The 144179-nt window shown below is 42.5% G+C and overlaps 6 protein-coding genes and 1 long non-coding RNA gene across 19 annotated transcripts in view; 3 read left to right on the top strand and 4 right to left on the bottom strand.

Annotated features, from left to right (window-relative positions):
• LOC115171883 (brain-specific angiogenesis inhibitor 1-associated protein 2) overlaps window positions 1-5603 on the top strand; it is a 132194-nt gene extending 126591 nt beyond the window's left edge. For 2 of the 4 annotated variants that reach the window (XM_029729076.1, XM_029729072.1), the window contains one exon: window positions 1-1012. This exon is cut by the window's left edge and continues 384 nt beyond it. Coding sequence is in view for 2 of the 4 variants with exons in the window: in XM_029729073.1 (XP_029584933.1) it covers window positions 4567-4636 (70 nt within the window). In the remaining 2 variants the exon portion in view is untranslated. Of the gene's footprint in view, window positions 1013-3918; window positions 3962-4566 lie in introns of those variants that run through there. The other 2 variants (XM_029729075.1, XM_029729073.1) reach the window with 2 other exon arrangements.
• A 37261-nt stretch (window positions 5604-42864) lies between these two features.
• On the bottom strand, window positions 42865-62238 carry LOC115171878 (zinc finger protein 2 homolog). Of its 2 annotated transcripts, none has more exons than XM_029729064.1 (3): window positions 61501-62238; window positions 45245-45428; window positions 42865-44891 (listed from the first exon to the last, which is right to left on the bottom strand). In XM_029729064.1, exons 1-3 carry the CDS (start codon window positions 61507-61509, stop codon window positions 43591-43593), a joined length of 1494 nt encoding a protein of 497 aa, XP_029584924.1. In that variant the 5' UTR covers window positions 61510-62238; the 3' UTR covers window positions 42865-43590. The 2 variants fall into 2 exon arrangements, with proteins under 2 accessions (XP_029584924.1, XP_029584925.1); XM_029729065.1 differs by having other exon boundaries at window positions 45257-45428; window positions 61501-62215.
• A 464-nt stretch (window positions 62239-62702) lies between these two features.
• Window positions 62703-77859, bottom strand: LOC115171881 (zinc finger protein 271-like). 2 transcript variants are annotated; one of them, XM_029729070.1, is made up of 3 exons: window positions 76591-77859; window positions 65232-65409; window positions 62703-64480 (listed from the first exon to the last, which is right to left on the bottom strand). In XM_029729070.1, exons 1-3 carry the CDS (start codon window positions 76597-76599, stop codon window positions 64110-64112), a joined length of 558 nt encoding a protein of 185 aa, XP_029584930.1. In that variant the 5' UTR covers window positions 76600-77859; the 3' UTR covers window positions 62703-64109. The 2 variants fall into 2 exon arrangements, 1 of the variants encoding a protein (XP_029584930.1); XR_003871273.1 differs by lacking the exon at window positions 62703-64480 and having other exon boundaries at window positions 65019-65456.
• A 768-nt stretch (window positions 77860-78627) lies between these two features.
• LOC115171882 (uncharacterized) lies at window positions 78628-78828 on the bottom strand. The gene is made up of 2 exons (XR_003871274.1): window positions 78744-78828; window positions 78628-78706 (listed from the first exon to the last, which is right to left on the bottom strand). It is a non-coding gene; the product is annotated as an uncharacterized LOC115171882 (long non-coding RNA).
• Window positions 78829-83149: 4321 nt separating this feature from the next.
• LOC115171879 (zinc finger protein 664) lies at window positions 83150-118014 on the bottom strand. Of its 4 annotated transcripts, none has more exons than XM_029729069.1 (3): window positions 117529-118014; window positions 85525-85705; window positions 83150-84717 (listed from the first exon to the last, which is right to left on the bottom strand). In XM_029729069.1, the coding sequence occupies exons 1-3, from the start codon at window positions 117535-117537 to the stop codon at window positions 83450-83452; spliced, it is 1458 nt and encodes a 485-aa protein (XP_029584929.1). In that variant the 5' UTR covers window positions 117538-118014; the 3' UTR covers window positions 83150-83449. The 4 variants fall into 4 exon arrangements, with proteins under 4 accessions (XP_029584929.1, XP_029584927.1, XP_029584928.1 ...); XM_029729067.1 differs by lacking the exon at window positions 117529-118014 and adding an exon at window positions 94127-94408 and having other exon boundaries at window positions 85525-86026; XM_029729068.1 differs by lacking the exon at window positions 117529-118014 and adding an exon at window positions 94127-94407.
• A 7522-nt stretch (window positions 118015-125536) lies between these two features.
• Window positions 125537-131738, top strand: LOC115171877 (zinc finger protein 239). Of its 5 annotated transcripts, none has more exons than XR_003871272.1 (3): window positions 125537-126847; window positions 129904-130075; window positions 130478-131738. XR_003871272.1 is itself a non-coding variant. In XM_029729060.1 (3 exons), the coding sequence occupies exons 1-3, from the start codon at window positions 125816-125818 to the stop codon at window positions 131461-131463; spliced, it is 1251 nt and encodes a 416-aa protein (XP_029584920.1). In that variant the 5' UTR covers window positions 125539-125815; the 3' UTR covers window positions 131464-131738. The 5 variants fall into 5 exon arrangements, 4 of the variants coding, with proteins under 4 accessions (XP_029584920.1, XP_029584922.1, XP_029584921.1 ...); XM_029729060.1 differs by having other exon boundaries at window positions 125539-125896; window positions 129904-130087; XM_029729062.1 differs by having other exon boundaries at window positions 125542-126284; window positions 129904-130087.
• A 5323-nt stretch (window positions 131739-137061) lies between these two features.
• On the top strand, window positions 137062-142661 carry LOC115170513 (zinc finger protein 239-like). The gene is made up of 3 exons (XM_029726726.1): window positions 137062-137124; window positions 141300-141471; window positions 141823-142661. The coding sequence occupies exons 1-3, from the start codon at window positions 137062-137064 to the stop codon at window positions 142575-142577; spliced, it is 990 nt and encodes a 329-aa protein (XP_029582586.1). The 3' UTR covers window positions 142578-142661.
• The last annotated feature ends 1518 nt before the right edge of the window (window positions 142662-144179 follow it).

Here is a 144179-nt window from a genome sequence, read left to right as displayed (position 1 = left end):
TTGGATGTGTCAAATGGAACCCTATTCCCTATGTACATTTGACCAGGGCCCATTCTATAGGGAATGGGTGCTATTTGGGACGTAGCCTTTGTTTGCAGTGAGGCTGTGCAGATATTCTGTCTGTTGTTCCTTTGATATACCCTGTGGCGCTGCACTCATTGCCTGGTGTGACCTGTCAATGCTTTGAGGTTTTTGTCGACGGTGTCATTATGCCTTACTTCTGAAATGTTCCTTTTTTCTGTGGTAGTTTAATGTGCAACTTAGGTTGTGGAATATAAATATCTTAATTTAACTTGGACACCCCTTCAAATTTGACGCAAGAATCACTTTTGTTTTATCAACTTCTGTCTGGGTGATAATTACCATCCTGGACGAATTTCGTATTTTCCTCTTTTTATGATTCTTTAAATCAAGATGATTATTTTGAAAAAAATATAAATAAATGTTTCATAGTGCAAAATATATCTGGTTTCAAATCACACTATATACCTCCAGTCCTTTCTAGGACCTCCTCCAAGCCATCCCATGAGTGGTCAGTCTGAAATATTCATTTCCTTGAAATACTCCTTGATGGACCTCAGTTTGGACCTTTTCTGACCCCTGAATATGCTCTTTCAGCAGTTGGGGCGGTCATCATTGACCCCTCTACAACCATTTGAACCTTCCATAACCTTTGTCTAATTTTCTCCATAACTGCTGTGATCTAGTTGAAAGAAAGTACAAACAATATGTTTAATAATATGATTATCATCGTATGTCCTGAGTGATTATGTCCTTTTTTGGTCTTCATTTCTTTGAAAAAAGGCATTGTGTTGTTGTAAAAAGATTTCCAGAAAAATACAAAATATTTATTTGAATAATATAAAAAGTTATTATTATCTTTGAGCATGCTAGGTGCAATGATCAGAAATGTGATACTATTGAACTTTGACATTGAATGTATGGTGACTTTTTACAAAAAGTATTCTAAATAAAACATATCTATATATTAATAAACAGTTTGTTCAGACGAGAGATCTGTTCTGTCAAATTAATGACTTAAAAAAATATATATTTGAAATTATTTAATTTAATTTTTTTTCTATTTTGATTGACATCAGTATGTTTTGGACCAGTACTGGCCAAAGTTGTTCTTTTTTCTGCCATCTTTTTTTTGTGAATCATCACTCATCACATCATTTCCCACATATTGTCTGTTGTCATGGCGTCTGCATCGTCCACACCTCATCCCTACCTCTCCCTGTCCACCTCATCCTCTATGCACTACCTCTGGTATCCCATAGCAACCAAGCTCTGATCGCCACGTCATCATGATGTGATTTGAACCATTTGAGTATCGGTGTGTGTGGTGAATGTGTGTGTTTCTGAAGGGCACTATAGATGTCTTCCTTTCCTTCCTGCCTCCTCTCCCTTTTGCCTCCTCTCCTTTCTGCCTCCTCTCCTCTTCCTTCCTGCCTCCTCTCCTTTCCTTCCTGCCTCCTCTCCTTCTTTAGACAGTATTTCTCTAGTTTTGCTGCCATGTGAATATAATCCTAGTTTGTTTGAACTTTCAGTTGTATTAGGGTTATAGCCTGAAGCCATAGGACGCATCCCAAATGGCACCAATATTCCCTACACAGTGCACTACTTTTGGGCCCCCGAGTACTTTTGGGCTCCCGAGTGGCGCAGTGGTCTAAGGCACTGCATCTCAGCAGTCACTACAGGACACCCTGGTTTGATTCCAAGTCCCATAGGTCGCCGCACAATTGGCCCAGCGTCGTCCGGGTTTGGCCGGTGTAGGCCGTCATTGTAAATAAGAATTTATTCTTAACTGACTTGCCTAGTTTAAATAAAGGTTCAATTTAAAAAATATATATATTTGACTAGGGCCCATATAGGGTGTAATTTGGGACGCTACCCTAGTTTCTGGCTCTGTGGATATAGTGTAACACACTCAGTATAATACTGTCTGATCTGATCTAGTAGAGCAGTGGTTCCCAAACTGTTTCTGTTACTGTACCACCAACTGTTTCTGTTACCGTACCACCAACTGTTTCTGTTACCGTACCACCAACTGTTTCTGTTACCGTACCACCAACTGTTTCTGTTACCGTACCACCAACTGTTTCTGTTACCGTACCACCAACTGTTTCTGTTACCGTACCACCAACTGTTTCTGTTACCGTACCACCAACTGTTTCTGTTACCGTACCACCAACTGTTTCTGTTTCCGTACCATCAACTGTTTCTGTTACTCTGTACCACCAACTGTTTCTGTTACCGTACCACCAACTGTTACTGTTACCGTCCCACCAACTGTTTCTGTTACCGTACCACCAACTGTTTCTGTTACCGTACCACCAACTGTTTCTGTTACCGTACCATCAACTGTTTCTGTTACTGTACCATCAACTGTTTCTGTTACTGTACCACCAACTGTTTCTGTTACCGTACCACCAACTGTTTCTGTTACCGTACCACCAACTGTTTCTGTTACCTTACCACCAACTGTTTCTGTTACCGTACCACCAACTGTTTCTGTTACCGTACCATCAACTGTTTCTGTTACCGTCCCACCAACTGTTTCTGTTACCGTCCCACCAACTGTTTCTGTTACCGTCCCACCAACTGTTTATGTTACCGTCCCACCAACTGTTTCTGTCACCGTACCACCAACTGTTTCTGTCACCGTCCCACCAACTGTTTCTGTTACCGTACCACCAACTGTTTCTGTCACCGTCCCACCAACTGTTTCTGTTACCGTCCCACCAACTGTTTATGTTACCGTCCCACCAACTGTTTCTGTTACCGTCCCACCAACTGTTTCTGTCACCGTACCACCAACTGTTTCTGTTACCGTCCCACCAACTGTTTCTGTTACCGTCCCACCAACTGTTTCTCTTACCGTCCCACCAACTGTTTCTGTTACCGTCCCACCAACTGTTTCTGTTACCGTCCCACCAACTGTTTCTGTTACCGTACCACCAACTGTTTCTGTTACCGTACCACCAACTGAATTCTGCTGTGCCCGGAGTAACCCCCCCCCCAACGTGCATTTTACCAGTAACCCTGTGGTCTTATGAGTCTTTTCAAGTACCCCCTGTGTATAGTCCTAGTAACCCCTGTGTATAGTCCTAGTAACCCCTGTGTATAGTCCTAGTAACCCCTGTGTATAGTCCTAGTAACCCCTGTGTATAGTCCTAGTAACCCCTGTGTATAATCCTAGTAACCCCTGTGTATAGTCCTAGTAACCCCTGTGTATAGTCCTAGTACCCCTGTGTATAGTCCTAGTACCCCTGGTTGTGGAAACCTGTAGTAGAGAAGGTGCTGTGCTATAGCAGCTACACATGTCCCCTTGACAGCCCTGTGGTTAGGCTTTTTACACATGTCTGCAGACAAACATCAGGCTGTGACTTGGCTAAGTTGAGGGCATGAAAATGTGTATTGTCAGTCTTCCATCGTTCTTCACAAATCCAGTCAAAGAGCTGGCTTCCCAGACACAGATGAATCCTGTAGTCTTGGAACAAAAAATTTTTATTTCTCAAGCAACCATGATTTTTAAACCAGGAATAGATTGCCTCCCAAATGGAACCCTAATCCCTTTTTATTGTGCGCTACTTTTGATTAGCACTCTGGTCTAAAGTAGTGCACTATATAGAGAATAGGGTTCCGTTGTGGACACACATCAGGTTTAATTTGTGCCTGGGAAATGAACCCTATATCAGTTAACGTATGTTCATCTGACATCAGACTAACTTGCTGTGCCAATGCCTTTAAGAATTGTGACCTCACTATGCATGACTTCACTATGAGAGATGAGCTTTAAGCACCCTATTCCCTACATAGTACACTCAAACGTAGTGCACTGCATAGGGAATACGGTGCAGTTTTGGATGCACACTAAGGCAGTCAAACCCAAGGGTTTTCTTTACCTTCCAGTTTGGGTCCAGAAATGTCCCGGTTCTGAAAGAACAGGACGTCAGTAAGTCACCAGCCTCCATCGCCGCTCGCTCGCTCACTCAGCCAACCAACTAATCACACACTCTCTGGTTCTCTCAGCTGTCATTGGCTGTCTGGCTTCAGTAAGGTGCTGGACATCCCTGTTTTGTTTTTTCCTTTTCCAACCTTCGACCTCTCTGATTGGCTTTCCTTCCTGAGGCGGGGTTTCTTCCAGCCAATCCAGGAGGCCCTGGGTTGCAAAATAATGTTTTTCTATGGAGGTAAAAGTGTCAGAAGACTCCTAAGTCCTTCTAACCCTGCCTGTCTGTTCTTTACTCTCAGAGTAAATGTTTAACACTTCACTCCAATAATAAGCACTACATTGTTTGTTCTCGCCTGCATGCTGGCTCTAACATTCACTTTATAAATATTAACTACAGACACACATTGAGAAACAAAAGTATTTAGTCAGTGGAGAATGGCTACTGTTATTGTACATTCTGGTTTCTATAGGGGTCTCTATAATCTACCAAACAGCAGACTGAAGATAAATACCTTAGGGTTGGGATTAGGGGTTTGACTCAAGTGTCTTCCATGTGTGTTCTATCCAGACTAAACATCTCTCTTCCTTGCTCCCTCTCTCCACAGTGACCGAGCCCTGGAGATTTACTTCAGACAACCCATCAATGATGACAGATCAGCCCCTATATTCTACTAGCAGGGGCCCTCACAGCACCCCTGTGGGTCCCTGGCCCCTCATCCTCCCCTTAACGCCCCTGTGGGTCCTTGGCCTCTCACCCTCCCCTTAACACCCCTATAGGCCCCTGGGGCTCCCTGGCCTCTCACCCTCCCCTCACAGCACCCCTGTAGGCCCCTGGGGCTCCCTGGCAGGCCCCTGGGGCTCCCTGGCCTCCGATCCTCCTCTCACAACACCCTTGTGGGTCCCTGGCCTCTCATCCTTCCCTTAACCACCCTGTAGGCCCCTGGGGGTCCTTGGCCCCACCACCTCCCCCTAACCAGCCTGTGTGTCCCTGGCCCCTCACCCTCAAGACCCCTGTAGGTCTCTGGCCTCTCTAGCTGTCACAATACTGATAATGATGAACCTATATTTTCATTTCTATGTTCCTGTAACTTTAAATAATGTACAGCAAACTGTCTAAGAGGTTGAAGGTAAATACTGAGAGGGAGGACAACGTGTGGTATGTATATAGGTTATATTACAGTAAATTGATAGTTACACTGGATGTAGATGTACAGTATAACATAAGTACATTTGTAAATACTTTTTCATTTAAAACTATTACTTGATATTTTAAACCAAGTATGCCCAACGCTCTTCCTGAAGATCTACCATCCTGTAGGTGTTCAATCCAACCATCATCAAACATACCTGATTCCACTATTTAAGGTCTGGGTGACCTGCTAATAATTAGAATCAGGTGAGTGAGTGAAAAAGTACAGGACGGTAGATCTTCAGGAAGAGGGTTGGGCAGCCCTGCAGCAGGCCTACATGCTAGCCTAGAGAACTGCTGTCAACTAGGATGGGCGTTAGGGAGGCTCCACCACTACACTTACACTGCCTTGCAAAAGTGTTCACACCCCTCGGATTTCCTCACATTTTGTTGGTACAAAGTGGGATTAAAAAGGAATCAAATATTTTTTTTTTGTCAACAATCTACACAAAATACTCAAGTCAAAGATGTTTTATTGATTTAATGTGAATAGAGATTATATAACAAAAATATAGTCGTTGCATAAGTATTTAGCGCCCTAAATCAATACATTTGACTTAGGGGGGCGATTACAGCTGTGTCTTCCTGGGTAAGTCTTTTAAAGCTTTACACACCTGGATTGTGTAATATTAGCCCATCTATTCATTTTAAAGTTCTTCAAGCTCTGTCAAGAAGTCTTGCTATTGATTTAAGCAGATTTATGTCAAAACTGTAACTTGGCCACTCAGGAACATTCACTGTCTTCTTGGTAAAATACTCCAGCGTAGATTTGGCCTTGTTTTATAGGTTATTGTCCTGCTGAAAAGTGAATTCCTCTCCCAGTGACTGGTGTAAAGCAGACTGAAGCATGTTTTCCTCAAGGATTTTGCATGTGCTTAGCTTCATCCCGTTTCTTTTTATCCTGAAAAACTCCCCAGTATTTGCCGATGTCAAGCATACCCATAACATGATGCAGCCACCACCATGCTTGAAAATAAGGAGGCAGTTAGTTACTCAGTGATGTGTTGTATTTGCCCCAAATGTAAGGCTTTGCAGTGTTTACTTTTGTGCCTTGTTGCATACAAGATGCATGTTTTGGAATATTTGTATTCTGTATATTTGTATTGTTCTTTTTAATCTGCCATTGTAAGTCACTATTGTGGATACTCAACTGAGGTTGGCCCAACAACATTGTATTCTCCCATCACAGCTTTTTTTTTAATCACCAATGGCCTCATGGTGGCATCCCTGAGCTGTTTCAATCCTGCTGCTCAGTTCAAAAGGAGGACTGCATCTTTTATGTGTCTGGGTGGTTTAATACACCATCCACAGAATAATTATGAACTTCACCATGCTTAAATATATATTAAATGTATGATTTGTTATTGTTCCCCATCTACCAATCACTGCCCTTCTTTATAAGGCTTTCGAAAAGGTCCCTGGTCTTTGTAATTTAATCTGTGCTTGAAATTCAATACTTGACTGAAGGACCTTACAGATAGATGGTGTGTGTATGGGGGACGGAGGAAGGGTTAGTGACTAAAATATCATGTCAACCCCTATTACACACAGTGAGTCCATATAACTTCAAATCAAATTTTATTAGTCACATGCGCCGAATACAACAGACCTTACGGTGAAATGCTTACTTACGAGCCCCTAACCGACAATGCAGTTAAAAAAAATATGGATAAGAATAAGAGAGAAATGTAACAAGTAATTAAAAAGGAGCAGTAAAAAAATAACAATATATATAGGGGGGTACCGGTACAGAGTCAATGTGTGGGGGCACCAGTTAGTTGAGGTAATATGTGCATGTAGGTAGAGATAATTAAAGGGACTATGCATAGATGACAACAGAGAGTGGCAGTGGTGTGGAAAGGGAGGGGGCAACGTGAATAGTCTGGGTAGCCATTTGACTAGATGTTCAGGAGTCTTATGGCTTGGGGTAGAAGCTGTTTAGAAGCCTCTTGAACCTAGACTTGGCGCTCCGGTACCGCTTGCCGTGTGGTAGCAGAGAGAACAGTCTATGACTAGGGTGGCTGGAGTCTTTGACATTTTTCAGGGCCTTCCTCTGACACCGCCTGGTATAGAGGTCCTGGATGGCAGGAAGCTTGGCCACAGCGATGTACTGGGCCCTTCGCACTACCCTCTGTAATGCCTTGCGGCCGAGGAATTGCCATACCAGGCTGTGATGCAACCAGTCAGGATGCTCTCGATGGTGCAGCTGTAGAACCTTTTGAGGATCTGAGGACCCATGCCAAATATTTTCAGTTTCCTGAGGGGGAATAGGTTTTGTCGTGCATGCTTCACGACTGTCATGGTATGCTTGGACCAGGTTAGTTTGGTGGTGATGTGGACACCAAGGAACTTGAAGCTCTCAACCTCCTCCACTGCAGCCCCGTCGATGAGAATGGGGGCGTGCTCGGTCCTCTTTTTCCTGTAGTCCACAATCACCTCCATTGTCTTGATCACGTTGAGGGAGAGGTTGTTGTCCTGGCACCACACGGCCAGGTCTCTGACCTCCTCCCTAAAAGCTTGTCTCGTTGTTGTCGGTGATCAGGCCTAGCACTGTTGTGTCATCAAAATGAATGATGGCGTTGGAGTCATGCCTGGCCGTGCAGTCATGAGTGAACAGGGAGTACAGGAGGGGACTGAGCACGCACCCCCGCCCCTGGCCCCTGTGTTGAGGATCAGCGTGGCGGATATATTCCCTACCCTTACCACCTGGGGGCGGCCCGTCAGGAAGTCCAGGATCCAGTTGCAGAGGGAGGTGTTTAGTCCCAGGGTCCTTAGCTTATTGATGAGCTTTAAGGGCACTATGGTGTTGAACACTGGCTAAGCTGTAGTCAATGAATAGCATTCTCACATAGGTGTTCCTTCTGTCCAGGTGGGAAAGGGCAGTGTGGAGTGCAATAGAGACTGCAGCATCTGTGGATTTTTTGGAGCGGTATGCAAATTGGAGTGGGTCTAGGGTTTCTGGGATGATGGTGTTGATGTGAGCCATGACCAGCCTTTCAAAGCACTTCATAGCTACAGACTCGAGTGCTATGCGTCGGTAGTCATTTAGGCAGGTTACCTTACTGTTCTTGGGCACAGGCACTATGGTGGTCTGCTTAAAACATGTTGGTATTACAGACTCGGACAGGGAGAGGTTTAAAATGTCAGTGAAGATACTTGCTAGTTGGTCCACGCATGTTTGCAGTACACGTCCTGGTAATCCGTCTGGCCCTGCGGCCTTGTGAATGTTGACCTGTCTAAAGGTCTTACTCACATCGGCTGCGGGGAACGTGTTCACAGTCTTCCGGTACAGCTGGTGCTCTCATGCATGTTTCAGTGTTATTTGCCTTTGTAGTCTGTAATGGTTTGCAGGCCCTGCCACATCCGACAAGCATCAGAGCCAGTGTAGTACGACTCGATCTTAGTCCTGTATTGACACGTTGCCTGTTTGATGGCTCGTCAGAGGGCATAGCAGGATTTCTTATAAGCTTCCGGGTTAGAGTCCCGCTCCTTGAAGGCGGCAGCTCTAGCCTTTAGCTCAGTGCGGATGCTGCCTGTAATCATTTTTACATTTACATTTTAGTCATCTAACAGACGCTCTTATCCAGAGCGACTTACAGTAGTGAATGCATACATTTCATAAAAAAATTTATCTGAACTGGTCCCCCATGGGAATCGAACCCACAACCTTGGCGTTGCAAACACTTTGCAAACACCATGCTCTACCAACTGAGCCACACGGGACCACTGTGCCTAATCCATGGTTTCTGGTTGGGGTATGTACGTACGGTCACTGTGGTGATGACGTCATCAATGCACTTATTGATGAAGCCAATGACAGATGTGGTCTTCTCATCAATGCTATTGGAGGAATCCCGGAACATATTCCAGTCTGTGCTAGCAAAGCAGTCCTGTAGCTTAGCATCTACTTCATCTGACCACTTCATCTGACCACTGCTTCATCTAGTCACTGGTGCTTCCTGCTTTAATCTTTGCTTGTAAGCAGGAATCAGGAGGATAGAATTATGGTCAGATTTGCCAAATGGAGGGCGAGGGAGGGCTTTATATGCATCTCTGTGTGTGGAGTAAAGGTGGTCCAGAGTTCTTTTCCCTCTGGTTGCACATTTAACATCTTGATAGAAATTAGGTCAAATGGATTTAAGTTTCCCTGCATTAAAGTCACCGGCTACTAGGAGCGCCGCCTCTGGGTGAGCGTTTTCTTGTTTGCTTATGGCGGAACACAGCTCATTCAATGCTATCTTGGTGCCAGCCTCTGACTGTGGTGATATGTAAACAGCTACAAACAATATGGATGAGAACTCTCTCGGTAGGTAATGTGGTCTGCAGCTTATCATGAGAAACTCTACCTCAGATGAGCAATGGCTCGAGACTTCTTTAGATATCGTGCACCAGTTGTTGTTTACAAAAATACATAGTTCGCCGCTCCTTGTCTTACCAGACGCCGCAGTTCTATCCTGCCGGTACATAGTATAACCAGCCAGCTGTATGTTGATATTGTCGTCGTTCAGCAACGAATCCGTGAAGCATATGATGCTACAGTTTTTAATGTCCCGTTGGTAGTTTAATCTTCCCAATAACTCGTCCATTTTATTGTCCAAAGATCGCATGTTTGCGAGCAGAATTGCGGGGAGTGGGGGTTTATTCGATCGCCGCCTACTCCTCAGAAGGCAGCCTGCCCATCTCCACCTCCTCTTCACGCAGATCACTGGGGTCAGGGCCTGTTCCTGAGGGAGCCGTATATCCTCCGCCTCGGGCTCGTCAGAGTCATGAAAGAAGAAATAGGATTCTGTTAGTCCGTGGTGAGTAATCGCAGTCCTGATGTCCAGAAGCAATTTACGGTCATAAGAGACAGTAACATTATGTACAAACATAGTAAAACAATAAGTTACAAACAATGCAGATAAAACAAAAAAAACACAATCGGTTGGGGGCACGTAAAATGTTTGCCTTCTTCTCCGGTGCCATTTGCTCCGACGCCAACTTTTGTTAAGCCAAACTAATTTAGGCTTGCCTGAACAAAGGAGCTATATTTTAGTTATCTATTTTTATCAATCTTCAAAAAAAAAAAATAATATTCCACTTTGACATTGGTGTAGTTTGAGTCGATCGTTGACAAAAAAATACAATTATATCAATTTTAATCCCACTTTGTAACACAATAAAATGAAGAAATCCAAGGGGTATGAATACTTTTGCAAGGCACTGTAGATAGTTAATGTCTTCTTGCAGTTAAAAAGGTATCGAAGTTTGTTAGACCAATCCATTTGTTTTAATTTGTACAAATCATGTTTTTCCATAATAGACCTCAGTATTCTTTGATACAACACTGTACATTTCACATTGAACATCCTATAGATAGACTACTAACTTACAGTATGAGCATAGTAGAGCATTGAAGGCTTGCAGAAACCCGGTGAGATACGCATATCGCAAACTCTTCCTTGTTCAGTCCATACCGATCTTCTTTGCAGTGAAATGAGGTACCTTACAGCAATGTGTCCTCAAGCTAAGGCAGGGGTCATTTAACAGCTCGTGGAAATGGATAGTGATGTACAATGAATGTGATCAAACATAACTGCAAAATTAGCTAACGCTTCTGTACAGGCCATAGACCATCATAAATAACACACCATATTGTCTAGGAGTTGTGATACAGTATGCCCAGTAACATGGGAACTGTGCCTTCTGTCTGTCTGTCTGTCGTTTCCTATGCAGCTTCAGGTTAAAGCATCATCCTAAAACACTGCTATAAGCAAAGGGAACATGGATCACTTTTATCTGGATATTGTTTGTTATATTGTTCTTCAGAATGTCACAAATGTTATTTTCTTTGATTTAGGTTTTTCTAAAATGTTTGATCAGCTAAGTAATTCTATTGTAAACAAAATGTTTTTGTTGCTTGAATATGTTAAACTACTACTGTACTACTACATAATCTAATGGTAGAATACAAATAGAGAAATGCTATGAATTCCCTTCTACATAGTCTTCTTTTTAAAGTGAGTATTATAACTTTATATTAAGATGTTAGCTAGCTACATCAGAAATAATAGCTGATATGATTTGACGTTCAGATTTAGTTTCCCACCTCAGAATAACAAATAGAATGTTATTGTCATAGTGTGATCATGCTGACTCAGTATTATACACTGTAGGCCTATCTGAAATCACACCCTGTTCCCTTTAGTGCACTACTATTAGTCAGAGCCAATCTGGGCACTATGTAGGGGATAGGATGCCATTTTGGACACTTATTGATTGTCTTTAATAGGGGTCAGAGAAAGGACAGTGGTCACGCTGGTTAGTGTGGAGGTATAAGAGAGAGAAACTGATATGAGTGTAAGAATCAGAGTCTCAATAGATACCACTGGTTTGATCCAACATTAGACCACTGTTTGAGAACAGGTAAACCACTGGCTAGGCACACCAGAAGGGTTTCAAAATCATTTTATACGGTTTTATATTTTCTCACTCTGTTCCTGTATCTGTATTGTACAAAAATGACCTTTGTACACATTCATGACCTTGTATGAAATAAAACAATTGGACACAAGAAATGTTGAAATGTTGTGTACTAACTACTGCTATGCATGTCAGAAACCAAGGATGAAGACCTGGGTTGTGTTGAGTAAAGCATACCATGATCGTATGAAGACCTGGGTTATGTTCAGAAGAGCACACCGTGACCATATGAAGAACTGGGTTGTGTTCAGTAGAGCACACCGGGAAAGTAGAAAAAAAATTGCAACAGAAAAATTTGCTGCAAACAGCAATGAAATTGGGTGCTGCCTGGCTTGTGAGCTGAAAGAGACCGTTGCATGGAAGCATTATACGTCCTCCCCCTTGTACATGTAACAAACAAAAAAACGATGTGCAAGTTAAGTTGATAGAGTGAAGAGAAGTGGACTTATTTCAGGTTTAATTGAAGATTCAATATATTTCAGATACCATATTGCTTAGCTTTCCTCAAAACGTACACACACATATATATATACATACATACATACATACAGTGGGGAGAACAAGTATTTGATACACTGCTGATTTTGCAGGTTTTCCTACTTACAAAGCATGTAGAGGTCAAATTTTTATCATAGGTTCACTTCAACTGTGAGACAGAATCTAAAACAAAAATCCAGAAAATCACAGTATGATTTTTAAGTAATTAATTTGCATTTTATTGCATGCCATAAGTATTTGATACATCAGAAAAGCAGAACTTAATATTTGGTACAGAAACCTTTGTTTGCAATTACAGAGATCATACGTTTCCTGTAGTTCTTGACCAGGTTTGCACACACTGCAGCAGGGATTTTGGCCCACTCCTCCATACAGACCTTCTCCAGATCCTTCAGGTTTCGGGGCTGTTGCTGGGCAATACGGACTTTCAGCTCCCTCCAAAGATTTTCTATTGGGTTCAGGAACTTGAGATGCTTCTTGCGGAGCCACTCCTTAGTTGCCCTGGCTGTGTGTTTCGGGTCGTTGTCATGTTGGAAGACCCAGCCACGACCCATCTTCAATGCTCTTACTGAGGGAAGGAGGTTGTTGGCCAAGATCTCGCGATACATGGCCCCATCCATCCTTCCCTCAATACGGTGCAGTCGTCCTGTCCCCTTTGCAGAAAAGCATCCCCAAAGAATGATGTTTCCACCTCCATGCTTCACGGTTGGGATGGTGATTCTTGGGGTTGTACTCATCCTTCTTCTTCCTCCAAACACGGCGAGTGGAGTTTAGACCAAAAAGCTCTATTTTTGTCTCATCAGACCACATGACCTTCTCCCATTCCTCCTCTGGATCATCCAGATGGTCATTGGCAAACTTCAAACGGGCCTGGACATGCGCTGGCTTGAGCAGGGGGACCTTGTGTGTGCTGCAGGATTTTAATCCATATTGGCGTAGTGTGTTACTAATGGTTTTCTTTGAGACTGTGGTCCCAGCTCTCTTCAGGTCATTGACCAGTTCCTGCCGTGTAGTTCTGGGCTGATCCCTCACCTTCCTCATGATCATTGATGCCCCACGAGGTGAGATCTTGCATGGAGCCCCAGACCGAGGGTGATTGACCGTCATCTTGAACTTCTTCCATTTTCTAATAATTGTGCCAACAGTTGTTGCCTTCTCACCAAGCTGCTTGCCTATTGTCCTGTAGCCCATCCCAGCCTTGTGCAGGTCTACAATTTTATCCCTGATGTCCTTACACAGCTCTCTGGTCTTGGCCATTGTGGAGAGGTTGGAGTCTGTTTGATTGAGTGTGTGGACAGGTGTCTTTTATACAGGTAACGAGTTCAAACAGGTGCAGTTAATACAGGTAATGAGTGGAGAACGGGAGGGCTTCTTGAAGAAAAACTAACAGGTCTGTGAGAGCTGGAATTCTTACTGGTTGGTAAGTGATCAAATACTTATGTCATGCAATAAAATGCTAATTAATTACTTAAAAATCATACAATGTGATTTTCTGGATTTTGTTTTAGATTCCGTCTCTCACAGTTGAAGTGTACCTATGATAAAAATTACAGACCTCTACATGCTTTGTAAGTAGGAAAAATTGCAAAATCAGCAGTGTAACAAATACTTGTTCTCCCCACTCTACATACATACATACATACATACATACATACATACCGTAAATTCCGGACTACAAGCCACAACTTTTTTCCCAGCTTTGAACCTCGCGGCTTAAACAATGACGCAGCTAATATATGGATTTTTCCCGCTTTCAATATTTTTTTCTCCAAAAAAACACATTCTGTGACGTGCTCAGTTTTTTGGCGGCATGAAGCTTTCATTAGACCAATGAAATTGCCGAACGGGTTAAGGTCAAACAACTTTTTTGTTTACTGTTTAGATGAAATCGAGCGCTCTCAAACTTCCCATCCTTCTGATTACGGTAGTCATTTTGTCACCCTCATCATGGCAAAGACACGGAGAAATGCATATGATGCAGCTTTCAAGTTGAAGGCGATTGATCTGGCTGTTGGAAAAGGAAATAGAGCTGCTGCACGGGAGCTTGGTCTTAATGAGTCGATGATAAGACGTTGGAAACAGCAGGGTGAGGAATTGACTCAGTGCAAAAAGACAACTAAAGCATACTGCTAATTTTTTTTTTTTTGTTACAAGCCATGTTTCGTTAAAGCCTATTTATTTTTGTTACAAGCCGTGTTTCGTTAAAGCCTATTTATTTTTGTTACAAGCCATGTTTCGTTAAAGCCTGTGTAAAGTTAATTTGTTTCAATATACCGGTAGGCACCTGCGGCTTATTTATGTTCAAAATAATATAGATTTTTTAAATTCAGTGGGTGCGGCTTATATTCAGGTGCGCTTAATAGTCCGGAAATTACGGTACATACACACACACACACACACACACACACACACACACACACACACACACACAGTTGAAGTCGGAAGTTTACATAAACTTTAGCCAAATAGATTTCAACTCATTTTCTCACAATTCCTGACATTTAATCCAAGTAAAAATTACCTGTCTTAGGTCAGTTAGGATCACCACTTTATTTTAATGTGAAATGTCAGAATGATTTATTTCAGCTTTTATTTCTTTCATCACATTCCCAGTGGGTCAGAAGTTTACATACACTCAATTAGTATTTGGTAGCATTGCCTTTAAATTGTTTAACCTTCCTGGGCAAGGTGGGACGTTTGCGCTTGCGTCCCACCCTAGTCAACAGCTAGTGGAATCGCGTGGCGCAAAATACAAATACCTCAAAAATGCCATAACTTCAATTTCTCTAACATATGACTATTTTACACCATTTTAAAGACAAGACTATCTTTAATCTAACCACATTGTCCAATTTCAAAAAGGCTTTACAGCGAAAGCAAAATATTAGATTATGTCAGGAGAGTACCCAGCCAAAAATAGTCACACAGCCATTTTCAAAGCAAGCATATATGTCACAAAAACCAAAACCACAGCTAAATGCAGCACTAACCTTTGATGATCTTCATCACATGACACTCTTAGGACAATATGTTATACAATGCATGCATGTTTTGTTCAATCAAGTTCATATTTATATCAAAAAACAGCTTTTTACATTAGCATGTGATGTTCAGAACTAGCACACCCACCGAACACTTCCGGTGAATTTACTAAATTACTCATGAATAATGTTCACAAAATACATAACAATTATTTTAAGAATTATAGATACAGAACTCTTTTATGCAATCGCGGTGTCAGATTTTAAAATAGCTTTTCGGCGAATGCACATTTTGCAATATTCTGAGTATATAGCCCGGCCATCACGGCTAGCTAATTTGACACCCACCAAGTTTGGCCCTCACCAAACTCAGATTTACTATTATTACCTTTGCTGTTCTTCGTCAGAATTCACTCCCAGGACTTCTACTTCAACAACAAATGTTGTTTTGGTTCCAAATAATCCATAGTTATATCCAAATACCGCCGTTTTGTTCGTGCGTTTAGGTCAGTATCCGAAGGGTGACGCGAGCGCATTTCGAGACAAAACATTTCCAAATATTCCATTACCGTACTTCGAAGCATGTCAAACGCTGTTTAAAATCAATTTTTATGCTATTTTTCTCGTAAAATAGCGATAATATTCCAACCGGGCAACGTTGTATTCATTCAAAGGCTGAAAGAAAAAAATGGAGAATTCTCATGAACGCGCATCTCCAGTGGCACTGTTCCCAGCCTGACCACTCACAAACAGAGCTGCTGTACTTCGCCCAGAGACTGCAGACACCCCATTACACTTTCTGGCGCCTTCTGAGAGCCAATGGAAGTCTTAGAAAATGTCACGTTTACAGCAGAGATGCTGTATTTTCGATAGAGATGCCACAGAAGGAGAACAAATTGTCAGACAGGGCACTTCCTGTAAGGAATCTTCTCAGGTTTTGGCCTGCCATATGAGTTCTGTTATACTCACAGACACCATTCAAACAGTTTTAGAAACTTTAGAGTGTTTTCTATCCAAATCTACTAATTATATGCATATTCTCATTTCTGGGCAAGAGTAGTAACCAGTTTAAATCGGGTACGTTTTTTATCCGGCCGTGCAAATACTGCCCCCTAGCCCCAACAGTAACCTGTTGGGGCTAGGGAGCAGTATTTGCACGGCCGGATAAAAAATGTAACTTGAGTCAAATGTTTCGGGTAGCCTTCCACAAGCTTCCCACAATAAGTTGGGTGGATTTTGGCCCATTCCTCCTGACAGAGCTGGTGTAACTGAGTCAGGTTTGTAGGCCTTCTTGCACTCACATGCTTTTTCAGTTTTGCCAACAACTTTTCTATAGGATTGAGGTCAGGGCTTTGTGATGGCCACTCCAATACCTTGATTTTGTTGTCCGTAAACCATTTTGCCACAACTTTGGAAGTATGCTTGGGGTCATTGTCCATTTGGAAGACCCCTTTGTGACCAAGCTTTAACTTCCTGACTGATGTCTTGAGATGTTGCTTCAATATATCCAATTAAAGCTCCTTCCTCATGATGCCATCTATTTTGTGAAGTGCAGCAGTCCCTCTGGCAGCAAAGCACCCCCACAACATGATGCTGCCACCCCCGTGCTTCACGGTTGGGATGGTGTTCTTCAGCTTGCAAACATCCCCCTTTTTCCTCCAAACATAATAATGGTCATTATGGCCAAACAGTTCTATTTTTGTTTCATCAGACCAGAGGACATTTTTCCAAAAAGTACAATCTTTGTCCCCATGTGCAGTTTCAAACCGTAGTCTGGCTTTTTAATGGTGGTTTTGGAGCAGTGGCTTCTTCCTTGCCAAGCGGCCTTTTAGGTTATGTCGATATAGGACTCGTTTTCTGTGGATATAGATATTTTTGTACCTGTTTCCTCCAGCATCTTCACAGGGTCCTTTGCTGTTGTTCTGGGATTGATTTGCACTTTTCGCACCAAAGTACGTTCATCTCTAGGAGACAGAACACATCTCCTTCCTGAGCGGTATGATGGCTGTGTGGTCCCATGGTGTTTATACTTGCGTACTATTGTGTCTACAGATGAACGTGGTACCTTCAGGCGTTTGGAAATTGCTCCCAAGGTTGAACCAGCTGGACAAAATTAACAATGGTGGTAATAAACACTTGGGATATTTTGTCCTTCAGCAAAGTACCCTACTAGCCTAAAGCACTCAGATTGATACAAGGCAATGTGTAACGAGTAGGCAAAGTCAGAACCATGGAGAAATGAGGCTAAGCCTACACCTTGCAATAGTGGTTGGTGGGTAAAAACACCGGGAAGGCAGAAAAAAAGAGCCAAATTACAACCTATGTGTTGTGATAATTGCGTTGTTTGCTCTATAACCTGTTAGTTCATTTGCCTTCACACATAAAAGACATGAAGACAGTGGCAGAATAAATTCAACCACACCTTTTGTTCAATCATAAAACCGGAGAGCAACATCTGTCCTGTGAAGTAAACAAAACATTTTGCATGTAACAAACAGTTACATGACCTACAGCATGGTCAAGCCAGTTAATTTTTCAGACATTTTTGAACTACTAAATAACTATTGGTTTTGTTTTACCGCAAGTCACACAGAGGGGTAAACAGCAGCTGGTGCACGAAATCTAAGGAAGTCTCTAGATTTTGCTTGCCTGAAGTAGAGTATCTTGTGATACATTGCAGACCACACTACTTGCCTAGAGCGTTTTCAGCTATACTTTTCGTGGCTGTTTATTTACCACCACAGACGGATGCTGGCACTAAGACCGCACTCAGTCAGCTGTATAAGGAAATAAGCAAACAGGAAACCACTCACCCAGAGGCGGCGCTCCTAGTGGCCAGAGACTTTAATGCAGGGAAACTTAAATCAGTTCTACCTAATTTCTATCAACATGTTAAATGTGCAACCAGAGGTGTCGTGTCTTTGGCTATGCCGGATTAAGTGATATGACATGCTATTGTATAAAATCCTTTCTCTGTAATTAATTTACATTTCCGTCATTTAGCAGACGCTCTTATCCAGAGCGACTTACAAATTGGTGCATTCACCTTATGATATCCAGTGGAACAACCACTTTACAATAGTACATCTATATCTTTTGGGGGGGGGAGGGTTAGAAGGGTTACTTAATCCTATCCCAGGTATTCCTTAAAGAGGTAGGATTTCAGGTGTCTCCGGAAGGTGGTGATTGACTCCGCTGTCCTGGCGTCGTGAGGGAGCTTGTTCCACCATTGGGGTGCCAGAGCAGCGAACAGTTTTGTCTGGGCTGAGCAGGAACTGTGCTTCCGCAGAGGTAGGGAGGCGAGCAGGCCAGAGGTGGATGAACGCAGTGCCCTTCTTTGGGTGTAGGGACTGATCAGAGCCTGAAGGTACGGAGGTGCCGTTCCCCTCACAGCTCCGTAGGCAAGCACCATGGTCTTGTAGCAGATGCGAGCTTCAACTGGAAGCCAGTGGAGTGTGCGGAGGAGCGGGGTGACGTGAGAGAACTTGGGAAGGTTGAACACCAGACGGGCTGCGGCGTTCTGGATGAGTTGTAGGGGTTTAATGGCACAGGCAGGGAGCCCCGCCAACAGCGAGTTGCAGTAATCCAGACGGGAGATGACAAGTGCCTGGATTAGGACCTGCGCCGCTTCCTGTGTAAGGCAGGGTCGTACTCTACGAATGTTGTAGAGCATGAACCTACAGGATCGGGTCACCGCCTTGATGTTAGCGGAGAACGACAGGGTCACGCCAAGGCTCTTAGCACTCTGGGAGGAGGACACAATGGAGTTGTCAACCGTGATGGCGAGATCATGGAACGGGCAGTCCTTCCCCGGGAGGAAGAGCAGCTCCGTCTTGCCGAGGTTCAGCTTGAGGTAGTGATCCGTCATCCACACTGATATGTCTGCCAGACATGCAGAGATGTGATTCGCCACCTGGTTATCAGAAGGGGGAAAGGAGAAGATGAATTGTGTGTCGTCTGCATAGCAATGATAGGAGAGACCATGACAGAGCCAAGTGACTTGGTGTATAGCGAGAATAGGAGAGGGCCTAGAACTGAGCCCTGGGGGACACCAGTGGTGAGAGCATGTGGTGCGGAGACGGATTCTCGCCATGCCACCTGGTAGGAGCATCATGTCAGGTAGGACGCAATCCAAGAGTGAGCCGCGCCGGAGATGCCCAACTCGGAGAGGAGGATCTGGTGGTTCACAGTATCAAAGGCAGCAGACAGGTCTAGAAGGATGAGAGCAGAGGAGAGAGAGTTAGCTTTAGCAGTGCGGAGAGCCTCCGTGACACAGAGAAGAGCAGTCTCAGTTGAATGACCAGTCTTGAAACCTGACTGATTTGGATCAAGAAGGTCATTCTGAGAGAGATGGCAAGAGAGCCGGCCAAGGACGGCACGCTCAAGAGTTTTGGAGAGAAAAGAAAGAAGGGATACTGGTCTGTAGTTGTTGACATCGGAGGGATCGAGTGTAGGTTTTTTGAGAAGGGGTGCAACTCTCGCTCTCTTGAAGACGGAACGGACGTAGCCAGCGGTCAAGGATGAGTTGATGAGCGAGGTGTGGTAAGGGAGAAGGTCTCCGGAAATGGTCTGGAGAAGAGAGGAGGGGGTAGGGTCAAGCGGGCAGGTTGTTGGGCGGCCGGCCGTCACAAGTCGCAAGATTTCATCTGGAGAGAGAGGGGACAAAGAAGTCAAAGCATAGGGTAGGGCAATGTGAGCAGGACCAGCGGTGTCGTTTGACTTAACAAACGAGGATCGAATGTCATCAACCTTCTTTTCAAAATGGTTGACGAAGTCGTCCGCAGAGAGGGGGGAGGGGCAGGAGGATTCAGGAGGGAGGAGAAGGTGCCAAAGAGCTTCCTAGGGTTAGAGGCAGATGCTTGGAATTTAGAGTGGTAGACAGTGGCTTTAGCAGCAGAAACAGAGGAAGAAAATGGAGAGAGGAGGGAGTGAAAAGATGCCAGGTCCGCAGGGAGGCTAGTTTTCCTCCATTTCCGCTTGGCTGCCCCGAGCCCTGTTCTGTGAGCTCGTAATGAGTCGTCAAGCCACGGAGCAGGTGGGGAGGACCGAGCCGGCCGGGAGGATAGGAGACATAGAGAGTCAAAGGATGCAGAAAGGGAGGAGAGGAGGGTTGAGGAGGCAGAATCAGGAGATTGGTTGGAGAAGGATTGAGCAGAGGGAAGAGATGATAGGATGGAAGAGGAGAGAGTAGCAGGAGAGAGAGAGAGCGAAGGTTGCGATGGCGCAATACCATCTGAGTAGGGGCAGAGTGAGTAGTGTTGGAGGAGAGCGAGAGGGGAAAAGGATACAAGGTAGTGGTCGGAGACTTGGAGGGGAGTTGCAGTGAGATTAGTAGAAGAACAGCATCTAGTAAAGATGAGGTCAAGCGTATTGCCTGCCTTGTGAGTAAGGGGGGACGGTGAGAGGGTGAGGTCAAAAGAGGAGAGGAGTGGAAAGAAGGAGGCAGAGAGGAATGAGTCAAAGGTAGACGTGGGGAGGTTAAAGTCACCCAGGACTGTGAGAGGTGAGCCATCCTCAGGAAAGGAACTTATCAAGGCGTCAAGCTCATTGATGAACTCTCCAAGGGAACCTGGAGGGCGATAAATGATAAGGATGTTAAGCTTGAATGGGCTAGTGACTGTGACAGTATGGAATTCAAAGGAGGAGATAGACAGATGAGTCAGGTGAGAAAGAGAGAATGTCCGCTTGGGAGAGATGAGGATTCCAGTGCCACCACCCCGCTGACCAGATGCTCTCGGGGTATGTGAGAACACGTGGTCAGACAAGGAGAGAGTAGAGGAGTAGCAGTGTTTTCTGTGGTAATCCATGTTTCTGTGAGCGCCAAGAAGTCGAGGTACTGGATGGTAGTAATAGGCTGAGATGAACTCTGCCTTGTTGGCCGCAGACCGGCAGTTCCAGAGGCTGCCGGAGACCTGGAACTCCACGTGGGTCGTGCGCGCTGGGACCACCAGGTTAGAGTGGCAGCGGCCATGCGGTGTGAAGCGTTTGTGTGGCCTGTGCAGAGAGGAGAGAACAGGGATAGACAGTCACATAGTTGACAGGCTACAGGCGAGGCTACGCTAATGCAAAGGAGATTGGAATGAAAGTTAACTAAACAACTGGGGAAGCGAGAGAACAGGGCCTCCCTCACTAACCATTCACTGAAACACTCAAATATAACTTTTCCAACTTCCACTTTAGAATTTATAATTGATGTAAACTACAGTGGTTCAATGTTTCCAGGAATAGGCTCAAACTTAGTTTATTCAGCTAGATAACTTGGTACAGTATTCTTCTGTGAAACCCACCCAGTGCACCGTGTCCTATGACGCCGTAGCTAACTAGCATGCTAGCATCCAATAACACACGGTTAGCACCAATACTTGGTTACAACAAACTACCAATGGATAATTTGTGTCCGTGTCTAGTTCCTTTCATAACGCAGAAGTAATTAAACGTTGGCTAGCTAACACAAAGTCAGTCCTGCTAGCTACACAAGTGGACTACACAACTCGAAAGTTCAGAAAGTTAAGCCTGCGTTGCAAATATCTTATTGACTAAAATTGATACAGTACTGCTAGCTGGTAGAGTTGGGTAGCTAGCAGTGGCTGCGTTTACCTTTATCTTTTGTCTTTGATACATAGACAACTATGTAGCTAGCTAATATTACACTAATCAAATCGTTCCGTTGTAATGTATTTAGTTTATACAGTACTGCTAGTTGGTAAAGCTGGCTGTGGTGTTGTGGTGTTGACGCCGTTTGGAAAACGGTGCGAACGAACGAATACAGCTGCCTAGCTAACCTTGTTAGTTTCTCAAAGTTAGTTTCTCAAAGCTACACCTACACCTTTAGCTACACATTTATCCTTGATACAAAGACAACTATGTAGCTAGCTAGCTAACATTACACTAATCAAATCGTATCGTTGTAATGAAATGTAATATTACCCCCGGAGCGAAGTACAGCACGACTACTCACTCCAGCGTCCGGCCCGGATGATGATTGAGCTAATCATGTAAATGTAATTAACTAGAAAGTCGGGGCACCACGAGAGAGTGTTTATAGAGCTGTTATCTTCCGAATAAACTCTGAAAGACCTAGTACTATTTTACATCAATAGCAGTCAATATTAATCGTCACCTTGCTTCAGTCTCATCTGAAAGTTATAAATTCTTGTAAAATCTTCACGAACCCTGGCTAACAAGTTGAATCAGCAATACAAAATTGGGTTTAATTATTTATTTCCTAAATACCTAACTAATCACACAGAATGCAAATTATGTCATACAGAAAACGTCCCTGGTGGACGGCTTGTTACACAAAGAGAGGGGGTTGGGCTTGAATGAAAGAGCGGGAAGACTGAGGAACAAAGGGAGAAGCTAAGTTTTCGTAAATACAGTATCTTATGCATTCTAAATTACCGCCCATTTGGAAAAGGAAAATGCAATAAATATTTACTCTGAGCTGTGCTTCGGTAGGTTGGTCGTAGATGCTGGCTGTGTTGGCCAACAGAGATCTTCCTGTCCTCGGAAGAATGTCTCTGGTGGTAAATTGGATACGTTGTAGTATCTTCGTTGCGTGTAAGATTGGATACATCGTCCGTCCTTTCCTAGCCCACGTTTACAGCTGCTGTTGCTAACTCAACGGCTAGGAGGTCTGTTAACGGAATTTTATATCTTAATGATAATAATTACCAATCAATAAGCCTTGACTAATTCCCAGGGTTTGTAAGACACTGGGTTAATAATTAGGCAAGGACTCAGCTTTCTGCAAAAGGTCTTGTACAGTTTATTCAGAGAACGTTCTGAGGTCCAAATAAGAAAGGTGTTCATTTTATCCTCTCTCCGCTTACGCACACACATCCACACCCAAAAGTAGATAACCTATGCACACACATACGCACAGACAGTAGGTGAACAGTATCTCTTCCTTGACCTGCTACCACTGTTCCAGCACTGCCTGTTCCTTTCCCCATAGATTAGGAGAACCTTGAAGGCTCCTCCCGGTATCTCACACACCCATGTCGACTTGATGGGACTAACGTTCAGTACATTGACTTACAGTTTATTATCCATGCTACATAACTACTAATTCATAATGGATTATTGATTCATTTACCTTCATTAGATAATTCTCTTATCAAGGTCTCACTTCTTTAGTGAATAAGAGTTCAAAGTTCATACCATTCACAACCAAAGCTCACGCTGAGGTTGGCTTAGTTCTGTAGTTGACATGTTAGTCCTTTTTAACGTATGGACTGTCATCCTATCGTCCTCGGAACAGGAGGTTACATTTCATCAAGGGCTTATATAGTGGAGGGAGAGAAGGGTGTGTTTCATAGTTTATAACCCATGTCTCTTCACAGGGGCGGGCCACTGATTGAGCAGGGCTCTAACCTTATGAAAACCCAATTCTCTCATTTGGAAGCTAAAATTACCTTTAATCATTTCACAAATAGTTTCATTTAAATTGCATTTAAATTGAACAACAATTCCATGTGTATCTGATAACTATAATGTGTAGACTTTCCCAGATACAGTTTATGTCATCCTGTCATCAGTCATAATGTCTCAGATGACAACCGAACAGACATCATATTCATTAAGTACCAACGCATATTTTCAACTGGTTCTATTACCGAAATATGGTTCCTTTCCCCCCACTTGTTTGATGTTCCCAGACTCTCTATGTTTAACAAAGGCTATTCAAGAGTCCTTCAGTAGAGTCAGAGGGAGAGGGAAGGGAGAAAGGTATTTATGGGGGGGTCATAAACCTTATCCACAGGCCAACGTCATGACAGAGGGAAAATAAATTCTAGATCACCTGTACTCCACACACAGAGACACGTACAAAGCTCTCCCTCGCCCTCCATTTGGTAAATCCGACCACAGCGGTATCCTCCTGATTCCTGCTTACAAGCAAAAATTAAAGCAGGAAGCACCAGTGACTCGGTCTATAAAAAAGGGGTCAGATGAAGCAGATGCTAAACTACAGGACTGTTTTGCTATCACAGACTGGAGCACGTTCCGGGATTCTTCCGATGGTATTGAGGAGTACACCACATCAGTCACTGGCTCTATCAATAAGTGCATCGAGGACGTTGTCACCACAGTGACTGTACGTACATACCCCAACCAGAAGCCATGGATTACAGGCAACATTCTCACTGAGCTGAAGGGTAGAGCTGCCGCTTTCAAGGTGCGGGACTCTAACCCGGAAGCTTATAAGAAATCCTGCTATGCCCTGCGACAAACCATCAAACAGGCAAAGCGTCAATACAAGGCTAAGATTGAATCGTACTACAGCGGCTCCAACGCTCGTCTTATGTGACAGGTGTCATGACGTTGCCCTCTTTGGGTACAGCAAGCACCCGCTCCCTCTCTATACCCCTTTCACCAGGCTCTGTAAGAGAGGTTGTAAATTTCTGGAGGAGATCCTCTCCTCATGGCCAGAGTATAAGAGAGAGTGAGTTTTCATATAGAGAACAAAGGAATTTCTTCCACCTCACAGAACGTGACAACCGAACAATATTCATGTTCTGGAGAAGGTATAAAAGATTGGTGAAGAATCCAGCTATGAACTGGTCCGTTTGGTACAATTTTGTGAAACTCATGAGAGACAATACTGCGACATTACCATAACCATGTTTATAGAAGAGTCTCAGGTATGAGACTTACATCTAATGGTTGTATAAAATGAATGAATAAGGATGAAGCTATTTGTGAGATGATGGGATGCTATGTAATGATGTTAATGTGAGAGAATTGTATTTCTGTTTTAAAGTTTCATTAAGTCATTGGCACAACCCCAGGGGCACAGACAGGACCTGGCGTCATGAGACAGCCTTTTTCTATGTTCCGAATAAAACCCCCACCTGGGTTTTCCCACTTCAGACCAGATTACCTCGATAACGAGAGGGCCAAGGTTTGAGAGGAGACCAAGCTTACCTCAATTACGAGATGGCTAAAGATTGCAGACCATGCATTTCTCTTGCTGAACTTTTAACCATACCACGTGGTTAAACTCTTAGACTATCGATACCGACAGAATTAGAACAAGTCTTTGATATTAATTACTAGTCTGCAGCTAGGAATTCGGTATCATTGGACGTGAAGACCGACAACCACCGAAACACCTATTCTATAACGACATGAATGAATGTCACTCTGAACTATTCATTCTAACCACGACAGAGAGCGAGAGAGGGCGGACAGATTCTCCAACAGAAACAAACTTTTCAACAGAGATCCCGACAACACACTGAGCGTAAATATATTGCAATTGTTCCCGAATGAGTGAGCGTTCATGTGCAAAGGATTAGCATTTCAGTTGTTATAATTATCAACTCTGTAGTGCCTCCTCAGCTGACCCCCCACTCCCCTTTTGTCTAACAAGCCGCCATGCCGGTTTAGCCCACTAGGGCACATTATCCTATCATTTCCTTGTAACCATATCTACTGTTTGTTATGCATTTCTGTGAATTACCTAGTTAGTAAATAAATGATTTTAAGACAATTGATGTATGGATGACTCATAGTGAAGACTGGGTTCGCGCAGATAACCAACAATTTACGACGTTTGGAATGAGACTAACGTGAGGTAAATAATAATTCATTAAATTGAAGACTAATTGATCAGATATTAAAATATCTGAAAGTTATATTAGGACAATAATAATTTTGTAATCTGAATATTTTCCTTGGTGCCCCGACTTCCTAGTTAATTACAGTTACATGATTAATCAGTTTAATCACGTAATAATAATTACAGAGAGTTATTTGATAAATAAGTCTTCAGTTTTAATGATGCCAAAGACACGACACAGGGCTTGCAAACTATTGTGACGACCCTCCCACTCTGTCTGCCGTATTCTCTCTCTTTGTTCTTGTTTCCTTATTAGGATGCCGCCCGGGTGTGTCCCAGGATAAAGAGACCTCTTCCACAGTCATTGGGGAGACTCTCTCCAGGCAGACACTTTGTTGATTTTGGTTGTAGTATTTTTGTGGCTTTTTAGTTATTTGCTTTGGCACCTTTCAACACTCTGCATTATTACATTCAGGAATGCAAAACACTCACACTACTGATTACTGATTACACACACCATGGTTAATTGTTCATTTTGTTTAGTTACTTTATTTAATAAATAAATATTTTGATACTCCTTGTCTCCACGTTGTCTCCCTTTTGTTGCGAACTCAGAGCCGGTTCGTAAAAGGGGGTGCTCATCCGGGATCTGAACGTGTTGTGTTGGGAGAAAACGTAGAGGTAATGGTAAAATCTGTAGGTGCTCTGTTTGTATATTTTGTTAGTTAGTTTGAGTTTGGTGCTCAGTACTGGTTGCTTTGTTTGTTTGGTTTGTGTGCTGCGTTGGAGAGAGTACATTGGTTAGTTTCCAGGCCCCTGCCCAGCCTGGAAAAGCTTGATCTACTCGCTGTCGTGACATTGGTCTGAGGAGGTGAGTACAATCGGCTGTGTACCTCAGTGGGAGATTTGGATAGGGTAGTGAAACTTACTACCCGGAGCTATAGCCTTTTTCCCCTGATAGGCTTAGCGACGTGTTTCATTTTTGGAATATGTTGGGCATGGTTAATGTTTGTTATTTTTGTGTGGTGTCTGTGGACTGAGCATTTGTCTTGGGGGCACATCTGTGGCTTGGTGGAATCTGCCAGCGTGCTGGGGGGTTACTTCCTTGCCAGCGGGCTATAGTGCATAATTACCCACCGCAAATCTGCATGAAGACTAGGGTTGAGTTATTGTAGGTTTTGGGGAAGCTCCATATCTCATCTCTCTTTCTGTGGTGCCAGTGTGATTGTCATTTCTCTTGCTGTGGTCTGGTGTGCTCAGCAGAGGGGTTGAGTGATTTTTTTTTTTCTCTCTGACTATGTCATCTAATGTAGATGAGTTCATTTGTTTTCCATCAGAGGAACTGTTAGACTTATGTACTAAAGAACAGCTGTTGAAGGTTGCTGAACACTACAAGGTTGAAATTAGTGATAAACGTCTAAAAAATTCTATTAGGTTAATATTGAAGGCCAATCTGATGGAGAGTGGTATTCTTGAAGTTACCACTGGTGCAGCCTCTGCTGAGGACTCGCCGTCTCCCCGATATGTTAATTACAGCTCCATCGGTTAGTCCTTGTAGTCTTCTTTTTGAACAGCAGAAAGAGCTGCTTCTGTTACAGCTAGAGCATGATCGTATAAAATATGAAAAGGAATTGGCTGCTGATCGGTTAAAATATGAAAAGGAATTGGCTGCTGATCGGTTAAAATATGAAAAGGAATTGGAATTTAAACAGGACATGGAGCGTGCTAAAATCAAGCTGCAACAAGAGCGACTAGAGTTGGTTAGGGAAGGAAATCTCTCAGGGGAGAGTTTGCTCTGGGAAGGTGACGCAGATTTACCTAGGAGTCGTTCCTCTTTTGGTCGTGCCCCGGACACATTTGACATTGTTGGGAATTTACGGTTGTTGCCTCAGTTTAGTGAAAAGGACCCTGAGACATTATTTTTGTTGTTTGAGCGTGTTGCTGACGCTAGGAGTTGGCCTGATTCTGACCGCACTTTAATGTTGCAGTGTGTGCTGACTGGTAAAGCGCAGGAAGCATATTCAGCGCTTAGTGTAGCCGACAGTGTCAGTTATGATAAGGTTAAAACGGCGGTGTTACAGATTTACGAATTGGTTCCTGAGGCTTACCGCCAACGATTTAGAACTTTAAAAAGGGATGATAAGCAGACTCATGTTGAGTTTGCGCGAGAATTATCTTCACAGTTTAATCGCTGGTGTTCCGCCTCTGCAGTTATGACTTTCCAATTTAAGGACACAATCCCTGATCGTATAGCGATGTATATTAACCTCTCTAGGGAAGGTGGTACGTAACAGCCAGTGGAATCCTGTGGCGTGTTATTCAAATACCTTAGAAATGCTATTACTTCAATTTCTCAAATATATGACTATTTTACACCATTTTAAAGACAAGACTCTCGTTAATCTAACCACACTGTCCGATTTCAAAAAGGCTTTACAATGAAAGCAAAACATTAGATTATGTCAGCAGAGTACCCAGCCAGAAATAATCAGACACCCATTTTTCAAGCTAGCATATGATGTCACATAAACCCAAACCACAGCTAAATGCAGCACTAACCTTTGATGATCTTCATCAGATGACAATCTTAGGACATTATGTTATACAATACATGCATGTTTTGTTCAATCAAGTTCATATTTATATCAAAAAACAGCTTTTTACATTAGCATGTCATGTTCAGAACTAGCATACCCCCCGCAAACTTCCGGTGAATTTACTAAATTACTCACGATAAACGTTCACAAAAAACATAACAATTATTTTAAGAATTATAGATACAGAACTCCTCTATGCACTCGCTATGTCCGATTTTAAAATAGCTTTTCGGTGAAAGCACATTTTGCAATATTCTAAGTAGATAGCCCGGCATCACAGGGCTAGCTATTTAGACACCCACCAAGTTTAGCCCTCACCAAAGTCAGATTTACTATAAGAAAAGTTTTATTACCTTTGCTGTTCTTCGTCAGAATGCACTCCCAGGACTTCTACTTCAATAACAAATGTTGGTTTGGTTCAAAATAATCCATAGTTATATCCAAATAGCGGCGTTTTGTTCGTGCGTTCAAGACACTATCCGAAAGGGTAAAGAAGGGTGACGCGCCCGACGCGTTTCGTGACAAAAAAATTCTAAATATTCCATTACCGTTCTTCGAAGCATGTCAACCGCTGTTTAAAATCAATTTTTATGCCATTTTTCTCGTAAAAAAGCGATAATATTCCGACCGGGAATCTGTGTTTTAGTACAAAGAGAGAGAAAATAAAAACATGGGATCCCCTCGTGTACGCGCCTCAGTCTGATGGTCCTCTGATAGACCACTTACCAAAGGCGCTAATGTTTTCAGCCAGGGGCTGGAATTACATCATTCAGCTTTTTCCCGGGTTCTGAGAGCCTATGGGAGCCGTAGGAAGTGTCACGTTACAGCAAAGATCCACAGTTTTCAATAAAGAGAGTCAAGAAGAACAAGAACTTGTCAGACAGGCCACTTCCTGTAAGTAATCTTCTCAGGTTTTTGCCTGCCATATGAGTTCTGTTATACTCACAGACACCATTCAAACAGTTTTAGAAACTTTAGGGTGTTTTCTATCCAAAGCCAATAATTATATGCATATTCTAGTTTCTGGGCAGTAGTAATAACCAGATTAAATCGGGTAAGTTTTTTATCCGGCCGTGTAAATACTGCCCCCTAGCCCTAACAGGTTAACCTCTCTAGGGTCGGCGGGACGAAATCGTCCCACCTACGTAACAGCCAGTGGAATCCTGTGGCGCGTTATTCAAATACCTTTAGAAATGCTATTACTTCAATTTCTCAAACATGACTATTTTACACCATTTTAAAGACAAGACTCTCGTTAATCTAACCACACTGTCCGATTTCAAAAAGGCTTTACAATGAAAGCAAAACATTAGATTATGTCAGCAGAGTACCCAGCCAGAAATAATCAGACACCCATTTTTCAAGCTAGCATATGATGTCACATAAACCCAAACCACAGCTAAATGCAGCACTAACCTTTGATGATCTTCATCAGATGACAACCCTAGGACATTATGTTATACAATACATGCATGTTTTGTTCAATCAAGTTCATATTTATATCAAAAACCAGCTTTTTACATTAGAATGTGACGTTCAGAACTAGCATACCCCCCGCAAACTTCCAGTGAATTTACTAAAAATTTACTAAATGACTCACGATAAACGTTCACAAAAAGCATAACAATTATTTTAAGAATTATAGATACAGAACTCCTCTATGCACTCGATATCTCCGATTTTAAAATAGCTTTTCGGTGAAAGCACATTTTGCAATATTCTAAGTAGATAGCCCGGCATCACAGGGCTAGCTATTTAGACACCCAGCAAGTTTAGCCTTCACCAAACTCCGATTTACTATTAGAAAAGTTTGATTACCTTTCCTGTTCTTCGTCAGAATGCACTCCCAGGACTTCTACTTCAATAACAAATGTTGGTTTGGTCCAAAATAATCCATAGTTATGTTCCAACAGCGGCGTTTTGTTCGTGCGTTCAAGACACTATCCCAATGGTAAATAAGGGTCATGCGCACGGCGCATTTCGTGACAAAAGATTTCTAAATATTTCATTACCGTACTTCGAAGCATGTCAACCGCTGTTTAGAATCAATTTTTATGCCATTTTTCTCGTAAAAAAGCGATAATATTCCGACCGGGAATCTGCGTTTAGGTAAAAAGATGAAAGAAAATAAAGCACGGGGTCGACTCGTGCATGCGCCTAAGCCCATTGTCCTCTGATCGGCCACTTGCCAAAGGCGATAATGTGTTTCAGCCTGGGGCTGCCTCGATATCATTCAGCTTTTTCCCGGGCTCTGAGAGCCTATGGGAGCCGTAGGGAAGTGTAACGTTACAGCAAAGATCCTCAGTCTTCAATAAAAAGAGCCAAGATGAACAAGAACTTGTCAGACAGGCCACTTCCTGTTCAGAATCTTCAGGTTTTTGCCTGCCATATGAGTTCTGTTATACTCTGAGACATCATTCAAACAGTTTTAGAAACTTCAGAGTGTTTTCCATCCAAATCTAATAATAATATGCATATCCTACCTTCTGAGCCGGAGTAGCAGGCAGTTTAATTTGGGCACGCCTTTCATCCGGATGTCAAAATACTGCCCCCTACCCTAGAGAAGTTAAATGTCTTACTCACGACGGCCACGGAGAAGGAGGGGGGGGCAGTCCTTGTTAGCGGGCCGCGACTGTGGCACTGTATTATCCTCAAAGCGGGCAAAGAAGGTGTTTAGTTTGTCTGGAAGCGAGACGTCGTTGTCCATGACGTAGCTGGTTTTCTTTTTGTAGTCCATAATTGCCTGTAGACCCTGCCACATTTGTCTCGTGTCTGAGCCGTTGAATTGCGACTCCACTTTGTCTCTATACCGACATATCACTTTTTTGATTGCCTTGCGGAGGGAATAACTACACTGTTTGTATTCAGCCATATTCCCAGTGGTTAAATGCGATGGTTCGCGCTTTCAGTTTTGCCCAAATGCCACCATCCATCCACGGTTTCTGGTTAGGGTAGGTTTTAATAGTCACAGTGGGTACAACATCTCCAATGCACTTCCTTATAAACTCACTCACCGAGTCAGCGTATAGATCGATGTTGTTCTGAGGCTGCACGGAACATTTCCCAATCCGCTTGATCAAAACAATCTTGAAGCATTGATTCCGATTGGTCAGACCAGCAGTGAATGGTTCTAGTCACGGGTACATCCTGTTTGAGTTTCTGCCTTTAAGACGGTAGGAGCAAGATGGAGTCGTGGTCGGATTTGCCGAAGGGAGGGCCTTGTATGCATCGTGGAAGTTAGAGTAGCAGGGATCGAGTGTATTGCCCGTGCTGCAATCAATATGCTGATAGAATTTAGGTAGCCTTGTTCTCAAATTTGCTTTGCTAAAATCCCCAGCTACAATAAATGCAGCCCCAGAATATATGGTTTCCAGTTTACATAGAGTCCAGTGAAGTTCCTTGAGGGCCATCGTGGTGTCTGCTTGAGGGGGTATATACACAGCTGTGATAACTGCTGATAACTGATGAGAATTCTCTTGGGCGATAATATGGCCAGCATTTGATTGTAAGGAATTCAAGGTTGGGTGAGCAGAAGGACTTGAGTTCCTGTATGTTGTTATGATTACACCATGAATCGTTAATCATGGAGCATACACCCCTGCCCTTCTTCTTCCCAGAGAGGTGTTTATCTCTGTCGGTGTGACGCATGAAGAAGCCCAGTGGCTGAACCAACTCTGACAACATATCCCGAAAGAGCCATGTTTCCATGAAACAGAGAATGTTACAATCTTTGATGTCTCTCTGGAAGGCAATCCCTCTGGAAGGCAACTGGACATTGGCGAGTAGTATACTCGGAAACGGTGGGCAAAGTGCACGCCTACGGAGCCTGACCAGGAGGCCGCTCCGTCTGCCTGTTCTGCGGCGACATTGTTTCGGGTTGGCTTCTGGGATTAGGTCCACTGTCCTGGGTGGTGGTCCAAACTAAGGATCCGCTTCGGGAAAGTCGTATTCCTGGTCGTAATGTTGGTAAGTTGACGTCGCTCTTATATCCAATAGTTATTCCCAGCTGTATGTAATAAGACTTAAGATTTCTTGGGGGTAAGAAATAATACAGAAAAAACATGCATAGTTTCCTAAGGACTCGAAGCGAGGTGACCATCTCTGTCGGTGCCATCTTGCATCAATCAGTATTAACTCAGGGGTGAACTCCTATTAATTCTCATAGGTTCTGAACATAAGACGGGGCATTAAGAGTTATCAGTTTTGACATATGTTTTAAGAGTGAAAAAATATAAACATCTTCCATTTGAAAAATGTGCCAAAGCGATTTGAAAAAAAAACATACATTTGTGGTAAGTAGTGAACGATTACACACTTCAGCAGAAAGGAAGTATTATAAGGATGCACCAATCAATCAGAGATTTAGAATAAAGTAATCAAATGTTTGGTCTAATGATATTCTATGTACAATACTTCCTGTGGTCACCAGGACAGAGCTAGTCCACCCCCCTCCACTCTGCCGGGTCACAACTCTCCCGGTAGCGCCTTACTGCTGGGTCTGAAGAGGGTGTCAGTGCGGCTGGTCGACTGCAGGAAACTGTGAGAGAAGGACACGAGAAGGGAGATGGAGATTTTATTTCATCAAGTAAGAACAATGGTGTGTGTGTGAATTAGACTACAATCTGCTTCTGCAAATTCTATTCATTGATTGATAAACAATATACACTCAGTGGCCAGTTTGTTAGGTACACCCATTTAGTTCCGGAACGGACCCCCCTTTGCCTACAAAACAGCCTGAATTGTCCGGAGCATGTATTCTACAAGGTGTCGGAAATGTACCACAGGGATGTTGTTGGTTCATGCTGACGCGATGGTATCACGCAGTTGCTGCAGATTGGACGGCAGCACAATCATGCTGCCAACAGCCCGTTCCATCTCATCCCAAAGACACCCTGTTGGGTTTGGTCAGCAACAATGTTCAGATACACTGTGGTGCTGAATTGGTATCAAGGGACCTAACGTGTGCCAGGAAAACATTCCCCACACCAGATCACCACCCTGTACCGTTGACGCCAGGCAGATGGGTCCATGAACTCAACCTGCTTATGCCAAATCGTGACTCTGCCATCAGCATGAAGCAAAAGGAACCGTGATTTTTTCCCCACTCCTTAATTGTCCAGTGTTGGTTATTGCGTTCTTACTGGAGCAGCTTCTTCTTGTTTTTAGCTGATAGGAGTGAAACAGTGTAGTCGTCTGCTGAAATAGCCCATCAGTGACACGGATCTACGAGTTTTTCGTTCCAAGATTCCGCACTGCACACCACGGTTGTACTGCGCCGTTATTTGTCTATTTGTGGTCCGCCTGTTAGTTTGCACGATTCTTGCCATTCTCCTGCGACCTCTCTCGTCAACGAGCTGTTTTCACCCACAGGACTGCCGCTGACTGGATGTTTTTTGTTTGTCGCACCATTCTTGGTAAACTCTAGACTGTCGTGCGTGAAAAGTCCAGGAGGGCGGCTGTTTCTGAGATTCTGTATCCGGCGCGCCTGGCACCGACGATCATACTTCGCTCAGTCGCTTATGTCACTTGTTTTGCCCATTCTAATGTTCAACCAAACAGGAACTTAATGCCTCTGGCTGTCTTATATAGTAAGCCACAGCCACGTGACTCACTGTCTGTAGGAGTGATCTATTTTCATGAATGGGGTAGAGTACCTAATAAACTATCCACTGAGTAATATATTGTTGATATTTGTTTATGGACTCATATTTCCAAAACCTAGTTATTAAATGTCTTTGTTTCACAGGGGACACTCCTAACCATCGTTCTCTCAGTGGGAGGGACTTATCATCTGGGGAGCCTCAACAACAACATGTTGATGATGAGACAGAGAAGAGTCTCTCCCAATCAGAACACCTCAAACACCAGCACAGACGTACAGGGAAGAAATCTCACCACAACTGCTCTGACTGTGGGAAGAGTTTCACTACACGGAGGTCCTTCATAATTCACCAGCAAACACACACAGGAGAAAAGCCTTATAGCTGTGTTCAGTGTGGGAAGAGCTTTGTTACATATAACACCTTCAAATATCATCTGAGAATTTATGAAGGGGAGAAGCCCTACCCCTGCCTTGATTGTTGGAAAAACTTTGTTAATGCAGGAGCTCGAACCATACACCAGCGTGTACATACTGGAGAGAAGCCTTTTAGCTGTAATCTGTGTGGGAAGAGCTTTGCTGTATCAGATAAACTAACTATACACCAGCGCATACACACAGGAGAGAAGCCTTATAGCTGTGATCAGTGTGGAAAGAGCTTTGCTGAATCAGGGACCCTGAATTCACACAAGCGAATACACACTAGAGAGAAACCCTATGTCTGTCTATGTGGAGAGAGCTTTGCTCGTTTAGGGCCAATGAAAAAACACCAGAAAGCAAAAATGTGCCATATTTCGTCTCCCTCCTATCCGAAACCATTTCCAGATCCCTAAAAAAAGGATCAGTATAAAACATCTAGTGAACAGTCATATCCATCTCCCATTCTTAAACAGTTGCTTTTGTCTGATCACCATGGTAACCTCTGTGCAGCAGCATAATATGCAGCTCTGATCTAGGATCAGGTCTCCCCTGTGTCTATGTAATATCACACATTGGGATCTAAATGAATAAATGTTATCATAGAAAATGTCATAGTGAACCTGTGTGGGGGGGATGTTGATAATTGTATCTTCTTTCATATACTCATGATGCTATAATTATTAAATGTCATTATGTAGAATAATGTTTCAACAATAGGTGTATATTGGGCGGCAGGTAGCCTAGTGGGTAGAGCGTTGGGCGAGTAACCGGAAGGTTGCTGGATCGAATCCCAAACGGACAAGGTAAAAATCTGTCATCTGCCCCTGAACAAGGCAGTTAACCCACTGTTCCTAGGTAGGCCGTCATTCTAAATAAGGATTTGTTCTTAACTGACTTGACTAGTTAATAAAGGTTAAATTAAAATAAAAATCATATATTCAATTGATCAATAAATTCAAGCCATTATCTTCTAAACAAGAACTTTAATTTGTTTTATAATATCTAAATTGATTTGTTCCTAAAATGAATCAATTATACATTGAATAATAATATCCATGAGGTCAAGGCAAGAACTAAGCATGCTGTGTCTTGTAACAACGGTTAATGTAATAACTTCTAGATTTATAATGTAATAAAACCGGTAAATGAATTATCTTGATTGTTAATTATAAGGAATTGTTATAATAATAACTTTTTCCATTTAACGTAATAAGTTAAGTTATCAGGTGAGTAATCATTTATGAATAACTTAATGACTTCAACCGATCATGTAATAACACCTAAACCAATGTTTTAATGTATTACTATCCTAATGTTAATGCACATACCACCCTCCACTAATTGCTAGGGCGTCTGATTGCTCTGGTCTAGCTGTTCTTTATCCGAACGCTGTAACAAAGAAACTAACTGTAGTGTTGCCTAGCTACAGATTTACTGTCACTTTTAAACGATGAAGAAAGAATAGCTAACTATGGATCGGGTAAGTTTGGTTTACTTTTATTAACAGTATGCCTACTGTGGTGTATAACATGTCTAGGCCTAGTTATCATCTTTGATCTTCCATATCCATTCGTTGAATTTGAACAGCTGGACAAAATAAACAATGATGGTAATAAAACTAGGGATATTTTGTCCTTCAGCAAAGTACCCTACTAGCCTAAAGCACAGTCTGATACAAGGCAATGCGCAACGAGCATGTAAAGTCAGAACCATGGATAAATAATGAGGCCAAGGCTACACCTTGCAGTAGGTGTGCGTGGGTAAATTCACCTGGGAAGCCATATTACAACCCACGCGTTGTGATAATTGCGTTTTTTGTTCTAGCCTGTTACTTCATATGCCTTGACACAGCCGAGACAAGACGACAGTGGCAGAATAATTTCAACCACAGCTTTGTTAAATCATGAAACCGGAGAGCAACATCTGTCTTGTTAGGTTCACAAAAATGTTGCATGTATCAAACAGTTACATGACCTACAGAATGGTCAAGCAAGTTAATGTTCCCGACGTTTTCGGACTACTTAACAACTATTGAATTAGTTACCGCAAATAAAACAGGCGCTGCCTCCACTATTCAAGCACCATTTCAACATCATCTAATCACCTATGCTTAGACTACTACAGTGACAACTCAAATACACCAAAAACCAGGGGCGCAACTTTCACGTGCACATTTGTCCATTAGGAACCAACAATGTGCTACCTGGTCAGTATCTCTGTTGCCTGGCAACAATACAGCTTCTATTAGCTAACGTTAGCTTGCTTGTCCAAAGTCCAGCAGCTAAGTTATCCTCTGTAGCCAGCTAGCTAACGAACAGGCAAAGAAAGTTAACTAGCTGTAATTGTTTATGGAAGGTTTTTTACACAAATAACTATAGCCATTAGCTAGCTAGCAGACAACAGCTGACATCGACACAAAAGCTAGCTAACGATAGCAAGTTCACGTCCAAATGCCAGGCCTACATTTTTCCACAAAACATAACTACCTAGCTAGCTACATCTGTTCAAAACCAAATTGTCACGCTGCTACCTTAGAATGCATGCAATGTAATGGAGTTTTCCAATGCTAGCTACTCCCATGGTCGCATACACATACTTTGCAGATCTTATTGCAAGTGTAGCGAAATGCTTGAGTAATATCTAACAATTCACAATACACACATCTAAAAGTAAAATAATCGAATTAAGAAATATAATAATATCAGGACGAGCAATGTCGGAGTCCACAGTATAAATACAGTACATTCTTGAGTATGTGGACATCACTTCAAATTATTGGATTTGGCTATTTCAGCCACACTCGTTGCTGACAGGTGTATAAAATTGAGCACACAGCCATGCTATCTCCATAGACAAACATTGGCAGTAGAGTGGCCTTACTGAAGAGCTCAGTGACTTTCAACGTGGCACTATCATAGGATGCCACCTTTCCAACAAGTCAGTTTGTCAAATTTCTGCCCTGCTAGAGCTTCCCCGGTCAACTGTAAGTGCTGTTTTTGTGAAGTAGAAACGTCTAGGAGCAACAACGGCTCAATCGAGAAGTGGTAGGCCACACAAGCGCACAGAACGGGACCATCGAGTACTGAAGCACTTAGTGCGTACAAATTGTATGCCCTCGGTTGCAACACTCCTTGCCGAGTTCCAAACTGCCTCTGGACGCAACATCATCACAATAACTGTTTGTCTGGAGTTTCATGATATGGGTTTCCATAGCTGAGCAGCCGCACACAAGCCTAAGGTCACTATGCGCAATGCCAAGCGTCGGCTGGAGTGGTGTAAGACTCGCTGCCGACTGACATCTGGGTTTGGCGGATGCCAGGAGAACGCTACTTGCCCCAATGCACAGTGTCAACTGTAAGTTTTGGTGGAGGAGGAATAATTGTCTGGGGCTGTTTTTCATGGTTCCGGCTAGGCCCCTTAGTTCCAGTGAAGGAAAATCTTAACGCTACAGCATGCAATGACATTCTAGACGATTCTATGTTTCCAACTTTGTGGCAAAAGTTTGAGGAAGGCCCTTTCCTGTTTCAGCATGACAATGCCCCTTGCACAAAGTGAGGTCCATACAGAAATGGTTTGTCGAGATCGGTGTGGAAGAACTTGACTGGCCTGTACAGAGCCCTGTCCTCAACCCCATCGAACACCTTTGGGATGAATTGGAACGCAGACTGCAAGCCAGGCCTAATTGCCCAACAACAGTGCCCGACCTCACTAATGCTCTTGTGGCTGAATTGTAGTCCCCGCAGCAATGTTCCAACATCTAGTGAAAAGTCTTCCCAGAAGAGTATAGGCTGTTATAGCAGCCTTGTGGTCGGATTTACCAAATGGAGGGCGAGGAAGAGCTTTGTACGCATCTCTGTGTGTGGAGTACAGGTGATCTAGAATTTATTTTCCCTCTGGTTGCACATTTAACATGTTGATAGAAATTAGGTAGAACTGATTTAAGTTTCCCTGCATTAAAGTCTCCGGCCACTAGGAGCACCGCCTCTGGGTGAGTGGTTTCCTGTTTGCTTATTTCCTTATATCAAATTTATTTATATAGCCCTTCTTACATCAGCTGATATATTAAAGTGCTGTACAGAAACCCAGCCTAAAACCCCAAACAGCAAGCAATGCAGGTGTAGAAGCACGGTGGCTAGGAAAAACTCCCTAGAAAGGCCAAAACCTAGGAAGAAACCTAGAGAGGAACCAGGCTATGAGGGGTGGCCAGTCCTCTTCTGGCTGTGCCGGGTGGAGATTATAACAGAACATGGCCAAGATGTTCCAATGTTCATAAATGACCAGCAATAATAATATTCACAGTAGTTGTCGAGGGTGCAACAAGTCAGCACCTCAAGAGTAAATGTCAGTTGGCTTTTCATAGCCGATCATTGAGAGTATCTCTACCGCTCCTGCTGTCTCTAGAGAGTTGAAAACAGCATGTCTGGGACAGGTAGCACGTCCGGTGAACAGGTCAGGGTTCCATAGGCAGAACAGTTGAAACTGGAGCAGCAGCATGGCCAGGTGGACTGGGGACAGCAAGGAGTCATCATGTCAGGTAGTCCTGAGAGAAAGAAAGAAAGAAAGAAAGAGAGAAAGAAAGAGAGAATTAGAGAGAGCATACTTAAATTCACACAGGACACCGGATAAGACAGGAGAAATACTCCAGATATAACAGACTGACCCTAGCCCCCCGACACATAAACTACTGCAGCATAAATACTGGAGGCTGAGACAGGAGGGGTCAGGAGACACTGTGGCCCCATCCGATGATACCCCCGGACAGGGCCAAACAGGAAGGTTTTAACCCCAGCCACTTTCCCAAAGCACAGCCCCCACACCACTAGACGGATACATTCAATCACCAACTTACCATCCTGAGACAAGGCCGAGTATAGCCCACAAAGATCTCCGCCATGGCACACCCAAGGGGGTTGTTTGGATTGTTTCAGTAGCTCATAAAGAGCTACGCATTCTGATATGTTTTACTGTACTGCAAGTGCTATGGATGTATTGTTAAGGGAAACTTATTTTGTTCGTTGGAAGGCGGATAGTTAAGAGGAGTGACACGGGTACGACATCCTCCTTTGTATTTATGGGAACAAATATTTCCTAACACTGGATCCTATTCTTGGACAGTTAGAAGACACAATGCATCAATGCAACAAACAAAACAATTACTAATTACTGTCCATGAGTAACCTCAACCTTGTGGGTCTGTGGGTGTTTGGGCCAATAAAGTGCCAACTCAATTCTACCACTGACTAGTCTCTCATGCTCCTATGAACGGGGACACAGGGCAATAGTTTTTAATCTAAACCAGCCCTTTTTTTACTGGAGTACACTAACCCCTAATTGGGGCTCTTTTCTTGATCCACAGTAGCAGTTTACCAGATAAAAGTAGATTGTTGTAAGGGTGTATTACGTCCTGTGCTGGCCACATTGTCATATCCATTCTGGATTCAAAGTGGTAAAATCATAGCTGAAAAATGCCTCTATGCATGTGTATACATTTTCCCCCAAGACAGAACTGCCAAAGGGAGTGGAGTTGCAATCTACTGCAGAGTTCTGTCATTCTATCCAGGTCTGTGCCCAAACAGTTCTAGCTTCTACTTTTAAAAATCCACCTTTCCAGAAATAAGTCTCTCACCGTTGCCGCATGTTACAGACCCCCCTCAGCCCCCAGCTGCGCCCTGGACACCCTATGTGAATTAATTGCCCTCCATTTATCTTCAGAGTGTACTTTTAGGTGACCTAAACTGGGATATGCTTAACACCCTGGCCATCCTACAATCTAAAATAGATGCCCTCAATCTCACCCAAATTATCATGGAACCTACCAGGTACAACCCCAAATCTGTTAACTCGGGCACCCTCATAGATATCATCCTGACCAACCTGTCCTCTAAATACACCTCTGCTGTCTTCAACCAGGATCTTAGCGATCACTGCCTCATTGTCTGCGTCCGTAATGGGTCCGCGGTCAAACGACCACCCCTCATCACTGTCAAACGCTCCCTACAACACTTCTGCGAGCAGGCCTTTCTAATTGACCTGGCCCAGGTATCCTGGAAGGATATTGACCTCATCCTGTCAGTCGAGGATGCCTGGTCATTCTTTAAAAGTAATTTCCTCACCATCTTAAATAAGCATGCCCCTTTCAAAAAATGTGCTGGTCAAGGGACCTGACTGCCAGCACAAAAACATCCTGTGGCGTACTGCATTAGCATCGAATAGCCCCCGCAATATGCAACTTTTCACGGAAGTTTGGAACTTATCAGCAGACTCAACAGCCTTGATTTCTCAAATGACTGCCTCGCCTGGTTCACCAACTACTTCTCAGATAGAGTTCAGTGTGTCAAATCAGAGGGCCTGTTGTCTAGACCTCTGGCAGTCTCTATGGGGGTGCCACAGGGTTCAATTATTTTCTCTGTATTTATTTTTCCTTTATTTAACTAGGCAAGTCAGTTAAGAACAAAGTCTTATTTTCAACAACGGCTTAGGAACAGTGGGTAAACTGCCTTGTTCAGGGGCAGAACAACAGATTTTTACCTAGCCAGCTTGGGGATTCGATCTTGCAACCTTTCGGTTACAAGTCCAACGCTCTAACCACTAGAGCTCTAACCACATCAATGATGTCGCTCTTGCAGCTGGTGATTCTCTGATCCACTTCTACGCATATACTGTATACTTCTGGCCCTTCTTTGGACACTGTGTTAACTAACCATACAACTCTCCTTCCATGGCCTCCAACTGCTCTTAAATGCAAGTAAAACTAAATATATGCTCTTCAACCAATCGCTGCCCGCACCTGCCTGCTGCCCGCCCCTGTACACGCCTTCTTCACCACGCTGTCTGTGTGGGTGGACCATTTCAGTTTGTCCGTGATGTGTACGCAGGGGAACTTAAAACTCTCCACCCTCTCCACTACTGTCCTGTCAATGTAGATGGGGGGCTGCTGCTCCCTCTGCTGTTTCCTGAAGTCCACGATCATCTCCTTTGTTTTGTTGACATTGAGTGTGAGGTTATTTTCCTGACACCACACTCCGAGGGCCCTCACCTCCTCCCTGTAGGCCGTCTCGTCGTTGTTGGTAATCAAGCCTACCACTGTAGTGTCGTCTGCAAACTTGATGATTGAGTTGGAGGCGTGCATGGCCATGCAGTCGTGGGTGAACAGGGAGTACAGGAGAGGGCTGAGAATGCACCCTTGTGGGGACCCAGTGTTGCGGATCAGCAGGGTGGAGATGTTGTTACCTACCCTCACCACCTGGGGGCGGCCCATCAGGAAGTCCAGGACCCAGTTGCACAGGGCGGGGTCGAGACCCAGGGTCTCGAGCTTAATGACGAGTTTGGAGGGTACTATGGTGTTAAATGCTGAGCTGTAATCGATGAACAGCATTCTTACATAGGTATTCCTCTTGTCCAGATGGGTTAGGGCAGTGTGCAGTGTGATGGCGATTGCATCGTCTGTGGACCTATTGGGTTGGTAAGCAAATTGGAGTGGGTCTAGGGTGTCAGGTAGGGTGGAGGTGATATGGTCCTTGGCTAGTCTCTCAAATCACTTCATGATGACGGAAGTGAGTGCTACAGGGCGGTAGTCATTTAGCTCAGTTACCTTAGCTTTCTTGGGAACAGGAACAATGGGGGCCCTCTGGAAGCATGTGGGGACAGCAGACTGGGATAAGGATTGATTGACTATGTCTGTAAACACACCAGCCCGCTGGTCTGCGCATGCTCTGAGGACGCGGCCGGGAATGCCGTCTGGGCCGGCAGCCTTGCGAGGGTTAACATATTTAAATGTTTTACTCAAGTTGGCTACAGTGAAGGTTTTGGTAGCGGGCTGTGTCAGTGGCACTGTATTGTCCTCAAATCGAGCAAAAAAGTTGTTTAGTCTGTCTGGGAGCAAGGCAGAGCAAGGCAGAGCTGTTGTGAAGGGGTCTTCTTCTTTGGTATTATGGCGGTCTGCAAACAATTGTTATAGGTGCACGACTCCAACTGATTTGTCCATTTATCAGCCTACTATTCCACAATTAATAGAAATAGTGATAACATACAGAACATGTAAGGAATTTCTTCCCTATGATCATACAAGTGACCACAGGAAACTTATTTGATCAGAGGTTAGTTTGTTTAATAAGGATTGCAACCCGGAGTATACACTTACAGCATTGTGCAAGCAAGACACTCAGTTCTCAAGATGATGTTTTCCCTTTTTATCCCCTACTATGGTTCACCCCACCCAGGGTGATAGCCCTTAACTATAATACAATATCAGCTCATAATTAATAGTTGCTAATATAAAGATGTTTCTGCTAGGTGGAGTTCAGTTTATTGTTATTTGCAGTTTCCCAATCCTTCTTCCTCTTGCCCGACCGAGCCCCCTGTCTAATTGACTATAAGAACTACAGATTAATTCATTTTTTACATTTTTATCAATGTGTGTGTCTGTGTGCTTGTGTAAGAGTACAAGTGCATAGGTTTGTGTGTGTGGGTTTGCAATTGGTGGAGGGTGGTATGTGCATTAACATTAGTGAAGTAACATACCGTAACTTATTACATTAAGTGGAAAAGGTTATTACGACAACAATTCAACATTTTATCATATTAACCAACAACATATTACATTTACCGGTTTTATTACATTATAAATGTAAAAGTTATTACATGAACCGTTGTTACAAGACACAGTATGCATAGTTCTTGCCTTGACCTCATGGAAATTGTTATCCAATACATTATGGATTCGATTTAGGATCATTTCAATCAATATAGATATTATTAAAAACTAAAGCGATAACTTCTTATTTAGAAGATAATGGATTGAATTAATTGATCAATTGAATACACAAATATACACCTATTGTTGAAACATTATTCTACATAATGACATTTAATAATAATAGTATCCTGAGTATATGAAAGAAGATACAATTATCAACACCCCCCCAGTTCACTATGACATTTTCTATAATAACATTTATCCATTTAGATCCCAATGTGTGATATTACATAGATACAGGGGAGACCTGATCCTAGATCAGAGCTGCATATTATTCTCCACAGAGGTTACCATGGTGATCAGACTAAGGCAACTGTTTAAGAATGGGAGATGGATATGACTGTTCACTAGATGTTTTCTATTGATCCTTTATTTAGGGATCTGGAACCGGTGCCGGAAGGAAAGAAGATGAAATCCAGCATGTTTGTGCTTTCTGTTTTTTCCTAATTGACCCTAAATAAACAAAGTTCTTCCCAACTAGACATACATAAGGTTCCTTCTCCAGTGTGTGTTCACTGGTGTGAATAAAGGGTCCCTTATTGACTGAAGCGCTTCCCACACTGATCACAGATATAAGGCTTCTGTCAAGTGTGTTTGCTGGTGTGCAGTCAGGCTCCCAGATTGAGCAAAGCACTTTCCACAATGATCACAGCTATAAGGCTTCTCTCCAGTGTGTGTTCGCTGGTGTTTAGTCAGGTTGCATACCTGATTGAAGCTCTTTCCACACTGATCACAGCTATAAGGCTTCTCTCCAGTGTGTGTTCGCTGGTGTGCAGTCAGGGTGGAAGCTAGAGCAAAGCTCTTTCCACAATGATCACAGCTGTAAGGCTTCTCTCCAGTGTGTGTTCGCTGGTGTATATTCCGGTTTACTGATTGAGAAAAGCCCCTTCCACAATGATCACAGCTATAGGGCTTCTCTCCAGTGTGTGTTCGCTGGTGTGTAGTCAGGGAGGAAGCTAGACCAAAGCTCTTCCCACATAGACAGACATAAGTTCTCTCTCTAGTGTGTGTTACCTGGTGTCTAATCAGGGAGGAAACTACAGCAAAGCTCTTCCCACACTGACCACAGCTGTAAGGCTTCTCTCCTGTGTGTATTCGCTGGTGTATAGTTAGTTTTTCTGATACAGCAAAGCTCTTCTCACACTGATCACATCTATAAGGCTTCTCTCCTGTGTGTATTCGCTGGTGTATATTCCGGGTTACTGATTGAGAAAAGCCCCTTCCACACTGATCACATCTATAAGGCTTCTCTCCTGTGTGTATTCGTTGGTGTATAGTTAGTTTTTCTGATACAGCAAAGCTCTTTCCACACTGGTCACAGCTATAAGGCTTCACACCAGTGTGAATTAGCTGGTGTGTAGTCAGGTGGACTGACTGATTGAAGCTCTTTCCACACTGATCACAGCTATAAGGCTTCACACCAGTGTGAATTAGCTGGTGTGTAGTCAGGTGGACTGACTGATTGAAGCTCTTTCCACACTGATCACAGCTATAAGGCTTCTCTCCAGTGTGTACACGCTTGTGTATGGTTAGGACTCCTGCACTAACAAAGCTTTTCCCACAATCAAGGCAGGGGTAAGGCTTCTCCCCTGTATGAATTCTTACATTAGATTTGAAGGTGTTAGATGCAGCAAAACTCTTCCCACACTGATCACAGTGAATAATGAAGCCACTCTGGCTAGTGAAATTCTTCCCACAGTCAGAGCAGCAGTGGTGAGGTTTCTTCCCTGTACATCTCTGCTGGTGCTTCTTGAGATGTTCTGATCTGGAGAGACTCTTCTCTGTCTCGTCAGCAACATGATGTTGTTGAGGCTCTCCAGATGATAAGCCCCTCCCACTGAGAGAGCAACGGTTTGGTGTGTCCCCTGTGAAACAAAGACATTGAATAACTAGGTTTTGGAAATATGGGTTCATAAACAAATACTATTTAGCAGACTTACAGGAGCAATTAGGGTTAAGTACCTTGCTCAAGGGCAGACAGATTTTTCACATTGTCGGCTCAGAGATCCGAACCAGCAACCTTTAGTAGTGGCCGAACGCTCTTAACCACTAACCTACCTGCTGCCCTTATCATCAATATACACTCAGAGGCCAGTTTATTAGGTAACCCCCCCCCCTCCATTCACGAAACTGGATCGACAATTTACTGGCCACTGAGTGTATATTGTTTATCAATCAATTAACAGAAGTTGCAGAAAAGTCTCATCCACACACACACCATTGTTCTTACTTGATGAAATCAAATCTCTGTGTCCTTCTCTCACAGTTCCACTCTGCCCTGGTGTTTTCCTGCAGTCGACCAGCTGCACAGACACCCTCTCCAGACCCAGCAGTAAGGTGCTACCAGGAGAGTTGTGACCAGGGGACTCCGGCAGGTTGGAGGGGGACGGGCTGGCTCTGTCCTGGAGACCACAGGAAGTATTGTACATAGAATATCATTAGACCAAACATTTGATTACTTTAGTCTAAATCTGATTGGAGATATTATAAGGATGCACCATTGTCCTGAAGTGTGTCATCGTTCACTACTTTCCACAAATGTGCCGTTTTTTCCTAATCACTTTGGCAAATTTTTCTAAATGGAAGTGATACTTGTAATGCCCCGTCTTATGTTCAGAACCTTTGATTGAGCATTCATTGGAGTTGAACACATCTATTACCCCTGAGTTAGTCTTGGTTAACCCAGAACTAATGTCTCACGTAATTGGTCAGCCGCTCGATTTAGTTCTGGGTTCATACGTGTTATTTTATTTATTTATTTATTTCACCTTTATTTAACCAGGTAGGCCAGTTGAGAACAAGTTCTCATTTAAACTGCGACCTGGCCAAGATAAAGCAAAGCAGTTCGACAACATACAAAAACAGAGTTACACATGGAGTAAAACAACATACAATCAATGATGCAGTAGAAAAAAACAAGACTATATACAATGTGAGCAAATGATGTGAGATAATGGAGGTAAAGGCAAAAAAATGCCATGGTGGCAAAGTAAATAAAGTATGGCAAGAAAAACACTGGAATGGTAGATTTGTAGTTTGAAGAAAGTTAAAAGTTAAAATATAAATAATATGGTGCAAAGGAGCAAAATAAATAAAATAAATAAATACAGTAGGGGAAAAGGTAGTAGTTTGGGCTAAATTAAAGATGGGCTATGTACAGGTGCAGAGATCTGTGAGCTGCTCTGACAGCTGGTGCTTAAAGCTAGTGAGGGAGATAAGTGTTTCCAGTTTTAGAGATTTTTGTAGTTCGTTCCAGTCATTGGCAGCTGAGAACTGGAAGGAGAGACGACCAAAGGAGGAGTTGGCTTTAGGGGTGACCAGAGAGATATACCTGCTGGAGCGCGTGCTACAGGTGGGTGCTGCTATGGTGACCAGTGAGCGGAGATAAGGGGGGACTTTACCTAGCAGGGTCTTGTAGATGACCTGGAGCCAATGTGTTTGGCGACGATTATGAAGTGAAGGCCAGCCAACGAGAGCATACAGGTCGCAGTGGTGGGTTGTATATGGGGCTTTGGTGACAAAACGGATGGCACTGTGATAGACTGCATCCAGCTTGTTGAGTAGGGTATTGGAGGCTATTTTGTAAATGACATCGCCGAAGTCGAGGATTGGTAGGATGGTCAGTTTTACGAGGGTATGTTTGGCAGCATGAGTGAAGGATGCTTTGTTGCGAAATAGGAAGCCAATTCTAGATTTCACTTTGGATTGGAGATGATTGATGTGAGTCTGGAAGGAGAGTTTACAGTCTAACCAGACACCTAGGTATTTGTAGTTGTCCACAAATTCTAAGTTAGAACCGTCCAGAGAAGTTATGCTGGATGGGCGGGCAGGTGCAGGCAGCGATCGGTTGAAGAGCATGCATTTAGTTTTACTTGTGTTTAGGAGCAGTTGGAGACCACGGAAGGCGAGTTGAATGGCATTGAAGCTCGTCTGGAGGGTTGTTAACACAGTGTCCAAAGAAGGGCCAGAAGTATACAGAATGGTGTCGTCTGCGTAGAGGTGGATCAGAGATTCACCAGCAGCAAGAGCGACATCATTTATGTATACAGAAAAAAGAGTTGGCCCAAGAATTGAACCCTGTGGTACCCCCATAGAGACTGCCAGAGGTCCAGACAGTAGGCCCTCCGATTTGACACACTGAACTCTGTCAGAGAAGTAGTTGGTGAACCAGGCGACGCAATCGTTTGAGAAACCAAGGCTACTAAGTCTGCCAATGAGGATGTGGTGATTAACAGAGTCAAAAGCTTTGGCCAGGTCAATGAATACGGCAGCACAGTAATGTTTCTTATCGATGGCGGTTACGATGTCGTTTAGGACCTTGAGCGTGGCTGAGGTGCACCCATGACCAGCTCTGAAACCAGATTGCATAGCGGAGAGGGTGCGGTGGGATTCAAAATAGTCGGTAATCTGTTTGTTGACTTGGCTTTCGAAGACCTTAGAAAGGCAGGGTAGGATGGATATAGGTCTGTAGCAATTTGGGTCAAGAGTGTCACCTCCTTTGAAGAGGGGGATGACAGCAGCTGCTTTCCAATCTATGGGAATCTCAGACGACACGAAAGAGAGGTTGAACAGGCTAGTAATAGGGGTTGCAATAATTTCGGCAGATAATTTTAGAAAGAAAGGGTCCAGATTGTCAAGCCCAGCTGATTTGTAGGGGTCCAGATTTTGCAGCTCTTTCAGAACATCAGCTGAATGGATTTGGGAGAAGGAGAAATGGGGGAGGCTTGGGCGAGTAGCTGTGGGGGGTGCAGTGCTGTTGAATGCAGTAGGGGTAGTTAGGTGGAAAGCATGGCCAGCCGTAGAAAAATGCTTATTGAAATTCTCAATTATAGTGGGCTTATCGGTGGTGACAGAGTTTCCTATCCTCAGTGCAGTGGGCAGTTGGGAGGAGGTGTTCTTATTCTCCATGGACTTTACAATGTCCCAGAACTTTTTAGAGTTGGAGTTGCACAAAGCAAATTTCTGTTTGAAAAAGCTAGCCTTGGCGTTTCTAACTGCCTGTGTGTATTGGTTTCTAACTTCCCTAAAAAGTTGCATATCGCGGGGGCAGTTCGATGCTAATGCAGAACGCCACAGGATATTTTTGTGTTGGTTAAGGGCAGTCAGGTCTGGGGAGAACCAAGGGCTATATCTGTTCCTGGTTCTAAATTTCTTGAAAGGGGCATGCTTATTTAAGATGGAGAGGAAGGCATTTAAAAAAAATAACCAGGCATCCTCTACTGACGGCATGAGGTCAATATCCTTCCAGGATACCAGGGCCAGGTCGATTAGAAAGGCTTGCTCGTTGAAATGTTTCAGGGAGCGTTTGACAGTGATGAGTGGAGGTCGTTTGACCGCTGACCCATTACGGGTGCAGGCAATGAGGCAGTGATCGCTGAGATCTTGGTTGAAAACAGCAGAGGTGTAATTAGAGGGCACATTGGTTAGGATGATATCTATGAGGGTGCCAGTGTTTGCGGCTTTGGGGTTGTACCTGGTGGGTTCATTAATAATTTGTGTGAGATTGAGGGCATCAAGCTTGGATTGTAGAATGGCTGGGGTGTTGAGCATGTCCCAGTTTAGGTCGCCTAGTAGCACGAGCTCTGAAGATAGATGGGGGGCAATCAGTTCACATATGGTGTCCAGAGCACAGCTAGGGGCCGAGGGGGGTCTATAGCAGGCGGCAACGGTGAGAGACTTGTTTTTGGAGAGGTGGATTTTTAAAAGTAGAAGTTCAAATTGTTTGGGTACAGACCTGGATAGCAGGACAGAACTCTGCAAGCTATCTCTGCAGTAGATTGCAACACCGCCCCCTTTGGTCGTTCTATCTTGTCTGAAAACGTTGTAGTTAGGGATGAAGATTTCACAGTTTTTGGTGGACTTCCTAAGCCAAGATTCAGACACAGCTAGGACATCCGGGTTGGCAGAGTGTGCTAAAGCAGTGAATAAAACAAACTTAGGGAGGAGGCTTCTAATGTTAACATGCATGAAACCAAGGCTATTACGGTTACAGAAGTCATCAAAAGAGAGCGCCTGGGGAGTAGGTGTGGAGCCAGGCACTGCAGGGCCTGGAGTGTTAGGAGTTGAGCTTAAGAGATGGACGCCAACCTCTGCCAAATCGTGATTTGTCAATATAACCAGAGGAAAAACCAAAACACCTGACCTCCTGCTGCTCATTATGATGTAGTATTTTTTTTAACCTTTATTTAACTAGGCAAGTCAGTTAAGAATATTTTCTTATTTACAATGACGGCCTAGGAACAGTGGGTTAGCTGCCTTGTTCAGGGGCAGAATGACAGATTTTTACCCTGTCAGCTCAGGGATTCAATCTTGAAACCTTTGGATTACTAGTCCAATGCTCTAACCACTAGGCTACCTGCCACACCCCCTAGTATTTAGAGCCAACTCCATCAATTATTTGGTTTTACCTTCCACCCTAAATTAAATGAATGTTAATTTATACAGTTATCCCCATGAACAATAGAGCCACGTCTTTCTGGTGCCTTTTACAGTTTGTTTCTAGCCTAAAGCATTGCACAGTTATGCATCCTATACATTTATATAATCAGGGTTTGGGGGGCTTTATCCCCTCCCCCACCCCAAGCACCACACCACTGGAATGGCCGTTGACAAATATCCAACACATTGGCTAGTCCACCATCCAGATCAGAGCTGTAGATGAAATCAAGCCTGTCTAATAGCAGAGTTGTTAGTTTGGCACTGTTGATCAGCAGATTTGGATAAAAATGTCAAGACAGGAGAAGGAGCATACTGGAATCTATTCTGGATGTTCGAACTGCAGTGCACAACATGCTGTTTACATGTGTATTTGCCCTCCTCCGCCCTCCCTTCGGCAAATCAGATCACGACTCCAATCTGCTACTCTCTGCCCATCCACATCGACGGGGACGGTCAAGTTCCTTTGTGTACGCATCACTGACAATCTGAAATGGTCCATCCACACAGACAATGTGGTGAAGAAGGCTGAACAGCGCCTCTTCAACCTCAGGAGGCTGAAGAAATTCAGCTTGGCCCCTAAGACCCACAAACGTTTACAGATGCACCATAGAGTGCATCCTGTCGGGCTGTATCACCGCCTGGTACAGCAACTACACCGTTTGCAACTTCAGGGCTCTCCAGAGGGTAGTGAGGTCTGCCCAACGCATCACCGGGGCACAATGCCTGCCTCCAGGACAGTTAAGCATCCAATGTCACAGGAAGACCAAAAAGATCATCAAGGTCATCAACCACCCGAGCCACGGCCTGTTCACCCCACTATCATCCAGAAGGCGAGGTCAGTACAGGTGCATCAAAGCTGGGACATAGAGCCTGAAAAACGGCTTTTATCTCAAGGCCATCGGACTGTTAAATCACTAGCCAGCCTGCACCCAGTACCCTGCCTTGAACTTAGTAACTGTCACTAGCTCACCACCACCCAGTTGGGCTACCATGCACCTTAGAGGCTGCTGCCCTTTGTAAGTAGACATGGAACACTGGTCACTTTAATAATGTTTACATACTGTTTTAACCACTTCATATGTATATACTGTATTCTAGTCAAGGCCATCCTATTCAACTATTGCTGTATATATACACACAAAATTCAATAATAAGTATTCTACAGTTATGCTAAATATTCTATCCACATACTATCCATAATGTCTATACATCCTGTGATGAAAAATATTATGTGAAGAGTAGCCTTGAAAATGTTAATTTTGTCATAAATAATCCTTGGTTCCTGCCTGTGCTTGGTGAAGATATGACCCCTTCCTTAGGACCATCTGGCAGAACGGCCAGAATATGGTCTATAAGTTAAGATAGGCGACGTTGCCAGACACATGCCGGAACCAACCCTATGAACGATGACTATGTAACCTGTCAGTAACCAGTATATAAGAGATCTAACGGGACTGCCCCGAGGGAGCTACCTTCAGAACGGTGCTTTTTTTTGTCAGCCACGAGCATTAGTGAGGTCGGGCACGGATGTCGGCTAATTAAGCCTGGCTTGCGGTCTGCGTTCCAATTCATCCCAAAAGTGTTTTATGGGGTGGAGGCCAGGGCTCTGTGCGGGCCAGTCAAGTTCTTCCACACCTATCTCAACAAACCATTTCTGTATGGACGTTGACAATGTCATGCTGAAACAGGAAAGGGCCTTCCCCAAACTGTTGCCACAAAGTTGGAAGCACAGAAACGTCTAGAATGTAATTCTAGAACTCCCTTCACTGTAACTAAGGGGCCAAACCCAAACCATGAAAAACAGCCCCAGACAATTATTCCTCCTCCACCAAACTTTACAGGTGGCACTATGCATTGGGGCAGGTAGCGTTCTCCTGGCATCCGCCAAACCCAGATTGGTCCATCGGCGGCGAGCCTTACACCACTCCTGCCGACGCTTGGCATTGCACATGGTGATCTTTGGCTTGTGTGCAGCTGCTCAGCTATGGAAAGCCATTTCATGAAACTCCCGATGAACAGTTATTGTGCTGACGTTGCGTCCAGAGGCAGATTGGAACTCGGTGGGGAGTGTTGCAACTGAGGACGGACGATTTTTACTCGCTGCGCACTTCAGTACTCGGTGGTCCCGTTCTGTGATCTTGTGTGGCGTACCCTTCCCGATTGAGCCATTGTTGCTCCTAGACGTTCTACTTCACAATAATAGCACTTACAGTTGACCGGGGAAGCTCTAGCAGGGCAGAAATTTAACAAACCGACTTGTTGGAAAGGTGGAATCCTATTATGGTGCCACGTTGAAAGTCACTGAACTCTTCAGTAAGGCCATTCTACTGCCAATGTTTGTCTATGGAGGTTGCATGACTGTGTGCTCAATTTTACATTTACATTTAAGTCATTTAGCAGACGCTCTTATCCAGACCTGTCAGCAACGGGTGTGGCTGAAATAGCCAAATCCAATCATTTGAAGGGGTGGCCACATACTTATGAATGTACTGTATTTATACTCTGGACTAATATTAACATATTTCTGAATTCCATTATTTTATATGTGTAACGTTATTGTTGTGAATTGTTAGATATTACTGCACTGTTGGAACTAGGAACACAAGCATTTCGCTACACCTGCAATAAGATCTGCTAAGTATGTGTATGTGACCAATACAATCTGATTTTATTTGTTGTCTCAGCTACAGTTGGAGTTCTGTCCTGTCTGACAGTGAAATATGGCTAGCTCTTACCATACCTTGAACTATGGAGTAGCTAGCTAGCGTTTGTGGGTGAAATTACAACATTGTTATTCAAATGACCTTTTATATTAGAATATTCTTCAATTGGTACTTTCACACTGTCTATTGGCCTGAGAGGAGCCTCTGAGGCTTAATGCTGGCAGTTTATTTACAATGCCTTGGTGATAAGACCTAAAGACTACATTCCACTGCATGATTAGTGTCTGTGTGAAATGCTGGTCTGTCTGCCAGGGCCAGGCAAACTCAACCTCCAGTTTCTCTCCCACATCACAAATGGACACTGGATTTCATCTGTTGTGGGAAGGACCCAGTATCCTATGCATTATCATTTCTGTATAAACAAGTAGTACATGACCTAGAGACACACATTTGGCACCATGTAAATCTTGCTGTCTGTTGCTTGAAAGCCCTTGTATAATTTCACATATTTTTCATGAGGAATCAGGAGGACTATAAAAAGTTGTAACCTAACACTGCTTATTTGGGCTTTTAGCTCTACACCATTGGGTGACCGTTAACGCGCCATTACTGCAGTCATTTTTAATAAAGTTTGATGGTTTTGTAGAAATCTAAAAGTCTCTCCTTTTGATTAGAATAATTACCACGACACGTTGCAGAAGTCCATTGGATGCATTGTAAGGTGGCAGCGTGACAATTTTGTTTTGAACTGATGTAACTAGCTAACCATGTTTTGTGGAAAAATGTAGGACTGCCATTTAGACATGAACTAGCTATTGTTGTCAGCTGTTCTTGTCTGTTAGGTAACTTTAGTAATTTAACAAACCTTCGATAAACAATTACACCTTTATTTGCCTGTTCGTTAGCTAGCTACAGAGGATAACTTAGCTGCTGGACTTTGGACAAGCAAGCTAACGTTAGCTAATAGCAGCTGTATTGTTGCCAAGCAACAGAGTTGCTGACCAGGTTTGATAGAACTCTGAGATGAAGCTGAAAATAAATTAGTATCAGAAAAGCTACAAAAAGGTCGCACATCATTGGTTCTTAATGGACGGAAATGTGCACGTGAGAGCGAGAAATGATCAATGTAATAAAAAATTATGCATCTACAAAATGTGACAATCCGACAAGTCCAAAGGTCACTTTATGGAAGCTATATCTCTGACTCCCTGATCAAATTTAGGATAAATAAAAACAAGTGTTGTTTTAATCCAAAGCAAGAATTTGAGCTAAACAGGTGCAGAAAATACTCTTAACTCACGACTATAATGGAATGGAATATATTATAATAATAATAATTGTCCAAATGACATTTTTTGAAAATGTGTAGGTAGTGAGATGCGTATATCAAAGTAACTAGTCAAAAAAGAGTAATAATTTGAAAAGGGGCAATTAACATGCTGGACTAGCGCATCGTTTGCCATGAATTAAAGGCTATTGAGCGACCATTTTAGCCAGGTTGCCTAGCACAACAAAAACTAAAAGCCTGTACTGTATCCATCTACAAATTGGTTGAGTCAACACACAGAAATCGGAACCATGTATAGACGCATCATATTTAGCTTAGGTTGATGGGACAAAATCGTTTATGGTATCTTTTAGTTGTCACTGTTGTAGACTAAACCTAGGTGATTAGATTATGTTGAAGTAGTGCTGGAATAGTTGAGTCAGCCCCTGTCATCTTTTCTAAATCAATAGTTGTTTAGTAGTTAACTATGTTATTTTACCCACTCAACGCTACTGTAAGGTGAACCTTGGCCTCATTATTTCTCCATGCTTCTGAGGTGTAAAGACAGACGAAAACGTGAAATGTATGAAATGAACGCTACTGTGTGTATTAAAATGTAATGTTTGGATTGTTTGAATAGCTCATAAAGAGCTATGCATTCTGATATGTTTTAATGTACTGCAAGTGCTATGGATGTATTGTTAAGGGAAACTTATTTTGTTCGTTGGAAGGCGGATAGTTAAGAGAGGAGTGACACTGGTACACTCCTGTCATTTAAATTGAGTTGATTAGATTATAATCTGGGTGTTGTCCAATTTTTTATTTTTACAAGAAAAGGGCAAAGAAATGTTAATTCATGTTGTACGTGAGTTTCTGCTTGAATGTGGTTAAAAGGAGAGTGAACTTGTTAGCAAGCTCCTGTGTGTCAGTTTTTTCTCTTAGAGATTGATTGTTCTGAATTGAAGACACGTGTAACCACGTTAAGTCTATTGCTGATAGTCATTTACTGAGTAGTCTAATTTATCATGCATTTCCTATACACTGTAATTATTTGAGTGGTAATTGTTTAGTGACTAATACATTCCATTCGTTAAATTGAGTAAATGCATTCCTCGTTTTACAGAGTAATTTGTCAACAACTCTCCAGCTGTGTGGCGCTTGGGGACGAGTTAATTATTTTTATTTTTATTCTCCTCCTTTGGTGGGTTTTATCGGCAGTTGGCATCCAACGTTATGGTGCGTTACCGCCACCTACTGTACTGGAGTGTGGGCCAGAGACAGGGAGAAACTAAATCCTACCTGCCAGCCCTGTTGCTCTTAAAAAATATAACATATGAGACTATATCTAATGACGTTCTACTCAATATACTCTTCAAACTAATTTCCTGTATCCCCTTCTCCCTCATACTAGATCTAATCCTCTCTCTTTCCCTCCAATAATGTCCACACCGTATCAACAGTATCAATTCATGCTCCACTGTCTGTTTCCTGGCAATACAAACATTTTCCTGTTGGAAGCTTTCCTATCACATGTAAGGTTTTATTCAACTGGCTGTGTCCCACCCTTAATCTTGTAAATATAGCCTCTTCTCTTCTGTACCTTCCTGCCGTTCTCCCCTCCCCAACTTTCCTCTGTACTTGAAATAAAATGCCTGCCCATAGTATCTATTTTCCACTGCTCCTGCCATTTCTCCACCTTCACTGTCCATATCATGCTTTTTGTCTCTGCCTTACTCATTGAAACTACCACATCAACATCCCCACTACTAATGCTTGTTTAGCCAGTCCATCAACTGCCTCGTTCCCCTCCACTCCCACACGAGCTGGGACCCATGTAAATATTATCTCTATACCCATTTGTTTACTCCTGCCATGGGTTTGTAGCACCTCATAAAGCAGGTATTGTCTGCTACGTGATATAAAAGGACGGGAGACTCCTTAGCACTGCACATGAATCAGAGCAAATAACTACTCTTTCTGGCTTAACTTCCTCCACCCACTGCAAAGCCAACAGTATGGCCATCATCTCCGCCGTATATAGAGCCAGTTGATATGTAATACGTTTCCTGAGTCTCACCCCACATTCCTGCACTACAAATGCTGACCCAGTACGTCCTGTCCTTGGATCTTTTGAACCATCTGTGTAAATGGCCACAAAATTCTGATACACAGTATCCAGACATCTCTTAAACCAATCAGATGGATCAACACCCTCCCTATCTTTCTGTAGTCTCTCCAATACTTCTAGATCTACTACTAGAGGTGGGAGGAGCCATGGTGGATTCACAGGGATAGCTCAGGGCTAATGCCCCCCAAACCCTGATTATGTAAATGTATAGGATGCACAACTGCAATGCTTTCGGCTAGAAACAAGCTGTAAAGGCACAAGAAAGACGGCACTGAGGTAAAGACAGTTTCAGGTTGGATATTCGACAGATATTCGCCTGTAGTTTTCCTTACGTCCACCAACAGCAGTTAGGGACCATCAACATAGTGACAAATCAAATTACCCTTCTATATTAGTTTGTCCATTTTCATCGCACACGTTTTTACATGAATTTTTCAATAGCTCCTTTGTCATGTGATCTAGTGACTTCAATCAAGGTTCAGAATGCCCACTGACTACCGTTCTATATTGCACACCCTTTAGCTAGTCCATTTTCATCTCACAAGATTTGACATGATTTTCCTTTTATTAAAAATGTCAATAGCTCCTTGGTCATGTGACCTAATGACTTCAAACAAGGTTCAGAATGTCCACTCAGTGGGCCTACACATTGCACACCCTTTAGTTAGTCCATTTTCATCTCACATGATTTTACATGAACTTTACAAAATGTAAAATTTCAATAGCTCCTTGGTCATGTGACCTAATGACTTCAAACAAGGTTCAGTATGTCCACTGACTTGCCTTTTATATTGCACACCCTTTAGTCTCACAAGACTTTACATTAATTTTCAAGATGTAAAATTTCAATAGCTCCTTGGTCATGTGACCTAGTGACTTCAAACAAGGTTCAGAATATCCACTCAGTGGGCCTACACATTGCACACCCTTTAGTTAGTCCATTTTCATCTCAGCCACGCTCAAGGTACAAAACGATATCATAACCACCATCAACCTGGCCAATGCTTTCGACTCTGTCAATCACCGTATTCTTATTGGCAGACTCAATAGCCTTGGTTTCTCAAATGACTGCCTCGCCTGGTTCACCAACTACTTTGCAGATAGAGTTCAGTGTGTAAAATCGGAGGGCCTGTTGTCCGGACCTCTGGCAGTCTCTATGGGGGTACCACAGAGTTCAATTCTCGGGCCGACTCTTTTCTCTGTATATATCAATGATGTCGCTCTTGCTGCGGGTGATTCCCTGATGCACCTCTACGCAGACGACACCATTCTGTATACATCTGGCCCTTCTTTGGACACTGTGTTAACCTGTCTGGGCTAGGGGGCAGTATTGAGAATTTTGGAAAAAATATGTTCCCATTTTTAACTGCCTCCTACACCAACTCAGAAGCTAGAATATGCATATTATTGTTCAGGTTTGGATAGAAAACACTCTGAATTTTCTAAAACTGTTTGAATGGTGTCTGTGAGTATAACAGAACTCCTATGGCAGGCAAAAACCTGACAAGGTTTCAAGCAGGAAGTACCCTGTCTGACAAGGAGTCGTGCGTCTTGCATCTTTTTATTGAAAAGTAAGGATCTTAGCTGTAACGTGACAATTCCCAGGGCTCCGATAGGCTCTCAGAGCCCGGGAAATAACTGAAGGTTTACGAGGGAGCCTCAGGCTGAAACACATTATCACCTTTTGTAAGTGGCTGCTCCGAGGACCTTTGAATGAGGCGCGTGCACGAGTCGCTCCTGAGGAGAAATTTTATTTGGCTGTTTAGGCTCAATGCATACTCCCGGTCGGAATATTATCACTTATCTACGAGTTAAATGGCATAAAAATTGGTTTTAAACAGCGGTTGACATGCTTCGAAGTACGGTAATGGAATATTTAGACATTTTTGACACGCCAATGCGCCATGCGCGGGACCGTGAAGAAGCATTCTGATAGTGTCTAGAACTCACGAACAAAACGTCGCTGTTTGGATTTAACGATGGATTATTTGGGACCAAACCTACATTTGTTATTGAAGTAGAAGTCCTGGCAGTGTATTCTGATGAAGAACAAGCAAGGTAAGAACATTTTTCTTATAGGAAATGTGATTTTGGTGGAGGCTGACCTGGGTGGGTATCTAAATAGCTAGCCCTGTAATGCCGGGCTACGTACTTAGATTATTGCAAAATGTGCTTCATCCGAAAAGCTATTTTAAAATCGGACATATCGAGTGCATAGAGGAGTAATGTATCTATAATTCTTAAAATAATTGTTATGCTTTTTGTGAACGTTTATCGTGAGTAATTTAGCAAACTGTTAGTAAATTCCCCGGAAGTTTGCGGGGGTTATGCTTTTTCTGAACGTCACATGCTAATGTAAAAAGCTGGTTTTTGATATAAATATGAACTTGATTGAACAGACATGCATGTATTGTATAACATAATGTCCTAGGTGTGTCATCTGATGAAGATCATCAAAGGTTAGTGCTGCATTTAGCTGTGGTTTGGGTTTATGTGACATGATATGCTAGCTTGAAAAATGGGTGTCTGATTTTTTCTGGCTGGGCACTCTGCTGACATAATCTAATGTTTTGCTTTCGTTGTAAAGCCTTTTTGAAATCGGACAGTGGGGTTAGATTAACGAGATTCTTGTCTTTAAATAGCTGTAAAATAGTCATATGTTTGAGAAATTGAAGTAATAGTATTTCTAACGATTCAAAAATCGCGCCACTGGATTTCAGTGGCTGTTACGTAGGTGGGACGAGTTCGTCCCACATGCCCCAGAGAGGTTAATAACTAACCTCCAAACGAGCTTCAATGCTACACAACACTCCTATGGCCTCCAACTGCTCTTAAACACTAGCAAAACCAAATGCATGCTTTTCAACCATTTGCTGCCCACACCCGCCCGCTCGACTAGCATCACTACTCTGGATGGTTCTGACCTAGAATACGTGGACAACTACAAATACCTAGGTGTCTGGCTAGACTGTAAACTCTCCTTCCAGACTCATATCAAACATCTCCAATCCAAAATCAAATCTAGAATCGGCTTTCTATTTTGCAACAAAGCCTCCTTCACTCACGCCGCCAAACTTACCCCAGTAAAACTGACTATCCTACCGATCCTCGACTTCGGCGATGTCATCTACAAAATAGCTTCCAATACTCTACTCAGCAAAATGGATGCAGTCTATCACAGTGCCATTCGTTATGTTACCAAAGCGCCTTATACCACCCACCACTGCGACCTGTATGTTCTAGTCGGCTGGACCTCGCTACATATTCATCGCCAGACCCACTGGCTCCAGGTCATCTATAAGTCTATGCTAGGTAAAGCTCCGCCTTATCTCAGCTCACTGGTCATGATAACAACACCCACCCGTAGCACGCTCTCCAGCAGGTATATCTCACTGGTCATCCCCAAAGCCAACACCTCCTTTGGCCGCCTTTCCTTCCAGTTCTCTGCTGCCAGTGGCGGGAACGAATTGCAAAAATTGCTGAAGCTGGAGACTTACATTTCCCTCACTAACTTTAAACATCAGCTATCTGAGCAGCTAACCGATCGCTGCAGCTGTACATAGTCCATCTGTAAATAGCCCACCCAATCTACCTACCTCATCCCTATATTGTTTTTATTTACTTTGCTGCTCTTTTGCAAACCAATATCACTACTTACACACCATCATCTGCTCATCATCATCTGCTCATCTATCACTCCAGTGTTAATCTGCTAAATTGTAGTTACTTTGCTACTATGGCCTATTTATTGCCATACCTCCTCATGCCATTTGCACAAACTGTATATAGACTTTCTTTTTTTTCTATTGTGTTATTGTCTGTACACTTGTTTATTCCATGTAACTCTGTTGTTGTTTCTGTCGTACTGCTTTGCTTTATCTTGGCCAGGTCGCAGTTGTAAATGAGAACTTGTTCTCAACTAGCTTACCTGGTTAAATAAAGCTTAAATAAAAAAAAATTATAAATAATTTGCGAAATTGTAACTATTTCGCCACTATGGCCTATTTATTGCCTTACCTCCCTAATCTTACTTCATTTGCACACACTGTATATAGACTTTTCCATTGTGTTATTGACTGTACGTTTGTTTATTCCATGTGTAACTCTGTGTTGATATTTGTGTCATACTGCTTTGCATTATCGTAAGAGTAGGGCTGTTAACCCCGGTGTCCTGGCTAAATTCCCAATCTGGCTCTCATACCATCACGGCCATCTAATCATCCCCAGCTTACAATTGGCTCATTCATCCCCCTCCTCTCCCCAGAAACTATTCCCCAGGTCGTTGCTGTAAATGAGAATGTGTTCTCAGTCAACTTACCTGGTAAAATAACAGTAAAATAAATAAATAAAATAATCTTGGCCAGGTTGCAGTTGTAAATGAGAACTTGTTCTCAACTGGCCTACCTGGTTGAATAAAGGTGAAATACATTTTTTTTAATAAAAAAATACTGTATGTGGGAATGTCTTATGTCCGTCCTACATGTAGTGTTGGTACATGGAATATTCCTCAACTGCATATATCATAAATTGCTACTACAAATAGAAGTATTATGTTCAACAACTGACATTTTCAGATATTATTTTGACAAACACACTTTGGTGCTTACAATTAATTCTCTATTGTCATAGATTTGGTGTGCACTGTCATCTGTGATCTTTGTGATATGACTTTCTTTAAGCACGTACTGATGAAACTGTCACTTAATATTTTTTATTAAAGTCTACAAACGCTCTACATTTATTCACTATGTGATAGGGTTGGATGCTATATGCTACTTTTATTATTGTCCTGTAAATGGTTCAGTGCCTATAATTTAGGCTGTGTGTAGAATTGGGCATATAGGAAATTACCTCTACTACTAAATTACTGCTAGATTATAGTGATAAGGAAAACAGCATACAAATTTGGCTTGTGTATTCAGTTGCCTATAACTAATCAGAATTCCATTATGTTTACATAAAAAAATAGAATACTTCAAAATGAGAAGATCCTGCTATGGAATAGACGACTGGGTGGACATAAAGTGGAAAGGAGGGGAAATAACTCACACCATGCAGCAGGACACCTTCAGCTACAGGGTCTTTGTAATGCAGGTTTGATTGTTATATTTTCAATAATGAATGGTTAGCTGTTATGTGACAATTAGGTCAAAAACTCTATATTATTTTTTGTTGTAGATGGCCAAGGAAGTTGCACATAACCTCAAGTTATGTTGGGGAAGTTATGCAATATGGGTGTATATCCACTGCAAGCTTCTTAGGTGTGTAATTGACATGACCAAGGAGCTATTGAAATTCTAAATTTTGAAAAAAATCATTGCAAATCATGTTAGATGAAAATGGAGAAACTAACGGGTGTGCAATATAGAAGGGTAGTCAGTGGACATTCTGAACCTTGTTTGAAGTCACTAGGTCACATGACCAAGGAGCTATTGAAATTCGAATGTAAAAAAAGTTTGTACTTTGTTTACGCTCCCTAACTAATTCAACTAGGAATACAAAATGCTGCTCACATTTCCACATGTTTATTAGATTTGGAAAGCGAATTAATGTCCAAATCGTGAAAATAATACCTGTGCAATGTTGTGCGCAATTATTCCAACATAATGACACTTATTTGGAGTCTGTGGCTCAAGTGGTTTGAAAGCGCGAATATCCGACTTGAAACTGTCTTTACCTCGGTCTCAAACCGCCAATACATAGCATCAGCAATCCAGGGTTATACACATCTTTGGTGTAGCCTATGCCTAATTATTTCTCCCTGGTTCTGACTTGACCTGCTGCTGGTTGAGCATTGCCTTGTATCAATCTGTGTGCGATAGGCTGGTAGGTTACTTGGCTGAAATTACCACTATGGTTTCTTTTGTCTAGCTGTTCAAATCGAACTCATGGATGTGGAAGATCACACGTGAAAACTGCACCTAGACATTTTATACGCCACAATAGGTATACGATTAATAAAAGTCAACCAAACTTACCCGATCCATCGTGGAAGCCAATGTTTCTTCAAATAAAAAACGACATTAAATGTGTATGCTACAGTTACTTTCTTTGTCACAGCGTCCAGATAAAGAAAATATATACCACACCTTTATACATCTCAAAACTCAATTTAAATTGTGACAAATAAACGTCTCATGTAGACTACTCTTACAATAGAAACATTCTGCAAAATCCTGTGGAATTCTATTCGGATTGAAAACTCGATAGAGGCCGGAAACAAAGAACTTCCTGTTGATGCTTTTCAGCTTCTTCTGTGGTGTTTAAGAGGTGCCGCCACCTACAGTACATAGTCATCAACACCTCTCTCCAAGTGGGTGAGGAGGTTAAGGGAGTCCATTATGCTCGAAAATAGTTTTGTATTATATCATTCATCTATTTAAACTGTACATTATTACATGTTTCACTGTTTTCGTATCACGTGTGGTTGTATTATTTTTACATTTGCAAATAAAATCTAATTAAAATCACAAATCTAAGGTATTTATAGAAACAACAAAAACAGAAATTCTTTGCTATTGTCTTTCAAATTAGCTCATGGCTAGATGGCTTTATAGGGCTTGTAGCGGTTCTCTGAAAGGAAGACGCAAAAATGGCTCGCCAATGGCTTAAAGCGGTCTTATGAGTGCAGGCTAAGGGACTTCTATTCGATCAAATAAACCTCACATAGCAAATAAGCCATTCGTTTTTTGCTTGACCAAATTCAACACTCTTTCATTGACCTAGGGCGACAGATTTTCCCTCGAGATGGCCTCTTTGCCTCTTCTTCTCTGACAACGTTCTCTTTGAGCGAACAGATATTTTTATTGGTTGAGGCCCAGTAAGAGTGGCCTCGTAAATAAAATACCGATTACAGCTGCGCTGTCCTTGCAGTGAAACAGTAAAGTCTGATGTATGTTCAATCCGACGTCTGCAGTGGCCATACAGCATTTACAACGATACAACCTTGGCAGAAGTCAGGGCATTCATGCTTTCTGCGCTTCACGGAGCAGAGCTGTTGTGAAGGGGTCTTCTTCTTTGGTATTATGGCGGTCAGCAAACAATTCTTATAGATGCACGACTCCAACTGATTTGTCCATTTATCAGCCTACTATTTCGTAATTAATAGAAATAGTGATAACATACAGAACATGTAAGGAATTTCTTCCCTATGATCATACAAGTGACCACAGGAAACTTATTTGATCAGAGGTTAGTTTGTATAATAAGGATTGCAACCCGGAGTATACACTTATAGCAATTTGCAAGCAAGACACTCAGTTCTCAAGATGGTGTTTTCCCTTTTTATCCCCTACTATGGTTCACCCCACCCAGGGTGATAGCCCTTAACTATAATACAATATCAGCTCATAATTAATAGTTGCTAATATAAAGATGTTTCTGCTAGGTGGAGTTCAGTTTATTGTTATTTGCAGTTTCCCAATCCTTCTTCCTCTTGCCCGACCGAGCCCCCTGTCTAATTGACTATAAGAACTACAGATTAATTCATTTTTTACATTTTTATCAATGTGTGTGTCTGTGTGCTTGTGTAAGAGTACAAGTGCATAGGTTTGTGTGTGTGGGTTTGTAATTGGTGGAGGGTGATATGTGCATTAACATTAGTGTAGTAACATAAAACATTGGTTTAGGTGTTATTACATGATCGGTTGAAGTTATTACATTATTCATTATACAAGTTGTTACCTGATACCATCATTTATTACATTAAGTGGAAAAGGTTATTACGACAACAATTCAACATTTTATCATATTAACCAACAACATGTTACATTTACTGGTTTTATTACATTATAAATCTAAAAGTTATTACATTAACCGTTGTTACAAGACACAGTATGCATAGTTCTTGCCTTAACCTCATGGATATTATTATCCAATGTATTATTGATTCGTTTAAGGAGCATTTTAAATCAATATAGATATATAAAATATACAATTTAAGTGATAACTTCTTGTTTAGAAGATAATGGATTGAATGTATTGATCAATTGAATCCATCAATATACACCTATTGTTGAAACATTATTCTACATAATGACATTTAATAATAATAGTATCATGAGTGTATGAAAGATACAATTATCCCCCCACACACACAGGTTCACTATGACATTTTCTATGATAACATTTATCCACTTAGATCCCAATATGTGATATTACATAGACACAGGGGAGAACTGATCAGAACTGCATATTATTCTCCACAGAGGTTACCATGGTGATCAGACGAAGTCAACTGTTTAAGAATGGGAGATGGATATAAGTGTTCACTAGATGTTTTCTATTGATCCTTTATTTAGGGATCTGGAACTTCCCACACTAATCACAGATATAAGGCTTCTTTCTCACCAGTGTGTGTTAGCTTGTGTGAATTCAAGGTCCCTGATTGAGCAAAGCTCTTCTCACACTGATCACAGCTATAAGGCTTCTGTCCAGTGTGTACGCGCTGGTGTTTGGTTAGTTGTTCTGATACAGTAAAGCTCTTCCCACACTGATCACAGCTATAAGGCTTCACTCCAGTGTGTAGTAGCTGGTGTTTTGTCAGGATGCCTGACTGATTGAAGCTCTTTCCACACTGATCACAGCTCTAAGGCTTCTCTCCAGTGTGTACACGCTGGTGTACGGTTAAGGCTCCTGCACTAACAAAGCTTTTCCCACAATCAAGGCAGGGGTAAGGCTTCTCCCCTGTATGAATTCTTACATTAGATTTGAAGGTGTTAGATGCAGCAAAACTCTTCCCACACTGATCACAGTGAATAATGAAGCCACTCTGGCTAGTGAAACTCTTCCCACAGTCAGAGCAGCAGTGGTGAGGTTTCTTCCCTGTACATCTCTGCTGGTGCTTCTTGAGATGTTCTGATCTGGAGACACTCTTCTCTGTCTCGTCAGCAACATGATGTTGTTGAGGCTCCCCAGATGATAAGCCCCTCCCACTGAGAGAACGGTACGGGGTTTCCCCTGTAAAACAATAACATTAAATAACTAGGTTTTGGAAATATAGGTCCATAAATAGTATTATTTTTGTAAAAATGTGTTATTTAGCAGACGCTCTTATCCAGAGCGACTTACAGGAGCAATCAGGGTTAAGTACCTTGCTCAAGAGCACAGACAGATGTTTTACCTAGTTGGCTCAGAGATTCAAACAAGCAACCTTGCGATTACTGGCCTTAACTACTAGGCTACCTGATCGGCTATGAAAAAGCCAACTGACACTTACTCTTGTGTTACTGACTTGTTGCACCCTCGACAACTACTATGATTATTATTATTTGACAATGCTGGTAATTTATGAACATTTGAACATCTAGGCCATGTGCTGTTATAATCTCCACACTGCACAGCCAGAAGAGGACTGGCCACCCCTCATAGCCTGGTTCCTCTCTAGGTTTCTTCCTAGGTTTTGGCCTTTCTAGGGAGTTTTTCCTAACCACCGTGCATTGCTTGCTATTTGGGGTTTTAGGCTGGGTTTCTGTACAGCACTTTGTGATATCAGCTGATGTAAGAAGGGCTATATAAATACATTTGATTTGACCTGCCGCCCTCATCATCAATAAATACACTCCGTGGCCAGTTTATTAGGTACAACCCCCTCCGTTCACGAAACTGGATCGACAATTTACTGGCCACTGAGTGTATACTGTTTATCAATCAATTAACAGAAGTTGCAGAAACAGATTGTGGTCTCATCCACACACCCCATTGTTCTTACTTGATGAAATCAAATCTTCCTCCTCGTGTTTTTCTCTCACAGTTCCACTCTGCCCTGCTGTTTTCCTGCAGTCGACCAGCAGCACAGACACCCTCTTCAGACCCAGCAGTAAGGTGCTACCAGGAGAGTTGTGACCAGGGGACTCCGGCAGAGTGGAGGGGGACGGACTAGCTCTGTCCTGGTGACCACAGGAAGTATTGTATGTAGTAGAGTGATGTTGTTCCCCTAGATTATGCACCAAGTTGCACGCAAGGACAGTTCAAGTAGGCCAGGGCAAGAGGGGATGTTAATAAGTTAATAACAATAATAATAATTCAATGTGTTTTCTTTATTTAATTACAGCAGCATAGTTAATGTTATTTTTCAGTGTACAAACATTTTTTGATATCTATATTGTAAATACACCTAATTGTAAAAGTTTGTATATTTTGGTTTGGTCCATCGCGGGTTATCCGTACTTGCGGACCCTGTTATCGTTCTCTTTTGCCGGACCTTCAGCTAGCAAGGTATGTTGTCCTTGGCGCCGTAATTTGGCAATATAAAACTGTGGTAAAGTTACATAAAGTGCTGTTACGCAATTATAGGGTTTGTTACAATGTGAACAATTATAAAGATTTATGTTAACTTTCACCAGCTCGCTAATTAGGGTACCTATTGTAACTCGGGAGTATTTGGGACCGTGTTTGAGTGAGTTGCTATGTGGTCACGCAGGTGCCCGAGAGCTGTGACTGCACCGAGGGCTAACCTATTGTGTGTTGTCTCTTCGTGTGCAGGACCAATAAACATGATTCAACCACCATAATTCTAGTTGTGGCAGTGTCCTGATTAAAAGTACACAACGCAGAACGAACCACGCTACAAACTGGTGCCGTGACCTGCCGACTGGTCAGCTCGAGCCGACCCCCGAGAGCTGTGCATGTGGCTGAGGCGCACGACCTGCGCATGCGCATTTGTTGATGGTTTGCTGTAAACTAAGATATACTGTAAACAGTGAATGTGAGTGTAGCATATTCATTAGATACAGGTATTCGTGCTTATTTGTATGTTTTTGATTTAATTTGTATATTGCATTTTTTTGGGGTATTTGATTGCAGTAAATTACCTGGTATTTTAGTGCCCTGTTGAGCCATGGTAGATTCTCAAGTCCATAGATTGAGTTATGCTGGGGATTTTAGTGTGGGTAGAGGGAGGGGTGTCCTTGCATTTACACCAAGTGTACAGTCAGCTCCTGGGAGTAGAGCGTTTGCTAGTCCTGAGTTTGCAAGCGCTGGGAGGGGTAGGCTGTTTGTTCCACCTGACCAGGGTATCCCACCTCTGTCTTTTGATGTACCATCATCCACAGTCCTCAGTGATAATGGGACGCCTCCGAGTCAGCTTAGTGACATTATTAAGCAGATTGGTTCAGAGATAGGTGAATCCATCAGAGCGAGTTTACTGCAGTCTGGGGTTTCAAGTCTTTCTCCTGCCTGTCCCCCTCACCAACCCCAGCAGGTTTCCCTGCCTGAGCAGTGTGGGTCGACCTTTATTGATGCGTCCAAGCTGAATCTGGTTGTGAAGTCCGATGTTAGTCCTCCACCTTTCTTTAGGGGTGATGGCTCAGATAAGTACTCTGTCCTGGAGTGGGAGGAGTTAATGGGAGTCTACTTAGAGAAGAGGGGTTACACTGGGTCTGAGAATGTTGGGGAGGTGATGTCTAGGCTCATGGGGAGGGCACGGGATGTGACCAAAGTCTGGATGCGTAACAACCCTGTTGTCACAGATGTTAAGGCGGTGTTCAGTGTTCTCAAGCAACACTTTGGGGATACTGTCTGCTCAGGTATGCCATTAGCTGATTTCTATTCAATCAAACCATATGCTAATGAGGGTCCAATAGATTTCTGGATTAGGCTTAACAAAGCTGCAGAGGCAGCCAAACAGTACCTTGTGAGTGAGGGCAGGACCCTACCCAATGAGTGCTCAGAGTTGGCAGTCATGTTTGTACGCAACTGTCCTGATAGAGAGTTGGCCCAAGTGTTCAAGAGCAAACCCATTCGTGACTGGACAGCCAGTGAGGTACAGGATCAGTTGGATGAACTGTTAAGGGAACGTAAAGCATGTAGAACACAACTTTCACAGCAGGTGGCTGCCGTCTTTGACTCCCCACAGGAGGGAGTGGGTCCTGTGAACAGACCTAAGGTGTCATCCTTTTCTCAATGTGGCCGTGAACCAGACCAGGCACCATCTATATCTGAGGGTGAGACATTAGAGAAGGTTTTGACTTTGTTAGAGAAGGCTCTGGTCAGCAATACTCAGTCTGTGAACAGAGGGCCCCGTAAACAGTTCCACAAACGTCAGCGTGAGTGCGCCGTCTGTGGAAGCACTAATCACTGGACCAAAGCTCACTGTCAGATGCACCAGCTGTGCTTCAAGTGCTTCTCTCCGGGCCACATGAGCTTTGACTGTAGTGAGGCTGGGCAGCGACAGAGCCCTGGATGTGGACAGACTGGCAGGTCTCAGGAAAACTAGAATGCCTCCATTCTGAGGAGGGCAATGTGGGGCAGTCTTATTTTTCCTCCACTGATGATGATATCCAATCTGTTTATTCTTACTTTTGTGAGTCAGTACCCAAGAACAACACAGTAATTTTTCAGAACACAATGAGAATTACGCAGAATGACAGTTTGTTTTACACCTCCGTGCTAGTACAGGATAAAGTTGAGCTGAAGGGGATGTTAGATAGTGGGTCCATGGCTACTACTCTGCGCGCAGATATTGTACCTCGGTTGAGGGAGGCAGGAGTGGTAGAGGGGAACTTTCTAGCTCCTTCAGATATTATCCTGGTGGGTTGTGGTGGGAAGCAAACTAGCCCAGTGGGCATGTGTGATTTAAAAATTCAGCTTTATGGTTTCAGCTATGTAGTCCCAGTGCTTATTGTAGATGGGCAGGTTGATGAACTCATTGTGGGCACTAATGTGTTGAAGTCTTTGATTAGACAGTTCAAATCAAATGACAGCTACTGGCGGGTGGTGGGTACACCAGGTTCCTCTAGCCAGTGCGATGACAGCCACTTCCTGCGTCTCCTGTCAAATCTGGAGAGATGGAGAGGAGACTCTATCCCAGATAAAGTAGGCACCATTAAGTTGAAGAGAGCAGTAACACTCCAACCCATGAGTGAGCATCTAGTGTGGGGCCGCCTACCCCCAAAGACAAAACTCTCTGTGGGCAGTACTGTTGTTGTTGAGCCCAGCACGTCTCGTTGTGTGAATCGACACATACTAGTGGGGAGAGTAGTTACGCCTCTATGGGGGGATGGATGGCTACCTGTGAAGATAGTGAATCCAACAACATCACCAGTTACCCTGAGACGAAATGCTAAAGTGGCGGATGTGTATCCTTGCATTGCATTAGAGGATTTTGATGATGTCAAGCAGCAAGCAGCTTACCAGAACGTGGCTAAAGTTCAATGTGACAGCTCGCACGGCAGTCTGACAGCTAAGAGTTCAGTTGGTGGCAGTGTAGTTCATGGCAACAGTACACTGAGCAATCTTGGACTTCAAGGCCTGTCTGTTGAGGAGTGTCCAGTTTCACAGTTCTGGAAGGATAAACTTGTCAATTTAATTGGGAAGTATGACACAGTGTTCTCTAGACATAGCCTAGATTGTGGTGAGGCAAAGGGGTTCTGCCATCGCATACGGCTGACTGATGACCGCCCATTTCGATTACCTTATCGTAGGCTTTCTCCAGCTCATTACCAAAAACTCAGGGAAACACTGGATGATATGGAGGAAAAGGAAATTGTCAGAAAATCAAGCAGTGAGTATGCCTCACCATTGGTGCTGGTATGGAAAAAGAATGGGGACTTGCGCCTATGTACTGACTTTAGGTGGTTAAATGCCCGCACTGTAAAGGACGCTCATCCCCTGCCTCATCAGGCTGATGTACTGGCCGCGCTGGGAGGTAATGCCTTCTTCAGCACAATGGACTTGACGTCAGGGTATTATAACGTGCCACTGCATGAAGAGGACAGGAAATACACGGCCTTTTCCTCTCCTTTAGGCCTGCACGAGTACAATCGGTTGCCTCAGGGCCTCTGCAACAGCCCGGCTACATTTATGAGAATGATGCTGACCATTTTTGGTGACCAAAACTTTCTAAGTCTCCTTTGTTATTTGGATGATCTGATGGTTTTTGCTAAGACTGAGGAAGAGAGTCTGCAGAGACTTGAGATGGTTTTTCAGCGGTTGCAGGAGCACAATCTTAAACTGTCTCCGTCTAAGTGCAAGTTTTTGAGGAGGTCTGTTAAGTTTTTGGGTCACATCATTTCTCAGGAGGGTGTAGCCACTGACCCTGCTAAAGTTCAAACTATTTTGAACGTGACTGAGAGCGAGATGATGGAGGCTGATGGTGTCACTCCGTCTCCTAGCAAAATCCGTTCTTTTCTTGGTATGGTAGTATACTATCAGCACTACATTGAGAATTGTTCCATGGTTGCTAGGCCATTGTTTCAGCTAACTACAGGTCAGAAGAAGCCTAGGGGAGGCAAGGGTAGAAGGCCTGGTCCCTCTCGCAGGCTCACTGCTGCAGACTGGACTGCCGAATGTCAACTCGCTTTTGAAACTTTGAAATCAGCACTAGTTGACCAGGCCCTGCTGGCTCATCCAGATTTTTCTCAGCCATTTTTACTTTCTGTGGATGCATCTACTAGTGGTTTGGGAGCTGTACTATCCCAAGTGCAAGATGGAACGGCAATAGCCAGGCCAATAGCTTTTGCTAGTAAATCTCTTAATCATGCACAATCCAAGTATCCTGCTCACCGGCTGGAATTTCTAGCCATGAAATGGGCCATTCATGATAAACTCAGCCATTGGCTGCGAGGGCATAAGTTTACTGTGTGGACCGACAACAATCCACTCAAATATATTCTTACAAAGCCGAGACTTGATGCATGCGAGCAGAGATGGGTTGCAAAGCTGGCACCCTTTGACTTTGATATCCAGTACATACCAGGTCCCAAGAATGTCGTTGCTGATGCTTTGAGCAGAGAGCCATTTGTCCGCTCCACAGTTCTGCACCGACTGACAAGAATTCCATATGATGTCCTGCTGGAGGAAGCCAGAGGTCTTCGAGTGGATGATGTTCAAGACATGTTCCGCCTCTCCTGTGAACAGCCCGAGGCTGGCTGTGGAACGTCTATGGCTCCTGGGAGTGAGTTAAGTAGAGCTGGAGACGATGTCAGTGGGTTGGTTTCCTGTGAAGAGGTGTCTGCTGTCCTCCATGCTCACCGCCGATGGGATGATGGTGCCACGGTGAGGGCCATTTCACATGCGCAGCACCTTGAGAAGTTGATGTCCATGGGTCAGAGCCCTTTACCTGTCTTTACACACAAGGAGCTGTATGATAACCAGTCACTGGATCCTGTCATCAGCAGAGTCATGTTCTTTGTAGATAGAGGCCGGCGCCCATCTAGGAGAGAGCGAGTCCTTGAAGCTAATGAAACAGTTTTTACTCTAAGACAGTGGGGAAAACTCACCACGCGGTTAGGGATTCTGTATCGTGTCTCAAAACACCCAGTGAGTAAGAAGAAAATATTCCAGTATGTTGTACCTGTGTCTTTGAGAGGCCTTGTGTTGAAGGGAGTTCATGATGATGCTGGTCATCAGGGTCAGCAGCGCACATTGTGGCTTACGAGACAGAGGTTTTACTGGAACTCTATGGAAAAGGATGTCAAGGAATACATGGCCCACTGTAAGAGATGCGTGTTGAGTAAAGCACCTGAGCCTGAAGCAAGAGCTCCACTTGTCTCCATTGTGACAACGGCACCTTTGGAACTTGTGTGTATTGATTTCTGGACTGCAGAAGATTCAAACAACAAGTCTATTGATGTGTTAGTAGTGACTGATCACTTTACTAAGCTGGCATGTGCGTATCCGTGTCCAAACCAGTCTGCTAAGACTGTGGCTCGTGTTCTCTGGAATAATTTCTTCTGCGTTTATGGGTTCGCTGATTGTATCCATTCGGACAGGGGTGCTAACTTTGAAAGTTCACTTATTGCAGAATTACTTCAGTTATCTGGTGTTGGAAAGTCCCACACCACACCTTATCATCCCATGGGGAACGGTCAAGCAGAACGTCTAAATCGCACGCTGGGTGGGATGATTAGAGCTCTGCCAGCAAGGTCCAAGGCTAAATGGCCTCAGATGTTGAACACATTGACATTCTCCTATAACTGCACTGTTCACGAGACTACTGGGTTTCCACCCTTCTTCTTGATGTTTGGACGCACCCCTAGGTTGCCAGTAGATGTTATGTTTGAAAGTGTGCTGTTGGATGGGGACACGGTCGATGTGGATAAGTATGTCCAGTCTTTGGGTGAGGATCTGAGAGAAGCCATGACATTGGCTCAGCAGCATGCAAGTAAGCAACAAAAGAGACAAGCCGAGGTCTACAACAGACGGTCGAAGGGTCATTCGGTAGAGAAGGGAGACAGAGTTCTACTTGCTAACAAGGGAGAGAGGGGCAAGAAGAAACTGGCTGATCGCTGGGACAGTGCGGTGTACATAGTTGTTGCGAAGAACAGCTCACTGAACACATATCGTATACAGCACCCTACCACTGGGCGCATCAAGACGGTGCATAGGAACCTGATTATGCCAGTCAACTTTCTGCCTTTGCCTTCATGGGAGGAACCTGAGAGTCACGGATATCTATCGAGTGGTGACGTGTTCTCTGAGATGTCTGCAGCGTCCAGCAAAATGGATGGGAGTGACGCAAGGACTGTCCACTGGGTAGCAAGCCTTCCTGAGTCTTCTGGGAGGATATTCCAAGAAGATGGTGTAGTCCCAGTTGATGGAAGTGAAGTGGAACGGCCATATGACGTCCCCTTGAGTGAGGTGTACTCAGTAGAAGTGGACCAGAGAGAGATTCCCAAAGCCTACAAGAGTTCTGATGGCGAAACTCCATTCAGTGGGGATGGTGCTGTGACAGATGTTAACTTGGTTGAAGATGCTTTGTCAGTGTGGTCTGTGGCAATCTACCAGGATTCTGATCAGTCGTCTGACGCTACTAGTGTTGAGTCTGTAACTGAAAGTGTGCTGGCTCCGGATAGGCCGAGTTGTAGTATTCCCCAACCTGAGGTTAGACCTCTGAGCACGGTTAGTGCTGTCCGTGACATTCCTGCTAGGTTTTTGGGTGAGGGTGTTCGGACTAGACTAGGTAGATTTATTAAGCCAGTGAATAGGTTAATCCAAACTATGTTTACACAGGAAATGAAACCGTTCTTGGTTTCTCAGTGACGGTAGGATATTGTCTACCTTTTCATTTTTTTGTGTGTATATGGTAACCTAACTGGGTCTTAGAGTGATTGGTGGGTTGGTCTAATATTTTTGACAATTCATGTAACTTTGTGTGTAGTTCATCAGCATAAAATGTATTTGGCATTTTTTTGTATACGGTTGAATAAGGGATTAGCTACCTCTTATTTTTCCTAATCCTTCGCGGGATAGCTTTCCAGCTGATCGACCATTTGTGGGTCTAGACTTAAGGGACTACACTGGGTTACTCCGTCGCTCTGTGGGTGTGAATTTTTTTTCTTTCTTTGCTTTGTTACCTTCGAGGTAATGTGTTTTGTGCCTATAATCTAGTGTAAAACAGTGGGGGTGAATGTAGTAGAGTGATGTTGTTCCCCTAGATTATGCACCAAGTTGCACGCAAGGACAGTTCAAGTAGGCCAGGGCAAGAGGGGATGTTAATAAGTTAATAACAATAATAATAATTCAATGTGTTTTCTTTATTTAATTACAGCAGCATAGTTAATGTTATTTTTCAGTGTACAAACATTTTTTGATATCTATATTGTAAATACACCTAATTGTAAAAGTTTGTATATTTTGGTTTGGTCCATCGCGGGTTATCCGTACTTGCGGACCCTGTTATCGTTCTCTTTTGCCGGACCTTCAGCTAGCAAGGTATGTTGTCCTTGGCGCCGTAATTTGGCAATATAAAACTGTGGTAAAGTTACATAAAGTGCTGTTACGCAATTATAGGGTTTGTTACAATGTGAACAATTATAAAGATTTATGTTAACTTTCACCAGCTCGCTAATTAGGGTACCTATTGTAACTCGGGAGTATTTGGGACCGTGTTTGAGTGAGTTGCTATGTGGTCACGCAGGTGCCCGAGAGCTGTGACTGCACCGAGGGCTAACCTATTGTGTGTTGTCTCTTCGTGTGCAGGTATGTCTTTTATTTTGTTCCGAATATGTTGTATATAATTTTAACTGTATTGTATAGTGTGCTGATGGGCACTGAATGTATGTATGCAGTTCCTGCTCTTTTGCCGGACCTTCAGCTAGCAAGGTGCCCGAGAGCTGTGACTGCACCGAGGGCTAACCTATTGTGTGTTGTCTCTTCGTGTGCAGGACCAATAAACATGATTCAACCATCATAATTCCAGTTGTGGCAGTGTCCTGATTAAAAGTACACAACGCAGAACGAACCACGCTACATGTACATAGAATATCATTAGACCAAACATTTGATAAATTTAGTCTAAATCTCTGACTGATGGCTGCATCCTTATAATAACTACTTTCTCCTGAAGTGTGTAATCGTTCATTACTTTCCACAAATGTCTTGTATATTTCACTTTGGCAAATTTTTCAAAATGGAATTGGAATATTTTTAAAAAAATGTAAAAACGTATAAAACTTGATGGTAGAACAAAGAGCAGAACCGAATCAAAAAGCTACACACCCTCTTTCAAGATACAGGCCGAATGTCACCTCCCCTTCCAACGTGCTAAATCATGGTTTGTTCAAATAAGCAGTAATGAAAAACCTAAACACCAGAACTACTGCTGCTTGTTATCCTACTTTTGGAGCATGTTGAGAAAAATGTCAGTCTTATAGTTTCAGTATCCTTATACAGTACATACATAGAAGAAACCATCAGATATAGGGCTATTGTGGCATGTAGCAGAAGCCTACAGTAAAAAGGTATTGTGTTAAGGAATTCCTAGTTATCTTTCTGTCCTCCCTAACTCTGCACTTGTTCACTATCCCTTAACTGATTTGAAAGGAAATGGCTGTTTATAAAACATATGGTGGATTCTCCCACTAGCCCATGACTCCACCAATCCAATGCCGTTTTTTTTCTCTTTGGTACAATTTTCATAAGTATGTTGTAGATTTTCGTAACTGTAAGTACAACGATGTTCCTGTCATTTGTTAACAATACATTTAACTATCATTTAATCAAACTGCTAAAAACTGAATTACGAAAGCAAAATTATAAAGTGTCAAGTTTACGTACAGTATAAAAAAAATATGAAATTTGAAATGATGGTGTAGTGTACAATGTACTGCTGAAATACTTGGGTGTTAAATTAGTTTAATCCACTCATTATCTGAATGTTGTTGATTTTTAGATGTGGCTGCTGTTACAGCAACAAGTCACATAGACAAGTGGATCTGAGCAATGTTGCTGTCATTTGGTGCCTGGTGCAATTTCTGCCTCATGCAACATTGCTCAGATCCACTTGTCTATGTGACTGGCAAATATAGGACTGGCATTTGGATGTGAACTAGCTATCGTTAGCCAGCTTCTGTGTCGATGTCAGCTATTGTTGTCTGTTTCTAACTAGCTAGCTAGCTAACGGCTGAAGTTATTTGTGTAACAAACCTATAAACAATTACAGCTAGCTACCTTTCTATGCCTGTAGATTAGCTAGCTAGCAGCTTTCAGTTGATTGGTGTTAGCTAGCTACAGAGGCTAGCTGCTGGACTCTGGACAGGCAAACTAATGTTAGCTAATAGCTGCAGTATTGTTGCCAAGCATCCAAGTTGCTGACCAAATTAGATAGATATGCTGAAAAGTTGTTAGCATTGTCAGAAATGCTACAAAAAAGGTAGCACATTGTTGGGTCTTAATGGACAGAAATGTGCACGTGAGAGTGATAAATGATCAAATGTAATAAAACCTGTTCCACCTAAAAGGTTATTCAAACCTTTTAATTCCAATCATCACTTTATGGAAGCTATAGTGCCATTTTAATCCGACGCAATAATTTGAGCAAAGTAGGCACAGAAAATACTGAGCACTCACGACTACAATATAAGAGAATCTAAAACAATAAAATAATTGTCCAAATATAATTGTTTTTGCCAGTGTGTAGTGAGATAAGCATCTCACAATTACTTCAAAAATAGTAATAATTTGAAAAGGGGCTATTAACTAGCTGGCCTGCGCATCGTTGCCCGTGAATGTAAGTTACTAGGCTAGCGAGCAAGCATCTTAGCCGGGTAGCCTTGGACAAAAAAAATAAAATAAACGAAAAGCGTGTACTGTATGACAGAGTCCTAGACCGTTCAGGGAACATAAGTTGTGACATGTTTTTTTCTTCTTCTTGCACGCACACACAGAAATGAGTACCATGGATAGACGCGTCATGTTTAGCTTAGGTTGATGGGACTAAACCGTTTTTGGCAGGGGCGCAACTTTGGTTTTAGAAGTGTGGGGGGTCATAATAATTTAAACATTTTATCCAGTCAGATACACACTACAAACAGCCTACTCGACCTCTTGGAGGCATCCGCTTGACCCTAAAGCACACCGTTCCCACATTTAGTATCACATTTCAATGATAAAACTAGAAGGGACAAAAATGCAATTTCAGAATGTGGGGGGCATGTACACTCCATCCCAGTGAAAGTTGCACCCCTGGTTTTTGTTATCTTTTAGTTGTCAGTGTAGAAGACTAAATTAGATGATGTTGAAGTTGAAATGGTTCTTGAATAGTGGAGGCAGCACCTGTTTCCTTTTCGACTTGCGGTAACTCTAAATCAATAGTTGTTTAGTATTCAGAAACATTCGCTTGCTTGACCACTCTGAAGGTCATGTAACTGTTTGTTACATGCAACATGTTTTGTGAACTTAACAGGACAGATGTTGCTCTCGTTTTATGATGTAACAAAGGTGTGATTGAATGTATTCTGCCACTGTCTTCTTGTCTCAGCTGTGTCAAGGCATATGAACTAACAGGTTATAACAACGCAATTATCACATTTAATATGGCTATTTTTCTGGCTTGGCTTCCCTGGTGATTTTACCCACACACTGCTTCTGCAAGGTGTAGGCTTGGCCTCATTATTTCTCCTTGGTTCTGACTTTAGCTGCTTGTTGCCTTGTATCAATCTGTGTGCTTTAGGCTAGTAGGGTACTTTGCTGAAAGACAAAATATCCAACATGTTTATTATCATCATTGTTTATTTTGTCCAACTGTTCAAATGAAACGAAGGGATATGGAAGATCAAAGATGATAACTAGGCCTAGACATGTTATACACCACAGTAGGCATACTGTTAATAAAAGTAAACCAAACTTACCCGATCCATCGTTGAAACTATTCTTTCTTCAGCGTTTCTTCAAATAAATAACTTGACAGTAAATCTGTAGCTAGCCTACACTACAGTTACTTTCTTGTCACAGCGTTCAGATAAAGTTAGACCAGAGCAAACGTACATTTAAATATCAACACTCGATTTACGTTGTGACAAATATATGTCTGATGTAGCCTAATCTTACTTCAGAAAGATCCTGGATAATATTTTAATCTATTAAAGTCAATTAAACGTCCAACACCCTATTCACCAATAATCCTGATGTCTGTTATCGTCTAACTCTACACGAGAGTCCAGCTAGTTTTAATTGTCTGATGCCCAGTAATGGTAGCCTATAAAATACCTGTGTATTTACAGCAGCTATACGTGCAGCGAACCATGCAGCATTTACAGCAATGCAACCTTCGCAGTAGTCTGTGTATTACAAGCATTTCGCTACACCCGCAATAACATATGCTAAACACGCGTTACGCTTTACAGACCAGATCCAGAGCAGAACTGGTATAATGGCGGTCCGCAAACAATTATTATAGGTGCACGCCCCCACCTAGTGTATTGGCTGTGCATCAGCCTACTATTCTGTAGTATTAATTCATTGCACTTTGTGAAAAACCAACTAACCCTACACCCATTAAAACCTCATCAATATTCCATTACTTTGGCCCTCTGATTCTACACCAGGCCTGCAGCCTGGGAGGACGGGATATTATCTTTCAAAACACCTTGTAACTCTGCAGTAAAATATTGTACACCCAAGTACTTCTCTGCAGCTGCCACCACCACATCTATCCACTGTTATTTACATTATATTCCTGCGGTACAGTTGACAACCATGGCCATAAACACCCCCCAACAAAAATGAATCTTACTGAAGCATGTTATTCCTATCACTCTCTATTGACCTCAGTCTAATCACAGAGATCCTCTCAGGATCCCTCACCCTGGACCCATCTTCCTCTACTACTCTCGTCGCTGCCTCAGCATACAACACCTTCTGCGCTACTCTGATCCTGGTAACCTCAACCTGTCTTTCTCTCACCGGACACGTCTGATCTCCAGCACCATGTGTACCCCTACAGTTTACACACACAACTTTTTACATCAATAGTACACATTCCTTTCTCTCAGGTCCTCCTGCACACTTCTCACATCTAGGAATCTCCCTGCTACACACTGCTGGAAGGAAGCAGTCAAGAAAGGGAGTTTGTTTATACAGGAAGTACCGCCCCCACTTACCGTCAACCAATCATTTCAATGTCGAGCTATACGAGCTCGCCAGCTTGTAGTCTTGAAACTCGGAAATGAGATACGTTTGACTCGTTCAGCCATCCCAATGGCAAAAATGAATGGGGGAAAATGTGAGTTTTGGAATAAACACTGAAAATTAGGTCAGCGCAGGCTAAGGTGATCTTATACGTTTTGTTCTATAAGACAATAGCAGTCAGTTAATATGAACTTTATATTTAATGAAGCCTTCTGTGCTTTTTCTGTTACAAATTCTTCAAAATTCACCAGAAGTGACGTTAGCTGATAAATATTGTAGAACAAAACGTATAAGATCTCCTAAACCTGTGTTTACAACGTGTCCTTATTTTCAGCATTTATCCAAACACCCTACAAAAACGGCATTACATTTTCCCCATAGGCTTTGTCCAATGAACCATGGCAAAATTCGTGCCTATAAAAAGATGCTATAATAAGGAACTATTTCTCTCTATAGAGCCCCACAGTGGACGAGTCATAATCCCCATAAAACCTAGTGGTCAAACAGGGAAATCGTTCCAATTGTTTTCCACCATTAATTTTTCCCATAAGGGATTTCCCATAGGCTTTCCCTGGCGAGACATTTTGAATACCGTGTAACTCTCTCTCGGACAAGGTGACTCGATCAGTATAGTCAGCTATATTTACTCACATTTCGCAAATGCAAGGCAATGATCTTCACCTTTTCCAAAGGTGTATTTTGGTCCCGTTTCATCCAACTGACAACACATTACATTATCAAAGTGTTTTTCTATTTTATGTTTCTATCTGGAAATATTTTTCACTCTTACAGTCTTCTGACATTGACATCAGAGTCCTCTAAGGAGTGTAGTGACCTCTCTGAGTGTAGTGACCTCTCTGAGGAGTGTAGTGACCTCTGAGGAGTGGTGGTCGGGGTGGAGATGGTAGCCCATGATGGGGTGGGGGTCCGGTCAGGGTTCTCCCCGCCCGAGGCATGGCATCTTTTTAAAGGTCATTTTGCGACATTTCAGAACCACATGTCAAACAAAGTTAAAAATGTATAATTTTCTTTTTAAAGCAATGACAGGTAATTCAAATATGTTTCCTAGAGGTCAAAGATCACCTTTCTGTCAATCTGAACATTCTGAAGATGTGTCTGATGGATAGCTATGAATCTAATATTTCCAATGATATATGATTAAAGGGTAAACATGAGTAATAACCTGATGTACTGTATGCTGACGTTGTCATAGGGTAAAACCTCTATGGGAAAACTGAATGGGATGGAGGGATGAATAGAAAGAGTGATAACACACAGAAAGCTACCATTGCTGCAATGATATTACACATTTTCAACTCTATGGACATATACATTGTCACCCTGAGTGAGCCTGAACAAGCCCCCTGGCTCATTGACTACAAAGTCTACAGATAAATTCAGTAAAAAAAATGTATCAATGTGTATGTGTGTGTGAGTGATTGTACAGGTGTGTACATTTCAATAATTCCATTATTTTCCTTTTAGATGTGTGTATTGTTAGATATTACTGCACTGTTGGGGCTAGGAACACAAGCATTTACAATTTGATTATTAGAGTGTGTGTTTGTGTGTGAGTACAGGTGCATAGGTTTGTGTGTGTTTGCTATTGGTGGAGGGTGGTATGTGCATTAACATTAGTGAAGTAACACAAATCATTGGTTTATGTGTTATTACATGATCGGTCACAGTCATTACTTTATTCATTTAAAAAGTTCTTACATGATAAAGAAACTTAATGTAATAAGTGGAAAAAGTTATGATAACAATTCAACATTTTATATTAAGCAACAAGATATTACATTTACAATTTACATTTTTCACAATTCCTGATATTTAATTCTAGTAAAAAATTCCATGTCTTAGGTCAGTTAGGATCACCACTTCATTTTAAGAATGTGAAATGTCAGAATAATAGTAGAGGGAATGATTTATTTCAGCTTTTATTTATTTCATCACATTCCCAGTGGGTCAGAAGTTTACATACACTCAATTAGTATTTGGTAGCATTGCCTTTAAATTGTTTAACTTGGGTCAAACGTTTTGGGTAGCCTTCCACAAGCTTCCCACAATAAGTTGGGTGAATTTTGGCCCATTCCTCCTGACAGAGCTGGTGTAACTGAGTCAGTTTTGTAGTCCTCCTTGCTCGCATACGCTTTTTCAGTTCTGCCCACAAATATTCTATAGGATTGAGGTCAGGGCTTTGATGGCCACTTCAATACCTTGACTTTGTTGTCCTTAAGCCATTTTGCCACAACTTTGGAAGTATGCTTGGGGTCATTGTCCATTTGGAAGACCCATTTGCAACCAAGCTTTAACTTCCTGACTGATGTCTTGAGATGTTGCTTCAATATATCCACATAATTTCCCTTCCTCATGATGCCATCTATTTTGTGAAGTGCACCAGTCCCTGCTGCAGCAAAGCACCCCCACAACATGATGCTGCCACCCCTGTGCTTTCTGAAACATCAAGTTGGACCGGATGGCATCAGAAAAGGTCAGTTCAAGGCGTTGTGCCATACATTGGATGCCGATGATGTAGGCCCTGTCCCCCTTCAGCTGGCTGACCACACCATTCTTGGCTCCGGTCATCACAGCAGCTCAATCTGTTCCCAGAGCGACCAACTTGCTCCCCCACTCCTCACACACTCCCTCCATGATGGCGTTGCTTATGTGTGCGCGTCTGCCTTCTCCACTGACTTGCTGCCAACAAACTTCGACTCGATCTTGCCCTTGTGACAGAATCTGACAAACTAACTCCTCTTTCACAGAACCGTCTGTGGAGCCATCTGACATGGAGAGAAATGGTGTTTTTCAGAGTCTCTCTGACCTCTGCAATATGGTGCATAAACTCTTTGGCCTGCTTATCATTTCTATATGTTGAGCCCACCGCGATTCCCTTTTTCTCTCATCCAAACCGCAAAAATAAAAACATCAAATTAATTCAATAATTAAATATACAATCATGTTATCCAATATAGCTGTCAGTTGATTGTGCTAAATTAGCCTTTGTTTACTTAAGGATCAACACTATAAGGCAGGTAAAGTCAATTGTGTCACAATGGTTTAAATGTAAACAGCATCTGGAGACAAACATTAAAATAGAATGTTACAGAGTCATAGGAAAGCATGGAGATCCATGTCATCATCAGGCCTATAATTTTGTTATTTATACACTATTTTAAGGTGAACCAAAGCTTATCAAGAACTGAGAAATAACCTAAAATACTGGACCACGTCTGCTAAATAGACTTGAAAAAACTAGCTACAAAAGTACTAGTCTAGCTACAAGAGTAACAATATTTTCACTTCCTTGCACATCCATTCGAAGTCAGAAAGTGGTCTCGCCTTCTTGCCAATGGCATGTACAGTCCTAAACAGTATCTTCATCCTCGTGGTCTGCTCTGACATTGCCATTAGTACCGTTACAGAGGGTGTCAAGAGGAGAGGCTCTGATTGAGCCCGGGACAGACACACAATGTGACACTTGCTGTGTTCATGGTCACGAATGTTCTCCAGCTTCATCATTTCATTTCCGATAACAAATGAGTTGTTTCTGCTTTTATCTTCAGCATACTGGTGACACACAGAACAATTCATCACCACAGCCTCCGCATCTTACTGTAGCCAGCTTCTTGAAACTCCTTTATCTCCAAACCTCCATTTCTCTCACAACTTTCTGTGATTCGTCCTCCTTTTTGTCGGTGGGTTTTCGTTTCAAAAAGGTTGGCTCACTCCAGGTAAATGTCGTCACATAATAGCTATTTATTGAACAGTAGCTAGCAGCAGACCCGTCACAAGTGAGCGATGTCGAGTAGCTGATGTACTGTGCGGTAAACAGTGCCGCGAAATTAGGAGCACTAGAGACGGTCTGTGGTAGGCTGGCAAACATGAGTAATTTCCTCGAGCCCTCATGCCAAATTTTATTACATTACTATTTTGGTACAAACATTTACCCGTCAGTATTGCGGATAACCTAAGATTTACTCGCCAAATGAAAAATGTACCCGCATTTGGCGCTTGGCAGAGGTTAATTTCAGAACCTGCCGCCATCTATCTACAGTTTCTGGTTGGGGTATGTTTTAATAGTCACAGTGGGTACAACATCTCCAATGCACTTCCTTATAAACTCACTCACCGAATCAGCGTATAAATCAATATTATTCTCTGAGGCTACCTGGAACATGTCCCAGTCCATGCGATCAAAACAATCTTGAAGCGTGGATTGCGCTTGGTCAGACCAGCGTTGAATAGTTATCAGGAGGTATATCCTGTTTGAGTTTCTGCCTATATGAAGGCAGGAGCAAAATGGAGTCGTGGTCAGATTTGCCGAACAGTGGGCAGGGGAGGGCCTTGTATGCATCGCGGAAGTTAGAGTAGCAGTGGTCCAGTGTATTGCCCTCACGAGTGCTACAATCAATATGCTGATAGAATTTAGGTAGCCTTGTTCTCAAATTTGCTCTGTTAATTAAAATACCCAGCTACAATAAATGCAGCCTTAGGATATATGGTTTCCAGTTTGCATAGAGTCCAGTGAAGTTCCTTGAGGGCCATCGTGGTATCGGCTTGAGGGGGGATATACATGGCGGTGACATTAACAGACGAGAATTATCTTGGGAGATAATACGGTTGGCATTTGATTGTGAGGAATTCTAGGTCAGGTGAACAAAAGGACTTGAGTTCTTGTATGTTGTTACGATTACACCATGAGTCATTAATCATGAAACAAACAACCCGCCCTTCATCTTCCCAGAGATATGTTTATTTCTGTCAGCGTGACGCATAAAGAATCCCGGTGGTTGTACGGACTCCGACAACATATCCCGAGAGAGCCATGTTTCTGTGAAACAGAGTATGTTACAGTCCCTGATGTCTCTTTGGAAAGCAACCCTTGCCCTAATTTCGTCTACCTTGTTATCTAGAGACTGGACATTAGTGAGTAATATACTCAGAAGCTGTGGGTGGTGTGCACGCCTCCAAATTCTGACCAGAAGGCCGCTCCGTCTACCACTTCTGCGGCGACGTTGTCGGCCTCTGGAATCAGATCGAATGCCCTGGGTGGTGGTGCGAACAAAGGATCCGCATCGGGAAAGTTGTATTCCTGGCGTTAATGTTGGTAAGTTGACATCACTCTGATATCCAATAGTTCTTCCCGGCTGGACTAGAAGCGAGGTGACCCTTTCTGTTGGCGCCATTTTGCTCACACAAGAAAACTATAACATTAAAGTGATATCTTGTTTATAAGATAAATTCAATCCATTATTGATCAATTGAATATACACCTATTTTTGAAACATTCTACATAATGAGATTTAATAATAGTATCATGAGTATATGAAAGAAGATACAATTTTCAACATCTTTCCCCCCCCCACACAGGTTCACTATGAAATTTTCTATGATAACATTTATCCATGTAGATCCCAATGTGTGATATTACATAGACACAGGGGAGACCTGATCCTAGATCAGAGCTGCATATTATGCTGCACAGAGGTTACCATGGTGATCAGACTAAGTCAACTGTTTAACAATGGGAGATGGATATGACTGTTCACTAAATGTTTTCTATTGAACCTTTATTTATGGGTCTGGAAATGGTGTCGGATAGGATGGAGATGAAATATGGCACATTTTTGCTTTCTGGTGTTTTTTAATTTGCCCTAAATGAGTAAAGCTCTCTCCACATAGACAGACATAGGGTTGCTCTCTAGTGTGCGTTCGCTGGTGTGAATTCAGGGTCCCTGACTCAGCAAAGCTCTTTCCACACTGATCACAACTATAAGGCTTCTCTCCAGTGTGTGTTCGCTGGTGTATAGTTAGGGTGGAAGCTCGAGCAAAGTCCTTTCCACATAGACAGACATAAGTTCTCTCTCCAGTGTGTATGCGCTGGTGTTTATTCAAGGTGGAAACCACAGCAAAGCTCTTTCCACACTGATCACAGCTATATGGCTTCTCTCCAGTGTGTATTCGCTGGTGTATAATCAGGGTGGAAGCTACAGCAAAGCTCTTCCCACACTGATGACAGCTATAAGGCTTCTCTCCAGTGTGTACACGCTGGTGTATGGTTAGGGCTCCTGCACTAGCAAAGTTTTTCCCACAATCAAGGCAGGGGTAGGGCTTCTCCCCTTCATAAATTCTCAGATGATATTTGAAGGTGTTATATGTAGCAAAGCACTTCCCACACTGAACACAGCTATAAGGCTTTTCTCCTGTGTGTGTTCGCTGATGTCTAGTTAGGTTGGAAGCTTGAGCAAACCTCTTCCCACATTGATCACAGCTGTAAGGCTTTTCTCCTGTGTGTGTTACCTGGTGTCTAGTTAGGTTAGAAGCTTGAGCAAAGCTCTTCCCACACTGATCACAGCTATAAGGCTTCACTCCAGTGTGTGTTACCTGGTGTGTAGTCAGCTCTCCAGGCCGAGCAAAGCTCTTCCCACACTGATCACAGCTATAAGGCTTCACTCCAGTGTGTAGTAGCTGGTGTGCTGTCAGGTTGCCTGACTGATTGAAGCTCTTTCCACACTGACCACAGCTATAAGGCTTCTCTCCAGTGTGTGTTAGCTGGTGTCTATTCAGGTGTCCTGATAGAGCAAAACTCTTCCCACACTGATCACAGCGATAAGGCTTCTCTCCGGTGTGAATACGCAGGTGAATTATGAAGGACCTCCGTGTAGTGAAACTCTTCCCACAGTCAGAGCAGTTGTGGTGAGATTTCTTTCCTGTACGTCTGTGCTGGTGTTTGAGGTGTTCTGATTGGGAGAGACTCTTCTCTGCCTCATCATCAACATGTTGTTGAGGCTCCCCAGATGATAAGTCCCTCCCACTGAGAGAGCGACGGTTAGGAGAGTCCCCTGTGAAACAGACATTGAATAACTAGGTTTTGGAAATATGGGTTCATAAACAAACATCAACAATATATCATTATACACTCAGTGGACAGTGTATTAGGTACACTTCCCAGTTCATGAAAATAGGTCACTCCTACAGACAGTGAGTCACGTGGCTGTGGCTTGCTATATAAAGCAGACAGATAATCTCTCTGCCTAAGTTCCTGTTTGGTTGAACATTAGAATGGGCAAAACAAGTGACCTAAGCGAAGTATGATCGCCGGTGCCAGGCGCACCGGATCCAGTACCTCAGAAACAGCCGCTCTCCTGGACTTTTCACACACACGACAGTCTAGAGTTTACCAAGAATGGTGCATCAAAAAAGCAAACATCCAGTCAGCGGCAGTCCTGTTGGTGAAAACAGCTCATAGACGAGAGAAGTCGCAGGAGAATGGCAAGAATCGTGCAAACTAACAGGCGGGCCACAAATAGACAAATAACGGCACAGTGCATCTAAACATTGTTGCTGACCAAACCCAATAGAGTATCTTTGGGATGAGATGGAATGGGCTGTAGCAGCTGTCCAATCTGCAGCAACTGCGTGTTGCCTTTGCGTCAGCATAAACCAACATCCCTGTGGTACGTTTCCGACACCTTGTAGAATCCACGCTCCGGAGAATTCAGGCTGTTTTGGAGGCAAAGGCTGGTCCGATCCAGTACTAGATGGGTGTACCTAATAAACTGGCCTTTGAGTATATATTGTTTATCAATCAATTAACAGAAGTTGCAGAAGCAGATTGTAGTCTAATCCACATACAACATTGTTCTTACTTGATGAAATCAAATCTCCCTCCTCCTCGTGTTTTTCTCTCACAGTTCCACTCTGCCCTGCTGTTTTCCTGCAGTCGACCAGCCCCACAGACACCCTCTTCAGACCCAGCAGTAAGGTGCTACCAGGAGAGTTGTGACACGGGGACTCTGGCAGGTTGGAGGGGGACGGGCTAGCTCTGTCCTGGAGACCACAGGAAGTATTGTACATAGAATATCATTATACCAAACATTTGATTACTTTAGTTTAAATCTCTGATTGATGGCTGCATCCTTATTATACCTCATTTCTCCTGAAGTGTGTAATCGTTCATTACTTTCCACAAATGTACATATTTTTTCAATTCACTTTGGCACATTTTTCAAATGTAAGTGCTTTCTATATTTTTTTACTCTTAGTACAAATGCCAAAACTGATATCACTTGTAATACCTCATTTTATGTTCAGAACCTTGATTGAGCATTCATTGGATTTGAACACATCTTTCACCAGAGTTAAGAGATGCTAGAATGAGGAGCAGAACCAGAATGAGGACCTCCTCCCTCTCTTGATAAGGGCCAAATGTCCCCTCCCTTTCTGAAATGTTAAAGATGGTAACACCTGCTAAATCATGATTTGTTCAAATAACCTGTGATGAAAAACCTAAACACCAGAACTACTGCTGCTTGTTATCCTACTTTTGGAGCATGTTGAGAAAAATGTCAGTCTTATAGTTTCAGTATCCTTATACAGTACATACATAGAAGAAACCATCAGATATAGGGGTATTGTGGCATGTACAGTGAGGGAAAAAAGTATTTAATCCCCTGCTGATTGTGTACGTTTGCACACTGACAAAGAAATGATCAGTATCATTTTAATGGTAGGTTTATTTGAAAAGTGAGCGACAGAATAACAAAAAAAATCCAGAAAAACGCATGTCAAAAATGTTATAAAATGATTTGCATTTTAATGAGGGAAATAAGTATTTGACCCCTCTGCAAAACATGACTTAGTACTTGGTGGCAAAACCCTTGATGGCAATCAGACATTTCTTGTAGTTGGCCACCAGGTTTGCACACATCTCAGGAGGGATTTTGTCCCACTCCTCTTTGCAGATCTTCTCCAAGTCATTATGGTTTCGAGGCTGACGTTTGGCAACGCGAACCTTCAGCTCCCTCCACAGATTTTCTATGGGATTAAGGTCTGGATACTGGCTAGGCCACTCCAGGACCTTAATGTGCTTCTTCTTGAGCCACTCCTTTGTTGCCTTGGCCGTGTGATTTGGGTCATTGTCATGCTGGAATACCCATCCACGACCCATTTTCAATGCCCTGGCTGAGGGAAGGAGGTTCTCACCCAAGACTTGACGGTACATGGCCCCGTGCATCATCCCTTTGATGCGGTGAAGTTGTCCTGTCCCCTTAGCAGAAAAACACCCCCAAAGCATAATGTTTCCACCTCCATGTTTGACGGTGGGGATGATGTTCTTGGGGTCATAGGCAGCATTCCTCCTCCTCCAAACACAGCGAGTTGAGTTGATGCCAAAGAGCTCCATTTTGGTCTCATCTGACCACAACACTTTCACCCAGTTGTCCTCTGAATCATTCAGATGTTCATTGGCAAACTTCAGACAGGCATGTATATGTGCTTTCTTGAGCAGGGGGCCCTTGCGGGCGCTGCAGGATTTCAGTCCTTCACGGCGTAGTGTGTTACCAATTGTTTTCTTGGTGACTATGGTCCCAGCTGCCTTGAGATCATTGACAAGATCCTCCCGTGTAGTTCTGGGCTGATTCCTCACCGTTCTCATGATCATTGCAACTCCACGAGGTGAGATCTTGCATGGAGCCCAACTGTTATCACCTTCTCACCAAGCTGCTTGGCGATGGTCTTGTAGCCCATTCCAGCCTTGTGTAGGTCTACAATCTTGTCCCTGACATCCTTGGAGAGCTCTTTGGTCTTGGCCATGGTGGAGAGTTTAGAATCTGATTGATTGCTTCTGTGGACAGGTCTTTTATACAGGTAACAAACTGAGATTAGGAGCACTCCCTTTAAGAGTGTGCTCCTAATCTCAGCTCGTTACCTGTATAAAAAGACACCTGGGAGCCAGAAATCGTTCTGATTGAGAGGGTGTCAAATACTTATTTCCCTCATTAAAATGCAAATCAATTTATAACATTTTTTACATGCGTTTTTCTGGATTTATTTGTTGTTATTCTGGATTTATTTGTTGTTATTCTGTCTCTCACTGTTCAAATAAACCTACCATTAAAATTATAGACTGATCATATCTTTGTCAGTGGGCAAACATACAAAATCAGCAGGGGATCAAATACTTTTTTCCCTCACTGTAGCAAAAGCCTACATTAAAGGTATTGGTGTAGCCTGATGCAATTTTGTCCCCTTGCAACATTGGTCAAGATCCACTTTTCTGTGTGACTTATTACTGTAACAGCATCCACATTTAAAATCATCAACATTCAGATAATGAGTGGAATAAACTGTAATTTACCACCCAACTATTTTAGCAGTGCATTGTACACCACACCATCATTTCAAATGGTAGCAGTGACCCACTTTGCCATACTGTTAGAAGTACACTGGCTGAAGGGTGGTGTAGTATTTACAGCCAAATCCATAAATTATTTGGTTTTACCTTCCAACCTAAATTAAATGAATGCCAATTTATACAGTTGTTTTCAAACTGTACGTAAACTTGACATTATACTATTTTGGTTTCGTGGTTCAGTTTTTAGCAGTTTCATTAAATTATAGATAAATGTATAGTTTACAAATGACAAATCTTTTCCAAAGTAATTAATTGAAAATGGCCTAAGAATTTTGAAACAGATTTTTGTGTTTAGAGTTGTGAAAATGTACCAAAGAGAGAAAAAAAACTTAATTGGATTGGTGTTGTCATGTGCTAGTGGGTGGGTTTTATACCAGTCATTTACTTTCAAATCAGTGAAGAGAAGTGAACAAGTGCACACTTAGGGAGGACGGAAAGACAAGTAGGGATTCCTTAACATATTATCTAGGCAGAAGTAGAGCAAGCATGGGGTGCAACTGACCCCCCCCCCCCCAAAAAAACAACACATGTAAGCCTACAAAAAAAACATTATGTAACACTATAAAACATTATGTAACACTATAAAACATTATGTAACACTATAAAACTTTATTTAAAAAAAATGCACTACGCAGAAATTGCTCCCCCATTTCCTGGTCGCAATTTATTTTATAAATCGCCTAATGTCAGTTTATGTGACAAAACAAGCAAGTATAGTGTAGAGAATCATTGTAGCATCTAAACCACTGTCAATTATCTTTTCCATAACCCAAACTATTGTATTTTCAGCCGCTTGAAGGGGGTGTACAAAACCAAAAGTTAAATACAAATCTGTTTGTCACACATAATATGCACGCAATCAGTCAATCATTTTTTCATTTCATCACACAGACAAGTAATTCCTGCTTTGAATAGTTTTAAAACAAAGTAACAAAGGGAGCTTTGAATAATTAGCCTAAACAATAAATAAAGCGCAATTCACTAACTGTTTTTAGTCTTTGCTGTAATAAAAGCTATACATTTTTTCTTTAGAATAGACTCTGGTACACAAATGTATTTAGTGTTGTTTACACAGCTCCAAATGGTCGTAAAATAATAATACATTTGCTGACATTTTTAAAAACCTGTTTTCACTGTCATTATGGGGTATTGTGTGTAGATTGATTAAATACATTTTTTGCCTCATCCATTTTAGAATAAAGCTGTAAAGTAACAAAATGTGGAAAAAGTTAATTAAGGTGTCGGAATACTTTCCAAATGCACTGTAGCTGGGTCATTCCAGAATTGGAGGACATTTTCTGTCCCACCCATGAAATATCAAATAAAAATATTAAAACATGCTCGTTTAAATTATAATTGTCCTGAGACAAAATGTAAATATAGTTGTAGAAAAAGTGGTTCCAAAATAATTTTAAAAGGAAATAGCTCTCGAGCACCACCTAAAATGGCATTTATCATCCCACCTTCTTGACGACCAACTTGCACATCAAATATAACAGTTAAAATAAGTTTTAAATCTACTTTTTTTTTGGTATGAATTTGTTGATATGTCTCTTGTAATCATTAAAACAATTTCTTTAATCATCAACATATTTTAAAATGATATCCATTATGCACTGAAGTTGTGTCCCACAACATGCATGCAGTCCTGTTACCGAAATCTGTTTAGCCTGGCAGAGGAAGAGAAAAAACTGAGTCACATGACATCAAGCCATTTGCTAACACCATGGTTAGACCAAAGGTAAGTCCTCTTCTATTTTTCCAATATTTCAGCCTTGATCAAGTGTCACTAACTAACACATCCCTGTTACTCATTATCAGATTAAGACAAATTCATTTCAAAGTTTTTATTTATATAACTAATTTTGTCCTTGACAGTAACGCTACATTCCACAGATGGCTTTTTCCTCAGGAATAGATGCTAACATTAGCATTGATTTACAACCGTTACTTGAATTATAATAACAGGGTTTCAAGTAACAGTGTTGCATCTCCTTCAGTTCACTCAGAAGGGACAATCTATTATCTATAGTCAAATCAACACTAGAATCGCGATTTGCCACATCATTCAACAGAGTTCTGGCACACCATTGACCGCTGCTGAAAAGCAGAGGCGCTACCGTGCCAGACGTGATGCTGATTAACAGAGGAGACAGCAGTACTTAGAAAAATAGAAGTGTATGGAAGACGTAGAAACGGGGAAGAAGAAAAGGCAAAAAGGACCGCAGTGTTAGAGAGCAGGGTGCCCAGCGAAAAAAGTGGAGAGAGGCTCATATGAGGAGCAATGCCAGGAAGAAGGTACTTGAAGGATTAAACACCCCTCCAGTCAGCCCTGATCCTCCAGTCAGCCCTGATCCTCCAGTCAGCCCTGATCCTCCAGTCAGCCCTGATCCTCCAGTCAGCCCTGATCCTCCAGTCAGCCCTCAGCCAGAGACTTCAAGGTCAGAACAGAAGTTAAGGTTATTGAGGAATGCAAATTAGTGTAAGCACAGATCATAAGGATATATTTAAGATTTACAATGGGCGTGAGGTGTCATAAAACCCCCCACCTCCATACCTCTCAATCTCTCCCCCTCTGGTGGGTGTGAGAGATGCCTCTGTAGGAGTGTGGTCCACAGTAACCTGACCCGAACAGGCCAGTCATGACAATACTTATGTTAGGCCCTGATATGGCTATGTTATATGGCTGTTGGCTACACTAGTTCATTTAGCAGGCAAGATTGGCTTAGAATTCCGTAGCATTATTTTATAGTATGAAGAAAACAATTGAACATAGCTGTATAAAATAGAAAGGATATTTTCTTCAAGTGATTTGAAGGAGTGCACACATGCGGCTATTCTGTGTTGAGCGCTTAACAAAGAAACAGGTAATTGTACACGCTTAAGTAAAGAAAAGGAACTATCTGCACAATGAACAGTGAAATAGGCATCACTTTTACATGATATGTATAATATGTAATAATTAAGGGTAACGCTCATCGGATGTGGCAGGGCTTGCAAACTATTACAGACTACAAAAGGGAAGCACAGCCGAGAGCTGCCCAGTGACACAAGCCTACCAGACGAGCTAAATAACTTTGTCGCTTCAAGGCAAGTAACACTGAAACATGCATGAGAGCATCAGCTGTTTCAGACGACTGTGTGATCACGCTCTCCGCCACCGATGTGAGTAAGACCTTTAAACAGGTCAACATTCACAAGGCCGATTATCAGGACGTGTAGTCTGAGCATGCACTGACCAACTTGCAAGTGTCTTCACTGACATTTTCAACCTTTCCCTGTCCGAGTCTGTAATACCAACATGTTTCAAGCAGACCACCATAGTCCCTGTGCCCAAGTATACAAAGGTAACCTGCCTAAATGACTACCGACCCGTAGCACTCACGTCTGTAGCCATGAAATGCTTTGAAAGTATGGTCATGGCTCACATCAACACCATTATCCCAGAAACCTAAGACCCACTCCAATTTGCATACCACACCAACAGATCCATAGATGATGCAATCTCTATTGCACTCCACACTGCCCTTTCCCATCTGGACAAAAGGAACACATATGTGAGACTGCTATTCATTGACTACAGCTCAGCACCATAGTGCCCTTAAAGCGCATCACTAAGCTAAGGACCCTGGGACTAAACACCTCCCTCTGCAACTGGATCCTGGACTTCCTGACGGGCCACCCCCCAGGTAGTAAGGGTAGGTAACAACACATCCCCCACTCTTATCCTCAACACGTTAGCCCCTCAGGGGTGCATGCTCAGTCCCCTCCTGTACTCCCTGTTCACTCATGACTGCACGGTCAGGCACGACTCCAGCACCATCATTAAGTTTGCTGATGACAACATTGGTAGGCCTGAACACCGACAACGATGAGCCATCCTATAGGGAGGTCAGAGACCTGACCATGTGGTGCAAGGACAACAACCTCTCCCTCAACATGATCAAGACAAAGGCGATGATTGTGAACTACAGGAAAAAGAGGACAGAGCACACCACAATTCTCATCGACGGGGCTGCAGTGTAGCAGGTTGAGAGCTTCAAGTTCCTTGGTGTCTACATCAACAAACTAACATGGACCAAGAACACCAAAACAGTCGTGAAGAGGGCAGGACAAAACCTATTCCCTCTCAGAAGACTGAAAAGATTTGGCATGGGTCCTCAAAAGGTTCTACAGCTGCACCATCGAGAGCATCCTGACTGGTTGCATCACTGCTTGGTATGGCAACTGCTCAGACTCCGAAAGCAAGGCACTACATAGGGTAGTGCGAACGGCCCAGTACATCACTGGGGCCAAGCTTCCTGCCATCCAGTACCTCTATAGCAGGCGGTGTCAGAGGAAGGCCCTAACAATTGTCAGACTCCGGCCACCCTAGTCATAGACCGTTCTCTCTGCTACCCCCCGGGCAAGCTGTACCGGAGCGCCAAGTCTAGGTCCAAGAGGCTTCTAAACAGACTCCTGAACAGCTAATCAAATGGCTACCCAGACTATTTGTATTGCCCCACCATGCTGCTGCAACTGTTAGTATCTACCGTAAATTCCGGACTATAAGCCGCTACTTTTTTCCCACGCTTTGAACCTCGTGGCTTAAACAATGACGCAGCTAATATATGGATTTTCCCCACTTTCAAATTTTTTCTCTCCAAAAAAACACATTCTGTGACGTGCTCAGTTTTTTGGCGGCATGAAGCTTTCATTAGACCAATGAAATTGCCGAACGGGTTAAGGTCAAACAACTTTTTTGTTTACTGTTTAGATTAAATCGAGCGCTCTCAAACTTCCCATCATTCTGATTACGGTAGTCATTTTGTCACCCTCATCATGGCAAAGACACGGAGAAATGCATATGATGCAGCTTTCAAGTTGAAGGCGATTGATCTGGCTGTTGGAAAAGGAAATAGAGCTGCTGCACGGGAGCTTGGTCTTAATGAGTCGATGATAAGACGTTGGAAACAGCAGCGTGAGGAATTGACTCAGTGCAAAAAGACAACTAAAGCTTACTGCTAATTTTTTATTTTTTGTTACAAGCCGTGTTTCGTTAAAGCCTGTGTAAAGTTCATTTGTTTCAATGTACCGGTAGGCACCTGCGGCTTATAGACATGTGCGGCTTATTTATGTTCAAAATAATATATATTTTTAAATTCAGTGGGTGCGGCTTATATTCAGGTGCGCTTAATAGTCTGGAAATTACGGTATTCATAGCCACTTTAATAACTCCATGTACATAATTACCTCGACACAGGTGCCCCCCGCACATTGACTCTGTACCACTACCACTATTGTTATTTACTGCTGCTCTTCAATTATTTGTTATTCTTCTTTTACTTTTTGGGGGATTTTCTTAAAACTGCATTGTTGGTTAAGGGCTTGTAAGTAAGCATTTCCCTAAGGTCTACAACCGTTGTATTCCGCGCATGTGACATACAATTTGATAGGCTCGACTGAGGACCACATCAGGATCTTGATATGCTAAATAAAGAACATTTCTGATGCTTATTTGCGCTGAGGACATGCTCAATAATTTGACTAACATTAACTCCATATCATTCTTCGACACTAGCTATCATTGTTGTATTCCCTCTGTATAAAGACACGCGCAAACACAAGCACCGTAACTGGTAGCCTAGCAACAAGAATCACCTATTTTCAACTGTCCTTTTTTATTTGGGCGCCAAAAATGTGTGTAAACGGTGTGTGTGGTCGAACTGACATCAGGATAAACAAAGTGAGAAGGTGTTCAGAAAATACCTCAAAGAGGTTAACCAAAGCCACTCAATGGCCAATACATAGCATCAGCAATCCAGCGTTTATATACATCATTGGTGTTGCCGATGCCTAATTATTTCTCCCTGGTTCTGACTTGACCTGCTGGTTGCGCATTGCTTGTATCAATCTGTGTGGGATAGGCTATTAGGCTACTTGGCTGAAATTACCACCATGCTGTTTTGTCCTGCTGTTCAAATCGAACGCATGGTTATTGAAAGGTCAAAGATGAAGACCTAGACATGTTATACACCACAGTAGGCGTATTGTTCATAAAAGTCAAACAAACTTACCCGATCCATAGTGGAAGCTACTATATTCTTTCTTCAAATAAAAAAACATGACAGTAAATGTGTACGCTGCAGTTAATTTCTTTGTCACAGCGTTCAAACAAATAAAAGCTAGATCACAACTTATTAATTATCAAAACTCGATTTAAATTGGGGCAAATAACTGTCATGTAAGACTAATTTTACATCAGAAAAGATCCAGCAAAAGACTGTGGATTTTTATTTGCCTTAAAAACGCAATACAGGACGGTAACAAAGCACTTCCTGTTGATGCTTTTCAGCTTCTTCTGTGGTGTTTAAGTTGTACCGCCACCTACTGTATATAGTAAAACAGTTTTCTGCAAGTGGGTGATGCGGTTTAGGGATTCATTTATTGCTAGAAAATAACTGTTTGTATTGTCTCAATATAGTATGTTAAATGAATGTAAAAAATGTAGGTTGTTTTTGCTGTAATCAAAATATCATTAATCTATTTTAACTTGACATTTTTTGAATCAGGTTGTTGGTGTCATCCTCAATGATTGTAACTGCATTATGTCTACGTGTGGTTGCATTGTTTTAACATTTGCAAATAAAATCACAACAATTCTAAGGTATTTATAGAAACAACAACATGCAGTCTGTCTGGCTTCGGTTTGCTGGAAAGTGGCAGGCCGAATTTGAGATTAGTGAAATCCCTTGCTATTGTCTTTCAAATTAGATCATGGCTAGATGGCTCGAGTTGGGCCTCTTTGCCTCTTCCTCTCTGACAACGTTCTCTTCCAGAAAGAGTCCGTTATTGGCTGTGGCCCAGTAAGAGAAGCCTCGTAAATAACAGACTGATTACCAATACGCGATCCGTGCAGTGAACCAGTAAAGCCAGTGGCGATTTCAGCATGTAAATCTTGGTGGGCAAACCCCAAACATTTTTGGGGATGCATACTAGCAAAGCAACAACAGAAAACTAAAAAAATACACTGTAACAGTGACAAACGGTACCCACTAAGTATTAGGGCCTACATAAAGCTGTCCCAACAACAGAGCTATCTTTTCAGCACCATGGAATGAATCCTTACCCTGGCTATGCCTGGCTATTAACGACGCCTTGTCTGGCAGCCTAACAGTTCATTCAGCCTCATTTACTGCCTTTAAAAAAAAAACATAGCTGATATGGCTGACTTGCTTAAACAAATGTGGTTTCTACTAACAATTGAGATGTACAAACTATGACATAAGGGAACGGTGAGCAGATGAGGAAATCCGTAATCTCAATTAAAACAATGAGCAACGTAGTAGTAGTCAATATAAAGTAACAGTCAATATAACTATTTGTTCAGCACTTTTGAAATGTACAGTGACAGAATTCAGAATATTGGCTGGTCTTACAGTAGGCTATTCTCCCTGTACACCAAGTCAGACTGTAGGATAAATAAAGGGGGTATGTAAGCAGACCATGAAAGCTCTTACAATATTCAATGATGAAATTTCTCTAAAACAGGCTATAGGCTAAACGTACACCACCAAGTCAGAACAGTAGACTAAGTTATGAGGGGAAAGGTACCAAATTATTAGGGTGAGGCACATGGGCTATTAACAGCTTACTACACAACATACACTTAGTATTACTTTCTTAACTACAGTATACATATCTCCCTGGCATATTACATCATTTATGCAGCAGCATACAATAAATTTTTTGGACTCACCTTGTGCTGTGCACACTTGAACAGCAAGGTGGTGCGACGGTCCTTGTGGGCAAATTTTGTAATCAAAGTCTGGCATTCTCTGGATTTATGGTGCCTTCAAGACAACTAAAAACTCTGGGAAAAATACAAAGTTTGAATCATGACGTCAGTGATTCAGGTCAGAGCTCTAGAAAGAGGCCCAAGTTCCCGAAATGGATTTCCGAGTTGGATGACCGTTCAAAACGTATTTTCCCCAATCGAGCTCTCCCCAAATAATTTTCTGTGACCTAACCTGTGTTCGAATACACATACTAACCGTACTATTTGTGAGGTAAATTGAGTATGTAGTGTGCTTATTAGTCATAGTTAGAATGCCAAAAATTCCCGGATGTCGTACTACATTCAACAAAATACGAAGTATACAAGCAGTGGACACTATTTCCATACTTTTCTGGCCCATAATGCAGTTCAGAAAATGGGCATGGCTTCACAACATTTTCAGGTTGGAAGAAAATATGCAGTCGAAGTCTGACAAGAGGGGATACAAATTCATTGCTAATTATGACAAATGTTAAGAAAATGTGCAACATAGCGCAACTAGAGAACATTACCAACCCCTATGTTCTGTATTTTCCGCTGGCTGTCCCACAACCACAGGCTGAAACCTGAGCTAGGCTGAAACACCTGCATTTTGGAGGTGCCTTAAGAAAGAAATAAACAATGTTTGTATGCAGCTTTATTAACTCAACTATTATATTCTTTAAAGTTGTTTGCAAACTGCTATTTAACATGTATTAACACCAAAACAACATGCAAAACAGCCAACAATTTCAAAAAATATATATATTTTTTGATTACATGCCCTGAATGACGGGTCGTCACTGGCCATAGAGCGTTTACTGCGATGCAGCCTCCACAGAAGTCAGGCATTCGGAAATTGTCTTCTTCAGTGTCATGGCATTTGCACATTTTGTTTGTGCATGCTGCTACCACCTACTCTGCAGTATTGGGTGTCTTCAATCATGTTACATAAAAAAGAAAGAAAATTTCAACCAACCAACCAACCATACACAGTTGAAGTCGAAAGTTTACATACACTTAGGTTGGAGTCAATAAAACTTGTTTTTCAACCACTCCACAAACTATAGTTTTGGCAACTCGGTTAGGACATCTACTTTGTGCATGACAAGTAATTTTTCCAACAATTGTTTACAGACAGACTATTTCACTTATAATTCACTGGATCACAATTTCAGTGGGTCAGAAGTTTACATACACCAAGTTGACTGTGCTTTTAAAAAGCTTGGAAAATTCCAGAAAATGATGACATGGCTTTAGAAGCTTCTGATAGGCTAATTGACATCATTTGAGTAAATTGGAGGTGTACCTGTGGATGAATTTCAAGGCCTACCTTCAAACTCAGTGCCTCTTTGCTTGACATCATGGGAAAATCTAAAGAAATCAGCCAAGACTGCACCAGATTATATATTGTAGGCCTCCAAAAGTCTGGGTCATCCTTGGGAGCAATTTCCAAATGCCTGAAGGTACCACATTCATCTGTACAAACAATAGTATGCAAGTATAAACACCATGGGACCACACAGCCGTCATACCGCTCATGAAGGAGACACGTTCTGTCTCCTAGAGATGAACTTACTTTGGTGCGAAAAGTGCAAATCAATCCCAGAACAACAGCAAAGGACCCTGTGAAGATGCTGGAGGAAGCAGGCACAAAAGTATCTATATCCACAGTAAAACGAGCCCTATATCGACATAACCTGAAAGGCAGCTCAGCAAGGAAGAAGCCACTGCTCCAAAACTACAATAAAAAAAAGCCAGACTACGGTTTGAAACTGCACATGTGGACAAAGATTGTACTTTTTGGAGAAATGTCCTCTGGTCTGATGAAACAAAAATAGAACAGTTTGGCCATAATGACCATTGTTATGCTTGGAGTAAAAAGGGGGAGGTTTGCGAGCTGAAGAACATCATCCCAACCGTGAAGCACGGGTGGCAGCATCATGTTGTGGGGGTGCTTTGCTGCAGGAGGGACTGGTGCACTTCACAAAATAGATGGCATCATGAGGAAGGGAAAATTATTTGGATATATTGAAGCAACATCTCAAGACATCAGTCAGGAAGTTAAAGCTTGGTCGCAAATGGGTCTTCCAAATGGACAATGACCCCAAGAATACTTCCAAAGTTGTGGCAAAATGGCTTAAGGACAACAAAGTCAAGGTATTTTAGCGGCCATCACAAAGCCCTGACCTCAATCCCATAGAAAATGTGTGGGCAGAACTGAAAAAGTGTGTGTGAGCAAGGATGCCTACAAACCTGACTCAGTTACACCAGCTCTGTCAGGAGGAATGAGCCAAAATTCACAAAACTTATTGTGGGAAGCTTGTGGAAGGCCACCCGAAATGTTTGACCTAAGTTAAACAATTGAAAAGGTAATGCTACCAAATACTAATTGAGTGTATGTAAACTTCTGACCCACTGGGAATGTGACGAAAGAAAAAAAAGCTGAAATAAATCATTCCCTCTACTATTATTCTGACATTTCACATTCTTAAAATAAAGTGGTGATCCTAACTGACCTAAGACAGGGAATTTTTACTAGGATTAAATGTCAGGAATTGTGAAAAACTGAGTTTAAATGCATTTGGCTAAGGTATATGTAAACTTCTGACTTCAACTGTAACACTCAGCAAAAAAATAAACAGCCCTTTTTCAGGACCCTGTCTTTCAAAGATAATTCGTAAAAACCCAAATAACTTCACAGATCTTCATTGTAAAGGGTTTAAACACTGTTTCCCATGCTTGTTCAACGAACCATAAACAATTAATCAACATGCACCTGTGGAGCGGTCATTAAGACACTAACAGCTTACAGACGGTAGGCAATTAAGGTCACAGTTATGAAAACTTAGGACACTAAAGAGAGGCCTTTCTACTGACTCTGAAAAACACCAAAAGAAAGATGCCCAGGGTCCCTGCTCATCTGCGTGAACGTGCCTTAGGCATGCTGCAAGAGGCATGAGGACTGCAGATGTGGCCAGGGCAATAAATTGCAATGTCCATACTGTGAGACACCTAAGACAGCACTACAGGGAGACAGGACGGACAGCTGATCGTCCTCACAGTGGCAGACCACGTGTAACAACACCTGCACAAGATCGGTACATCTGAACATCACACCTGCCGGACAGGTACAGGATGGCAACAACTGCCCGAGTTACACCAGGAACGCACAATTCCTCCATCAGTGCTCAGACTGTCCACAATAGGCTGAGAGAGGCTGGACTGAGGGCTTGTAGGCCTGTTGTAAGGCTGGTCCTCACCAGACATGACTGGCAACAACGTCGCCTATGGGCAGAAACCCACCGTCGCTGGACCAGATAGGACTGGCAAAAAGTGCTCTTCACTGACGAGTCGCGGTTTTGTCTCACCAGAGGTGATGGTCGGATTCACATTTATCGTAGAAGGAATGAGCGTTAAACCGAGGCCTGTACTCTGGAGCAGGATTGATTTGGAGGTGGAGGGTCTGTCATGGTCTGGGGCGTTGTGTCACAGCATCATCGGACTGAGTTTGTTGTCATTGCAGGCAATCGCAACGCTGTGCATTACAGGGAAGACATCCTCCTCCCTCATGTGGTACCCTCCTGCAGGCTCATCCTGACATGATCCTCCAGCATGACAATGCCACCAGCCGTATTGCTCGTTCTGTGCGTGATTTCCTGCAAGACCGGAATGTCAGTGTTCTGCCATGGCCAGCGAAGAGCCCGGATCTCAATCCCATTGAGCACGTCTGGGACCTGTTGGATCGGAGGGTGAGGGCCATTCCCCCCAGAAATGTCTGGGAACTTGCAGGTGCCTTGGTGGAAGAGTGGGGTAACAACTTACTGCAAGAACTGGTAAATCTGGTGCAGTCCATGAGGAGGAGATGCACTGCAGTACTTAATGCACCTGGTGGCCACACCAGATACTGACTGTTACTTTTGATTTTGATCCCCCCTTTGTTCAGGGACACATTATTCAATTTCTGTTAGTCAAATGTCTGTGGAACTTGTTCAGTTTATGTCTCAGTTGTTTATCTTATGTTCATACAAATATTTACACATGTTAAGTTTGCTGAAAATAAACGCAGTTGACAGTGAGAGGACATTTCTTTTTTTGTAGAGTTTATGTATATTTCTTTATCTCAAAACATCATATAACTCTTCTGCAGTAAAACATTGTACAACCAGGTACTTCTCAGGAGCTGCCACCTACGCAATAAAAACCCACTACCCCATTCCACTACTTTGACCCTATCTGCTCCTGTACCATCCCAACAGGCTGGGAGGACGGGACATCACCCTTCAACACGCCATGTAACTCTTCTGAAGTCAAATCTCATATACCCAAATAAATCTCTGCAGCTGCCACCACAGCATCTATTTTCTGTGATTTCCGTTCCATTTCTGGGGTATAAGATATTACATTACAAATCTAAAAGTTATTACATTAACCGGTGTTACAAGACAATATGCATAGTTCTTGCATTGACCGATTATCCAATGTATCATTGATTAGTTTTATGAGCACACACACACACACACACAGGTTGACTATGACATCATCTATGATAACATTTATCCATTCAAATCCCAATGTGTGATATTACATAGACACAGGGGAGACCTGATCCTAGATCAGAGCTGCATATTATGCTCCAGAGGTTACCATGGTGATCAGACTAAGTCAACTGTTTAACAATGGGAGATGGGTATGCATGATCACTAGAAGCTTTTTATTGATGGTTTATTTAGGGATCTGGAACCGGTGCCGTATAGGAGGGAGATGAAATAGGGCACGTTTTTTTTCTGGTGACTTTTCATTGTCCCTAACTGAGCAAAGCTCTTTCCACATAGACAGACATAAGGCTTCTCTCCAGTGTGTGTTCGCTGGTGTCTAGTCAGGGAGGAAGCTACGGCAAAGCTCTTCCCACACTGTTCACAGCTATAAGGTTTCTTTCCAGTGTGTATGTGCCGGTGTGAAGTCAGCACGGAAGCTAGAGCAAAGCTCTTTCCACACTGATCACAGCTATAAGGCCTCTCTCCAGTATGTATCCGCTTGTGTACAGTTAGGTTTCCTGCACTAACAAAGCTTTTCCCACAACGAAGGCAGGGGTAAGGCCTCTCGCCAGTATGAATTATCAAATGCAATTTTAAGGCGCTAGATACAGTAAAACCCTTCCCACACTGAGAGCAGCAGTATGGTTTCTCTCCTGTATGGACTCAGATTAGATTTTAAGGCCGTAGTTACAGTAAAACTCCTCCCACACTGAGAGCAGCAGTACGGTTTCTCTCCTGTATGGATTCTCAGGTGAGATTTTAAGGTGCCAGATAGAGCAAAAGTCTTCCCACACTGTGTGCATCTGTAAGGTTTCTCTCCTGTATGGATTCTTTGGTGTTCTTTAAGACGCCCTAAAGAGATGTGCCTCTTCCCACAATGAGAGCAGAAGTACGGTCTCTCGCCGGTGTGAATCCGTTGGTGAATAATGAAGCAACTCCGGCTAGTGAAATTCTTCCCACAGTCAGAGCAGCAGTGGTGACGTTTCTTCCCTATATGTCTCTGCTGATGTTTCTTGAAGTGTTCTGACCTGGAGAGACACTTCTCTGCCTCGTCAGCAACATGTGGTTGAAGTTGAGCAGATAAGCCCCTCCCACCGAGATAACCACGTTTAGGTGTGTCCCCAGTGAAACAAAGACATTGAATAACTAGGTTTATGAAATACCGGTCCATAAACAAAAATGATCATCAATAAATACACTACACTCAGTGACCAGTTTATTAGGTACACCTACAGACAGTGAGTCACATGGCTGTGGCTTGCTACCTAAAACAGGCAGAGACATTCAGTTACGGTTTGATTAAACGTTAGAATAGGCAAAACGAGTGACAAACAAAAGACAATGTCAGTGGCAGTCCTGTGGGTGAAAACAGCTCGTTGATAAGAGAGGTTGAAGGAGAATGGCAAGAATCGTGCCAGCTAACAGGCGGGCCACAAAAAAATAACAGCGCAGTACAACAGCGGTGTGCAGAACGGCATCACGGAATGCATAACTAGTTGATCCTCACACGGGTGGGCTATTACAGAAGAGAACCACACCGGGTTCCACTCCTATTAGCTAAAAACAAGAAACGGCTCCAGAGGGCACGCCATCAACACTGGACAATTGAGGATTGGAAAACATTACCTGGTCCGACAAATCCCGGTTTTTGTTGCGTCATGCTGATGGCAGTCTGGATTTGGTGTGCAAAGCATGAGCCCATGGACCCATCCAGCCTGGCGGCGGTGTACTGGTGTGGGGAATGTATTCCTGACACAGGTCCCTTGATACCAATTGAGCAATGATTTAACGCCACAGCCAATCTGAACATTGTTGCTGACCAAACCCAATAGAGTATCTTTGGGATGAGATGGAATGGGCTGTTGGGAGCATGAATGTAACGCCGTCCAATCTGCAGCAACTGCGTGATGCCATCGCGTCAGCATGGATCAACATCCCTCTGTAAAATTTCCGACATTGTAGAATCCATGTCCCGAAGAATTCAGGCTGTTCTGGAGGAAAAGGCAGCTCCGATCAAGTACAAGATGGGTGTACCTAATAAACTGGCAATGAGTGTATATTGTTTATCAATCAATTAAGAGAAGTTTCAGAAGCAGATTGTAGTCTAATCCACATACAACATTGTTCTTACTTGATGAAATCAAATCTCCATCTTCCTCATGTCCACCTCTCGAAGTTCCACTCTGCCCTGGTGTTTTCCTGCAGTCGATCAGCAACGAAGACACCCACTTCAGACCCTGCAGTAAGGCGCTACCGGGAGAGTTGCAACCCGGGGACTCTGGCAGGGTGGAGGGGGACGGGCTAGTTCTGTCCTGTTGACCGCAGAATTATTGTACATAGAATATCATTAGACCAAATATATATTTATTTTTATTACCCCCCCTATTTCATGATATCCAATTGGTAATTAGCAGTCTTGTCCCATCGCTGCAACTCCAGTACGGCCTCGGGAGAGGCGAAGGTCGAGAGCCATGTGTCCTCCCGAAATTACAACCCTGTCAAGCCGCACTGCTTCTTGACACACTGCTTGCTTCACCCGAAAGCCAGCCGCACCAGGGATTGAACCCGGTTCTGTAGCGATGCCTCTAGCACTGCGATGCAGTGCCTTAGACCGCTGCCCCACTTAGGAGGGGAGACCAAATATTTCTGATTGATTGGGTCTACTACTTCGACTAAATAAAACCTCTTGTTGCTGTATTTACAACATCTCCACTGTCACTACCTACAACAGCCTCCACTCCCTCTGTGCCCCAGTATGTAGTCCCCAGTGTCCCTCTCCCTCCATCACCTGCAGCAGACACAGCCCTGAGCATGCCTCTCTCACACGTGACACCTGCAGTACCACAGCATCTTATAGAGGAGATGATCAGCCTGGTGCGTCAGCATAGGGAGGAGATCCGGGAGCAGCAGTGTGAAAAATGTTGAGGAGGACAACCAGGCTCTCAGGACGGAAGTCCGCAGACTTAGAGAGGAACTGTCCAGTACAGTCAACACTGGCCACATGCAGAACCTGTAGAAGGAGCTACATGAGCCAAGGCAGGTATTTCTCAGCCACCACCATCCACTCTACAAAGAGTTCCACAAACACCTTGGACCAGGCCAACAGCTGAATCAGAACCTACAAACCAATCCAACCAAACAATGCACCAACCCAGCTGACCCCTTCCATCCCCATCTCATGGCTTGTAATTACTCCCATCAATCAAATGGCAAGTTTATATTAGAGCATCAACTTTTCCCAAATAAAATGTCAAAGTTATGGTGCCCCACAACGGACAGAGCTACTGTGGCCCAGCTTGGCTCCCCAAGTCATATCATCATTCACACGTGGACCAATGACCTGCATGCCCAACAGGAGAAGGTGATCACATCACTAAGGGGAGTGACAGAGATGACCTCCACCATTTCCCCCCTTGCAAAGACAGTAACATCTACCCTGCTTCAGAGGAGAGATTTCCACCCTGCCACCATCCAGAGGGTAAATGCCAACCTCTCTCAGGACTGTGTGCTATGGTCCAAAGTGCACCTGGCCCAAAGTGCACCTGGCCTACTGTCCCACCCTCAGCCTGGACTGTCTTTAGGACAATGTACGCCTGTACAGAGGCAGTCTCCACCTTCGCCAGGACGTTAAAGGATGTTGCACTGGGTGGCCAGTCCACCTCACCCCACAGGAGCAGCAGACCAGCCGCCAACTCTCTGAGACAAAATTCAGACACTCCTTTAGATCTGCATCCTGTGGCGTCTCACAGAGACTGGAGAACAGGCAAGCAACACTGCCCCCCACACCACTTCTCTCCCAGGAACTGCATGCAGATACACGGAGCTATGCCCAAGCCGTACTCAGTCACAGCTCTACCAGACCAGGCCCGCCCCAGCACAGCTCTACCAGACCAGGCCCGCCCCAGCACAGCTCTACCAGACCAGGCCCGCCCCAGCACAGCTCTACCAGACCAGGCCCGCCCCAGCACAGCTCTACCAGACAAGGCCCGCCCCAGCACAGCTCTACCAGACAAGGCCCGCCCCAGCACAGCTCTACCAGACAAGGCCCGCCCCAGCACAGCTCTACCAGACAAGGCCCGCCCCAGCACAGCACCGACCACTACCCTGGGGTCTGGCAAAAACCCTGTCGAAGGTAGTGCACCCACATGATGCAGTCCACACCATGCATCATTCACATCATCAGCCCTCATATGCTGAGAGTTTGGAGCGTCGCTAGCCACACTGCCCTCCACACCACCCTCCTCAATTTCCCCCACAACCTCCCTCTCAGGCTAGTTTTGGTTACCCTCACGACTCCCATCCCCAGGACAAGCCTAGGACACTCCTGCCCCCCATGGCAGCCACCCCAAGACCTCCTGTACACACCCAGAATGGAGCATTGGCAGCCACTCCAATCCCCTGCAGCAGCTCCACTCCTTAGACGGGAGCTTCATCAGGGTAGACTGAGCTCTGCCAACACTGCTCTCCCAGCCCCTGCATCCAGCAACTCAAATGCTCAGTCTACTTTTTTGTCCTTGGAGTTGGACATTTTTTTACCCTTTTTTTCTCCCCAATTTCGTGGTATCCAATTGGCAGTAGTTACAGACTTGTCTCATCGCTGCAACTCCCATACGGACTATGGCGAGGCAAAGGGTCTGAATACTTATGTAAATAATGTATTTCTGTTTTATTTTATTTCTTGAATGATTTTTTTTACCCCTTTTTCTCCCCAATGTCATGGTATCCAATTGGTAGTTACAGTCTTGTCCCATTGCTGCAACTGACATACGGACTCTGGAGAGGCAAAGGTCGAGAGCCATGCGTCCTCCGAAACACAACCCAACCGCACTGCTCCTTGACACAATGCCCATCCAACCCGGAAGCCAGCCGCACCAAAGTGTCGGAGGAAACACCGTACACCTAGCGACCTGGTCAGCGTGCACTGTGCCCGGTCCGCCACAGGAGTCGCTAGTACGCGATGAGACAAGGATATCCCTGCCGGCCAAACCCTCCCTAACCCGGATGAAGCTGGGCCAATTGTGCGCCGCCCCATGGGCCTCCCGGTCGCGGCCGGCTGCGGCAGAGCCTGGACTCGAACCCAGAATCTCTGGTGGCACAGCTAGCACTGCAATGCAGTGCCTTAGACCACTGCGCCACCCAGGAGGCCCGGAGTTGGACATTTTAAGGGATTTGAATCTGGATTGGCTATCCCCGGCCTCAGATCAATTTAAGAGTAGATGCATCTTGTTTAATCTGACTCTATTGATCTCAAAACCCATACGGCTAAATGTGAAAAACCCTGTTAACTCCCCATTGATTGATTTAACTCTTACTAATAACCTTAATAAATATTTGTCTCGTGGAGTATTTGCATATGATCTCAGTGATCATTGTCCCATAGTCTGTGTATTAAAAAGATATCAAACAGCAAAATACTAATGGATGGGCTCTATGAGATAACACTGACAGAGGAGATTTACGATGTCTTTGGGTGATAAAACCTAAAGAGCATTCCAGATAACATGAGGTAATGTTTTTGTGCTATGAAGTACCAGGAACAAGATTAGAACCTCGTCTTAGGGACCAAACTGAACGATAATTTATAGCGAATGCTATCTGGCTAAGGGATACTCCTTTCTCATTATAAAATCTTAACCTTGTGACCATTCTATGTATCTGTTGTTTGTCATGTAGGTTAAGAGGGGTGTGTCTTGGCTATAAAAGATCTTTGTACTTTTGTGTTGTTACTTTCAATGGTTCATTAGAAATGGCGAATCGTTGAAAGTCAGTGCTATTGCAAAGCTCTTATTATTAAAGATGTTGTATGTATAACTGACTGGTGTGTGAAGTTTGTAACTTTCCTCATTTGGTAATGCAGAAATGAACCACCACATACGTTACAATCCCTGATGTCTTTCTGGAAGGAAATACTCGCCCTGAGCTCATCAACTTTATCATCCAGAGACGGAATATTAGAGAGTAATATACTAGGAAGCGGTGGGTGGAGTGAGCGCCTCCTGAGTTGGACTAGAAGACCACTCTGAATACCTCTTCTCTGCCCGGCGGTGTTTTGGATCAGTCTCTGGAATCAGTTCAATTGCCCTGGGGGTATGAACAAAAGATCCGATTCGGGAAAGAAGTATTCCTGGTCTTAACGCTGGCGAGTTACCGCCGCTCTGATAGCCAAAAGTTCTTCCTGGTTGTATGTAATAACACAAAACATTTCCTGGGCTAATAATGTAAAACTAAAAACTGTAAAGTTGACTAGGAGCAGTGCCGCCCTATATATAAGCGCCATCTTGAGCAGAATGTTTTTTGGTTACTACATGATTCCATATGTGTTATTTCATAGTTTTGATGTCTTCACTATTATTCTACAATGTATAAAAAAGTCAAAAGAAAATCCCTGGAATGAGTAGGTGTGTCCAAACTTTTGACTGCTGGTGCATTTTGAACATAAGCTTGTCACCTGCCTTCCCGCCTGAGACAACGACTCTAATTGTTAGGGTGGAGACATGAGCATCTCGTCATTATATTATATACAGATCTTTGGTGTAAAGGCGCACAGCACAGAAGGAGCGAACGAGACCAGACCAAAAAGACATGAGAATGTTGTGGAAATTCGCAGATGTGTCTCCTCCTGGTCAGCTCACAGTAAGGGTCTGGGCGGGTCCTCTTTTGATCGGACCGGAATTTCCCTCACGCTTCATAAAATGCGCCACTGGTTTTCCTCGCAGACCCCCACAACAATTTCGGCAGATCATTTTAGAAAGAGAGGATCCAGATTGTCTAGCCCGGCTGATTTGTAGGGGTCCAGATTTTGCTGCTCTTTCAGAACATCATCTATCTGGATATGGGTGAAGGAGATATGGTGGGGGCTTGGCCGGGTTGCTGTGGAGGGTGCCAGGCAGTTGACCGGGTAGGGGTAGCCAGGTGGAAAGCATGGCCAGCCGTAGAGAAATGCTTATTGAAATTCTCAATTATAGTGGATTTATCGGTGGTAATAGTGTTTCCTAGCCTCAGAGCAGTGGGTAGCTGGGAGGTGCTCTTATTCTCCATGGACTTTAGTGTCCCAGAACTTTTTTGAGTTTGTACTGCAAGATGCAAATTTCTGTTTGAAAAAGCTAGCCTTAGCTTTCCTAACTGCCTGTGTACATTGGTTCCTAACTTCCCTGAAAAGTTGCATATCACGGGGGCTATTCGATGCTAATGCAGAACGCCACAGGATGTTTTTGTGCTGGTCAAGGGCAGACAGGTATGGAGTGAACCAAGGGCTATATCTATTCCTGGTTCTACATTTTTGAATGGGGCATGCTTATTTAAGATGGTGAGGAAGGCACTTTTAAAGAACAACCAGGCATCCTCTACTGTCGGGATGAGGTCGATGTCATTCCAGGATACCCCGGCCAGGTCGATTAGAAAGGCCTGCTCACAGAAGTGTTTTAGGGAGCGTTTGACAGTGATGAGGGGTGGTTGTTTGATCGCAGACCCATTACGGATGCAGGCAATGAGGCAGTGATCGCTGAGATCTTGGTTGAAAACAGCAGAGGTGTATTTGGAGAGCGAGTTAGTTAGGATGATATCTATGAGGGTGCCCGTGTTTACGGATTTGGGGTTGTACCTGGTAGGTTCATTGATAAGTTGTGTGAGGTTGAGGGCATCAAGCTTAGATTGTCGGATGGCCGGGGTGTTAAGCATGTCCCAGTTTAGGTCACCTAGCAGCACGAGCTCAGAAGATAGATGGGGGGCAATCAAATCACATATGGTGTCGAGGGCACAGCTGGGGGCAGAGGGTGGTCTATAGCAAGCGGCAACGGTGAGAGACTTGTTTCTGGAAAGGTTAATTTTTAGAAGTAGGAGCTCGAATTGTTTGGGTACAGACCTGGATAGTAAGACAGAACTCTGCAGGTTATCTTTGCAGTAGATTGCAACACCGCCCCCTTTGGCAGTTCTATCTTGTCGGAAAATGTTATAGTTAGGGATGGAAATGTCAAGGTTTTTGGTGGTCTTCCTAAGCCAGGATTCAGACACGGCTAGGACATCCGGATTGGTGGAGTGTGCTAGGGCAGTGAATAAAACAAACCTAGGTAGGAGGCTTCTAATGTTAACATGCATGAAACCAAGGCTTTTACAGTTGCAGAAGTCAACAAATGAGAGAGCCTGGGGGATGGGAGTGGAGCTAGACACTGCAGGGCCTGGATTAACCTCTACATCACCAGAGGAACAGAGGCGGAGTAGGATAAGGGTACGGCTAAAGGCTAACAGAACGTCTAGCACGTTCAGAACAGAGAGTAAAAGGAGAAGATTTCTGGGCACGGTAGAATATATTCAAGGCATAATGTACAGACAAAGGTATAGTAGAATGTGAATACAGTGGGGGTAAGCCTGTGCATGTAGTGATAATGAAAGAGATATTGTCTCTAGAAATAGCATTTAAACCAGGTGATGTCACTGCGTGTGTGGGAGGTGGAACTAAATTGTTAGCCGAGGCGTTTTGAGCAGTGCTAGAGGCTCTACAGTGAAATAAAACAATAGTTACAAAACAAAACAGCAATGGACAAGGCATGGTGACGTTAGGGAGAGGCATGCATAGCCGGGTGATCATAAGAGTCCAGTGCGTGGCTTCAGGCAGCTAGCGGCGGGCTAGCAGGCTAACAGAAAGGCCTTAGAGGGGCGACGCGACGGAGGAAAGTCTGTTGCGGCCTCCTCGTGCAGTTACATCAGTGGATGGATCAGCAGGGCTCCGTGTGGTAAACCAGGCCAATTGGCAAAATATGTATAGTGGCCAAAAAAATATGTCCGAAGGGCCTCTTAAGCCAGCAGTCCAATGTGCTTTAGAAAGCTAGCAGGCCAATGTGCTTTAGAAAGCTAGCAGGCCGCGGATTAGCGGCTGTGCGTTCAGGGGACGTTAGCTGCTATAATTCTAGGTGGGGAAAAATAATATATATATATATATATATATATATATATATATATATATATATATATAAAAATAAATAGAGGTCGACCAATTATGATTTTTCAACGCCGATGCCGATTATTGGAGGACCAAAAAAGTCGATACCGATTAAATCGGCCGGTTATTTTTAAATTTTTTGTAATAATGACAATTACAACAATACTGAATGAACACTTATTTTAACTTAATATAATACATCAATAAAATCAATTTAGCCTCAAATAAATAATGAAACATGTTCAATTTGGTTTAAATAATGCAAAAACAGTGTTGGAGAAGAAAGTAAAAGTGCAATAAGTGCCATGTAAGAAAGCTAATGTTTAAGTGCCTTGCTCAGAACATGGGAACATATGAAAGCTGGTGGTTCCTTTTAACATGAGTCTTCAATATTCCCAGGTAAGAAGTTTTAGGTTGTAGTTATTATAGGAATTATAGGACTATTTCTCTCTATACGATTTGTATTTCATATACCTTTGACTATTGGATGTTCTTATAGGCACTTTAGTATTGCCAGTGTAACAGTATAGCTTCCGTCCCTCTCCTCGCTCCTACCTGGGCTCAAACCAGGAACACATCGACAACAGCCACCCTCGAAGCAGCATTACCCATGCAGAGGAAGGGAAACAACTACTCCAAGTCTCAGAGCGAGTGACGTTTGAAACGCTATTAGCGTGCACCCGGCTAACTAGCTAGCCATTTCACATCGGTTACACCAGCCTAATCTTGGGAGTTGACAGGCTTGAAGGGGTGGGTATAATTTGTGGAACGTTCCAACAGGAATCTGTTCCAAAAAACGTAAAGTAAAAGGTTGCCAACCAACAACGCATACAAAGTAGCAACACATACAAACCTAGCTAACTAGCTGCCGAATAGGCATCAACTCACCATGTAGCTTATTCTTAATGTTTGTCCATTGGCAAACAGACATGTGAGGAGAGACATTTTTTCGGAATAAATGTGATGAGTCAAAAACGCAATGAAATAGACCACTCCCTACCCGGTATCTTATTCTGCCGCTATACAACTTTGTATGCGTTGTTTTTTGGAAACCTTGTTATTTATGAAGTTTTTGGAATAGATTCCTGTTGGAACGTTCCACAAATTATACCCACCCAGGTTGAAGTCATAAACAGCACAATGCTTGAAGCACAGCGAAGGGCTGTTTGAATGAATGCTTACGAGCCTGCTGCTGCCTACCACCGCTCAGTCAGACTGCGCTATCAAATCATAGACTTAATATAATAAACACACAGAAATACGAGCCTTAGGTCATTAATATGGTTGAATCCGGAAACTATCATCTCGAAAACAAATTTTTTTTTTCTTTCAGTGACATACGGAACCGTTCCGTATTTTATCTAACGGGTGACTAAGTCTAAATATTCCTGTTAGGCATTGATGTTTATGGTTAGGTACATTGGTGCAACAACAGTACTTTTTTCACAAATGCGCTTGTTAAATCAACACCCGTTTGTCAAAGTAGGCTGTGATTCAATGAAAATGAACAGGCACCACATCGATTATATGCAACGCAGGACACGTTAGATAAACTAGTAATATCATCAACCATGTGTAGTTAACTAGTGATTATGTTAAGATTAAAAAACTATCATAAGTCTAATGCTAGCTAGCAACGTACCTTTGCTTCTTGCTGCCCTCGCGTAACAAGTAGTCAGCCTGTTAATCCTTGTGGAGTGCAATGTAAGGCAGGTGGTTAGAGCGTTGGACTGGTAACCGAAGGTTGCAAAAACGAATCCTCCCTGAACAAGGCAGTTAACCCCCGTTTCTAGGCCGTCATTGTAAATAAGAATGTGTTCTTAATCTGACTTGCCTAGTTAAATAAAAGGTGTAAAAAAAAATCTACAAAAATAAATAAAAAATATTAAAATATGCAAAAAATTCAAATATAATAAAATACAAAAAATAAAAAATAATACAAATATATATCTAATATATATAAAATAGGTTCAGAGCTTGCGGTAGGAATCCGGAGATATGGAGAAGAATAAGTCCAATTAGCTTTGGTTTGAGTCGCGCTGTACAGACTGGCTAGAGTTGTCCGGGATGAAGGTAGCTGATGACCGCTAGCAAAAGATAGCTGACTGCTAGCTAGTAGCTTCGGAATGTATTCGATGGGCCTCGTAAGCTAACAGTCCGTTGTGCTCTAGACAGCTAGCATTCAGGGGACGTTAGCTGCGAAGGTCGGAAGGTGAGAAGGTTCAGAGCTTGCGGTAGGAATCCGGGGATATGGAGAGAAAAATAGGTCCGGTATGCTCTGGTTGAATCGCGTTGTACAAACTGCCGAGAGCTTTCCGAGCTAACGGTTAGCTGATGACCATTAGCTGGCTAGCTTATGTTGGAGATCCCAGTAATAGAGGTAGAGAAAAATACTTTAGAGAAAAAGCAGGTCCACACCACATTGGGTGAGGCGGGTTGCAAGAGAGTATTTTGAAGTAAGGGGTTAGAAAAATATAAAAAGATACGCAAAGAAAAATATATATATACATGGGACACGACAGGACGAAGGACAAAGACATCTGACTGCTACGCCATCTTGGACCACCCACCGTTTATGGTCAGCGCGCTGGAGAGGTTCCAACCAACTCAATGCACCATAGTACACATGTCAATCAGGAGCTCTGCTGGGGCAGTCCCAGCAGTTGTCTTATATACGGTTATACACAGACAAGTTATATTTGTATTTTGTTTCATTCACGTGACCGACCAACACGGTTTCATAACATGTGACAGACCAACACCTCATGAGGCTTCTCGCTTAGCGGAGACCTTGAAACAGATATCTTTCGTTTGTTCTCAAAACACGGCTGGGGGTACTGGCAAATTGCAGCTACTGATAGGTGGGATTTGTACAGTCAGCCACTTGCATGAACACAGAAATTGGTTATTAGAACAGCACATGAATAGAACACAGAAATTTGTTATAAGAAACAAACATTAAAATTCCTATTACAAGAGCAAGCGGAAATAAACGCTCAAAAATGAAAAATACAAAAAAAAAACTTGATTCTGTGATAGACATTTGGAATATCACGCAAAAACATACATTTGAATTAATTTGATATATCACCCAGCCCCAATCTACTGATGGTGTTAAATCTGGTTTCCTGGACATTATGAAAGGTGTCCCTGCATGGTGCTTTTCTTTTTACTGTTTAAATTAACAATATGGACTTCTCTGTAAAAATATAAAAATAAAATAAATAAACAACCTGCACTTGTATGCTGATGATTCTGTTGTGTATGCTGATGATTCTGTTGTGTATGCTGATGATTCTGTTGTGTATGCTGATGATTCTGTTGTGTATGCTGATGATTCTGTTGTGTATGCTGATGACCAGGCTCTATCTGAACGACAGTGTACCTTCATTATATTACAGAAAAAACCTTTGACCTGAAATTAGTATTGAATGCAGATAAAACTAAGTACATATTCTCTTGACCGCATAAAAATAACTGATGATTTAAGCATATGTACTTTGGATGGTGTCCATATTGATCGTGTCCCTGCTTACAAATATCTGGGCATCTGGATAGACGAAAAGCTGCCTTAAAAAGCATATTGATGAGTTAGTTAAGAAGCTGAGAATAAAAATGTGTTTAGAAATAGAAAATAGGTCCTGCCTCGCACTAAATAGTAGAAAGCAGATTATTCAGTCAACGTTCCTATCGGTCCTAGACTACGGCGACATCTATATGAACGCAGCTGCCACTTCATTAACGCCATTAAATGCAGATTATTTTAGCTCACTGCGCTTTATTATGGGTGACAAAACTGATAACATATGTTAAGATGTGTTCAACTCTAATGAATGCCCAATCAAAGGTTCTGAACATCATCCAGGGGTTATTATGTTCAGAACCTTTGATTGAGCATTCATTACAGTTGAACGCATCTTTCACCCCAGAGTTAATCTTGATAAATCCACAATTTAAGTATTTCAGCAGTGCATTGTACACTACACCATAATTTCAAATGTTTATTAGTTCAGTTTTAAGCAGTTTGATTAAGTTATACTTAAACGTATTGTTAAAATTACAGCAAAATCTTTTTTTTCAAAAGTAATACATTGAAAATGGCCTAAGAGTTTTGAAACATTTTGACAATCTGTTTAGATATGTGAAAATGCACCACATACTTTTGAAAATCGCATCAAAAAACAAACAGCATTGGATTGGTGGAGTCGTGTGCTAGTGGGTGTATCAAATATGTTTTATACCAGTCATTTCCTTTCAAACTAGTGAAGAGAAGTGAACAAGTGCACACTTAGGGAGGACGGAAAGACAAGTAGGGATTCCTTAACATTGTATCTATGCAGAGGCAGAGCTAGTGTGAGGGCCATTGGTGCGAATGTTCCTGCAGATTAAAAAATAAATAAAAAATGATGTTGGCCTACCATTATTTAACACTATAAAACATGGCAAAATTGATCTGATTAAATTCCATCCTGGAATTGGTCTAGGTGGTTGTTGCTTATTTTATAAAGCAAAGTACCCTACAGCTGTCTGTCAGTATACCTCCTTGAGGGGTCCCCTGGGACTGGTGGCTGCACTGCTGGTGGAGGAAGGACCAGGGTCTTCACATTTTTTAAATGAATTTAGTAAGTTATTTATTAAGTTCAATATTTTAAATTAAGCTTACACACTGCCGGGACTGAGGTAGGCCTATTCAAGAAGAATCCAACAATGACGCATGTCAACTAAATTTTAAACAGTCTAATACATCGTAAAGCAGGAATTAAAAAACATTAGGAGACGAAACACTTTCCAAAGAACAGGATAGCATATTCTGAGTTTAAAGGTAGACTCAGCAATATGACGTAGGCAAAATGCACAAAGTAAACATAATAAGTGGGTCAATTTCCACAACAACCAAGAACTTTGAAGTGTGAAATTAAACTTTTCCAATGTAGTCAACATTAGTGGATTTGCAATTTAGTAGACACTCTTATATTCCAGTACCCTAATCACAGTCAAGACATCTATTTTATAGTAAGAATAAAAAAAACTGTTTGAAATGAGAAGTAGGCATTGGTCTGAGGCAGAAAAAGGAAATTCACATGAGCGGCACCATCCCACCCATGCTCTACCAAGGTTTTCCAGCACACAGCTTTGACCTACTACAGTAGCTATGTTGGTCTACTGTACTTCAAACAATGATTATGCAGGTTGCTTATGAGGCAAACATTCTCAAAGAGCCCAATTCAGACTCTTAGAGGAGGTGCTCCCACTATGTGATTTTTACCGCATAAAAGGATTCGTCACACACCACACTAACCCCATTCCACGAACTTTCAAAGCTTTTTTATTTCATTATACTGAAAAAAATATAAAAACGCAACATGCAACAATTTCAAAGATTTTAGTTCATACAAGGAAATCATTCAATTCAAATAATTTCATTAGGCCCTAATCTATGGATTTTACACAACTGGGAATACAGATATCCATCTGTTGGTTACAGCTACCATAATAGATTTTTTTTTTTAAATGTGCCTCAAGAACTCATTGCAGTATTGTTGTGCATTCAAATTGCCAATCGATAAAATGGTGTTCATTGTCTGTAGCTTTTTCCGGTCCATACCACGGGACACTCTGTTCACATCAGCAAACCGCTCTTGCCCACACGATATCATACACGTGGTCTGCGATTGTGAGGTCTGGATGGACATACTGCCAAAATCTCTAAAATCGACGTTGGAGGCAGAATATGGTAGAGAAATGAACAATAAATTCTCTGCCAACAGCTGCGGTGGACATTCTTGCAGTCAGCATGCCAATTGTGCGCTCCCTCAAAACTTGAGACATATGTGGCATTGTGTTGTGTGACAAAACTGAACATTTTAGATTTTCCTATTGTCCCCAGCTAATGTAATGAACATGCTGTTTAATCAGCTTCTTGATATGCCACACCTGTCAGGTGGATGGATTATCTTGCAAATGAGAAATGCTCACTAACAGGGATGTAAACAAATTTGTGCAAGAAATTGAGAAATAAGATTTTTGTGAGTATGGAACAATTTTGGGAGTTTTTAATTTCAGCTCATGAAACATGGGAAAACACTCTACATGCTGCGTTTATATTTTGTTCAGTGTATATGAAAGCAAGCTTTGCTTTTACACTTGCAAGATCATCATGATTAATTGACCGATCGGTTTTGTCTTGTAGTAATGTGGTGCCTGCCTGTATTTCCTTAAGCCTTTGTTTTAGCAATACATGTCATTGAAAAAATATATAAATTCATAACATATTTTCTTGCCCCTAGTCGCTCCCCCACCGGAATGGCAGTGCAGGCAGAGTTGTTGACAAATATCCAACACATGGGCTAGTCCAGCATCCAGATCAGAGCTGTAAAAACAATCAAGCCGGTTAACCTCTATAGCGGCGTTTTGTTTGTGCGTTCAAGACACTATCCGATGGGTAAAGAAGGGTGACGCGCCCGACGCGTTGGATATAACTATGGATTATTTTGAACCAAACCAACATTTGTTGTTGAAGTAGAAGTCCTGTGAGTGCATTCTGACGAAGAACAGGAAAGGTAATCAAACTTTTCTAATAGTAAATCGGAGTTTGGTGAGGGTCAAACTTGGTGGGTGTCAAAATAGCTAGCCGTGATGGCCGGGCTATCTACTTAGAATATTGCAAAATGTGCTTTCACCGAAAAGCTATTTTAAAATCGGACATAGCGAGTGCACAAAGGAGTTCTGCATCTATAATTCTTAAAATAATTATGTTTTTTGTGAACGTTTATCGTGACTAATTTAGTAAATTCACCGGAAGTGTTCGGTGGGAATGCTAGTTCTGAACGTCACATGCTAATGTAAAAAGCTGTTTTTTGATATAAATATGAACTTGATTGAACAAAACATGCATGTATTGTATAACATTATGTCCTAGGCGTGTCATCTGATGAAGATCAAAGGTTAGTGCTGCATTTAGCTGTGGTTTTGTTTGTTGTGACATTATATGCTAGCTTGAAAAATGGGTGTGATTATTTCTGGCTGGGTACTCTGCTGACATAATCTAATGTTTTGCTTTCGCTGTAAAGCCTTTTTGAAATCGGACAATGTGGTTAGATAAAGGAGAGTCTTGTCTTTAAAATGGTGTAAAATAGTCATATGTTTGAAAAATGGAAGTTTTTGTATTTTTTAGGAATTTGTAATTCGCGCCACGCCTATCATTGGATATTGGAGCAGGTGTTCCGCTAGCGGAACGTTTAGATGTAAGAGGTTAAGCTTAGGTTGATCGGACTAAATCCTTTTTTGGCAGGGGCGCATTTTTGGTTTTAGAAGTGGGTGGACATAATGATAAAAAAATGTATCCAGTGGGATAAACACTCCTAACAGCCAACCTGACCGCTCCTACACTCGGAGGGGTCCGCGTGGTCCTAAAGCACACCGCTACCTCATGTTGTATCACATTCCAATGATAAAACTGAGGGGGACAAAAATTATATTTCAGAATGTGGTGGGGACATGTTCAATCCATGCCCAGTGAAAGTTGCACCCCTGGTTTTTGGTATATTTTAGTTGTCACTGTAGTAGTCTAAGCATAGGTGATTAGAGGATGTTGAAGTGGTGCTTGAAAAGTGGAGGAGTCCTTTTCGACTTGCGGTAACTCTAAATCAATAGTTGTTTAGTAGTCCGAAAACGTTGGAAAATGTAATTTGCTTGACCATTCTGTAGGTCGTGTAACTGTTTGTTACATGCAACATGTTTTGTTAACTTAACTGGACAGATTTTCCTCTCCGGTTTTATGATTGAACAAAAGGTGTGGTTGAATGTATTCTGCCACCTTCTTGTCTCGGCTGTGTCAAGGCATATTAACTAACAGGTTATTGAGCAAACAAAGCAATTATCACAACACACAGGTTGTAATATGGCGGTGATTTTACCGCTACTGCAAGGTGTAGGTTTGGCCTCTGATTTCTCCATGGATTTCACTTAACATGCTCGTTGCGCATTGCCTTGTATCAATCTGTGTGCTTTAGGCTAGTAGGGTATTTTGCTGAAGGACAAAATATCCCAAGTGTTTATTACCATCATTGTTTATTTTGTCCAGCTGTTCAAATGGAACGAATGGATATGGAAGATCAAAGATGATAACTAGGCCTAGACATGTTATACACCACAGTAGGCATACTGTTAATAAAAGTAAACCAAACTTACCCGATCCATCGTGTAAGCTATTCTTTCTTCAGCGTTTCTTCAAATAAAAAAACGTGACAGTAAATCTGTAGCTAGGCAACACTACAGTTACTTTTTTTGTCACAGCTAGACTAAAGCAATCAAACGTCCTTTTAAAATATCAAAAATCGATTAATCTAAAGTAATCTTACTTCAGAAAGATCCTGAATAAGATTTTACTGGTTATATTGAAGTCAACAAAACGTTCAACGCCCTATTCACCAAGAATCCTGTTGTCTGTTATCGTCTAACTCTACCCCAGCGTCACTTGGAACAACATCCTCTTCAAGAGTACAGATAGTTGTAATTCTCTAAGGCCCAGTAAGGGAAGCCTGTAAAATACCAGACTTATTACAGCAGCGCTATCCGTGCAGCGAACCAGTAAAACCTGATGTATGTTCAATCCGACGTCTGCAGTGGCCATGAAGCATTTACAGCAATGCAGTCTCCGCAGTAGTCAGTGGGTGTATACTTATTCCGCTTTACCGAGCAGAGCAGAGCTGTGAAGGAAGTGGTCTTCTTCATCAGTGTTATGGCGGTCCGCAAACGATTATTATTTGTGTATGACGCCACTTGGTGAATTGGCTGTGTATCAGCCTACTATTCTGTAGTATTATTTCATTACACTTTGTGAAAAACCAACTAACCCTACACCCATTAAAACAACATCATTATTCCACTACTTTAGCTCTCTGATTCTACACCAGGCCAGCAGCCTGAGAGGACCGAATATTATCTTTCAAAACACCTTGTAACTCTGCAGTAAAATATTGTACACCCAAGTACTTCTCTGCAGCTGCCACCACCACATCTATCCACTGTTATTTACATTCTATTCCTGCGGTACAGTTGACAACCATGGCCATAAACACCCCCCAACAAAAATGAATCTTACTGAAGCATGTTATTCCTATCACTCTCTATTGACCTCAGTCTAATCACAGAGATCCTCTCAGGATCCCTCACCCTGGACCCATCTTCCTCTAGTACTCTCTTCACTGCCTCAGCATACAACACCTTCTGCACTACTGTGATCCTGGTAACCTCAACCTGTCTTTCTCTCACCGGACACGTCTGATCTCCAGCATCATGGTACCCCTACAGTTTACACACACAACTTTTTACATCAATACTACACATTCCTTTCTTTCAGGTCCTCCTGCACACTTCTCACATCTAGGATGCTGGAAGGAAGTACTCAAGAAAGGGAGTTCGTGTTTATATAGGAAGTACCTCCCCACCGTAAACAAATCATGTCAATGTCGAGCTATACGAGCTCTTCAGCTTGTAGTCTTAAAACTCGGAAATTAGTTACCTTTCAGCCAACCCAATGGGAAAAAATTGGGGTTTTGGAATAAACACTGAAAATAAGGTCAGCACAGGCTGAGGAGATCTTATACGTTTTGTTCTATGAGATAATAGCATTCAGTTAATAGTACCTTTATGAATTATGTAGTGTTTGTGATTTTCTGTTGTTAAATAAATTCTTAAATTCACAAGTGACGTTAGCTGATAAAGATTCTGGAACAAAACTAAGATCTCCTAAACCTGTGTTTACGACAGTCCTTATTTTCGTCATTTATCCAAACACCATTCAAAAACACCATTACATTTCCCCCATAGGCTTTGTCCAATGAACCATTGCAAAAGTAGTGCCTATAGAAAGATGCCATTACTATTTCTCTCTTTAGAGCCTCACAGTGGACGAGTCATAATACCCATAAAACCTAGTGGCCAAACAAGGAAATGGTTCCAATTGTTTTCCACCATTAATTTTTCCCTATAGGGGATTTACCATAGGCTTTCCCTGGCGAGACATTTTGATTACAGTGAAAATCTCTCGGACAAGGTGACTTATGCTAATTAGCTTGAAAGTAGACATTATGCAACGAAACAAATCCCTAAAAGCTCCTGCACATCATCTCTAGCTGATACCTTTGCTAACAGGTATTGTGTAATTTTAAAACTTGCCCATGACAGGTCACAGAATTGTCAATTTAAAGAAATGTAGCCAATTTATTCATTACTACATTTAGCTAACAGATAGTTCATCCAGAGATTCTTACCTTTAATGCTAGATCATTGATTGCAAGATATTAGCTGTTGTCACTTAGTCTTTTAATGAATGCATAACAGTAAACCTAGACACTTGCGTCGTATAGTATTTTGAGCGGTGACTCAAGGCTTGGCTAGATTCATTGATACAATTATGGGTCTTTAGCGTTCACATAATATTGGAGTCAGAGTCAAAATATTCTTTACTCTTCACCTTCTTCATGCGACGGTCCGTACTTGGTCCGTTACTCTTTTTAATTTTCTTCAATGATCTTAACCTTTTCCTAATGTGTATTTTGGTCCTGTTTTGTCCAAGTGACAACACATTACATTATCAAAGTATGCTTGTCAATTTTATGTTTCTACCTGAAAATATTTTTCACTCTTACAGTCTTCTGACATTGACATCAGAGTCCTCTGAGGCGTGTAGTGACCTCTGAGGAGTGGTGGTCGGGGTCGAGGTGGTAGCTCATGATGGGGTGAGGGTGGGGGTCCGGTCGAGGGTTCTCCCCGCCTGAGTCCTGGACACTTTTGAAAGGTAATTTTATGACGTTTCAGAACCACTTGTCAAACCAAGTTAAAAAGTATAATTTTCTTTTTAAAGCAATGACAGGTAAAACTGATATGCATCCTAGATTTCAAAGATCACATTTCTGTCAATCTGATCATTCTGAAATTGTGTCTGATGGATAGCTATGAATCTAATATTTCCAATGATATATGATTAAAGGGTAAACATGAGTAATAACCTGATGTACTGTACGCTGACGTTGTCATAGGGTAAAACCTCTATGGGGAAACTGAATGGGACGGAGGGATGAATAGAAATAGTGATAAAACACAGAACGCTACCATTGCTGCAATGATACACTTTTTCCAACAAACTATAAAAAAAAAAAATCTGATATTTTCACCCCACGTGAGCCCGACAGAGCCCCCTGGCTCATTGACTATAAGGCCTACAGATTAATTAAGTTTATATTTTATAAATCTGTATGTATGTGTAACAGTGTAGGTTCCGTCCCTCTCTTCGCCCCAACCCGGGCTCGAACCAGGGACCCTTGCACACATCAACAACTGACACCCACCGAAGCATCATTACCCATCGCGCCACAAAAGCCGCGGCCCTTGCAACGCAAGGGGAAACCCTACTTCAAGTCTCAGAGCGAGTGACGTCACTGATTGAAATGCTATTAGCGCGCACCACCGCTAACTAACTAGCCATTTCACATCGGTTACATATGTGTGTGTGTGTGTATATATCATTGTGCAGGTGTGTACATTTCAAGAATTCAATTATTTTACTTTTAGATGTGTGTAAAGTGACCAGTGTTCCATGTCTATAGGGCAGCAGCCTCTTAGGTGCATGGTAGTGCAACTGGGTGCTAGTCAGCTAGTGACAGTGACAGATGTTTAAACTTTTAAGGCAGGGTACTTGGTGGAGGCCGGCTAGTGATGGCTATTTAAAAGTCTGATGGCCTTGAGATAGAAGCTGTTTTTCAGTCTCTCGGTCCCTGTTTTGATGTACCTGTACTGACCTCGCCTTCTGGATAATAATGGCTTGAACAGGCCGTGGCTCGGGTGGTTGATGACCTTTTGGGACGCAAACCTCCCCCCTTTTTTTCACGAAAAAGAAACTCGAGGAGACAGGTGAAATGGAGGGCTGAATGTACCCTTGCCCCAGAGCTTCCGTGACATATGTCTCCATAGCCAACGTCTCCTCCTGGGACAATGGGTACACGTGACTCTTAGGAAGTGCAGCGTTATCCTGGAGGTCTATCGCACAATCCCCCGGTCGATGAGGTGGTAATTTTGTCGCCTTCTTTTTACAGAAGGCGAGAGCCAAATCAGCATACTCAGGGGGAATGCGCACAGTGGAAACCTGGTCTGAACTCTCCACCGACGTGGCACCGATGGAAACACCTAGACATCTACCTGAACACTCCTCTGACCATCCCTGGAGAATCCCCTGTTTCCACAAAATCTTAGGATTGTGACTAGCTAACCAGGGCGCCCACAGCACCACTGGAAACGCAGGTGAGTCGATAATAAAGAAACTCATTTGTTCCTTATGATTCCCCTGCGTTACCATGTCCAGTGGCACCGGGGTCTCCCTGATCAGCCCTGACCCTAATGGTCAGCTATCTAAGGAGTGCACGGGGAAAGGGGAATCTAATGGTACCAGCGGAATTCCCAACTTAAGGGCTAGTCCGCTATCCATAAAGTTCCCAGCTGCGCCTGAATCGACTAGCGCCTTATGCTGGGAAAAGAGAGCAAAATCAAGGAAAAAAATTAAAACAAACATGTGACCAACAGAGGATTCTGGGTGAGTGTGGTGCTGACTCACCTGGGATGAACGAGGAGTGTTCTGCCTGCCCTCTCGACTCCCAGAGGGACCCCCCCCAACACCGGTCGGCCGTGTGTCCTCGTTGACCACAATTGGTGCAGGAGGGGCGCCCTCCTCCGGTTCCCCTTGACACAGTTCCCCCGAGCTCCATAGGAATGGGTGCAGACTTCTGTAACACTTTGGGCTTCGTTGGTGTGGAGTCAGGCGCAGGAAAATGTTTGGTACAATATGTAATTTAATAAGTACTGAAAACGAAGGAAATATGTCCAAACACAACAGGGCAAAACAATAACCCCGAAGTCCAAAATACATGTACCACAAACCATACAAAGTGACAACACGTAACAAGCCCGCACACAGAACAGGTGGAGAGGCGGGCTTAAATAATAAAACTAATTACTAATGGAAAACGGGTGTAACTCATAAAGACATAACTAACAGAAAAACGAAAAAGGGATCGACGGCAGCTAGTAGGACGGTGACGACGACCGCCGAGCGCCACCCGAACAGGGAGAGGAACCGCCCTCGGCAGTAGTCGTGGCATTTGTTAGTGCAGGAGCCCTAACCATACCCAAGCTAACACACACAGGAGTGAAGACTTATAGCTGTGATCAGTGTGGAAAGAGCTTCAATCAGTCAAGCAACCTGACTACACACCAAATATTTGTCACGTGCGCTGAATACAACAGGTGTAGACCTTACAGAGAAATGCTTACTTACAGACTCTAACCAATAGTGCAAAAAAAGGTATTAGGTGAACAATAGGTAAGTAAAGAAATAAAACAACAGTAAAAAGACAGGCTATATACAGTAGGGAGGCTATAAAAGTAACGAGGCTACATACAGACACCGGTTAGTCAGGCTGATTGAGGTAGTATGTACAGTGAGGGAAAAAAGTATTTGATCCCCTGCTGATTTTGTACGTTTGCCCACTGACAAAGAAATGATCAGTCTATAATTTTAATGGTAGGTTTATTAGAACAGTGAGAGACAGAATAACAACAAAAAAATCCAGAAAAGCGCATGTCAAAAATGTTATAAAATGATTTGCATTTTAATGAGGGAAATAAGTATTTGACCCCCTCTCAATCAGAAAGATTTCTGTTAGTGTTCGTTCCTTTCGTCCTTGTCAATCATCATTGGCTCATTGGTGAAATTAGCATTATGACAATATCTTTAATTAAATAATTCAAAAGCCTTTATTAATGCAATTGCAGACAGAAGTTGGAAAATCAGGAACATAGCACGCATGTTTCCGAGTAAGTTCTGCATCAAAGCAAAGGTCTCAAGTTGTTTTGTTAAAACATAAGTCCATCCCTGGTGATGTCACTACCTACGTCATTACCTTTTTACTCCTGAGACCAAAACCATGCCTACAAAGCTATATAAACAAGGCTTTTAGTGTTATCTAAAAACTTAGCAGTAAGTGTCCACTCCCCAAAGTTGATTTATTGTGGAATGTTTGACTAGTCTTCTCTCTTACACTCCCCTGCAGAGTTCTGTCTCAGTCACATATTTCTCAGAGGGGTCAGAGGGAGAGGGAGAACTGTGGAACAATTCTAAACTTCTATAATGAATATATATATTGTTTATCTGTAGTCTAGGACCCTATAAATGTAAAGAGGGAGGGGTCTTATAACCCCTCCCCTTCTATTAATACAACATAAGCATAATCAATTATTCTAATAAATCATTCATTTGATACAGCCCCAATCATGACCCCTAGGTGAACTTCTAACAACTCCCAATACTATGTGAATGCTATAGGCCCATAATTGTATCAATGAATCTAGCCTCTACAGGATCGGTGACCCCCGCGGGACGTTTGAGCTAACGTAGGCTAATGTGATTAGCATGAGGTTGTAAGTAACAATAATATTCTCCTACATTAATTTCATATTTCCACAAACTTCAAAGTGTTTCCTTTCAAATGGTATCAAAAATACACATATCCTTGCTTCAGGTCCTGAGCTACAGGCAGTTAGATTTGGATATGTCATTTTAGGTGAAAATTTAGAAAAATAGGGTCTGATCCTTGAGAGGCTAGCCAAGGTAGCGAGCCTTGAGTCACCACTCGGAATACTATGAGATGCAAGTGTCTAGGTTTACTGTTATGAATTTATTAAAAGGCTAAGTGACAACAGCTAATATCTTGCAATCAATGATCTAGCATTAAACGTAAGCATCTCTGTATTAATTATCTAATGTTAACTAAATGTAGTAATGAATAAATTGCCTGCATTTCTTTAAATTGACAATTCTGTGACCTGTCATGGGAAAGTTTTAAAATTACACAATACCTGTTAGCAAAGGTGTCAGCTAGAGATGATATGCAGGAGCTTTTAAGGGATTTGTTCGTTGCATAATGTCTTCTTTCATGCTAATTAGTATTAGTGACATTTGAGATTAAATAGAGCCGACTATATTGATAAAAGTCACCTTGTCCGAGAGAGATTTACACGGTTATCAAAATGTCTCGCCAGGGAAAGCCTATGGATAATCCCCTATGGGGAAAAATGAATGGTGGAAAACAATTGGAACCATTTCCCTGTTTGGCCACTAGGGTTTATGGGTATTATGACTCGTCCACTGTGGGGCACCAAAGAGAGAAATAGTAATGCCATCTTTTTATAAGCACCATGGTTCGTTAGACAAAGCCTATGGGGAAATGAATGGTGTTTGGATAAACACAGAAAATGAGGTCTGTTGGAAACACAGGTTTAGATACTATACAACCTATCAGCGAACATCACTTCTTGTGAATTTTTAAGAATATATGTCATTAAGAAAAAGCACATCAAAAAGGTTTCATAATTCATGAAGGTCATACTCACTGACTGCTATTATCTCATAGAACAAAAACGTATAAGATCTCCTTAGCCTGTGCTAACCTTATTTTCGGCGTTTATTCCAAAACCCCAATTTGTCCCCATTCATTTTTCCCGTTGGGATGGCTGAACGAGCCAAAGTTAACTAATGTCCGAGTTTCAAGACTACAAGCTGAAGAGCTCATACAGCTCGACATTGACATGATTGGTTTACGGTGAGGCGGTACTTGCTGTATAAACAAAAACTATTTTCCTTGACAACTTCCTTCCAGCAGTGTGTAGCAGGGAGATTCCTAGATGTGAGAAGTTTGCAGGAGGACCTGAGAGAAAGGAATGTGTAGTATTGATGGAAAAAGTGTAAAATAAACTATAGGGTTACACATGGTGCTGGAGATCAGACGTGTCCGGTGAGAGAAAGACAGGTTGAGGTTACCAGGATCACAGTAGTGCAGAAGGTGTTGTATGCTGAGGCAGTGAAGAGAGTAGTAGAGGAAGATGGGTCCAGGGTGAGGGATCCTGAGAGGATACCTGTGATTAGGCTGAGGTCAATAGAGAGTGATAAGAATAACATGCTTCAGGAAGTTTTTGTTGTTGTTGTTGTTGCGTTCATGGCCATCAACTGTACCACAGGAATAGAATGTAAATAACAGTGGATAGATGTGGTGGTGGCAGCTGCAGAGAACTTGGGTGTACAATATTTTACTGCAGAGTTAGAAGGCGTTTTGAACGATAATATCCCGTCCTCCCAGGCTGTAGGCCTGGTGTAGGATCAGAGGGCCAAAGTAGTGGAATAATTACGTTTTAATGGGTTAGTTGGTTGGGCAATTTTTTCACAAAGTGTATTGAATTCATTTCTACAGAATAGTACTACAAAATAGTAAGCTGATAAACAGACAAATCAGTAGGTGGCGGCATGCACTTACAATAATTGTATGCGAAGCGCTATAATACCAAAGAAGAAGACCGTTCTTCCTTTTCAACAGCTCTGCTCCTTGAATCACAGAAAGTCTTAACTTCTACTACGTTTGCATTGCTGTAAATGGCCACTGCAGATGTCGGATTGAACATACATCAGGTTTTACTGGTTCGCTGCACGGATAGCGCTGCTGTAATCAGTCTGGTATTTTATAAGCTTCCCTTACTGGGCCTTAGAGAATTAAAACTATCTGGACTCTCACAGAGGACGTTGTTCCAAGTGACGCTGGGGTAGAGTTAGACGATAACAGACAACAGTATTCTTGGTGAATAGGGTGTTGAACGTTTTATTGACTCTAATAGATTAAAATATTATCCAGGATCTTTCTGAAGTAAGATTAGCTTACATCAGACACTTATTTGTCACCACTTAAGTTTTGATATTGTGTAGGACGTGTGATTGCTCTGGTCTAGCTGTTCTTTATCTGAACGCTGAAACAAAGAAAGTAACTGTAGTGTTGCCTAGCTACAGATTTACTGTCACTTTTTTTATTTGAAGAAACGTTGAAAGAATAGCTTCAACGATGGATCGGGTAAGTTTGGTTTACTTTTATTAACAGTATGCCTACTGTGGTGTATAACATGTCTAGGCCTAGTTATCATCTTTGATGTTCCATATCCATTCGTTCCATTTGAACAGCTGGACAAAATAAACAATGGCAATAAAATGGAAATGTTGTCCTTCAGCATAGTAACGTTAGCCTACTAGCCTAAAGCACACATATTGATACAAGGCAATGCGCATGTTAAGTCAAAACCATGGAGAAATCAGAGGCCAAACCTACACCTTGCAGTAGCGGTAAAATCACCGCCATATTACAACCTGTGTGTTGTGATAATTGCTTTGTTTGCTCAATAACCTGTTAGTTAATATGCCTTGACACAGCCGAGACAAGACGGTGGCAGAATACATTCAACCACACCTTTTGTTCAATCATACATTTTGAATGTAACAAAGTTACATGACCTACAGCATGGTCAAGCCAGTTAATGTTTCCGACATTTTCGAACTAACGTTACTAATGAACTATTGATTTAGTTACCGCAAGTCGCAAAGAAAACAGCGGCTGCCTCCACTTTTCCAGCACAACTTCAGGTGCACATTTCCGTCCATTAAGAACCAATGATGTGCGACCTTTTTGTAGCTTTTCTGATACTAATTTATTTTCAGCTTCATCTCAGAGTTCTATCAAACCTGGTCAGCAACTCTGTTGCTTGGCAACAATACAGCTGCTATTAGCTAACGTTAGCTTGCTTGTCCAAAGTCCAGCAGCTAAGTTATCCTCTGTAGCTAGCTAACGAACAGGCAAATAAAGGTGTAATTGTTTATCGAAGGTTTGTTAAATTACTAAAGTTACCTAACAGACAAGAACAGCTGACAACAATAGCTAGTTCATGTCTAAATGGCAGTCCTACATTTTTCCACAAAACATGGTTAGCTAGTTACATCAGTTCAAAACAAAATTGTCACGCTGCCACCTTACAATGCATCCAATGGACTTCTGCAACGTGTCGTGGTAATTATTCTAATCAAAAGGAGAGACTTTTAGATTTCTACAAAACCATCAAACTTTATTAAAAATGACTGCGGTAATGGCGCGTTAACGGTCACCCAATGGTGTAGAGTTAAAAGCCCAAATAAGCAGTGTTAGGTTACAACTTTTTATAGTCCTCCTGAGTCCTCAAATAACAGATTTGTGAAATTATACAAGGGTACAGACGGTAACAGACAGCAAAATGTACATGGCGCAAAATGTGTCTCGAGGTCATTGTTATGGGTGTAAGATGACATTCAAACAGTCATTTACTGCTTGTTAATATAGAAATTATAATGCATAGAACACTAGATCCTTCCCTCAACAGATGAAATCCAGTGTCCATTTGTGATGTGGGAGAGAAACTGGAGGTTGAGTTTGCCTGGCCCTGGCAGACAGACCAGCATTTCACACAGACACTAATCATGCAGTGGAATGTAGTCTTTAGGTCTTATCACCAAGGCATTGTAAATCAACTGCCAGCATTAAGCACCAGAGGCTCCTCTTAGTACTTTCACACTTTCTGTTGGCCTAATTGAAGAATATTCTAATATAAAAGGTAATTTGAAAAAACAATGTTGTAATTTCTACATCAAAAGCTAGCTAGCTACTCCATAGTCCAAGCTATGGTAAGAGCTAGCCATATTTCACTGTCAGACAGGACACAACTCCAACTGTAGCTGAGACAACAAATAAAATCAGATTGTATTGGTCACATACACATACTTAGCAGATCTTATTGCGGGTGTAGCGAAATGCTTGTGTTCCTAGTTCCAACAGTGCAGTAATATCTAACAATTCACAATATCACACACATCTTAAAGAAAATTATGGAATTAAGAAATAAATATAAGTCCAGAGTATAAATACAGTGCATTCAGAGGTATGTTGCCACCCCTTCAAATGATTGGATTTAGCCATTTCAGCCATACCCGTTGCTGACAGGTGTATAAAATTAAACACACTGCCATGCAACCTCCATAGACAAACATTGGCAGTGGAATGGCCTTACTGAAGAGCTCAGTGACTTTCAATGTGGCACCATCATAGGATTCCACCTTTCCAACAAGTCAGTTTGTAAAATTTCTGCCCTGCTAGAGCTTCCCTGGTTAACTTCTCTAGGGTAGGGGGCAGTAATTTTCACATCCGGATTAAAAACGGACCCAAATTAAACGGCCCAGTACTCGAGCCCAGGAACTAGAATATGCATATTATTAGTCGATTTGGATAGAAAACACTCTGAAGTTTCTAAAACTGTTTGAATGATGTCTGTGAGTATAACAGAACTCATATGGCAGGCAAAAACCTGACCAAAATCTAACCAGGAAGTGGGAAATCTGGTGCTTGTAGTCCTTTCAAGTCCTTGCCTATCCAACACACAGTGACTTAGGGTTCATTTTGCACTTCCTAAGGCTTCCACTAGATGTCAACAGTCTTTAGAAAGTTGTTTGAGGCTTCTATGGTGAACAAAGAGCTAACAAAGGACGTTGGAAGTTGTTGACTCAGGAAAGCACATGAGTTCATTGGGGTAGCTGTGTTCCAAAACGTTTTTCAAGACATTGGAATATTATTGAAGTTCTAAGTTAAAAAGTCCCTAAAGATTGATGCTATACAACGTTTGACATGTTTGAACGAACGTAAATATAACTTTTTTTGACTTTTCGTCGTGACATTTTGGCCGCGCTTCCTACACTTGGAGTAGCTTACTGAACGCGCAAACAACAAGGAGGTATTTGGACATAAATTATGGACTTTATCGAACAAAACAACATTTATTGTGGACCTGGGATTCCTGGAAGTGCCTTCTGATGAAGATCATCAAAGGTAAGTGAATATTTCTAATGCTATTTATGATTTTAGATGACTCAAATGGCGGGTATATGTATTGCCTGATGAGCACAGTACTCAGATTATTGCAAAGTGTGCTTTCCCCGTGAAGCTTTTTTGAAATCTGTCACAGCGGTTGCATAAAGGAAATGTTCATCTATAATTCTTTGAATAACAATTTAATATTTTATCAACGTTTGTGATGAGTATTTTTGTAATTTGTTGTGCTGATTCACTGGCAGTATTGGAGGCAAAATATTTTCTGAACATCACGCGCCAATGTAAAATGCTCTTTTTGGATATAAATATCAACTTGATCGAACAAAAAATGCATGTATTGTGTAACATGATGTCCTAGGAGTGTCATCTGATGAAGATTGTCAAAGGTTAGTGCATCATTTTAGCTGGTTTTCGTGACGCCTGTCCTTGCTAGGAAAATGGCTGTGTGGTTTTTCTTGTGTTGGAACTGTCCTAACATAATCTAACTTTATGCTTTCGCCGTAAAGCCTTTTTGAAATCAGACAGTGTGGTTACATTAAGGAGAAGTGTACCTTTTTAAAATGGTGTAAAATAGTTGTATGTTTGAGAAATTTGAATTATGACTTTTGGTTTTGAATTTGCTGCTCTGATATTTCACTGGCTGTGTCCCACAGGTGGGACGCTAGCGTCCCACGTAGCCCATAGAAGTTAAGGAGGTATTATAAGGATGCACCAATCAGAGATTTAGACTAAAGTAATCAAATAATTGGTATAATGATATTCTATGTACAATACTTCCTGTGGTCACCAGGTCAGAGCTAGCCCGTCCCCCTCCAACCTGCCAGAGTCCCCGTGTCACAACTCTCCTGGTAGCACCTTACTGCTGGGTCTGAAGAGGGTGTCTGTGCGGCTGGTCGATTGCAGGAAAACACCAGGGCAGAGTGGAACTGTGAGAGAAGGACACAGAGATTTGATTTCATCAAGTAAGAACAATGGTGTGTGTGGATGACTACAATCTGTTTCTGTAACTTCTGTTAAATTGATTGATAAACAGTATACACTTAGAAGCCAGTAAATTGTCAATCCAGTTTCGTGAACGGAGGGAGGGGGGGTTACCTAATAAACTGGCCACTGAGTGTATACTGATAAGGGCGGCAGGTAGGTTAGTGGTTAAGAGCGTTGGGCCACTAATCGTAAGGTTGCTGGTTAGAAGCCGACTAGGTGAAAAATCTGTCCATGTGCCCTTGAGCAAGGTACTTAACCCTAATTGCTCCTGTAATTTTCTCTGGATAAGAGCATCTGCTAAATAACAAACGCTTAAAAAAAAAGTTAGAGTATTTATTCACCCATATTTCCAAAACCTTATTATTCAATGTCTTTCACAGGGGACACCCCTAACTCTCGTTTTCTCAGTGGGAGTGGCTTATCCGGGGAGCCTCATCCACATGATGTTGCTGAAGAAACAGAGAAGAGTCTCTCCAGATCAGAACATCTCAAGAAACCCCAGCAGAGAGGTATAGGGAAGAAACCTCACCACTGCTGCTCTGACTGTGGAAAGAATTTCACAAGCCGGAGTGGCTTCATTATTCACCAGCGGATTCACACCGGAAAGAAACCGTACTGCTGCTCTCAGTGTGGGAAGAGTTTCACTGCTTCTCAAACCTTAAAATATCATCTGAGAATTCATTCAGGCGAGAGGCCTCACCACTGCCTTGATTGTGGGAAAAGATTTGCTTATTTGGGAGCCCTAAACATACACAAGCTAACACACACTGGAATGAAGCCTTATAGCTGTGGTCAGTGTGGAAAGAGCTTCAATCAGTCAGGCCACCTGACAACACACCAACTTACACACACTGGAGTGAAGCCTTATAGCTGTGATAAGTGTGGAAAGAGCTTTGCTCTAACTTCCTCCCTGACTAGACACCAGCGAACACACACTGGAGAGAAACCTTATGTCTGTCTATGTGGGAAGAGCTTTGCTGTAGCTTCCAATCTGACTACACACCAGCGAACACACAGAGATAAGCCTTATAGTTGTTATCAGTGTGGAAAGAGCTTTGCTTCTTCAGAAACACTAACTATACACCAGCGCATACACAAAGCAAAGAAATCTTTTTGCTGTGGTCAGTGTGGGAAGAGCTTTGCTTTAGCTTTCTCCCTGACTACACACCAGCGAACACACACTGGAGAGAAGCCTTACAGCTGTGATCATTGTGGCAAGAGCTTCAGTCAATCAGTACACCTGAATACACACCAGCGAACACACACTGGAGAGAAACCTTACACCTGTGATCAGTGTGGAAAGCGCTTCAGTCAATCAGGGAACCGAAATTCACACCAGCAAACACACACTGGAGAGAAACCTTAGATGTGGGGAAAGCTTTGTTCATTTAGGGCCTATGTGGAAAAACACCAGAAAACAAAAATGTGTCGTATTTCATTTGCCTCCTATTCGACACTGGTTCCAGATCCCAAATGGATCAATAGAAAACATGTAGTGAACAGTCATATCCATCTCTTTCTTAAAACAGTTGACTTATTAGTCTGATCACCATAATAACCTGTTTGGAACATACAGTTGAAGTCAGAAGTTTGCATACACCTTAGCCAAATACATTTACTCAGTTTCACAATTCCTGACATTTAATCTTAGTAAAAATTCCCTGTCTTAGGTCAGTTAGGATCACCACTTATTTTAAGAATGTGAAATGTCAGAATAATAGTAGAGAATGATTTATTTCATCTTTTATTTCTTTCACATTCCCAGTGCGTCAGAAGTTTACATACTCCATTTAGTATTTGGTAGCATTGCCTTTAAATTGTTTAACTTGGGTCAAACATTTTGGGTAGCCTTCCACAAGCTTCCCACAATAAGTTGGATGAATTTTGGCCCATTGCCCCTGACAGAGCTGGTGTAACTGAGTCCGGTTTGTAGGCCTCCTTGCTCGCACACACTTTTTCAGTTCTGCCCACAAATGTTCTATAGGATTGAGGTCAGGGCTTTGATGGCCACTCCAATACCTTGACTTTGTTGTCCTTAAGCCATTTTGCCACAACTTTGGAAGTATGCTTGGGGTCATTGTCCATTTGGAAGACCCATTTGCGGGGAAGTTAAAGTCGGGAAGCTTTAACTTCCGGACTAATGTCTTGATGTTGCTTCAATATATCCACATAATTTTCCTCCCTCATGATGCCATCTATTTTGTGAAGTGCACCAGTCCCTCCTGCAGCAAAGCACCCCCACAATATGATGCTGCACGGTTGGGATGGTGTTCTTCGGCTTGCAAGCCTCCCCCTTTTGCCTCCAAACGAGGATGTTCATTATGGCTAAACAGTTCTATTTTTTTGTCTCATCAGACCAGAGGACATTTGTCCAAAAAGTACGATCTTTGTCCCCATGTGCAGTTGCAATCCGTAGTCTGGCTTTTATATGGCTGTTTTGGAACAGTGGCTTCTTCCTTGCTGAGCGGCCTTTCAGGCTATGTCGATATAGGAGACTCGTTTTACAGTGAATATAGATACTTTTGTACCCGTTTCCTCCAGCATCTTCACAAGGTCCTTTGCTGTTGTTCTGGGATTGATTTGCACCAAAGTATGTTCATCCCTAGGAGACAGAATGCGTCTCCTTCCTGAGCAGTATGACTTCTGAGTGGTCCCATGGTGTTTATACTTGCGTACTATTGTTTGTACAGATAAACGTGGTACCTTCAGGTGTTTGGAAATTGCTCCCAAGGATGAACCTGACTTGTGGAGGTCTACAATTAATTTTTTCTTCTGAGGTCTTGACTGATTTCTTTTGATTTTCCCGTGTGTCTGAAATATTTCAATTTTGGAGAATCTCTTATTCAATGGGTTAAAGATGTGTATGGTGACCCCAGGTGTAAAATAATTAATAATTGCTACTTCTCAAAGTATTAAACTGTCAATGGGAGTTAAACAAGGTTGTCCGCTATTGGCTTATCTATTTATTATGGCCATCGAAATGTTAGCTATTAAAATCAGATGCAACAATAATATCAAGGGGCTTGAAATTCAGGTCTTAAAAACAAAGGTGTTATTGTAAGCTGATGATTCATGTCTTCTTTTAAATCCACAATTTGGATCCCTCCACAGCTTCAGATGATCAAGATACTTTTTCTAACCTCTGGATTACAGCCAAATGATAAGTATATTACGTCATTAAAAAGAAAGGGGAACAAAGGCGCTCTTCATATAATTCATTAAAATGCATTTATTTTTATGGCATGTTCAATGAAAACAAGGATTAAAACCTCATGAGTTTTGGCTGCATGTCCTTCTTAAGGGAGTACAAAGGTATATGATAATACAATGTCCTCTTTTGAACAGCTTTTTCCAATCCACCCTGATTTGAAGAGGGAGTGGTTGCATAATTCATTGGACAACACCTAGTATGCAATACTATACACATTAAAAAGTGAAATGGATGTTATCAAAATGCAAATCAAGGCTAGAAGCATCAGAACCCCTAGAAAGCTAGTTCTAACCTTGAACATGACTGGGCAATGTGGTCAGAATAGGAGAGCCGTCTATTTTATAGTACACTAGATCACAGCAAACATGGACCACAAGTCTTCCCATAGATAAGGGAAATAGAGAAATATGTCCACTAGATGACAGCGAAGGGACCTCTCACGACCCTACAGGAAATGTGAGAAATCCATATCTTCATTTAAACCAGGGTACCTAGTGGCCTGTAGTTTGTAAATCCCAAAACGTTCCCCTTTGTTTCGCTGTTTAAGACGGTCCCCTTTTCTAATTGAGGCCAGAACATGATTTTTTTTAAAAAGAGTAGCTGCTGCTTCTGCAACAGTTAATGGGGATCCTAATAAAATACCAATAGCTTGTAAGGTTGTCATGGTGTAAGGACTTGTGTACCTTGGCATGGGGTAGTCTTCGTTGCCTACCCGTATGGCGTACTTGTATTCCACTAAGCGGTCAAGGCGTTTCTTTGTCCGTTCAATGTAGAATACCTTGCACTGTGGACATTTCAATCTGTAGATGATGTGAGTGGTTTTACAGTTAATGAAATGCTTCACTTGATACTCCGTTTTAGAAGCTGTGTCAACAAAATACTACTTCTGTGCAATATTTCTGCAATGGTTGCATTTTTAAAAGAGCCCCTGGGTTTGTGGTCTAGCTTAGTCTTAGTCACCAGGAAGATAGCTGTGGACAAATTTGTAATTTAGGGTAGGACATCTCTTAAAGCTTATGACTGGTGGCTCTGGGAAGACTTTGTGTTAGAGTTTCACTTTGGATGATTCCCCAATTATTTTAATGTTCTCTGCTTCAGTGCTCTATTGTGTAACAAAGTACACTATCTCTGGTGCATCACAAGGCTCTCCCCTTCGCAACAAGTTCTCTAAAGTCGTCCGGCCCTTATACCTGCATCGTTCAGGACCTACCTGCTGTAACCCCAGTTCAAGAAGTGATTCTCCAATTCGGAAGATTTGACACTGTAGTCTGTTTCCTGATCCCAGAATTAACGGACTCTTTGGGATTGGCCATATGGAATGTTCTCTTTTAGCCTTTTAGGGGGAAGCTGTCTGCCCTCAGAATGGTATTCCCATCTGTAGGCTTCCTAAAGATTGATGTACAAACAGCCTTTGTCATTTGTACTGATGTCAAGATCCCAAAAAATAAAGGTTATCCTTGCTGTACTCCATAGTTAGTTTGATGTTAGGGTTAATGCTCTTAAGGTATTGGTGGAAGGAAATAAGTTCATATTCTGAGCCAGACCAGAACAGGCTAACATCATCAATATAGCGTCCCCACCATATAATCAGGTCAAAGAACTGGTTTTTAGAAGGATCCAAAATGATGTAATTTTCCCATTTTTACCTAAGTACAAACCAGTTTAGGAAGGGCTGTAACAAGCTCCCTTTGCACATCCTTTGACATGTTTAAAGATATGTCCTGGAAGACCTGTCCTGAAAAATGTATTCAGTCAGTGAGACAATGAATTCTGTGGGAGGCGTCTCAGGCCAGGTACTCAAGAAATTAACTCAATTATAGGGATGTGCATGCTTAATCGAGTACTGAATGGAAGTCAAAAATCAATCTTTAACCAGAGTTCACGTTTTTAGCCAACACATGCGCACTCCCGCCGATTCGTGCTCATTCATAGTTTTCATGGTGTGAGTTGTTTATGAATTTCCCGCTGTATATCAAAAGTACCACCAGTAGTTAATGTAGGCTACCATTAATCATTGCCGTTTCCCCAGTAACCTAGACTGTTTGGTTATGGTCATTTCTGTATTAATACTGCGTACCGTTCTCATTCTCATAGTGTTTGGAGAGCTCACAGTGATAATGTTCTGGTTTATTTAATTACATGTAGCAGTTTTGTTTGTCTTCATTGTCTTTCGTTTGGAGCACGTCTGGTTTCTCTCGTAGCTAATGCTTGAGTGCGCACAGATGTATTCTACCTCGAACAGAGTATATAAATCCCCATTTTCAAAATGCAGACCATCAAAAAAGCTGTGCTTTTTAAAATAATTTCACCTGCGTTTTGTATAGAAAATCGGCGTTTGTTTTGCGTGACCAGGGGCGTGCAACTATAGTTTTGCTTTACAGAAAATGCATTACTGCAGCGCATTCATCATAAAGTAACTTAATTTTCATCAGATGACAACATAAGTACAACGCTATTTGGTTAGCAGCCACACCAGTAATGAGTTTACAATGGAAAAGCAAGCCCTAAAAAACGATGCATGGCCATCATAGTTCTGTTTTATCCTAAAAAGCTACATTTCCTAATCTGTTTTATCGGAGAAATGAGACTACACTGGGAAAAGTACCGGAAAAAAAGTAGCCACAGATCAGAGCGCTTTCTGCTGATCGAATGAATGCCAGTTCGTGAATTCTCAGCGGAGTTGTGAAGTGCAATTGAAGCACAACATTTGTCTGATGCCGAGCGGAAATTACAACTAGCTACATGATAAATCATATACTCATCAAGCGCAAATAACAATGTTTGGAGCGGGAGAAGCAGCAGTAGCAACCTCGCGTCACATATTTTGCCTCTTCAAAGCGCAACTGTGACCCCGCAGAGCAGAGCAGGTAACGGTTAGTCATGGTTTTAATGAATGATTCTCAAATGGCACTTGTTTTTTTGACTGACTAATATGTGTGTGTGTGTGTATGGGGAAATTAGACCACCTTTAATGGTTGATAAATTAGGCATTGTTGCACGCTGAAGGCGTATAGATAAATGCACATATATTTTTTCCCCAGTGTGGGCCTTGTGATATAGATATATATTTTTTTTTTCATTGAAGTATTGAAAAAGATGAGGCAGTCAAACTGTCAAAAAATGTAAAATGCCCATCCCAAACTGAATTGCATAGCTACTGTAAAATATGCTACATTTAAAGGCAGACTCGGCTAAATGACGCCACAAGCTGCACTGCAGATATTGCAATGAGCAAGATGCAAGACTTTGCTCTCACACTGTCACACACAGTATCTGCGCAGGCATGTGCACTGGTATGCTTCACGCTGTTCCAGCATGGTAGCCACTGGACCAAAACAGTGGAGCAGTTTAGCCTTGCACGTCAAGGATTTTGGTTATAACAGGAATCGACCCACTATGTTGTTTACTTTGTGCATCTAGCCTACGTCATACCTTTCAACTCAGAATATGCTATTCTGTAAATTGAACGTTTTTCATTCCATAATGTTTCTTAATTCCTGCCTAAAGATATGTTAGACTGTTTTTAAAATGTAGACACCGTGCGCGTCATTGTTGGATTATTCTAGTCTAGGCCTAACTGCGTCATTGTTGGATTATTCTAGTGTAGGCCTAACTGCGTCATTGTTGGATTATTCTAGTGTAGGCCTAACTGCGTCATTGTTGGATTATTCTAGTGTAGGCCTAACTCAAGTCCCGCAGTGTGTTAACTTAATTTAAACTATTAAACTCAATAAATAAATCATTTTGAAGACCATGGTCCTTCCCCCACCAGCAGCCAACCAGCAGTGCAGCCACCAGTCCCAGGGGTCCCCTCAAGTATGTATAGTGACAGACAGCTGTAGGGTACTTTGCGTTATAAAATAAGCAACAACCGCTCAGACCAATTCCAGCATTTAATTAAAATCTATTATACAGTGCCTTCAGAAAGTATTCATACTCCTTTCCTTGTTCCACATTTTGTCACAGCCTAAATTGAGCTTTTTTCCCTCACCCATACACACACAATGCCCCATAATGACAAAGTGAAAACATGTTTTTAGAAATGTTTAAACATTTATAGAAAATGAAATACAGAAATCTCATTTACATAATTATTCACACCCCTGAGTCAATACATATTATAAATCACCTGTGGCAGCAATTACTGCTCAAAACTGTAACAGGAATATTCACTGTCTTCTTGGTAAGAAACTCCAGTGTGGATTTGGCCTTGTGGTTTAGGTTATAGTCCTGCTGAAAGGTGAATTCATCTCCCAGTGTCTGGTGGAAAGCAGACTGAACCAGGTTTTCCTCTAGGAATTTGCCGGTGCTTAGCTCCATTCCGTTTCTTTTTTATCTTGAAAAACTCCCCAGTCCGTAACGATAACAAGCATACACATAACATGATGCAGCCACCACTATGGTTGAAAATATGGACAATGGTAGTAATGTGTTGTATTGGAAATGCCCCAAGCATATCACTTTGTTTTCAGGACAAAAAGTGAATTGTTTTGCCACATTTTTTGCAGTATTACTTTCGTGCCTTGTTGCAAACATGATACATGTTTTTGAATATTTTATTTTGTACAGGCTTCCTTTTTTCACTGTGTCAATTGGGTTAGTATTGTGGAGTAACTACAATGTTGATCCATCCTCAGTTTTCTGCTATCAGAGCCATTAAACTATGTAACTGTTTTAGTCACCATTGGCCTAATGGTAAAATCCCTGAGCAGTTTCCTTCCTCTCTGGCAACTGAGTTAGTAAGGACGCCTGTATATTTGTAGTGACTGGGTGTATTGATACACCATGCAAGGTGTAATTAATAACTTCACCATGATCAAAGGGATATTCGGCTGGCTGATATTCAATATCTATTTTTTTTTTACCCATCTACCAATTCGTGCACTTCTTTTCGAGGCATAAAACCTATCTGCTTTTGTGTTTGAATTTCACTGCTCGACAGAGGGACCTTACAATTATCGGTACAGTGGGGGAAAAAAGTATTTGATCCCCTGCTGACTTTGTACGTTTGCCCACTGATAAAGAAAGGATCAGTCTATAATTTTAATGGTAGGTTTATTTGAACAGTGAGAGACAGAATAACAACAAATATCCAGAAAAACGCATGTAAAAAATGATATAAATTGATTTGCATTTTAATGAGGGAAATAAGTATTTGACCCCTCTGCAAAACATGACTTAGTACTTGGTGGCAAAACCCTTGTTGGCAATCACAGAGGTCAGACATTTCTTGTAGTTGGCCACCAGGTTTGCACACATCTCAAGAGAGATTTTGTCCCACTCCTCTTTGCAGATCTTCTCCAAGTCATTAAGGTTTCGAGGCTGACGATTGGCAACTCGAACCTTCAGCTCCCTCCCCAGATTTTCTATGGGATTAAGGTCTGGAGACTGGATAGGCCACTCCAGGACCTTAATGTGCTTCTTCTTGAGCCACTCCTTTGTTGCCTTGGCCGTGTGATTTGGGTCATTGTCATGCTGGAATACCCATCCGCGACCCATTTTCAATGCCCTGGCTGAGGGAAGGATGTTCTCACCCAAGATTTGACGGTACATGGCCCCGTCCATCGTCCCTCTGATGCAGTGAAGTTGTCCTGTCCCCTTAGCAGAAAAACACCCCCAAAGCATAATGTTTCCACCTCCATGTTTGACGGTGGGGATGGTGTTCTTGGGGTCATAGGCAGCATTCCTCCTCCTCCAAACACGGCGAGTTGAGTTGATGCCAAAGAGCTCCATTTTGGTCTCATCTGACCACAACACTTTCACCCAGTTGTCCTCTGAATCATTCAGATGTTCATTGGCAAACTTCAGACGGGCATGTATATGTGCTTTCTTGAGCAGGGGGACCTTGCGGGCGCTGCAGGATTTCAGTCCTTCACGGCGTAGTATGTTAACAATTGTTTTCTTGGTGACTATGGTCCCAGCTGCCTTGAGATCATTGACAAGATCCTCCCGTGTAGTTCTGGGCTGATTCCTCACCGTTCTCATGATCATTGCAACTCCACGAGGTGAGATCTTGCATGGAGCCCCAGGCCGAGGGAGATTGACAGTTCTTTTGTGTTTCTTCCATTTGCAAATAATCGCACCAACTGTTGTCACCTTCTCACCAAGCTGCTTGGTGATGGTCTTGTAGCCCATTCCAGCCTTGTGTAGGTCTACAATCTTGTCCCTGACATCCTTGGAGAGCTCTTTGGTCTTGGCCATGGTGGAGAGTTTGGAATCTGATTGATTGATTGCTTCTGTGGACAGGTGTCTTTTATACAGGTAACAAGCTGAGATTAGGAGCATTCCCTTAAGAGTGTGCTCCTAATCTCAGCTCGTTACCTGTATAAAAGACACCTGGGGGCCAGAAATCTTTCTGATTGAGAGGGTGTCAAATACTTATTTCCCTCATTAAAATGCAAATCAATTTATAACATTTTTGACGTGTTTTTTCTGGATTTATTTGTTGTAATTCTGTCTCACCGTTCAAATAAACCTACCATTAAAATTATAGACTGATAATTTCTTTGTCAGTGGGCAAACGTACAAAATCAGCAGGGGATCAAATACTTTCTTCCCTCACTGTAGAAGCTGCACTGACCTCGCCTTCTGGATTGATAGTGGTGTGAACAGGCCGTGGCTCGAGTGGTTGATGAACTTGATCTTTTTGGCCTTCCTGTGACTTTGGGTGCTGTTTGTCTTGGAGGGCAAGCATTGTGCCACCGGTGATGCGTTGGGCAGACCGCACCACCCTCTGGAGAGCCCTGAAGTTGTGAACGGTGCAGTTGCCGTACCAGGCGGTGATTCAGCCCGACAGGATGCTCTCAAGGGTGCATCTGTAGCAGTTTGTGAGGCTCTTAGGGGCCAAGCTGAATTTCTTCAGCCTCCTGAGGTTGAAGAGGCGCTGTTCAGCCTTCTTCACCACATTGTCTGTGTGGGTGGACCATTTCAGATTGTCAGTGATGTGTACACAAAGGAACTTGACCAGCCCAGTCAATGTGGATGGGCAAAGAGGACCAGATTGGAGTGGTGATCTGATTTGCAAAGGTAGGACAGAGGAGGGCAAATACACATGTAAACAGCACATTGTCCACTGCATTGTGCAAATGCATGCTGGGTAGCATCAGAAACTCACCAGTTTGGAACATCCAGAATAGATTCCAGTATGCTCCTTCTCCTGTCTTGACATTTTTATCAACAGCTGTGCTGATCAACAGTGGCCAAACTAACAACTCTGCTATTAGACAGCCTTGATTGTATTTACAGCTCTGATCTGGATGGTGGACTAGCCAATGTGTTGGATATTTGTCAACGGCCATTCCAGTGGTGTGGTGCTTGGGGTGGGGGAGGGGCTAAGCCCCCCAAACCCTGATTATATAAATGTATAGGATGCATAACTCTGCAATGCTTTAGGCTAGAATCAAGCTGTAAAAGGCACCAGAAAGACGTGGCTCTATTGTTCATGGGGATAACTGTATAAATTAACATTCATTTAATTTAGGGTGGAAGGTAAAACCAAATAATTGATGGAGTTGGCTCTAAATACAACATCATAATGAGCAGCAGCAGGTCAGGTGTTTTGGTTTTTCCTCTGGTTATTTTGACAAATCACGATTTGGCAGGTGTTGGCGTCCTCCTCGTTCCATCATCTCTTAAGCTCTCCTCCTAACACGTATGAACCCAGAACTAAATCGTGTGGCTGACCAATTACGTGAGACATTAGTTCTTAACTCGGGTTAAAGATGTGTTCAACTCCAATGAATGCTCAATCAAAGGTTCTGAACATAAGACAGGGGGCATTACAAGTGTTATCAGTTTTGACATTTGTAAAGAATATACCACTTCCACATGAAAAATTTGCCAGAGTGATTGAAAATGTGTAAAGTAGTGAACTATTGCACACTCCAGGAGAATGGAGGTATTATAAGGATTCACCAATCCATCAGAGATTTAGACTAGTCAAATGTTTGGTCTAATGATATTCTATGTACAATACTTCCTGTGGTCACCAGGACAGAGCTAGCCCGTCCCCCTCCAACCTGCCAGAGTCCCCTGGTCACAACTCTCCTGGTAGCACCTTACTGCTGGGTCTGAAGAGGGTGTCAGTGCGGCTGGTCGACTGCAGGAAAACACCAGGGCAGAGTGGAACTGTGAGAGAAGAACACGGAGATTTGATTTCATCAAGTAAGAACAATGGGGGGGTGGATGAGACCACAATTTCAAACTTCTGCAATTGTTGATCCAGTTTCGTGAATGGAGGGGGGTGTACTTAATAAACTGGCCAATGAGTGTATATTGATAAGGACAGCAGGTAGTCTAGTAGTTAAAAGCGTTGGGCCACTAATCGAACAGTTGCTTGTTTGAATCTCTGAGCCGACAAGGTTAAAAATCTGTCGGTGTACCCTTGAGAAAGGTACAAAACCCAAATTGCTCCTGTAAGTTGCTCTAGAGAAGAGCGTCTGCTAAATAACAAAAATAAAGTGTTTATGGACCCATATTTCCAAAACCTAGTTATTCAGTGTCTTTGTTTCACAGGTGACACCCCTAACCGTCATTCTCCCAGTGGGAGGAGCTTATCATCTGGGGAGCCTCAACATGTTACTGACGTGACAGAGAAGAGTCTCTCCAGATCAGAACATCTCAAGAAACACCAGCAGAGATGTAGAGGGAAGAAACCTCACCACTGCTGCTCTGACTGTGGGAAGAGTTTCACTAGACAGAGTGGCTTCATTACTCACCAGCAGATTCACACCCGAGAGAAACCGTATTGCTGCTCTCAGTGTGGGAAGAGTTTCACCTGTGCAGGAAGTCTAAAAGTACACCAAAGAATCCATACTGGAGAGAAGCCTTACAGATGCTCAGAATGTGGGAAGTCTTTTACTGCTTCTAACGCCTTCAAATATCATCTGCGAATTCATACAGGGGAGCGGCCTTACCCCTGCCTTGATTGTGGAAAGAGCTTCAACCAGTCATTCAACCTGACTACACACAAGCTAACACACACAGGAGAGAATCCTTATAGCTGTGATCAGTGTGGGAAGAGCTTCAGTCAATCAAAACACCTGAATGCACACCAGCGAACACACACAGGAGAGAAACCTTATAGCTGTGATCAGTGTGGGAAGAGTTTCAGTCAATCAGGGAGCCTAAATTCACACAAGCGAACACACACTGGAGAGAAACCCTATGTCAGTTTTTGTGGGAAGAGCTTTGCTCATTTAGGGCCAATGAGAAAACACCAGAAAGCAAAAATGTGCCGTATTTCATCTCCCTCGGTTCCAGATCCCTAAATAAAGGATCAATACAAAACATCTATTGAACAGTCATATCCATCTCCCATTCTTGCTCTGCTTTCTTAACACTATCAACAAGACAGGTCCTACAGGCCCTAGTTTTGTCGCACCTTGACTACTGTTCAGTCGTGTGGTGAGGTGCCACAAAAAAGGACTTATGAAAATTGCAATTGGCTCAGTACAGGGCAGCATGGCTGGCCCTTGGATGTACACAGAGAGCTAATATTAATAATTTGCATGTCAATCTCTCCTGGCTGAAAGTGGAGGACAGATTGACTTCATAACTACTTTTATTTATGAGCGGTATTGACATGTTGAATGCACTGAGCTGTCTGTCTAAACTACTGGCACACAGCTCGGACACCCATGCATACCCCACAAGACGTGCCACAAGAGGTCTCTTCACAGTCCCCAAGTCCAGAACAGACCATGGGAAGCGCACAGTACTACATAGAGCCATGACTACATGGAACTCTATTCCACATCAAATAACTGATGCAAGCAGTAAAATTAGATTTAAAAAGCAGATTAAAAAACACCTTATGGAACAGCGGGGACTGTGAAGCAACACAAACACCGGCACAGACACATGCATACACGATAACATACACACATACACAGATTTAGTACTGTAGATATATGGTAGTGGCGGAGTAGGGGCCTGATGGCACACAGTGTGTTGTGAAATCTGTTAATATATTGTAATGTTTTTAAAATTGTATAAACTGCCTTAATTTTGCTGGACCCCAGGAAGAGTAGCTGCTGCCTTGGCAGGAACTAATGGGGATCCATAATAAATACAAATACTTGGGGTGACAATGTCTCATATAGATTTGTTTTAAGGTCTATGTCCCTAGAGTTCAACATGTGTTCTATCACTGCAGCAATGGTAGCTTTCTGTGTGTTATTACTATTTCTATTCATCCCTCCATCCCATTCAGTTTCCCCATAGAGGTTTTACCCTATGACAACGTCAGCATACAGTACATCAGGTTATTACTCATGTTTACCCTTTAATCAAATCATTGGAAATATTAGATTCATAGCTATCCATCAGACACATCTTCAGAATGTTCAGATTGACAGAGAGGTGATCTTTGACCTCTAGGATACAGACTTACCTGTATACACTGAGTGTACAAAATATTAAGAACACCTTCCTAATGTTGAGTTGCACCCCCCCCACACACACACATTTCCCTCAGAACAGCCTCAATCTGTTGGGGCATGGACTCTACAAAGTGTCAAAAGTGTTCCACAGGGATGCTGGTCCATGTTGACTCAATGCTTCCCACAGTTTTGTCAAGTTTGCTGGATGTCCTGTTAGGTTGCAGTTCTTGAGACAAACCGGAGCTCCTGGCACCTACTACCATACTCCGTTCAAAGGCACTTAAATGTGTTTTCTTGCCCATTCAACCTCTGAATGGCACACATACACAATCCATGTCTCAATTGTCTCAAGGCTAAAGCCTGTTGGGGATAGGGGGCAGTATTTTCACGGCCGGATAAAAAAGTACCCGATTTAATCTGGTTACTACTCCTGCCCAGAAACTAGAATATGCATATAATTAGTAGATTTGGATAGAAAACACTAACATT

The sequence above is a fragment of the Salmo trutta genome, chromosome 32 (assembly GCF_901001165.1).
Source record: "Salmo trutta chromosome 32, fSalTru1.1, whole genome shotgun sequence".
Classification (NCBI taxonomy): domain Eukaryota; kingdom Metazoa; phylum Chordata; class Actinopteri; order Salmoniformes; family Salmonidae; genus Salmo; species Salmo trutta.
This window is presented reverse-complemented; position numbering and strand designations above follow the sequence as displayed.

Bases quoted from the DNA above. Each gene is read 5' to 3' on its own strand.
- LOC115171877 (XM_029729060.1), top strand. From the start codon at position 125,816: ATGGCCACTGCAGATGTCGGATTGAACATACATCAGGTTTTACTGGTT. The intron at 125,897-129,903 runs GTATTTTATAAG...TGTGGTCACCAG, and splicing joins GCGCTGCTGTAATCAGTCTG to GTCAGAGCTAGCCCGTCCCC. The intron at 130,088-130,477 runs GTGTGTGTGGAT...TGTCTTTCACAG, and splicing joins TTCATCAAGTAAGAACAATG to GGGACACCCCTAACTCTCGT.
- LOC115171878 (XM_029729064.1), bottom strand. The intron at 44,892-45,244 runs GTGTGTGTGTGG...TTTGTTTCACAG, and splicing joins TTCATCAAGTAAGAACAATG to GGGACACACCAAACCGTTGC.
- LOC115170513 (XM_029726726.1), top strand. From the start codon at position 137,062: ATGGTCCTTCCCCCACCAGCAGCCAACCAGCAGTGCAGCCACCAGTCC. The intron at 137,125-141,299 runs GTATGTATAGTG...TGTGGTCACCAG, and splicing joins AGTCCCAGGGGTCCCCTCAA to GACAGAGCTAGCCCGTCCCC. The intron at 141,472-141,822 runs GTAAGAACAATG...TTTGTTTCACAG, and splicing joins CGGAGATTTGATTTCATCAA to GTGACACCCCTAACCGTCAT.
- LOC115171881 (XM_029729070.1), bottom strand. The intron at 64,481-65,231 runs GTAAGAACAATG...ATTGTTTTACAG, and splicing joins GGAAGATTTGATTTCATCAA to GGGAAACCCCGTACCGTTCT.
- LOC115171879 (XM_029729067.1), bottom strand. From the start codon at position 85,732: ATGTACAATACTTCCTGTGGTCTCCAGGACAGAGCTAGCCCGTCCCCC. The intron at 84,718-85,524 runs GTAAGAACAATG...TCTGTTTCACAG, and splicing joins GGGAGATTTGATTTCATCAA to GGGACTCTCCTAACCGTCGC.